Source organism: Bombus pascuorum, chromosome 17 (assembly GCF_905332965.1).
Source record: "Bombus pascuorum chromosome 17, iyBomPasc1.1, whole genome shotgun sequence".
Classification (NCBI taxonomy): Eukaryota; Metazoa; Arthropoda; class Insecta; order Hymenoptera; family Apidae; genus Bombus; species Bombus pascuorum.
This window is the reverse complement of record NC_083504.1, coordinates 3,242,372-3,384,625: the sequence shown is the minus strand read 5'-3', so window position 1 is coordinate 3,384,625 and position 142,254 is coordinate 3,242,372. Positions and strand designations below refer to the sequence as shown.

Genomic DNA, 142,254 nt, shown 5'->3' with positions numbered 1-142,254 from the left:
AGTAAAAAATATTTAAGTCAAAAATGAAGAAGGTAACAGGTACTGTGCACGACTGGTGCGTTAAAATATTCAATGTCGTAACGTTAAGGCGTATGAGGTACTTTGACGATCGTCAAAAAAGACAAAGTTCGACGAACTTTTTATTTGCTTAGACGGCGCAATCATGTTACATTTGTGTAACGTAAAATCGTGGCATGCATACGTGTATATACATAAATTTTTATTGCTCCCATGACCATGAAACTCGATCCAGTTACTTTCCTTGTCCTTAACAGAGAGATCTTAATTCTCGTCGTCTCGTGTGTCACGTAAAAATTAAGAAAAAAACAAGAAACTTGTTCTTTTCCGAACAGAAGATCGAGTTCTTTATTTTTTTTTTTTTTTCTCAATTTGTACGATACTGTTTTCGGTTCGCGATGATACAATTTTTTGGTACTTGAGTTAGTTAAGAAATTTTTTTTAGACTGACTGGATGACTCTTTGGTCGTACATATATTTCGCAGAAGGGCTAGAGTGACCGAATACCGTCCAGGCGCCTGAGAACGGATGCTGACAGGACGGTCACACGCGATAAGGCGCTCGGAATTTTGCTTTATCATATAGCTGCTTGAATTTCACCTGTGACACGTGACTCGTAGGTCAATGTAAAAAGATCTGCAGAAAGTAAAAAATGTGTAACTATTCGTTCAATGCTTAGCATACTATGGAAAGAAGGTAGAATTTTCGGAACGAGGAAAATTTCATACCTATGTAAGACTCCCTCTGTTAATTGTTTCCTTTTATAATTAATTCGACACGTTTTCACACAGAATCTACTCTATAATCGAAACAATGAAAATGTCCCGAACAAATTTCAGTCTGTAAACGCTTTCTTTTTCAGTAATAACCTACTTTCAATACGGCGTGTACAATGGCAGATTTTATCGGCGTATATTTCGGACGCATAGTACGTTCGCGACGATTCATCGAGATGGATACACACCTCCATTTTCTATTCTCGATGATTCACATGCGCTATCGTTCCAAATTGTTACTACGGCTAATTTCCTTGATACAAGTGTCACGTCATCAGCTTTTGACGCGAACCAGGTTTGTCAACCGACTCATGCCGGATCCAACCTTTCTCGACCAGAATGTTATCCGTAGTTTTTCGCGCGTAGAATTTCTCTAGCGAAAGAGGATGGTAGAGTTGGACGCGTCAAACTGGTGATCGGACAGGAATCGTTTCATAAACGGGACGTTCGAATTTCGTGACCCAGTCGGCTCTTGCGTCGGCGCGCAACGTTAAAATGATTCGGCAGTAGGTCATCAGAATATCAGGACATCCGTACGCTTCTAAATTTTATGTCAGAAGCCGGAAAACTAGCTGACACGTGCATTGCAAGTTGGTGTATTGCTACGTTCAACGCGTCTCGCCGATTTCAGAGGGTCGATGCGCGTATACATAAAATAACGGATGTTAGAGGCAAACATGGAATTTTACGTGAAGCTCGTACGTTCATCGTCATAGAATGTCAATGAAAAGGAGGACCGCTTTGTAAAATTCTCTTACTTTTCGATTTACCGTCAAATGGAAATGACTGTTAAACGCCTCGCTAATAGAATTCAATTTATCAATTAAATAGAAAGCTACGTGTAGATAACAAGTGGTAGTTAACCGCGCAGTCATCGAGGTGCAGAGTAATTTTGAAATACCGTTCCACGACAGGCCAGGGTTAGCAAACTATCTTCCTCTTCCGCTGTTGCACGTCCGGAATATAATTGCACGTCATTCTCTGGCTTCATCCTGTTGGCGATTTCGGTGTCATCGTAGTCAACGGGGCGGAAATACGACGCGTTGCGACAGTAAGAGAAGAAGGAAGAGGATGGAAAGAAATCCTCGATAGGTTCGATTCCGATTATGTCGCGAACGGGAACGGAACGTGAGAATTGGATGACGCGAGAACGAATTCGCGCGCGACCGGACAATCGACGTCCATCGTGTAATTTATTCCTCGTCAAGGCTTCAGCCTAGACTTCTCTCGAGATCAATGACGCTTCCATTAGTCATTACACAACAAGATCAAAATCAGTTAGTTCAAATCGTTGCGATTGAAGTAAAAAGTAAACGTTGATAAATTCGAGGAAGTTAATTTCTTTCTGTGGCGTGATATTTCTCAAGGTAATATTATATTTAGGATTATTCCCAAGATCATTTTGCGATCGTACACCGTGAAACGTTAACACGGTCTGTGGTCTATTCAAATTCGTTGTTGCCTTTGAAAGGACAGAAATACTACCTGTAATTTTTTCTTCTTAACGCGATAATGGGTCGTGACAGTTTCGTGTTGCGTGACTATAAACAGAATAGCGTTGATCGAGTTGTGTCAGGAAAACGTAGGAAGGAAGTTGGCATCGAGCAACGCGCGTCAACAATTGCGCGATATAATCCATTACCTTAAATATTTCAAATATTTCTGTTAATTGTTTCTTCTCGTGCATACTACCTTTTAACGTCACATGTTACGAAAAGCCAATCAACCGTGGACATATAGTTCCGTAGGAATTGCTATCTCGTTACAGCAATGGAATTTAGATATTTCTATGTCGATAAACTCGGACAACTTCTGCTCGGCCCGCCCACGAGAAGCAAAGGTAATCGGTGCAGCGATTGAAACGTTTCCCAATCTCTTCTGGATCCGGGTTAACATACTTTTGCGCGAGGAAGGGAACCAAGATACACGGTGGACGTAAAATCTTTACGAGTGTTTCGATGCGCGTAGGAAGAGACCGAGTACTTCTGCGTCGAAGTTAGCAGATACTTTCTCCGCCAAACGACGTCCGTTTCCTCTTTCCGCTCTCCTCGTGAATCCTCTTCGCGATCAGCTAACACCTTACGAGGCGGACGATTGGTCGTTACTTATACCGAAAACTAATGTCTTCGAGATTCCTTCTAGGAACCATTTTAAAACGACCGATTAGATCGTTTACAAGTGATGTCAATGGCTAAAAATACGATCTTTTTAAAAGTAATACTTTCACTAATCGCGAGCCTACTTTTGTGCAAATATCTCGGACATTTTAGACACCGCTTCGAAGGCAAACGTTACTTGGGTAGATGTCGACAAGACGCTTAAGTGTTATACAAAGAGAGAAGTTATTCTTGAAAGCGTAATACTTAAACCGCACCCTCTTCCAATTATCGTATACGACATCGCTTGAAAATTTAATTTTCACATATTTCATTGCCGTTCACCGCCTCCGCCAACTTTCTCTGTACTTATTACTATTTCATTTTTCATCGTTGATTATTGAACGCGCACGTATGTCGATCAAACGTGTCTATATCTTGCGTTTAAAGAAGCAAATATCCGACGACTTTCTTCTATCCATTAAAAGATCTACCGACTTTCAGACGTTGCAACTTTCCAATGATTTTAATGTCCGAAAATGTGCACTCGGATTTCCGAAATAGGAAACGAAAAACGCGACGAACATTCGAAGCAAGGCGAACGCTCGTCGTTGCAGATTGCGAAAGAACGAGCTATTGTCCACTTGCCGCTCTTATTCTCTTTCTCTTTAACCGGCAGCCTTCCGGTTAGAAATTTATCGCTGCTTAGTCTGACCAGTGAGAGCTGTTCACGATCTTCCGACTTCTCGTGGCGATCGTTCCAATTTATGGACGCGTTTGGCTACAAACGCTTCCTATTTTCTTTCGTATATGCTTACACGTAATACGAAGTACGCGACTATTAACTTCCGGTTTAGTTCTTTTCGTTTCGCAAATTTCGGTATTATATTACATCGTAATATAGTATTTCCAGAAATTCTCTATGGATAATTTTAGTCCTTCTACATTTTTCGTCCTTTCTCTACACGGTACCGATCATTTCGGAAATAGAGTACCGCGAGAGGAGTGCATACCATGCTAATTCACCGATCCGATTACCGTTGAAAGGCGACGACACTCGGAGACCTTGAGAGTAGATTTATTGTATCTTTGTGAACGGTGAAACGAGAAAGGCGTAGTCGTAAGGATCGGTAACTTTCATCGACTACTATCGTCACGTGATGCGGCCACTTTCCGCGTGGATCCTTTCGGATGCAAAAGCAGTCAGCTCGCGGAAGGCTCGTTGCTCGGAGTAAAAAATTCTTTCATCTTCCTGTCTCCGAACGTAACTAACCGAAAGGCTCGTGTCGTTCTTTCGTCGCCTGACTATTATGAGGTTGATCGATAGAAGAACGAGTGGATGTGCAGTGTAATAGAAAAATATATCGAAATAAAAAGAGGCATGGGTATAAGTATAATGCATGTTGATCCAGGTCCTTACTAAAGAGTAAGGACTATAAAGATAGTGTTACGATACGATAGACCCGATAGGGAGCACGTTCATATATTTATAGCAACAAAGGACATTACCAAAAAGTTAACCTCGTAGCTTTAGCCGAAGGCAACAAGAAACAGCAATAGAAATCTACTTGCAGCTCTTTTGTTTCTAGACCTTGTAAACCGAAATATAATTTATATTCAAGGGCACAGTAATATACGGACCTCTCCTTATTTAGAAATGTTCGTTTCACCAAATTCTATTCTCTTCGTAAGGGCGGTCTCCGGATCACGGATATACAAAAGTAAAGATCTTGAAGCAATTACTTCAACATGATCCATTACCACGACACGCGACGTATTTTTAATTCACGCCTATTTTTCCTCTTTCATCGCATTCTTTTCGCTTTCAAGCTCCTCCGCATATCCGTGAATCGAACCGTATTTCCGTTCCAAAACGATCAGCCATTTGTCTTCCAATCTTACCGTCGGATTTCCGTATCTCCTCTTCAGGAAGAAAACTCGACTCGGCTTTCTTTTTTTTCACGAGTCACTCGCGTCGTTCGATAACACGTGATATAGCCTATATAGTGAAATTCCTTCAAGATCGAAGGCAGAGTTTCGTAACGGGTTTCCTCGGTGAATGCCAGAGGCCAGGCCATGAATTCAGTTTTAAGGTCAGCAAGATAGGGACAACGGAGTATCGGTGCCAAGTAGAAGAATACGGTATAACGGTTCCACACTCGACATTTTCCACCTAAAAGACCTGGTCAAGATTCAAATATAAATCCAACATACGCGAGTACGTTCGTGTCCGAATTTGGGTCGTGAAAAGTGAATCGAATCGAGAAGACTGGTGCATGACGAATAGACAGCTCGCGAACGGAACACCGATCCGCGGATAAGAGAACGCTGATTATGCGATCGGAGTTCGATGACCTCGACTCGCTGGATACCGTGTTACTAAGTTCTTTAACCCTTATGTAGGTAACTAAAGTGCTACAGATATACGACGAGTGTATGAGTAAGAATTAAGTCTCGATTAATTAAGTTTTGCCGATTTCGACGTAGAAACGTCCAAAGATTAAGGATACGGGCTTCGTTAATTAATATTTCAAACGTTTGCATTTTCGACGTAAAAGCATCCAAGAGCGAAGGATTCAGACTTTTGCGTTTCAAGAATGTTTAACGATATATCCATCGGAAAATAAAAAGAATTTGTCAAAGAAGATACAGAGATAAGAAAGTTGCTGGGTATTCGATTGTGCACGCTAGGATCCAAATCGATCCATCGCATCGCCTACATCCACCGCGATTCGTCGTTGCGTTGTTCAAAGAACAAACACGGTCGTGAAAAGGACAAACAGTGAGTATCCGACATCGTGCTACTAGAAATTATCCCTTCTTATTGTGAGAACCAGCTCGCTATCAGATCACCGGCTGTGTCCCACATACAGCTAGTTTCGTGTTCTTGGCGCAAGAAATTGTTCCTTTATCGCACCATTGTTCCACGACGGGATTGTTCGGTCTAGAAATTCGTCGATAGCGATTACGAGGGATCCGGATACACGCGATACCAGAGATATCGGAACAATGGCGGTGTTGGGTAAGCGCGATTGTTGCGCGTTTTGTTTTTGTCAGTCGTTTCCTCTGTATCCACTTTTGTTCGAGAGCGATAAATTGCGTCGTGCATGCGGAATGTGCGAATATCTTTTCGAAACGATATTCGAAACGATAACTCAAGAGGCCAAGATTTATTCGTTCGCGCGATAATCAAATTTAAAATTACTCTACTAGATTTTCTGAATAGAACGAGGAACGTTTTAAAAGCATGGGAATCTGGAACAAGTGAAAATAAATGTAATAGATATCTAGTAATAAAAATTCATCTGTATCAGGTAAGAATAATATAGAGAAAGTTGTTAACGCGTGTAAATTAACAAAGATTATGGACAAAGTATAATAGAGTCGCTCGTTTCTAAGTGTATACCTAAAACGAAGTGAAAAAAGTATTCGCGTTGTATAGAGTAATGGATCGTTTGAATATTATATTAACGGTGGGTTAAAACATAGTTGAACTTACATCAGCTGTTTTTATTTAAGAACCAGGTGATAAATCATGGCCGTTGCACTAATAGAGGTGACGTATCCGAAGGAATCCCGTTGCAGAGAGCGTTTAAAGTATCTCTGTACCGTTAAATCTCAGTACCGATGCCATCTTCGTGTCGCGTATGTACCTAGATGTCCAATGTATAATCTCTTCTAACATCTATTCAGAATTACAAAGGACACGTTGGAAGATTTAATCGTTATTCGCAATGAGTATTGTCGCTCGACCATAATCGTAACTTGGACATCTCGCTTGAAATCAACGTTATGCGCACTTGACGCTCTCGTTGGCTGAAATGCAATGGTAGTTTCCAGACTAAGTGATCATCGGGCTTGAATTATTAATTCAAACGTCTCGATTGCGACATCATCGACGTATATATACGCGATCGAATTATAAATGCACTGGAAGGTGGTTTCGTTACGGTTATCGAAGGTGAAGCGATATTCTAAAGCGATTTCGAAAGCTTCGCTCGCGTCATCCAGGGAATCATCTACGCTGAAACGATCGCGTATGCGATCGGCGTCCACCTTACTCCTCTAGTTAACGCTTTCATTAATCTTATCAATCGTATTCACGATGAAGAAACGCTAGATTTTTTCGATCGATCGAAAGTGGTGTACCACTTAGTCGTTCTCCGATCGTACGGCAATCAGTTCGATCGTGATATTCGCGTTTTATAACAAGTTGCTGCAAAGTTTTTCCAGTAGCTCTAAAAAGAGAGAAAATTCGTATACCGTAATTGGATGTTCGTGAATTAACCATGATGTAAGCGAATTTTGCCTCGATCCAACGAAAGAACGAAATCTGGTTCGATATTTGCCCGACTGATGTATATTGCAGTTATTTCGTAACCGATATAGAATTTTTCCTGGAGTTACGTAAACTCGTCGATGTATTAGCGATACGAAAAAGTAGAATCGGGGCTCGACACGTCATAGCTATGTTTTCCTTGGTGTTTTCCATTTCGTTAAACGATCGGCTATCTGTGTTTAATTATTCACGCAGTCTGCTTGTCTCGCAGGATACACGCTTGTCGAGCGATCTAACGACTCTGCCAGGTGTATAATTGATGGATTTCGCCTGCGCTATCAAGATATCGCGTCGGTTTTTAGATCGAATCTCCGTTAACACCGGCAATTACGTTTGTCTGTGTTTCTCCCTAGCTATGCAAAATACACGATTATGTCGTTGGAACGAACAATCCGATCGAAATGCAATTTCGCTCGAGTCATCGCGACGTCGGAATCTGCAGACTCTGGAATTTATTAGTATACGAACGGATGTAGCAAGGAAATTGGAGGAATCGAAGAATCGCCGGGTTTGCGGTTCCGTTCGACACCGTTGGCTTCGTTTTCGATTCGTCGGTCAAGTGGCACGTACTAATTGTCATTGACGATGCGTAAAACGGTCAGACTCGATCGTCTGTGCGAGTCGTTCCTACAGAAACCTTGACACAGCCTCCTCGACTAGACTCGAATAAACGGACGCTTAGCTAGCCCTCTTTCGTACGAAGATACACGTGTATCGCGGTATCCGTATAAAGTACGCGTTCAAGATTAAAATACAGGGAGATACTCGTACGACACAGTACATTTATTTTATAATTGCGGAAGTAAGAGAGGTCGACTCGTACAATTTTTTATGCGGACGACATAAATCGTTGCGTTGTAATCTTTAGTTAAAAATCGACAGACGACGGAATGTAACGATTCGTTGCTATGAAAAAGTTAGGCGACCAACGAGGGCAGGCTACGCAAAACCGCGTATTATTATGTCGCACGAAAATCGCCGTATAGACGTACGTTTACGCGTGGAAGCGCTATCGGCCTGCGATTTTTCCGCGGCGAATCGTCGTTGGAAAGTCACCCGCCGGCTTTTAAACGAGGCGATGAGGTGCTCGGATCGGTCGCCCGAGTCACACACGGTCAGTCCTGATTTCAACTCCGCTGATTTCCCTTTTCCATGCCTCTCCCTGACTCGAGACCATGCTCCTTTTGCCAGACGCTCGTTCCACGAACAAAAACTCCAGCAACTCGAACCGCTCTCCGATCTAGCTGACCATTAACGGCCTATTCCTCGGGCACCTGGCTTTCTTTTTCCGAATTTCTCCCCGGCTAGACTCGTCCGGTCGGTTCATCCACCGCCACTGCGATCGTGGTTGCCTGTTCGCGGGCGAATATACCGCCTCCGCTCGTATTCTCTTCCGATCTCTGGCGAGATAATCGACCGTTGGAACAAAAAGAGTTTCTCTTTCTTATCTCGACTGACCTCGCCGCCGCTGCTCGTCGATACGAGCAACTTTCTTCGTCCGATTTTCTTTCCGCGTTTTACTTTTAGCCGCCTCTGTCTCGTCCCACACACCGCTCCTCTTTTTATTACTTTTATCCAGACGTTCCAATTATCCACGAATCGTTGGTTATTCGCTTCTTAAGATCGGAACCGTTGCTCGAGAACTTGTTCCTCCAGACGCTTATTCTTTCGGATATCGCGATCCCTCTGCCTTTCAGTTTTTTCACGTCGGCTCGCGGATCTAGGTCGTAAGTTCAGGAGACAGTCGCGATCCTGATCCGCGACTCCTCGACCCCCAATCCCTGAGCGACAGGTGACTCCGATTTTCCGCCGTCCAAAGTTCTTCCATTAAAAGGAGAATGCCTTGGATAAAATTGGACCTTGGATGTAACGTATTTCCCAAGATCGCTTTAACGCTTATGGTATAGGCAATAAAAATTCTGCGACCCACACAGCGTACAAGTGAGTGTGGTGCAATAATACTTCAAACTTTTGCATAAATTTCGACGTGGAAATATGTAGAAGAGAAATTTAGAAATTCGAATCCGGTATCGGTATCCAATTACTCGAAATTAAGGTTGAGGTCATTCCGATTTTATGCGCGAAGACCGACCTATAAATCACTAGATCGCTGTATCACAGCGATAGCACCGCAGAATGTATAATTTTCAATATACGCGATAATTGGAAATATTGCAACGAGTATCTGCGCGATATCTCGAAAGGATTCGCGATTCTAATTACACTTTCCGTGCTGGACACGTGAGTTCCTCGGCATCGATCTGCCGGTCAATAAATCAGCCGCAATTTTCTAATGCTCGTGGACCGACAGGTTGCTGGATCGACTTATCGATCGCTTAAACTTTCCCTTCTCACGAATATCGCGTCGGAGGCTGCGGCCGGTAGACAGGTTTTGTTCGACGGGTGTCTTCGAGCCAGCTCGTTAGCGTTTCGATCGTCGAGTTTCTCGTTCGCAAAATCTCGGCCTTTTGTTGGCCGGCAGCGGCGTAAGAGAAGGAAGCAGGCTTGGTTTACTTGCCGAGTTACATCGATGTCTTCCTGTGTGGCGTCAAGCTTGAAGAAAAAAAATTGCGTTCCAGGAGATTGTTATTCAGGCGTTATGCTAATAACGGTGCAACGAGCCAAGGAAACCGTTACGAAGTTTCGCGCGAATCTATCAATCTGACCTGCGATGCGTGTAGTTCGGATCCCAAATCTTCGATTCGTTCCGAACAATTTGGCGTACCGATCGGTCCAGCGACTTTGTTGTTCGATCGAGTGTTGGCAGTCGTTCTCGTCCGACGATCTGGTTCAGGCGCATCGATAGTCGGGTTTATCGACTCTTTGCATTCCCAGATGCGCAAAATGAAAGACGCTCTCCCGCGCTGTACGCGTTAGAAGAGTCGCTAATTGTTGGAACGGGTCTCGTTGGACGAAGGTTAAACGGTTTAGCGGAAAACGAAACACGCGACGAGAACGGTATAATCGCGCAGTATCCTGAAAAAAAATGTATTTATTTTTCCGGGTAGCTTCCATTAGAGTATACAAACTTGCGCAGAGTAGAAAAATATACGCGACTAAAAAGATAATATTACGATGATGCACGGTGTATCAATTTTTTTATACGGCCAGCTTGACAAGATATACGAAAAAGATTTAATAACAAGACCAAAATAGATTTATGGTAAATACGTGCTTGCCGGTAGGATGGAAGTAAAATTTCCATCGCAAATTACTCGATTCACCGTCTTGTCCGACGAGAACGTTCCGTTTGTAGAAAAATCGGCGCGATTGTCAACATGTCGCTGTTCGTTCGAAGGGAAGGAGAGAATCGGTACTTGGATCGCGAAAGAAGCACAAGGCGTTTGAATCATATTTATCGCATCGTTTCTACAGGAGACCCGACGGTTGCGCAAGAGTGGCCGACGCCTCTCGACGAATCCGCGGACGAGAAAAACGATGCCGAAATTTTTCGAGCGGTCGTCGAATCTATGCGACAGTGGACGTTGCACAAGCAATTTCATCATAGGACCAAGAGAGAAGTCTCGAAGGTTTGCTACGAGGATGTCGGCTGTTTCGAGGACACAGGACCGTTCAGTTACCTGGAGATGCTCCCGTCACCACCTAAGGATGTTGGCACTAGGTATTGCAACATAGACTACCGCACGAAATGATTCGTGAATACGGAGTAGACCGTGATTTTCTATCTATGGTGTATTTTAATCAGTCGCGTCGGTCTCGTCATAAATGCAGCCAGATTTTTACATCTCTTACGAATCTTTCGCTAATGCAGCTTTAACGTGCGATCGTACTCCTTCTCACGACTAAACTATGTTTCCTTTGCGATGATTACCGTTATTTCGTGCAGCGTTGAGATAACACGAAGATAGAGACGATATCTGGCTTGTGACCTAGCATAGCAAAAGCACGCCCGTAGTTTCGTTACATCTTTCGTAAGTAAGGCGATGCGTTGTAAGAAGCACGCCTAGTTGCATTTACGAATAAGTGCAATCGCGCATGGGTGGATATATGAACCACTCGCAAGCCAAATTGATCAACTCTGTGTTTTACAAGGTTCTCAATTTTGCTACACGAATATACGATCGATGTTTAACTTTCCAGAAATCGAGTTGTTTAACGTTAATACGGTCGATCGGTTTGGGCTGTTGCGTGGCTTACAGAGAAGAAATACAACTGCGATACTTTCTTTTAGCGTGTTATTTCGATGAAAGGATACTTCGACTCGATCGTGCGAACTTGTCTCTGCAAATATTTGCTCGTAATCAACCAGGTGGCGTTAACGAGACGCGTTCGTTAGCGTCTCTTGTTCCTAGATCTTTTGTAATTCTATCGGCAATTAATTAGAACGAGCACCCGACGAAATATGAAACTGGTTTTAATTATTTCTTTCGGTACGTTGCAGATTTCTAGTGTACGGTAGCAGAAAGGCAAGATCGATTCCGATGGAAGTTCCCGCCGATGACATAAACGATAACGCACACCGTGCCATAGATCCCGATCTACCCACCAAAGTGATCGTGCATGGATTCGGATCCAGCTGCGATCATGTCTGGGTTTATGAGATGAGATCCGCGCTAATGACTGTGCATGAATGTAATATAGGTTGGTAGTAATTCTTTCTAGTTCCATGATTACGTACGATAGACCGTGAATATTTGTGCAGATTCGTATTTCTGTAAACACGATCGAAGACACGAAGCCTAAGCAATTGTTCGCTTCGTTTACTAAATATTGTTATCTCATGCTTCGGATACTCCATGTACGTAGTTTTGCATATTACGCGTATTTTTACGTTTTCTAATTTCTCGTGAATGCACAAAAATTCACGGTCAATTCGTGACGATAGATTTCATACAAAACTTTACACGAAACAACTGTTTGGTATAAAAACGAGGAGTCGATCACACGCCAAACGCTTATTCACGGTTGGTATCAGAAAGTTTCATTGCCCTCTTACCACCTGGCCATACAGTCAACGTAAATTTCTCTTTTCACTTTAACGAGCTTCATCCTCAGGCCGAGCGTATCTTTTCAGTATGCGTAGACTGGGGACCAGGAAGCGCGGTTCCCAACTACGTGAGGGCGGCTGCCAACACTCGTCTGGTCGGCCGACAATTAGCCAAGCTGGTGCGAAGTTTGAACGTACCTTTGGAGAAGGTTCATTTGATCGGTTTCAGCCTGGGTGCTCACGTGGCTGGATTTGCTGGCGCTGAGCTGGGAAACGTCTCCAGAATCACAGGTACGGCGGAACCCATTATGCAACGCTTTTCTCCTTTTCTCTGTTCGTGATTTATTTGTGGCGCGTTTACGATTGCCCTCGTTCGCTCTGTATTTGGGCAACGTGATGCAGTTATCGCGCTCAAGTTGAGCAACGTGTTACGGATAGCTGTAGTCTCGGTGTCCTTCGAGAGCCGAGTTTCCATCGGTAAAAGGAGATCCGACCTGTTAAAGTCCAGTTCGACTAAGCGTAAAGGGCAACTACGATTATTTATTAATCGTTGAATCGATTAAACTTTTTCTTCCAGTTCTCTCTCGCAACTATCCTTCGGTAAATTCTTCGCTCTAAGAAATCATCGAGTACGCTCGCAGCTACGCTTTGATAAGCTAATCGATGCGATCATCGAAGCATAAATATATTAGTATGCGTGTTTATGAATTCGTTGCCCTTCTCGGTGTGATATTTATTCGAATGAAACAGGCTGCGAAAGATCGATACGCGAACGCGGCGAACGAGCATCGAGACAGGCTTGGAAAAATGGCGAGAGGTTGAGCAACCCTCTGATCCATATCTTGATCGTGCGACCGTTCACCAGAAACTGTGACGAGGTCTTTTGCAAAAGCGTTCCAAGTAAATGTGTCGCGATTGCCATTCCGATATTTCCATCCTTTTCCACGCGTCGACGATCTTTTCATCTCGATTTTCTACTTTATCAACGATTTTCCATTAACTGCGCTTTTCTCCAGCCGCTTAGATTTCGTTTACACTCGTTCGAACATCGAACTTTCCATCTTTTATTTTAATTAACAGCAACAGCGGTATAGTACGAATGAATTTCTGTAGGAGCATTATTCTTGAAGCAGAACGTTGTCTAAGAATCTGCGTAATTCACAGGATTAGATCCCGCAGGACCACTGTTCGAGTCTCAGGATCCTAGAGCCCGACTCGACAAAACAGATGCCAACTTCGTCGATGTGATTCACAGCAACGGTGAACAACTGTTGCTCGGTGGTTTGGGATCCTGGCAGCCTATGGGTGACGTCGATTTCTATCCCAATGGGGGCAGAATGCAGACAGGCTGCTCGAATCTGTTCCTTGGTGCCGTATCGGATATTATCTGGTGTAAGTGTCTCTTCTATTGTACACTGCCATGAGCGTTACAACGCTTGGTGATATTTAACGCGTATCGAACGCTTCTCACCGCTTTTATTATAATTTTCGAATAAACGCGACAAGCAGATATCCGAATACCTTTGAATAATGCGAATACTTTTGAAAATGGTAAAAAAGATGGAATCTGGATAGAAAATTGTTTCATCTAATCTAAATATTACGAGTATACCTTTTATATTTTATTTTTGCATATCACGTGCATTGTGCGGGTTTTTCACATTCTAAAACTTCGTCTCATTCATCCTACTTGCTATGACGCATCACATATAAAACCTACACACATATGTATAGTACCTACACTTTGTACAATTCATGCGCACGTTGGCACAAGTGCTGCACGTAATGCACTTGACTTACTTAATGCACTCTATGTATTTTATAACCTGATGTACTTGACGCACTTATGACAAGGTTACGATATCGTCGAGTTTATTCAGAACAAGAGGATAATAGGGTAAAGGCCGGTAAAATGTTTGAAACTTTCGCAGATTAACGATACTTAACGATACCTATCGTCTATTTCTTCGTGTAACAATTTGTTCTTATTGCGAGCTATTGGCAAAATCTAATCTAAGAGGCACAATAAATCAGAGATTAGAAAGCGGGATCTTTTTCACGAGTGTTGATCGCCGTCGTTCGGGATAGCGTTACCTTCTCCGCAACGCGGATCGAATTCTTTGTCCTAAAGAAAGCGGGTCACGCTGGCCCCGTGAAATGTCGCCTAAAGATACTTTGAATATTCGCAAAAGTCCCGACCATGCTCGATCGCGATCTCCTCTGACTCTCTTCTCTTAAGGCAGCTTGGTTCGGTATCGACTCGTGTTCATATTTTGATATTCGTTACATCCCAAGTTACATCTCCAAACGCACGCACGATTTTATTTCTTAAACAGATTTAAATTATCCACTAGACTGCAGGTCTTTACGCAAATTCCAGCAAAGTATTTTTCCATCCTCGCGTCTCGTATAAATGTATAAAAATCCGTAGCCTAATTATCACACAGGAATAAAAAAAACCTTTTCAATTAGCTCTATTATTTATAATTCGCTTTATCCATATAAAACAAAGTAAAATAAAATAAACTGTTCGTTAATCGTGACAACGACAATTTAGACTTTACCGCACAAGCGTTGAAGGTATTACTTGATCAGAAATTTTCACGTTGCAGCGAGCGCCGTCGAGGGTAGATCCCTGTGTAACCATCGAAGGGCCTACAAGCTGTTCACCGACTCCGTAAGTCCAAAGTGTCGATTTCCAGCGTTTCCATGCGACAATGGGTACGACGGTCTTCTTCGTGGCGAGTGCTTTCCTTGCGGTGCGAACAGCATGGGCGGACCTTGCGGCGACATGGGTTACTACAGCGATGAATCACCGGCCAGAGGACAACTTTACCTGGTAACGAGAGACGAAGAACCTTTCTGTGCTCACCAGTACCAGGTGAAAGTGTATAATAGTCGCAGCGAAAGACCCGCTAGGAGTTACGGGAAACTGCAGGTAACTCTGGTCGGAGAAGGATCTTTTAACGATACGTTTGCGATGACGCGGAAGGACGAAGAGCTTCTGGTTGGCTCGATTCTTCAGAAAATTGTTGTACCGCACCCTGCGATTTCCGATTTGGAAGCTATCGAGGTAATCGATAGATCGACATAAATATTCTCCGTTTAGAAATATCAGGACACTTCTGTCAGCTTTGCGTAGGATCTAATTAGATTGTTAATTAGAATATGGTATTTCTACAAAATGACGATTCGAAGTATATAGTAAGAAAAAGTGTGGAAATTATTTGCGAGATTTGTAAAGAAAAATCATGCGAAAATTGTTGTCAAAATTCGTTCCTGTACAATTCCTTGATTTACATATCGTTGAAAGGATTTAAAGCGAATCAGGTAACTCGATATCAAAAGTAAGCAGATGGAATATGATAGAACATCTAATATAAATGTCATCAAAATACTAAGAGTACGAATTTTAATAATCTTCTAACGATTTGTCAAATTCATCTTGTTTTACTGTAATTGTCCTGATACTTACGAACAGAGATGTATATGCATATAATAAAAGTCTAATAAAAAACCTTATTTATTCTGCTCCAAATATTACAGATCAAGTACACGGCGTACAGCGGCTGGATCTCTTCAGGTTTGGTGTCGTGGAGCATCGACAAAGTAGCCATTATCGACAGCTTTGGAAAGACTCTCTCCGTTTGCAAAAAGAGTCTGAGCTTAGAATCTGGGAAACCCGTGCTGCTTCCTCTCTTCGCAGGCGAATGCAACGTTCCCGTGGAATCGGATAACTCAACGTCGCCAGCGTTAGAACGTCTGTTGCAAGAGAAACCAGGTGGCATCGGGCCATTTACCAAAGAACAGAATTACGAGGCGAAAGACAGTATCCCGATAGAAACGTTCTCGAAGGAGAGAATCGCGTCGTTGTCCTCGTCGAAAGGTTTGGGTCCATTTACCAAGGAGCAAAATGTGCGCATAATCGAGAGGAAAGAAAATTTTAAGACGAACAACTTCGAGGAAACGGGCAATCGTGGCAGTAGCTCGAACCCTTGGAATATCGTCGACATATCCAGCGACGGAGATTCGAATTCTCTGGAAAATTCAGAGACTGAGAGAGGCAGAGGATTCTCCGGTTCCAATTTGTTCGCTAAAAGTCCTTCTCCAAATCCTTCGGTGGAACCCACAACCGAGTTCCTTCCAGAAATACGAGAACCTGTACTGCAAATCGATAAGAAGGAAACGGGAAGGTCTTTGAAGTTTCCGGAAATCACAGAGCCGATCTTGAGGCCACGCTCGGCGAGACAGAACACGAGAAATGAAATTCACGGTCGTGAAAAGCAGAAGGAGGAGATACAGGAGACTTCCTCGACGTCCAGAGCTTTCACGGTACAATTCTTGCCGGAAAGGTTGGCTGGGATCCTGGCGCAAGCCGAAAGGTATGCCAGGCAAACCCTTCTTCCTCTGATTTCGCAGTACACGCCCAGTTTCGTAACTGGATCGCGATATGAGGAGCCTAAATATTTTCCACCCTTGGGGGAGATCGCTTCGGAGGATCAAGGGCCCAATGAACCGGAGTTGACTACGAACAACTACCAACAGGACTTTGAACGACAGAACCGAGACGAGTCTGCTTTAAGAGAGGGGAGAACGATGAATTCTTCTAACGCTACGTCGATGGAAGTACCCGCGATTATCGAGGCAAATTATCAGGAGAAAGAGACGATAAATTCGACGAGAACCGACGAAAGCAACGAATGGATACCTATAGAACATTCTACCGTTTTAAACACCTTATCTAGAAAAGATTTCAACGTGTCCAGGTCTCTGAATTGGGAACACGAAAAGTACAATTGGTCCACGCAAACGTCAGAGAGTAGCACGTCAAAAGTGGACGATTGGGTACCCATTACGATTAGAAGCGAAATTGAAATTCCCGAGGCTCTGAATAATGTCTCTAACGAGATTAGCTTGTCTCGCGTGGTTACCGACAAGCAGAGTAAGGCTGTTCAAACGGAAGCTGCGACGATAAAGGACTCTGGAAATAATTCGGACGAGGCTGTTACCTCCGGGAAAGACGAGAGAAAGTATATTCCTCTGATCGATCCGAACACGAAAGAATTATCGTCGACGAGCGTGAATGATATCGTAGACGTTGGTCCGAGCTCTTCGAGTACGAGCTCTACGCACTCGCCGCACTCTCACATTCAGAAAATCCCCAGACCGATAGAAACGAGAAGTAGCAAACCTAGTTTGACGAGGAGGAGCATGGTCTTCCCTTACGCGTACGAGAAGAAGAAGGATCCTAGGACAAGGTACATACCTTTGATACCGGAGGAAGACTTTGGAAGGCCATACTTTTCGGTCGATAGAGAACGCTGAAGAAATTAAGCGGCGAAAAAATGTTTGGAACAAGATTTATGGAATCATCGTTCAAGATATGTTTCCACTCTTACAAATGTGTCCAATTTCTTATTGGTTTTTCCTATTGTTTGTAGTTGTTGATGATCAGTTGTTAACGTTTTCGTGGAATTTGTGTTTTCAGTTACTGATACTATGGAACGTGATAACATCGGTCAGTAAAAATCGATGGCTTTATAAAGCACGCTTTAAAGATGTTTTTGGTAAAAATTGGAGCCTTAACTTTATTTTTGTATATAGGAATTTTTTTACAATATATATAATATAATATATATATATATATATATATATAGCTTCGCTGAAATCTGTTTTCTTTTCACATCGTTACCGTTAACTAATTCTTAGTTATTAGAATTATTATCATCGTCATCTGTATTTCCCCCATTTGTTTTATTTATGTCGAACGGACGATCATAAGAGCGAAAAATCCCACTTTGTATATGATGATCCAATCTTGGAAATCGCAAAATGAATCGCTGAAATAGTGTTATATTTCTTCTTCCGCCCCCTCTCTCTTTCTTCTTGTATTAATATGTACAGCTGGTGTCTATGCGATCCACCTTCATGGCGGTTCACGCGAACGGTAGTCAAAAGTATGGAAGAGATGATTTAAATGGACTTCTATGTGTATCTATAATATATCTGTTTTTACTTAAAATAAATAACCCTTTTTAAGAAGAAAAATGCGCCTCTCGGTCTTGCAAGTCCGATGTACTTTTACTCGTGTATTCTGTTACACTTTCACAGCATCTCTTTTCTCTCTTTTTCTCTCACACACGCACGCAGACAGAATCTCTAACCTTCTTTTTTCGCTTCTGTTCGTCAAACGTTCGTCAAAATTCATGTAATTCTTGTCTTCTCCTCGACAATCATCTTCCGCCAGCAACCAACTCTCTCAGGATATGCCCACTCCTGATATGTCCGCGACTATTAAAAATAACCCATTCGCAGTCCTTGCTTCAATGTTTCTTCAGGTACCGATTGACGCGTTCAAACAGAACGCATCGTTCTATGATAATCGACTCGATACAAAAATAACAGGTACGCAAGAGTTTCGTTTCGATAGCTGGGAAGACTACAGTTAAAATGACACATTCGTCGATCATCGATACACTCGAAAATAAAAGCTTTGTCAAAATGTTCTACGTTATTTTCGCATCGACTCGATGGGACGAAACAAAAAAATCTTGGCTTCTGGTCGACAATGCATTCCGTTAGGCAAGGAAGAAGGGACTGCGAATTATCGACAACTTACTACTTACATACATATTTAACAAACACGCAGTCTTATCAAGTAGAACCCGTGAACGAACTCTGACAAGTAAAAAGGTATAGTTGCCTATTATTCTAGTAGAAATTTGGTTCGACTCGTCCCGCAACCAGGGCGACGAAACGATTTACACGCTGACGCGCGGTACAGTACCTACCCAAATCATCCTCTGTTACTCACACACAGTACTCTCAAGGATATAAAAAAGAAATTCATAAAGAACGAACCAGACTTGTAATCGTGACACGAGGTTGAAGATAACTTAAACCGATTAAGCCGATTGACTCACGATATAAAGGAAATTATAAAAAGAAAAAAATGTCTGGCATTATGGAAAACAATTCGGTGCTCGTCAAAAGTCTTATAAGGATACTGTATCCGCGTAAAAGAGCGCAACTAAAAACTAATATGCTCCGCGTGCCATCTCGAATTCGTCTCCTTGTCCCGCTAAGCTCCGAGTCAACAAATTCTAATTATACAACTAAGTATTTTACCGTATAACAGAGACACGATTTCGAGGCAGCCAAAGGAGCACGTACGACTTCTTACGCTTCTAAATATTCACATGCATTCATTCGTTCGATAGATCGTCGTTCACAATCTGAATTTCATGCGTGTTCTTCGACGAACATTCGCAATGAAACGTTATTCCCAATGGTTCGTTACGTTCGTTTCGCGTTTTATCAACGACTACCGATGTATCGTATCTTCGAACAGGTTGCGTAGTATCCGCCTGTGTTCTGTTTGTTCGCTTTCCTTGGAACACTTAAGTAATTAGCGCTACGACATACAAAAGATAAGGCCGCCGACGATAATACACTGACTAGATCAGTTTCATTTGCTCTTTCTCTCGCACTCTCTCTCTCTCTCTCTCTCTCGCTCGCATACTTTCTCTCCCTCCCTCTCTTTCACAGTGTGTGGTGGACCATCGTCCCATTTCTTTTATATCAACAAAAATATTCAGGACACGGTATCTCTGTCAACAAAATATACTATGTGTCTCGTTTCGCATCCTGAGTACTAATCTACGACGCGCAAAACGATCAAACACCACGTCGTGGCGTCGCGCGTTGGGGAAGTATTCTTCGCTCGATCAAAAATGTAATTAAAAACTCGTATAAGCACAGCGTAGGCCCTGACGAATTCTTTTACCTCACCAACTTACACGATACTGTACAAAAAAAGACGGCGATACGGCAAAAAAATAACGGCACAGGTACGAATGATCGTTACAAGAAACAAAGATATAAATTATACCAACGATATACTTTACTTCATACGTAAAGATCTGTTAAAATCTGTCGTTAGATGCTCTTAAAATAAAAGTAGTTTCGTTTATCTCGTTTTCGAATGTTCGAATTCATATAGGAAAATATACCGCCTTCTGTTGTACATTGCCGTAGTTTTCGCTGCTTATCCCGACATCCTGATATTTAATGTAAGAGTTTAACGCTGCTGAACGACATCAGCATCGATATCGGCGCGAAAAGAAACGTGTGCAGACACGAATCAAGTAATAGGAGACGATTGTTGGGATTAGTAATGCGTTCAAAAACCGTTTTCAACTTAGAAATGAATACGATTGGTTCATTCACATTTCGATTTTGTATGATCGTCGTTAATAATTGATAAAAAATCGGTTGTCGTGGATAAGGACGGAGGTGGCTAACTAGGAACTGCGAGGCACTGCAAAAGGTAAGAACATGAGCAGCGTTTCTACTGGCATTGGATCGCCGCAGTCTCAAAATGAAACGTGTATTGCTTCTTTCGATCCTCTGAACCGTTAACTTCTTCATCTCCTTCTATTAAATTGCACGTCCGAGGAAAATAGGTTGATGGTGTTTGAAAATTCCTAAATATTCCAAACTACAACGCAAGAAACGTTTCATTTTCATGCAAAATACTATTGACATATCCTGTGGCATGTGTAAAGTGAAAGAACCTTCTTTTAAAATTTACCAGCTATTGTATCGAGTATAAAGTTTTTTTTTTTTTTAAAGTGCACTAACGCGGTGAGAAATATGTAACGATCGTCGCACGCGGAAGAGGAAACTCGCGCCGACAGCTTCAAACATAGCAGTATGGGTCAATAATGTATGTAGATTATCAAAAAACATCACAGTCGGGTTACTAGATTTTAGAGAAGTGTCCGCTGAACTCCTACTCGACTATATTTTCATTGAACTTGAACCAGATATTCGAATCTGGTTAATACTGACCCTGTTCCAACTTTAACCGCTTCGATCTCAAAGTCCGATAAAAATATAATCGTTCTTCGATCTTCTAGCTCTTCTTTCGCGCGCGACTACTTTCGTCGTTCGACCCTACTTTCCACCGACCCGCTACTCTTTTTCAATATCTTTGTCGCATCGACATAGCCATCGCTGTTCCACGTGGAGCAAATCGGGTCGAAGCGTTTCTCTGTGTAGGCGCTTTCACGCGGTCCAGAAACATCGGTAAAAAACCAAGAAACCCTATGGAACGAACTGCTGTACGACGTGCGAGTGATGCGTATCACTTTTTGTCAAACAAGGGCAATTTGCTGCGTACCGCACCTTCGCAAACGACTAACCTTTGCGCGGCTGAGATACTGCATAATGGAACGGGACCCTCTAAATTTGCTTTCAAGAACGTTAACCTACTAGAGCTGGCATCGTGATCGGCAAGTCGCAAACTACCTGCTTGCTTCCTCTCGAAATACTCGACGATCTTGGAAATGGTTTTACTGGAAGACCCGATACCGCTTAATCTATCCTCCCAACAGGAGTCGCCACCTCCTAAGCTCGCTATATCTTCGGACGAGTCGGTGTAGATCGAGCTGGTTCGATGGTCGTCCAATAAAAACAAGCTGCTTGCCGCGGAGCTGCTCAAGGTGGAGGTGTGTCGACGATTTGGTGGCTCCGGGCTGAGATCTTCGCCGACGCAGCTCCAAAAACCCGACTCACAGCTACCTCGCCTTCTTGGCTCCCATCCGTCTCGGAAAAGCGGATGGGTGAACAAGCTGGCAGCGCCCGCCTTTGTAGCCACCTGAAAACCGGATTATCGTTTAATCTCTAATTAACTACACCGAAACGCCATCTCTACCTGGCTAATTACTTCGATCGCCTAGACGCCTCTAATTACCACGTCGCTATTTAGCGTTCGAGTTTCGCCTATACGTTCGCCAGTAAATAAAAAGTCAACCTTACTATCCCTACCTTTCTCTCCCATTTCTTCCTGGCGGTCGGACTGCTCGGTTCCGAGTTTGGTTTCTTTCTGTCCAAGATCTTCGCGATACTGTCGTTCTGCGCGGGCTTGAACTTGGCGATAGCATCTGTGACGCTTGGCCTGACATCCTCCAGAGACGGAAGCTCCAAGCAGCTGGAGAACAAATTGCCAAGGATTTTCTTCACGCCACCCAACGCGTGGAACGGATTCGCCGTCATAGGCCTGTAATGCGGGTCCCTCCTGCTGGCCAGTTCCGCTACCCTTCTCACGGAATGACACCTAGCCTTGTCGGAGGGCGTTGCGTTGTCGCAACCTCTCGCGTCCGCCGATTGACTCCGCAGACGAGCAGTCTTGCGCTTCGTCGGTCGTCCTTCTCGAGTGATCTCGTCCATGCTGGACATGAGGGCAGGATCCACGGACTGACGTTTACCGATATTGTTCTTCGATTCCTCCTCGTAGTTGCTGATCATAGTGTCCAGGCTGCAGGTAATCTCGTGGAAGGTCGGTCTTGATTTTGGCTCGTACTGAAACCAGAGCGATTCATGCGACCGTGAAACGGTACGAGCAGAATGACATCAGAGATTTTGCAACGCGCGTAAAATGCTATTATCAACTGTATATGTACGTACATACCGACAATCTCTAACGAACACGATAAGTTCGATGAAGCAATTTAATAAAAGAACATTGTGAATTTGAACTTGGTATCGTACGAAGAACGGATTCGAAGGAAAACGAAACGTTGAGAATCGAACAAGACTCGATCTGTCAGAGAGTTGAAAGAAAATCTGAACGAAAAAGTTAGGCGAGCGTCGAAAATGCCTGGAAAGTAATATTCTACTCACGGTGCAACAATTGAAGGCAAGCTGCAGAAAGGCTGGCGGCGGATCAGCTGCCGCGCAGATCTCTGCCACGGCCAGGTAATCGAGGCCAAAGTTATCTGACCGTGGTAGAACGTCCGGATCGGCCGGCACGCGGCCGATCAGCTCGCAGACCACTATACCGAACGAGAAAACGTCCGACCTGTGATCGTACCATTGACCCTTCAGACATTCCGGTGACATCCAATAGGGACTGCCTACGGTGCTCAGCCTGTATCCGGAACTGGGATCCGGGATCTTCGCTGCCAGCCCAAAATCGCCCACCACGGCGGTCATTTCCGACGTACTTTCGTCCTTCTTGATCAGCACGTTCTTCGACGTGAGATCCCGATGAAAGACTCCACGACTGTGGAGGTAGGTCATGCCCCGTGCCACGTCTCTCGCCAGATTCATCCTGATCGGATGGGGTAGAGGCGTGTGCCTCGACATGATCAACTGTTCCAAGCTACCGCCGTTTATGTACTCTGTGAGGGCGTGCAGTTGACCCTCGTGTACACAGACTCCCATGAACCTGGAATGTACGAATCAAAGATGGTCGAAATCAATGAGAAGGAAGATGGGGAAAACGGACGAGAGCTGGTGTACTCGTGTCAGATGGTGTTTCTCAGGCTCCAGGTTTTATTCGATTTACTCTCTACGCCCCGGGCACCGCGCATACTATTTTCCTAGCTGCATAATTATCAACGTTGTTACTATTATTATAATTATCGTACACGAGATTGGTTCGTGGCAGAATGTTTCTCGGTTTTCCTCTATTCTCTATTTACGAGACTTATTACGAGGATAGCGCGTGTAATGGAGGGAAGAGCGCTCGCTTCAAATCCGCTTTGAAATGTACTTTAAAATCTACCACCTCGCGGCTGATTCTGCACTCGTTCGTCCTAATGGCGATTCAAGTGTAAACGTTGGAGCTGAGTTTTTCGGTGCCGAGCTTCGCTACGTTTTCTCTGTCCTTACGCGGAAAGGCCAAAGAACCAAAGGCGGCGAGGTGAATTTTTCTTGCGTTCAGAGAACGAGGTTTAATTACCAAGCGAGTCGCGGCCGCGGTGCGGCTCTCTTTATCAATCCGCGCACGAAGCGCGAAGTCGTTTCGCTCGTTACTCATCTTTCCCTATAAAGATCGCGACCCTCGTGTATCGGGCGAGGACAACGCAGGACGAAGGTCTACGACCCATATGTGCACGCGACTGTCATCGAACGATCGACGAAACACTCCGAATAAAACACGTCGACGCGAAACCTGCTGACGAGCAGGGAGAAACAATTGTTTCTCGTGAAAAACGACACCGAAATATGGGCATTGTGATCTGTGATGTTTTTATTGTAGCTCGAATCGAATGGGACGCTGCGATATGAAAGAAAACACAAAAATGGAAACTTGCGCGTATCACCCGACAGGTTTTGTTCGAAGTATAAAAATATTTCAGTACGCTTTTCTACATCCATTGGTATTTCGTTTGCAACAGAATCAACCGATACACGTTTACAACCTCGTTAAATTCATTAACATTATCTATCTAATGTGCACCTCGTCGGTAGTTTGTTTGCTTTGTCTGAAGTCGTAATTTGTAACTAACAGCAAAGTAAAACTAAGGAAGAACGAAGTATGCAACCAATGTCAATAATTAGCCAGAGATAATCACATTGCACGAATAATACTGTGGTTGCACAAATAATTTATAGTATGTGGTTATCTCATTTTAGATAGATCCAGACTATCGTGCGAATGAGTTAACGATTTTATTCAGCAGCACATACGTTGTTTAAAAATTCCAGTACAGTTTAATGTTATTGCTTGTTATTAATAATCTTTCGATGTTATGTATTGCGTTTGTAAGTGGAACAAATCGTCTCGAGGATCAAGACGAAGAAAAGATCGAGATGTTTTGAAAAAAAGGTTCTGCGTTACTAATGCCTATAAATTAGCGACATAATCTTGCAACTTGGTATAATATCTAAAGCGAATTATCTGATAAGTTTCACGCGGGTACCTCTAATTATCAGCTTTTTCAAAGAAACACGTAAAACTTTTCGACGAATTATATCGTCGCAGTCGATGTTTTTGCGTTTGCGAAGGAACGTAAGGCGATTAGGGAGTATCGATTTGACACTTGGCACGATAGTCTATTGCCACCCAACGAACGTCGGAGTTTCCTCTTTTGCCTCGAAACGTGGTCAAACACGAGGCGAGATTTGCTTGATTTTCCGCTCCAGCTGTGGAACCGGAAAATTCAAATCGATCGAAAAAGGGGAGAAGCTTTTCCGCGTTAGACGAGAAAGCGTTTCCTAAAACGTGCTTACTTCTCATTACCTTTAATTGGCTTTATCAAATATATACCGTTCGATCTCACCATTACGACTATAATTTCCGTCGGATGCACGCGCGCGTCGATTTCCATGAATATTCTACGAACTACGATTCCTTTTTTAACCCTTGTCCGAGCCGAATGTCCATTTATAAATTTATAAATTCCCTCGAAATGTCGCAAAGCTGCTGCAGACGTTTCTACGTCGATCCATGTCTTAAGGATAAAGAACCGTGCGAATGGGAGTATGCAGTGTGTCCAAACGGTAATGAAATAGATTTCGATGCTATTCGAGACGTAATATCTCTATTCGATATTAATTTCAAACTCGATTCAGCCGACACGAGCGATTTCGCAACTTGTTTTAGTAACGCGTTACGGAAATGGAACAGCGACATATCGAGCAGTGCCTTGCGTTGCACTCTCCGTAAACCAAAACTTTGGTCAACAAACGTATCTTTGTGATTCTACAGTATCCACGACCTTCAGACACGAGTCCATATAACCTTTTTTCTAAAAAATTAAAAGCCATCTCGAAGGACGTAATTTTGGAACCGTGGACAACATCCAAAAGGTTGTGACCGACAAATCGAAAGTAGTTTCGATAGAAGAATTCGATAGAGGAAAGAATAGGAGTACCGCCTTCTCAAGAGAACAATTTTGAAAGGGATAACGTAGATTTTTCATCAAACGACACAAACATTTTGACAGGACCAGTCTCGTTACTTTTCAAACACACCTCGTAGTCAACATTAACGTGGAATTGTATCGTAACTAAAAGTAATCTTTTTGTCCAAGTCATTTGGAACCATATTATATTATAAAGTATTTGTTGTATCGTAGAAAGGAAAAGTCCAAAGTTCTGAGAATGTATGAAAGTAAAATTATCGCTACGTGTTTGATCTATCGAAATAGAACGCGTTGCTCATCAACCGTGACCATTTTGGTTGCCTACACACAAGGGTTAAACCAGTGAAAACCTGATACTATTACGAACAATCTAGAACTTCCTCCTTGCTCGATACGTCATTCGGTGGGTTTTACCGGTCCGATAGAAAGAATATATATTCGAAACACGGTCTACCTGTCGATACATGGCACGTGTCTTCGGCAGAGGTGAATTACTACGAGCTTTATAGATCTGATTTAACGGCAAGTCCGCGATAGAGCGATAGTAATCGACGCTATAGGAAACGCACGCCTGTCGCGTTCGACTCGACGATTCTTGCCAGAGATTAGATTACTCCGTAGGTGGCACCGAATCGAATAGGTCAGAGTTGAGGTTCGTTAGGTCGATGCATCGCATCGAAATGTCATAAGCTTAACGAGCGTAGGTAAACGTCGTGATAAACGCCAATTAGCGACCGATAATCCGTTCCATTGACACGACGTTATCTCGCGATGAGTCTAGGATTCATGTAATTCACGTGCGTGAACCGAGCAGTATCTGGAAACGGCGAGAAGCTCGCGATCCTTATCGAGATACACTTTGTAGCTCGATAAGGATACCGGTCGATTTGTAAACACCATTACACCGAAGTAAATACATCACCAAGTATCAGTTTGTTTGGAAAGTTTCTAACATCTTTAATAATGAATATATCCTGCGCGATATTTAGTTAGGTGTAACATAAATTGCATATAAATAGAACATCGAAGTATACTGGGTTTAGGATAAACTATCGTTCCTGATTCGGGAAAGAAATCGCAATCGACTAATTAATAAGGTTTCTACGAAAGATTTTTAGATAGCTAGAATGTCCAAGTCGCTCCAATTTATAGCACGGTATCACGATCATTTACGTCAAAAATTGTATAGTTCCAAGACTTAAAAAGTGAACTGTTATGCTGCAACGATGATAGTTGATCAACTGTGATACCTAGTTGCTCGTGTACAAGAAAAAAGAAAGACGATCTCGTCGGGTTGTTTCTGTCTTCGCTTCGATGTTTCGATTCAATCTAAGTTCCGATTTTTGGACGAACATGCGGTATATCATATCAAGTTATAAAAATCGGCGGGACGTTGTTGCGGCCTATATCGAGTTTATCGCAACAATGATCGGACGTTAACAATCAGAACCGTATCTTCATACATGTGTGCGACCTCGCGCGTGCGAACCACGATAAATTACCGGTCAATTTGCTTCTACCACCGGTTATCGCAATATCCCCGATAGAATGATCGAAACTCCGCAGCATGTGCGACTATAGACGCGATTCGATTCGCACGCACGCTCGCTCGCAAATCACGTCACGTCGATGGTGTCACTGGGTAGCATGATTTTTCACTTCGCTATCGATCATGTCCACGATCACGGCAGTGCTCGTGTTCTTCGGCGAAACTACTCAGATACACGCCGATACGTCTTAATGCTCCGATAAGATTACACGAAATTCTTACAAATATTATCGTACTAACATTATCCATAGTATCGATGTACACAATACCGGATGTTATCTTAAACAACGTACTAAGAATAATGCTTAGCAACAGGATTATGAATGGAAAAAAACGCTTACAACTTTTTATGTCTTTTTTAATTGCTATTTACGATTTCTATTCTTATTTGTAAAGAAATTATCAATGAAAATGACTAAGAATCAGAGAAACGGGAAGGTCTTTGTTCGGATCTTACGGATACGCCAATAATGGCGTAAATAACAAATTTTAAATACAGTCGTGTGTTTAAACTTTTAACGGCATCACTCCTTTACTTTCATGACTAAAAAACCTAAGTTATAATTTCATTCATCGTTGTAATACGTTTTCATAAGACAAGAAGATATCATGATTTTTTTATAACAATAAATTCCGTATACTACTTCATAAAAAGGTAATAGGTCGGTGATTTACACCGATACGATTCTCGATCGCTCAATTGCGCTAATTGGACGTTACAGTAAGACACGTTTTCTAACGATCTTGACATAACTTTAAATTGACTTTTCAACGGAAATATCAAGAAAAAAAAAAATATATATATATGTATATGTCGTGATGTCCCTAGAAAACGGGGCGCGTAATGAGTCTTGCTGCGAGTTGTCCATAGTTGTTTTATTTATGGGAATGTATTACAAACGTTAACAAATGATGTCGATGATTAAGCGATCGTGATATCTGTGAGGATGAATTTAGATTCGATAACGAATACACGATCGACGAGATGACAAGCGTTCTCTGTAGTAGTCGAACTTATCGAATTGAAATTTCAGTCTAAATGGAACTGCCCTATACTCCTCTCCGTATTCCTCGGGTCAATCCCTGTTTTTAAGGCGAGTTATTTAATTACTTTGTACCTCCGGTGACCGTGGCTACGTTCAGCGACCCATTATGTCACTTCGAGCCCAAGTCCATAAATCTCGGATAATCGTAATTGACTCATAAACAGCTATTTCTCAGTTTTATGATTTAAGTACGATTATAATAAAAAGTCTGGACTAAACTATCGGGGACCTTTCCAAATATTCCGAGAGAAAGGGAACAAAAAATATTGGGAACATGTAATAAAATTTGGATCGGGAATTACCTGCAACGTTTCGAGAAGCAAAGTTTTGGACCGGCTAGGACAAGCTAGTTATTCACGAACACGTTTCTGGCAGTTGGCGCGGAATATTCGAAGAAACGACCGATCGATTGACGCGAGTGTGGCGTTAGTAGTAAATCTTGGTCTCGCTCTTAACAAAACCAAACACACGGTATGTATGTACATTGTACGTATCTCGAGATTATCGACCGATTTCATTCATCCATATTCCCTGAAACGAAATGTGTACACCTGGCGCGTCGTATCGTTCCAAGAATTACGAAATTCACGCATCAAAGATTATTCTCCGTCCCTTCTCTTTTTCCATCGAGCTGGCTCACTCTCGATGAAAAGACACGTCCCGACGATGCTCGCGGTTTTCGCAGCCTTCAACGAGAGAAATGCCAGAAATAAGATCCACTAGCCACGCGGGATAAACACACACAGCCGAATCTGGGCCAAGCCGTTTATATCGTTGGAATGCGTTGTCGCCGCGGATGCGGCGCGTCTAGCCGCGAGAAGCGACGCGGCGCAGAGTGGCGCGGAACAGCGATACCCGCTGCCATTATGTCATAACTCGTAACTCGCAAACCGCGAAACTCTTTTAACGTTAACTCCGTAGTCACCCGGTTGCGTCAACCAGCAACGATCCATTTCCAAGGGACGTTGCTTCTTCGCGTGGGAACCGACTGCTTTACGAGATGAAATCCTACGAACAAGATAAACAAATACGCACCATCTTCGTTACTTTACCGGAAAGATTTTAGCCGAGATCTTAGTCAATATTTTGCCCAAGTTTCTCTATTCAGACGTCCGAACGTTGAATTTTGCTGATAGTAGAATGAACGTATACAAGGTATAGAAACGAAGTGGGTATTCGGTCGTCGCTCGTAGTCGACGTCTACAGCTTCGTTTCAATTATGTATTCCGAGGGAGAGTGATTGGAAACTTCCAAGCGCAACAGTGAAACTAGCATCGTCGATACGCGAGACTCAAATTACCAGTTGCTTATTTGTTTCCATAATCGAGATCCAATCGTCACGTAGGAGAATAAAAAATTAGTTCGTTTCGAGATTTCTCTCGTTTTAAACGATATTCCTTCGACCGAGCTCCAGCTGTGACACTGATACGCTATTTTCTCCTTAAGCCTGATACACGCCGCCCATATGTGTACGTAGTATCTGTTCGAAAATAAATTCGAACCGACCGATAGAAGAAAAAAACGTCGTCGCCTTAATTGCTTCGACCAACGAATATGCCGGACGTTTCCATTTCAACGTTCTATCCAACTAGTTTCTATTTCCATCGCGATTCGCGTGACAACTCGCCCCGTTTTAATTTAAAACTACCGGCGAAGAAAGCGAACGGCACGCGTGACTCGCCGCGCGTCAGATGGACCGTCTCTCGCGCTTATTCCTTAATTAATCGTTCGCTGACTGGTTTCTCGAGCGAGGACAGAGAAAATTCGGCGCGAAGCGAGGGGGCTGATTTTCTTCGTTATGGTCGGCCGAGTTTCTCCAGCGTAAAAGTGAACCGGACTTCGATTCGACTTACCTGAGTATGTTCGGATGGCTGAGCTTGTTCATCAGTTGAACTTCTTTCAGCATGTTTGGCCTATTCGCAGGCAGCTGGTTCATCTTCAGGACCATCACCTGACTCGTCACTTTGTGGGTAACCTGGAAACCGGGTACACAGATGTTGAACACAATTTTCTACGCCGTCGTGAAACGTTATGCGTCGAACCCTTGAACCGTTTAAGCGTTTTCTGATGTATCTGGCCGTTACTCGTAACGTTATGAAACATGACATTTATCGTTACTGGAAGTGCTCAAAGTACGCAAACAGTTAGATCGAAACTGTAAAGTTACGGATGCAGTGAATGCTTGTATCGGCGAATAACACGTTCGGAGATTGAAATGCATATACTTGTAATATTGGGTCAGTGCAAAGGTTCGTGCCCGATTCCAATAGATGTTATTAAATTATTTGCAAGTCTGCTAACATTCGTTGTTGTATGTGCGAACTTCATAGCGGATAAAAATGGCGATAAATGGCGAAAATGAACGGAGAAAAGATCCGTTTGCGTGGTGTCATGCTCGCGAATTCCGGAAAGATGTAACTGTAAAAAAACATTTAGGACGTTTACCAAGATCGTACACCGGCTCTCGGTGTAATAAGAACAATGGCTTGCAAAATTGTAGTGCTTAATTTATTGCGAAATAATCCACGAATTTTAACCGAGGAACTCGTAGAGAAACTTTTCTATCCTACGAAGAACTGGTGCACGGTCTTGGTAAACGTCCTGAATGTTTTTTACAGGAATTCCCACCGTTACACCTTTCCGGGATTCGTAGAGCATGACACGAAGCAAATGAATCTCTCCCTCGCTCATTTTTCAAATCTTTTTTTTTTTTATAAAGCACAAACTGTCAGGAGATAAAAGTCTACTGTTGAAATAATGATTGAATATGACTCTTTTTATCCGCTATGAAATTTGCACACGCAATAACAGATGTTAGCCAGAGTCGTAAATAATTTTGTGACATTTATCGACATCGGGCACTAACCCAATACATGCTATATGTAAGATTAAGATACGTATAAAATTAATATATAAAGAAAACATAATAAGTCACACTCTTCGTGCTTTAAAGAGAGACAATCTTAAAGTTGAATATAGTTGAATTTCAACGAATTTTATATTATCGATTTCTCTCTTATTGTTTGATCTTGGCACTGAATATGCGTATATCTCAGTTATTTTCTTCGACCTAACCAACTTCAAAAATATTGATTGCCGTAACGCTATTGGTTTGTTACGAAATTTCGTAGATTTCTAAATCTTCGAGAAATCTTCCTAAAAGGTTCGAATTTTTGGACACAACAAGTCTGCTTCCCAACTATGCAAACAGATTGGAATACATTTGGACGGCTTTTTAGCCGTCGTATCGAAATTAGAAAATCGACAAATGTGAATGTCTTTTGCGTGTGGTTCTTGACCATTTGATCGTTCTGACCTATTGGTGAGAACACGCATCTGCTATAAACACAGTCTAATCCGAGTCACTTCCGAGAGAGAGATACGACTTTGGACGAATAGTTCTCGATGGTATCGCGATAGGTCGCCGATGCTTTGGAATGTCTGCATTGCGTAAATGTAATTTTAGAAAGCCGAGTGTCCAACTAGAAGAAGAAACCGGTGGTAAGTGCGGATCGTACGAGTGTGAAACGAGGGCTTGGTTCGGTCGAGTTAACCGATAGCTCGGCTAATTGTTGGCTCTGTTAATAGGGATGTTGTTATTCGCGAAGTTTTCGCGATGGATCGAAGCTCGCAACGAGACTTTCTCGTACCTCGATCGTTCCGTGCGTTTCCACCGCGGACAAGAAAATTATCTCAATGCATATTACACTGTAATTAAGCGTTCCCGCGAACGACGAGGTGCGATATCAAGTGCGGCGTTCGCCGTTCCCAATCGTATAACGATATCTGTGTGTAGCACGTTTTCACAGCTCGAGGAGCGCGTGAGAGAACGTCAGGCCGATTCTCACGAGGCAGAAACGTATTAATGAGACGCGACGTAGCAGGAACGTGGCACGGTCGCGTACAACAGCTTCTACAACCACAGAGGATCCAACTACATAGATATAGGCTGTGAATCGCGTACGAGGATCAATCACCGTGCAAGGAGGCCTTAAGTGATACCATTTGAATATATTTATACGTTTATTCGATCATTCGCTTATTCATTCATAGGTGCAAACACGTTGCGTTGCTACGAGAAAACGATATACCAGAGAAGCAGGTATGCATAATAAACAGAGAGTAGAAGAATTTAAAAGTAAAAGTGTATCGGAAGGATCATCGAACGATGGAAGATGGAAAACAGCTACTTCTACGAGTGATCTTAATTAGGATGAGATGCCACTTTTCGAGATATCAATCGCAAGGAACGCACAACAGCATCTTGCGTCTTTAAACTCTCTCGAGAGAACGGGAAAAACAGGAAGAGGAGAGTGAGAAAGGGGAAGATGATTTAATCTCTCTTTCGCTGCAAATAAACGGGTCAACAGTGAGAGGCAGTCGTGGTATCAGTGTCAAAACGACTGCGAGCAGATTATAATCGCGACGGTACCGCGTCGGAATGTCGTTACAACGACGCCGTCACCGTGGAAGCCTCGAATCTTCGAATCGGCTCGAGGGGCGGAACGCGCGACGCGGGGCTACGAATTCGCGTGCACGATATCGCTCTGTTTCCGGTCTTAATTTGCTCTTGGAGCGACTCTGCTAATGGACGCCTCTTTGCCTCGTCGTTTCTCGCACTTTTACGAATTCCCGCGCTACCACGATTCCGTGTAACGCCGCGAACAAATCAACGAAAGACACGCCAGTCGTGTCTGCGCGACTTGGCGCCACTCGTCGTTTACAGTTATCGAAAAACACGACGTTGCATGGCACGCGAATTGGAGCGTTAATCGATGGTTGACAGGGATCGATCGATTCAAAGATGGATAGCGAGAAACGGGCGACGGAAACCGGTGGGAAATTCGATCAAGGGAAAAGGAATACGAGGAGCGGCACGAGGTGGAAATTCCGCAAGATAAAAAGTCGAGAATATCTAAAGGGAATCTGGCCAGGATTCCTTGGCAGTGGCTGGCTTAGTTGGGCCGCGGCCAAACGATGACGAATACCCGCGGACTCGCCGGGTAAACAGAGCGCTTGCAAATCGAGTGTTTCGCGTAGAAGAAAAAGAACGGAAGAAGAAGCAAAGCTAACGAGAAGTCGGTCCCTCGAACTCTCGCTACTGAACTGACACTTGACTCGATAAAAAAACGAGCTGCCTCGAACCACCTCGTCGAAAGCCTCGGCCTCTACAGACCGTTAAATCGAACTGATCAAATTCACAATTACGGCCACGCTGACGAACCTAATTTTTAATCGATCGTCCGATAGATAGATTCTTATTTATGTTTCTAGTCTAATTTGGAATTCAGGTTTTCTGTTTTTTTCTTTCTAGATTTTTTGTAGTTTTACTTTCTGACGTTTCTGCGCGAATTATGCAGGTAATGCATTGCTGATACGAATATAAAAATTGGAACAAGTTCTGCGCTTTTTCTTTTTCTGTCCGTTGCTTGAATCCTACAGTTCGGTAATTTCGCGTTATCGTTTTGACCTATGAATACATTAAAACACGAAAACAGGTTAGCTAAGTGCACGTTTCGTGTCGCCAAGCAGTAATTTTCTTTTATCATCGTCTTAGTAAAACTATACCGGGCAGCTATCTGCTATCTGAACCAGAATCGCGAAGGAAGAATATTCGTTTCGGTACTTTATATCTAGAAATTGTTACTCGAACCTATGGCATTCTGCTTTGAACTTGGAACGCGCGTATATCCGTGCGTTATTTCTGCACGATAAATAAATTGGAACTTTGACTCAGATACTTAACGTCTCCGTGTACAACTTAAGACTTTCCACTTGACGTGCAGACAATCTCGACTATAAATATCTCATCCCGGGCTCTTCGCTTTTACTCGAGCATTGAAATTATCGTAACTGTACGGCGACAAGCGAAGATCAGCATCAGGTAATTTCCGAATGCCTTTGGAATCATCGCGGTCTTTTTGCCAACGACGAAACTATGCCAAGTAGTTTTCACTCGATGGTCGAAAGCAACTGTTTCGAGCGTTTCAGAAGCTGTCTTTCAAGTTTCGCGAAAGTCGCTGCCGAGAATGCCAAATAATTAGCTGGCCCGGTTCGTTTAAATAATTCTCGCTGTATACGTGGACTCGTCCTTGCGTGTTCTCCACGCATTCGACTTCCATTGTTAGCGGATGTACAGAGAAAGCACGCGGTGATTATTGTACCGCGAGTGATTAACGACTGCCGACAACCACACGCGCAAACATTGTAAACGCTCGACTTTTTTTCCACGACTCGAGGCCGCTATTCTTCGTTCATCCGGCGCTTTTTCGCATCGATCCAGACAGAAGCGGGACAGTCGATCGATCGGCTTCTTATTGACCCCTTTCTGTTCCAAACTTTTGCTACTTTTTCTGAACATCGGTTATCGACGAGTATCCTTCTTACGAATCACTGCCCCGAGCTTAATTTCACCATAGAGCAACCGTAATTCGCTAATTCTTTATTTATTTATTTACCGGACAAACGCTTTAACGTACGTAGGTATAACGTTAATAAATCCATTTATTCTCCGCATCATCAATTATCCACTTTTCGTTCCTATAATGCTAGTTCGCGTTCGGCTAAATGGATTCAACAAGTAGAAGTTCATTTAATCGACGCTAATCACGATTTCGTTCAAATAAACGAAATTCGTACGAAGGAAGTTCTGCCGTAAAGATTGGGAGGTACATTGTCGTAAATGGATAGATTAAGAACAAATTATAAATCACGATACACGTGGTGATCAGTGTGTGAAGAGTAATTTACGTTTGACAATTACGTTGAATCTCCCGATGGACAAAAGTTGGTACGATTAGTCGGTCATTCGATTTATGCGGTTAAAAATATCCGTACGTTACGCGATGTTGTATACCAAAGGATGGAATATAGCGTAGGAAATGCACGGCATTTTACGACATACTCTCTTGGAGTTCGGTGAACCTCGGATGGAGAAAAAGGGTCTGCAAAGATTAAAAGTGACGGCTAGAGCGCGTCGAAGATTTCGAGGATTCAAAGGCTTCCGGGAAAAGGCACCCCTGAAAGGCCTCTATCACCGCAGAACTTCCATTAACGTTGCACGGCTTTGTCGGAGACTGGATTACCGAGGAAGTACCGATCCCTGTGCGAGCCTCTGCGAGAGATCGTCATCTGGCAAGTTAACTCGAGCATGAAACAGCCGACGAATTTACAGCGTTGATTTTTCACTCGATTTAATAAGTCGAATGACGTATTGCCGCTAAATTGCCGCTGTAGGACCAATGAGATAACGGCCAGATCGCAAATTTACCGAGCAATTATAGCCGTCACGGCAATTAAAGGGCAAACACGATGTTTAATAGTTTTATTCAACCGGCCGGTTTGTAAAACGGGAGACCGACAAAGGTCAACCGCGTCTATTTGTAGCTGCGCTGCAGTGACCACGGATGAGAAATGAACGACGAGCTATTTTTGTGGTATCTTAATCGTGCGAATTATCGGGTTAATTAACGATAACTCGAACGCGCGAATGTTCTGCAATCACGGCTATTCCGCGCGAGACAACTTCAACGATGCCTTCTTGCATTAAAGATAAAAAGACAATCGGGATCGTTGCTCATCCATCATTTTCTCCAATCCGTGGCTCTTTCAATCCCTCCAACAGGCAACGATTTGTCAACTTTCGCGCTCGACGTGCGTCGAATAGCACGATGAAGGAAATCACAGATACGCAGACGTACGTCGACGAAGGGGAAAACCTCGACATAATTAAAATCCACGCACCAATTAAAACGAGACGAGAGTGATTCGGAAAGTTCAAAGTTTACGCAGCGTGCCGTGAGACGAAGTTTCCAGCGAAAGTCAACTGCAAGTAGGGTCGCATTTGCGCGAACTTGCACGCTTAACGAAAAGTTCACTGCACCGAGACTAGTATTTTTGCTTTGCCTTATTTTTATATCGTGCGGAGAACACTTTCGATTATTTTCTAAAATCGCTTTCTTCCTTTTCCCGGTCTGTGAATTCACGAATACGTAACGCTAACGCTGCTCACCAAGAGAATTTTGAAATTCGGATGTGCTGAAATTTTGAAAAAAAAAAAAAAAAAAAAAAAAAAGAAAAAAGAAACGGACCAAAAATACTGCGTGGCATTCGATTCTCTCCTTCTTTTTTATGATGTGAATTATGATGTAATGCGATGCAGTTGGTGGCGGCGTATTTAAGTAGCAGCGATGAATGGATGCGTTATACTATGTAAAGAACTTGTGGAGTGTTTTGGCCTTTTAGCGAACGATAAGTTCTTAAGTAGGTGAGCCATGAATTATTTTCAGCGATGTGATTCACTCGTGTACGTGAGTGTCTGAGAATGGAAATAACACGAATAAAATAATTCGAAAAGTAGAAAATATTTCATACAAATTTACGAAATGTGCGTAGTCAGAAATTTGCCACAGAACGGAGTAGATGATCGTTACGTGATCGATGAAAATGCCAAAATCAACAAGTGTGTACAAGCTTCGATAATTAAAACGTCCGCGTATAAACTACAAATTACAAATAATAAGAATAGAGATTCGAAATTGTTTTGCAGCATTTTCGCTAGAAAAATGGAAGATCGTTGAAATGAATGTAGAAATAGATTCGCAGTTGCTCACGCCGTAGTTGAACTGAATTAACGATGTGAACAAGAAAGTTCGAAAATTTCAAAGAAAATTGTCGACGCGAATGTTTCTAACTCACTTCGTGGAAAGCCACGATTCTATTAAGAGCGATTTACCAATTAAGAACGTACGCCTCGAAGGCCGTGCCTTGAAAGGCTTTACAAGTTCACAATTTTTTCCCAGTGATGCAGCGCACCCGTCCAAAGTTTCAGCGAAAAATCGTCGTTTGGAATTGGAAAAATCTCGTGCGATAGTCACGGGATCTGGCAGCAAGGACGCTGGTACAGTCGTCGATCGATCGAACAAGACAAATCGAAGAAGACGATGCACCACGTTACAAGATACGAGCATCGATGAGGATTTCTCTGACGACCGATCGCGAGACACCGCGATAAATTTCTTTCTCGCCTCGCGCTACGCACTTTCTCTGACAGAGTTTCTATATTAATATTTTTTCCGATCACTTTTTAACAAAAAGTTTCTCTTCGTGAATGTCGATCGGCTTTCCCTATAAGAGCTTAATCTCCTTTTATGGTTTTAGCTTGTCGATAAATTGCACGTCGTAGATTTGCTTCGAAATCGATTAAACATGGGCAGTCTGTCCTTTCGAATCGTTCGTATATCGTGATGTAGTCTTTCAGGGAATCAACGCCGGAGCGTGTTCGAGATACTTATTAGGCGAGGAAATAAAAAATTGGAGTACGATATGACACGGATTAGACATCGATATCGCATTAGGATCAACCATATTTCCAAGTATATTACGATCAACACGGTGGAACAAGATTCTTTTGTCCAAGCTTGTAACGAAGTTTAGAGAAGGACAAAGAATACAAAAGTAGATCCGTATAATTACCGGGCAATTAGCACTGCTAATTGCCACGCGAGGAAAGTTTAGCGTAAAATTAACATCGTTAAAGGTTAAAGAAACCGGCAACTGGAGTCTGGCGAAGGGTACGCACTATCGTTCTCGCTCGATTTCATTGGAATTCTTATTGGAACCCCTTTAATTCGCTCTTAAATTACAAAACTAATTCGAGATCGCCGTGTTTCGTCGATTTCGCGAATCGATTACCATTGTGCAAAGTCGAAATTGTGCTACGTTGTTTTCGTTTACTTACGTCGACGGTTACGAATTGCTTCAAAGTCCGCGCGAAAGATCGACGGTAAAATATACGACCGGTTTTCCAAGACAACTTCGCCACTTTTACGGTGGAACCAGTCGTACTTCTTGCCGGATTTGCATGTCGTTGGAACGACTCACGAGTCTAATAAACGTAGATTTCCCAGCGGTAGCGCTACATTTTCCTCGCTCTCGAATCTCGTCGATCAGCCAGATTAGATTTTGGCTGAAGGACGACGTTTTACTTGGCAGCGAAGCGGAAACGGGCCTATTTCGCGGCGGAACCAATAAATTTCAGTACGTTAACTATCCAGGCCAGATCGAACCTTTTTCTATTAAATTCCAGTCTCGCTTTTACACTTGTAAGTAAAAGTTATCCAAAGAGAATTAAGCGCTCGGTCAGTCGGATAAAACGCGAAATTATTACGATTATTGGTTGTTTACGGGATCATAATGCATGAATTATTTAGCAATTATCTCTAAATACGGGGATGAAAGTTTCGCGAGAATCGAATTGATAGGCGAGAGATTCCGAGATACCAACGCGCTCGACGAAGATTTCTCCCAAGATCGAGCAGTACGAGTCAACGACAGATTTCTCAACTTTCCTCCCCGTTCGATCGATTTAAATATAATCGTAGGCGAGCTCGTAACAGTCGTTAACATACCTGCATAAAAATCCTACTCATTTTCGATGCGTTCGCACGATTTTAGTTTCGTTTCATTAATAGCCGCGTTCAACGAAACAACGCGCTGTAACGATCATTGCGAAACTATTGAATAATCCTCGGTCAAATATCGCCGCTTGGCTCGACGTTTCCAACGTTAGGACCGGTTTCTGGGTCAACGGGAGGGTAATCCGTTACTTTCCAATTGCTTGTTCGGTGGTTGGAAGGAACTTTGCTAGGGTAGCGAAACCCCTCGATCATCCTCGGCAGCTAACGCGTACGAAACTTGCACGGTTATCGAGGATCGAGCACGGAACTGGCGAGAACGCGAAGAAACTCCGTCACTTTCGAAATATCGTGCTCACAATTAAGGCAGCCGCGGCGGCGTGAACTTCCGGCGATTTTCGTAGGAGGCCGCGGAAAGAGAGAGGATTCTGAATCGCGAATCGGGAATGAGCCACGATAGGACGTTGGCCGGCCACCTGGTCGTATCTCGCTGGCTAATGAATCGGTCGTAGAACGAAAATGAGCGAGGAACGAGAACCCGTAACAGAGGCTCATTAGAGAGTGTTCGTACTCCATGGCCAACGCGGCGTGACCGGCTTTCTCGTCTGCTTCGAGCATTCTTATTTCGTCGGAGGAAGGAAATGCCGCGGTGAACGCGGGCTTCGAACGTTCGCAAGCAAGGTCGGTCGTTTCTATCTGCTACGTGAGGCCACCGGAGTGAAAGAGAGGCTACTTCCGACAGATCGTTCGCCCGTCGCTTCGCCGCGGCCTTACGAAGGTCTCTGGCGCGAGCACGCGACACCTTCGACCTCTCCAGCCTCTCTCGATCCCCTCTTAGATCCCTGGCTCCATCGTTGTCTCCTCGATCGATCCTTTGCAACGCGTATATCTCTTACCGCTTTACCATGAAAAGCACACCTGGATGTTATTAAAGTCGGGATCGCTCGACGCTGCGACCTGTTGTGCCGTCCTACGATGTCATTATTTTGAGAACGGAAGCGTGCGTTACGTAAGTGGCTCAAAGGAATAAATATAGATATATACGAAGCGGCGAAATTACTCGATTAGGAGAATTGGAGAAATTAAGTGGTATTTTTTAGGGGAGAAGAGAAGCGGCTAGCTGGATCACTGAACCGGGACTTTATCCAATTAAGTTATCCAGGTCGTGGACAAATTCTTTCGCCCTAAGCTTAATATTTATAATGGTCGACTGTAACTCTGTATCGTGTATACGTTCTACGCTCTATACTTTATAGGACCGACACCGTAACGGGATTGTACATTAAACGAAGGAAAAATTCTTTTCGTCCGTCTTTTATCGAAATCATATGTAATACATATTATACATATTATGTATGTTTAAGAGGAGAAACGGTTGTCAAAGAGGTAAAAGTACGGTCACGCGTGATCCCCGTTGTCATATCGTGTGCTCGCGGTATTTGCTCCAACACCAGAACGAACGACTCGCTTCGCTTTGATCCCGGCGTCGCTATCGAACACTTTGATACACGGACTCGAAGTTTGCTTAATTGGCGCGCGAGTCATGCGACAATTATATCACGGAGCGTATTAATACCGTAAAGCGCGTCGTTAAGATCGATTAGCGTAACGTTGCATGCGTTAATTGCAACGAGCGAGCCGCATTTTAAATTCGAGGCAAACGATACTTCAAGAGACAGTTTTACGCGCTGCGCTAAATCAATTTCGCGTGGCCGACGCTTTTCTTTTCCTTTGCTCGCGCAATTGAAACCAATTCAACGTTACTGAGAGTTGATTAATGCTCCGATGCGATAAGGATAGCGGGATAAGATTGATTGGACGCCCACGTGTTTCTTTCGATGAAATTCAATGGATTTCGTAAACTGCGAATCGCATTTTCATTTAAAAAGTATTATTTGAAAAGTCGAGAGGTTATCGTTTTAGTGTAAACGCCTCGATCGACGAAGGCTGCTAAAATAAAGTATTAAATCAAGCAAATTGCTTTAATTCTGGTTTTTTAATATTAATTTATATTTTCACTGACTCTTTGCTCTTACCATATTTAGAAAATAAATAAAATAATTCGACTATTTGACTAAAAATAATTTACGAAACCACGATCTTCCTCGTATAGAACGAAAATGCTCGAATCTTTTGTAATTTGAAGTTCTTGCACACGAGATGGTACTTAACTGTATCTAAATAGAAATAGTTATCAAAGACGGAGCAAAGAGAACAGCGTTCGACGAGGTGCGTTGCAAATTTACGTCGAAGATGCTATTACGTTCGATGTACCGACGAGTAGAGTTGTTTGCGGCTCATCAGTCGATGTCAAAGCGCGTGCATAAACCGCAGCTGTAAGAACTTTCTCCGAGGCATCAAGCCCCCTCGCGTTTCACATATGTATATTTTAGTTAAATTGCGTTTCGAGACAGCGTGGAATGCGTGATTTCCACGGACTTTGTAATTCAGTGCGATAAGCGATGAAACGTTTCTCGGTGGAATTCTAAAGTTCTATCTTTTCGAATAGCCCGATTAAAAACTCGAACGACACTACGAGCAATCTCAAAGGAAAATAAAGAGGATGAACGAAGTTCATTGCAGAGAAAAATCGAGGAAAAGTAAAAACGATATAGGAAATGGAACGTATACAAAAGGACGATCGAATCGAAGGAGATTCGCGGTGAAACGACCTTATTTCGATACCTGCTGTGTTTCCGCGAAGCATGTCCGTAATAACGCAGTCTGTCATCACGCGTGTCATTACCGGTTATTTACTGCATTTCCACCGACTGTCCTGAAACTATATCCGCAAGCATAAACGTAGGAATTACCACGACGATAATAACCGCATTCCATCGAAGCCGATGCGCCTCCAAGGACGTCGTGAGTTCTACGGCGATAATAAATTCGATATGGAAAAAAAGATCTTCTGCTCCTTAGGTTCCCTTGTTCTAGTTTCCTTTGCTTTATCGAACGTCAGTCGTCCGTAACGAAGTTTCACGTGAAAAAACGTTCACGATACTTATTCCATAGTCTTCGCATTTTTCCGTTCTCGATCTAGATCGACGGAAGGAAAGATCGACTTTTAAATACGTGTTCCGAATTATTCAATGGTCTTAGATCAACGAGCTCGATAAAGCTTCTCGGAAACGAGGAAAATGTTCACGTCGGACTATACGCGGAGAAAATTCCAGCAAAGGTGGCTGTATAATTAGCGGGTTACGTAAAATTCAAATAGGTTTTGCAAGGAGAGCGAATGGCGCTGGCGCGTCCCGGCCAATTTCATTTTATTCGCGTCGACGGAATTAGAAATAAGGAAAGTGTCGAGGCTAGACGCGAAAACCGCGGTGTCCGACTCAGCCGGCCACGTATAGACGCGTAAATTTGCACAATTGTAACACGCGTTACGAGAACACGCAAGACCTCGTCTTATTCGAGATACGCGGACTCGAATTATGAAACTAAATCGTGAAATTGATGGGAGCAGGAAGTATCTCTGGCCATAGATCGTCCGGTTCTAGGATCTACGGTTTCAACGCGACACCGACTTTTCTACAAGGATGATTTTTCATGGTCGAACATCGTACAATGCGGCTCTGCGTGTACGGTATATAAGTTGATAAAAACGACGAAATGAAATACACCTTATGAAGCATTCATGCAGTCGTTAGTAGTCGTGATAATGGAAGCAGATAAAGACGATTTCGTTTCAAGGTTTTCATAAGGCGACTAACCGTTATTCGAAATAACAAAGCGCGTCGTTTCGTTTAGAAAATCCGCGATGAAAGACGGAACGCGAATAACGTTTCTCGCATGTTTTATTCATGATCCAACGATTTAGTGGTTTACAAACAAGTTTACTTCGATATTAACACAGCTGTTGTAGCTCAAATTCGCTTCGAAATTTCCGGTATTCGTAACAGGTTTTAATTACACGCGAGATTTTGCTAACTCATTAACGCAAGCGATAACAAGGCCGATATATCTTAAATGAAAAACCGCCAACTATAAAACGGATTTTGCAATCGCCCATCGTTTGTCGACTGTTTTCGAAGAATCTTACGACATGTTTGTTAGCCTCGTTTATCTTCGGATGGGCGACGATCTGACGACAATCGAGCTCGAAACTCGTTATATAAAAATTGTCGCGAGAATTCCTGAGCATTCCTGAGTACTTTCGAGTGTTCTTAAGTCCACACGTTGAATTACCGAGCGTATTTCGCTTCCATGAACGAGGTTATCTTCCCAATCATACAGAGATGGTCAGCGATTTCGAAGCAGCAGTTTAGTTCAAAATTTCAGATTCATCAGCCAAGAAGAGCGGTGAGACAAGGATCGAAGTTGAACGGGACGCAAAAATAGATCTGGAGCATCTTTTCGTTACTCTCTCTCTCTCTCTCTCTGTTTCAGCTCCTCCGCTTTCGCGGCTGTTTTCCTTTTTCTTTGGCCATGGTAGCCTCAGTTTCGTCGTTCAATTTCTGAGAGTCACCACGGAATCACGATCGAGAAAGCTGGGAGAGAAATCTCCGATTAAACATTTGTCGTACGCGACTGCGTTCCACCTGTCCTTTTAATTATAACTTGTTCGCGTTGACTTTTTCTAGAGAATAAACAGAAAAAGAAGAAGAGTAGGAAGACCAAGAATACGCGTGCACGTGGAATGCGAGGGACGAGCTGAGATAAAATTTTTCAGGCAAATATATCATGCTGTATCGTCCGCGAGATATATTTATGATTAACGGACTCGTTCGCGAAACACAAAAGTGGAATTTCGCGTTTTATACTTTGTCGAATTACCTGAATCGGATGGCATACAAAGTGCGAAGAACGCTTCGGCGCAACGGTGTTCCACATTTGAAAGAAAATATCTTTCAACGTCTATCCGAGAACATTTCGAGTCATTAGTTCTCCAACACGTTTCGACCAACATAATACACGTTCGTGGACAGTTTGATTATTCTAGACGCTTTTACAATTGCGAAACAATTACTTAACGTTTGACATTACTCCAAATATTATGCTTTCGTAATCACGTTCAGATTCAGCTGTTCGAAAGGCCCTTTGTTATACAATGTATATTATCACGTATACGACCTTCGCGAGACCCTGAACCATGCTTAAAGTGTACTTTATGCCACCCTAACTGATGTTTCGCACCCTTACCTTCTCCAGTTTCTGTCAATTCGCCTGTCCAGACGTTCGAACGTGCTTTTTATAACGTCGTTATATTTCTTACGTTACGGTTCTTTAATACGTAGCTCTTGCAAACAAATGAAAATAAGCGAACAGACGATAAAAACTACATTGATATATTAAAGATATACTGGTGACTGTAAAGGATATCCGTCGTAGAAATGAAGTGCGATATCGTTACAATGTTATTGGTGAAAAAATGTGACACGATAAAATTTTACAACGATAGTGTGCAGAGTACTGTAACGTTAGCAAGACTAATAAAACCTCCGCGAAACAGCAAAGTTTTGAATTAAAAAAGCATCGTTCCCGGTTTCCTGACAATCTAAATGCTTAAAGCGCGAAAGCTCCGATGCTTGGACGATTTTACGACCTTGCTATATCCAGGAAGCTACTACGTAACACGTTCCATCGGTCCGTTGGAACGAAACTGGTTGTCCAGATGCTTAAAAAGCGTACGATAATCGGTGGATTTGATGGCTCATTGAAACCAGTTGTTACATCGTTCTCTGTCGACAACGATTACGGCGATAGGTAAGATTCCTGTCTCGAAATACAAATCGAGTTCCGTCGGAGGAATGCAACGTTCATACACGCGGTTCATCTCTCTAACGATGGCCAGAGACAGTGGTTGAAGCGGAGGCTGATGTGCCTGCTGTGCGTGCATAGTCGGTGGTACAGAGTCGAGTTAAACGACGAATTCTTCGGTCGGGCTCGAGCGGAGGAAGTGGTTTGCCAAAATGTTGGCTCTAGTCGTGAGATCGCGTGCGGTTGCCAAGAACTCGTGACCTCCGAAATCGAATCGCGTTCCTCTGTTCGTGAATCGAGGCTCGCACGGTCAGGTCCTTCCAATTTTTTTCAATTTCTTCGAACGACTTTCGTGACTTTCACCGAGCTGAAACTTTCGCGCAAATTGACTCGCGTCGAATCTCGCGTAACGATTCCGAGCCGCCAAGGACACGACCTCCAGCACGGCAGCGCCGACGTAAATCCTCGGAGAAGAGTACGACAACTTGATAAATTTTCAGCTACGCGTCGACACACTTCTCTGGTAAGCGATCGATGGCCAGGTTCGTAGCTATCGAACCACGTGATTATTCAAATTCCGGCTAAATAACTTGGTTAATGGAAAGTAGCGTCGATATCGACAAGATGTTGGGGCACGCTCTTGGACCGTTGGAGCGCGAAAGTTCAGAAGACTTTGACCTACGGTACAAATCGCAAGGACCCTCCAGAACGCCGGAGAACGCGGTGGATTTATTTTTAAACAGAACGCTCGCGATACGTGGCTCGTGCCGTGCTCGATTTCCTGTTGACCTATTTATATCGTACCTAGCCGATGAGAAACGACGCTCTCGTCAAGATTCTCGGCTCGGTTCGATAGCTTCCGATGACACTGACGCGGTCATCCTCGAGTCGTCCGCAAATGCCCGGCAAATTGCAGGTTTTGCCTCTGATGGAACTGGACCGACTTTCTATCGTCACCAGCGCATTCGGCTACGTGCAAAATTATGCGCGCACTCGAAAACACTTGCAGGATACGTGGCTACGTACGTGCGTGTTTCTTAGTGGCGTGGAAAAGTGGACTGAGAGAAGAGAAGCAAAGGCGAAACGACGCTACACGGTGCTAGATACGATGGGATAAGAAAAGCACCGGTTAACAGTGCCGTGGAGAAGATAGAGAATAAAGAAGGCACGATAGAGGAAGTGGTTGCGGACTAGAGGGAAATTGTGACTTATAGCATCCTTCCAGAACATCGTATCTACGTACGTACCGGCAGAAACCTACTTCTGCACATTATGGTACATTACGCGGTTCGACTTGCGCGATGTGAAATTCACCTATGATTTAGCGCGAATTTTCCACGTTGACCGTTACGTAACGTTGTTGGATATAAAGAAGAATAATTTCTAGAAATATCGAACAAAAACGGGGAAAAAAGTTGCGCGTCATTTCTTAAGTGCCGTTAGGCTGTTTAAACGATGTAACGTTCCGCTGCGCGTAAAAAGTTCCATAACAGGAATAAATAATCTGTCACGAAAGCAACGAGAAGTTATGCCTAGCACCTGGCTCGGTAGAATGAATACGAAAGGCTTGTGTTCGATGCTCCAGGTGCGTAAAAAGTCGACGAGCTGCAGCCAGCCCTAACCAACATAGATACGAGCAGATGATTTTTCATGAATCACGTCTAACGAACCTTCGGGAGAAGGAAGAGCGTGATTTACGCAAATGTGGCCATGATTCCACGTTTCGTTATGTCACAACGTGTTTTGTTCGCGATGTAAGGCGCAAATCCCTCCTTGGATCTTTTACCTCGTGGCAAATGTTTTTGGCTGAGTAGTCGCTTTGGTCTGATACGATATTTCGTATTGTCAACTACTTACATATTGTGTACATAAAGATATACGACGTATGGCTGACTTGCAACAAACAGCTATCGCCTTTTTCTTTCAAATTCAAATTTCATTTCAAATTAAATTTAATCACCTAACCGCTCGATCAAAGAATAACGTACGCGAAAAAATATACCGTGTCACTTACTTAAATTGCCATTAGCATTGATTATTGCACGTACCATATACGGGAAGCTTTCTATATGGTTAATTGCCATTTTCTCCGAGTGGGTACCGTTATTCCAATGACAATTTATCCTACCGTTTACGATGGCGTTATTAATTCACCTTCCAACGAATATACAAATACTTTCCATGAAAATTTGTGAAAGAAAATTTGTCGAGAAAAACTCAAGTAGGTGAGCAATTGCTGCCAACTGTTTGAATTTATTTTATTGTTTCGAGCGAATGCTAATTAATTTGCAAAGGTGCAGTCACTGGACCAAAAATCGTGCAATTGTTCACAAATGAAATCGAGGAATTCTATGCATGAAGATCTTCGAGGGAAAAACGTTTGACTGCTCGTTAAAAAACGAGTAATCGCGTGGTTACGGATGGAATTAATTTAGAGAGAACGCCTTGGAATTATTGCACGCATTCGTATCTAATCTTCGCTGATGTTAGTCTACTAACAATTGCCAAGATAACGCCGCTGCTCTGTATCGCGTAGCGAGCGACTAAAGTGCGTGATAATACATAATGTATTTAAAAGGTAGAGAAAAAGAAAATGAAATGTAGGGAAAAAAAGTGGCAAAACAGTGTGTTATATCAAAGAGAAAACTTTCCTAATCATTATGCCTAATTATTATTCGTATTCTAATTGTACATTCCTCGGCGAGAAACGAGCCGAGAATATCGTTCCGAGAAAAATATTCGCGATAATGGCTCTATTATGAAACACGCCCGTGCATCGGAAACACGTCGAACGACTCATCACGATCCTGTTACTTTTTCTCCATTTTCTAAAGTACTCGCTCAAGCGCAAATTGTAATTCATAGTTTAAACGCGATCTGCGATACTTGTTTATCGTCCTTGAATAATCCAAAGTCATTATTATATGGATAAAGCGATACGAGAAACTTGGTCCTACCTTGAACACTTCCGAAAAGAATCCGGCACCGATCTTCTCCATATAAAAGTCATCCAATCGGTTCAACGAGGCAACCGCATGCCTCAACGCCTGGCAGGAAGCACCTGTTCTCCTTTTCGAGCCGGTATCCTGATACGTATCACTAGGACACACATTCAGGTTGCAGATATTGCTTTCCATTTCGGTGGGTCGCCATGGATCACGGCACTTTTCTCGTTCCCTGTAACTCCGGGGCGAAGACTGAAGCTCCGTTGGAAGATCTTGCGGCAAACAGGAAATGCAACTTTGCAACGCGTCGCCGTTGGATTTCATCCAGTCCTTCGACGGTGTGGACGTGGTAAAATCCCCTCTGCAATTTCGTTGCTCGTAAGCGCCCGACGACGACGAAGTTGCCGAAACCACCAACTCCATCGTATCATTGCTGGCAGCGTACGACTTCGCGGACGACTTCTGGCAAGATTCATCGGTCGACTGAATCATAGAAATCGCGGTGAAGTCCATCGGTGAGTCACCTAGCTCGCTGTTAGACTCCGAGACGGGTCGACTCTTCCCGTTCGACACCGTATGTCCTGCATCCGAAGGCTTCGCGGTAGATTGTTTGCTTGCCGCCGATGGTGCAGCCTGCGCGACACTCCTCTGCGTCTCTCTGGAAATAGACTTTCCTCCGGGTAAATGTTGCTCTTTACCAGCGAGAAAATCGCGGTTCGGACCGACGTGCTTTTTTGCCAACTTCAACGAGTCTCTCGAGCCGGTGTCGACGTTCAAACTGCTCAGACTAATGGAACCAAACACCCTCTGCGATTTCGTGGCGCTGGTCGACGCGCAACTCGAAGATTTCCCGTAGCTCGTACAATTAGAATTGGACGTGCACTTGCGAGCGGCCAAGTTCGACGCGACGCTCGTCGCCTTCGCCACCGTGTGACTTCTTCCGTGGCCAGGAATCTCCTTGGCCGAGTATTTGGAGCAGGAGTTCTTCGCGACCGAGCAGCCAGTCGACTCGGTCCTGCTAGGTCTGTTCACCTCGACGAACGAGATCGACGTTTGGGAGAAATTAGACGTGGAGCTAGGAGTTTGCGAACTACCATATAGATCGACGGAAACTGGCTCCACCGTCAACGAACCGCTGGACTCCTTCGTTGACCTTCGAAGTTTTTTATCGTCCAGACACTCGGAGGACGTACACGTTTCCTTGCATCTCCTTACTTTCGATTTCTCCTCGATCGAGGTAGCTACATCGGGTACCGCGCTAACGTTGCAATTCTCCTTAGATCTCCAGGTTTTCGTCTTGTCGTCCGTGAGAGTCGGATACTCGTTCATGGAGCACGATCCTTCCTTCGCTCTCTTCGGTTTCGAGTTGTCATCGGTGATACAAGGTGGATCGAAGATGACGGAGGAGTTGCAGTTTTCCTTCGATCTCCAGAGCTTCTGCTTGTCCTCTATTCCCGTAGAGGGTGCCTCGGAGACTACGGGCATAGAGTGGTCTTTCGGCCTCCAAGGTTTCGACTTTTCCTCGGTGAGCGTGGCTGGCGTCTCGTCGACCGAGAAACACGGCAAACACGCGGTTCCACTGGGTCTGGCGCACGACTTGACCAACGTTCCATCGTTCGAAGGCGGTCCAGGTGTGTTCGACGGTGGCACCTTGCCGAACATTTTCGCCGTTATTGTGAAAAGATCGAGCAGCTTGAATCGGGACGGAAGGTCGTCGCCTTTGCGCGCTGCATTACACAGATTATCAGTCTTGTCGGTGGACGTGACAACGTCTCTCGATTCGCCGTTCAAACGAACGAGGTCGTCGATTCTCGATCGGGAAGACTCTCGAGGCGACAACGAGCTACGTCCTTGAAGCGGTAGCCCGACATGTCAGGATCAGATTTAAACTTCGGTATGCTACGCTCGTCTCTCTTTCTCTCTCTCTCTCTCTCCTTCCCTCTCTTCCTCTCTATCTTTTGGCAGTGGGATCACGCGTATCGAGGAATCACAGTGGACTAGGACATGATCCTAGCAGGGGACGCAGTGCGGCAACCAGTCGACGTCGATGAACTTGAGAAGCACATGGAATATCCGCAGCGGCGAAACTTGGCACATCTCTCTCCTCTTCGAGCGTCCTCGAAACATGGGGAGGAGATTTTGGCTATTCTGGAAGAAATCTGCATCCCACAAGACCAGTCAATACGCTAACCTCTTTTCGTTTCTGCAATTGAAACAATTTTATTCGATTTTTTATTTCCCGTTATAAGTCCAGTTAATAGTGACCGATGTCGATGCAGTTTTCAATCGCAACAAAATGTCAGCGAAACGATTACGTACTTATCGATTGTACACGCTCGAATTGTTTCAATTGCAAAAACCTTAATATAATAAATACATATCGAAAGCTGTAAAAACGAAGAGCGGTTTATCAGATTCATCCCTCCGTAATAATTCACCGCATTGACCTAGCTCAAACTCGGTGGAAACCTATGTTTATACCTATGTTACACATAGATATAACCTGTATATATATATGTATGTATTATGTATATATACACTCGCTTCCGTATAGAGACCGATATAGAGGCGATGTTTTCAAGAATATGTCGTGTGTGGAAATTACGCTTGCTGTTGAAGTAACTTTGGTCGCGGTTCTTCAACGATAAACGAGATGTGTTATCGAAAGAATAGACAATGTGCGAAATACTAGAAATATTTGGCGGTACTCGTACAACGTGCCTCGCAGTGGATACGCCAAGTTCTCGTGCCCGGGAATGCGAACAGATTTGTTAAATAATGCGGATACCTGTGTGCAGGTTGGCTGAGCATACGCGGTGATACATTACATGGTGCACACGGCGATTTGATTTACAAAGCAGCGCTACTTCTTCTTCCACCAGTTGCGGCAGATGACCGTTTTCACACGCGAGAAATGCAATTTATGATAAAAAGTACACGGTGCAATTACCAGAGGCCAGCTATATTTAATTGGTATATAACACGGCGCTGCGGCCTGATACGTTTTTACGGGACAAAAAGTGCTTTCTGACGAACGTCCAGTGTCTTGTTCTAGTTCTAGAAACGCGATATTTATCGCTTAAATATCGCTCGGTGAAAATTTTTGTTCGATAAAGCGACTCGTAAAAGCGATTATTTTCACAGGCAAAAGTAAACTTTTTACGTTATCGACACGGCGTGTACATGGCAATAAAATATACGTATAATTGGATCGCGTAAATGTCCCCGATACTTGATTACGGAATATCACGAAACTTCTTCTCGAGAATACACAGAGTTCGTACTTAGAATTCAACGACCCTTACACGTTAGATCGAAAGAAAAAATACAAAGACGGTAGAAAGCTCGATGCACCGTGTTCCGAATGCATGGAGAGACCTAAGTAATCGGAGCAACATACCTGCGGTAGTGAAAACGATGCGTCCACTGCTTCTCTTGCTTCGAGTCTTACGAAGATGTTAATTTTTTCGAGTGAGAAATTATGGGACAAGTCCTGGAAAAAGACACAATAACGCGAGCGATAACTGAGAAAAGCGCGGTCAGTGTTACTGTCAGTGACAAACACGCTCGGGATACGTTCGATCTCGAAAGTGGCGTGAAATTCGCTGGGCCTGTTGGCAGCGTGGTGTTAGGTTGATTTTAGAAGACCTTGAACTACGTGAGAGAATTCGGGCTCGCGAAGAACAGGACGACGACAAATACTATCGACAAATACAGACGAGACGGGAGGCATGACCGAACGGCATCTGCACGCTGTCACTTTTGTTTACTGTCCGAGGATGAACCTTCGCTCAATGGAATCTTGCGACTGCGAAACGACGCGACGCAAGCCCACGATACTCGATTGCATATCGTGCGATTACCATCTTCTTATTATTAGTACGATATTCTCTCAATCTAGAACCGTGAACGGTCGTTGAGCCGAGTAAACAGTGGGACACCAGTGCACATCCGATTTGAATTTTCTCGACAGATCGTCTGTTCCGAAGTCACAACATATACATCACTGTACACACTATGCACCAGCGAACACCGCACCTCTCGTCACGTGGATTGCCGCGCACTGAATTTTCCTAGAACGACGATGCTATGCGATACTTCGTTTGCGAGACTACAAAAGAGACCGATTCACCGACAACGCCAGACAGCGGCCATTACAGAAATGAACTGCTCCGCCATACGCCGTCTATCGGCAATACCCGACGTCCCCGCTTATCCCCACCATCTTCCTTCCCTAATGAATTGAATGTAAAGACGGGCACGTCTTTCGAATGTGCGCATTCTAAACGCGGAATTTTTTCTTGCTTCTTAGGAACACTTAAATTCGAACAAAACACGCGAGCTTGCGAATAGAATATTAAGCAGGAAAGATTCATCGTAATACAGGCAATGATCTTATGAAGATACTAATGTTTCCTTGTTCCCTTTCTTTAGCAAACAATATACGTATGTGACTAACGTTAGACGAGCTTATAAGTTTAAAAAGAAAAGATCTTTTCTCTATGTTTTATTATATCATCTAAAAGAAAAAAAAAAAAAAAAAAAAAAGGAACGTGCTTTTTAATAAAGCACCGTATGAATTACTTTTGATTTGATTTCGTGTAGGATAATAGTACTAATATTATGAAAGTAACACTGCATGAATAAGAATAGAGAAATTGTATCACCACTTGTTCAATGAAAATCTACGAAACAACGATTTCACGGCACGAAATAATTTATGAGAATTTCCATTCCGACCTTACTACCACGATCTCATCTCTATGATACTAAACAACCAGTTTTTGCGAGGCGGAATGAAAGTGTGAGAATTCTCATATGCATACAAGTGCACCTTTCACTGTCTTTCAACAATTTTCAGTTTCTCATACAGCTACTTAAATTTCTACATACCATTCTATTACTCTCGGCGACGCAGCAATTTTGATTTAATTCATAATTTATGGAGTTTAGAACGATCGAATTTTGTCTCATTAATTTTCACTTTAAATCTCAAATTTACTTCTACGATGTGTACTTGACCAACAATCCAATACAAGCTCTTCTCATGAGCTACGAATTACCCATAAACTTTTAATAAATTAAGAACATTAAAAAATGATCTATGATTTATGAAAGAATGATAATTTAAAAAGAAACACGTACGCAATTTGTGAGTTTCGAAAAACGAATTAAACAGAAATAATTATATTTATATGGCATGCACTGAATTCGACACGAGCTGCGTATTCTTAATTCTTATGTTTCCCACTCTGATTCTTAACCTAACTTTTGCGCGTATAGTTAATTACGTGCACGTGATATCTCCAAGTGTATTTTATTCATTTAATAACGCATTTATTTTGTTATTGTGTGTAACTATCAAAAATTAGTGTTGTAAGTTACGAGAATGGCAAAATTCTGTTTGAGTGAGTTCAATAATAACACTATTTTAATACAATTTATTTATTACATATGTAGGAGGTTATGTTTATCTTATTTGTCTTAAGAAATGTAACGCTTCTTCTGTAGATAATAATCTTCTTCTTATATTTATTGCAGAGAAACAGAGTAAGCGTATGCCAGCTCGAAAAAGATATAAAATCGAGAAAAAAGTTCGGGAGCACAATCGAAGGTTACGAAAAGCAGCAAAAAAGCATCCTAAAGGTAAATATTTGCAACTATACGTTTGAAGCGTTATTTACATTTTAACAGTAGTTGTAAAATATATTGATCGCTTCTTTTGATTTTGTAGGAAAACCAAAAGTAATCGAAGTCCCAAATCAATGCCCTTTTAAGGAAGATATTCTTAAAGAAGTAGAGCTTATGAAAAAGCAACATGAAGAAGAAAAACAGAAGCAACGTGAAGCTGCGCGTCAAAGAAAGCGAGAAGAACTTGCCAAAACGGGTCTTCAAGGATTAGTCTCAGCTGCACAAAATAAACAAGTGGAACATCGACGGATGGAAGTAGATGCTGCATATGAAAAAATAAAAGAAGCTTTAGTTAAAGAGGAAAATTCGTTAAAAGCTTATTGCAAAGAATTCAGGAAAGTTGTGAAGGCGGCCGACGTTATTCTCGAAGTTGTTGATGCTAGAGATCCTTTGGGAACAAGATGTAAACAGGTATGTTGAGATACGTTACGAACATCAATAAGATATCGAGTAACTGGTTTGTCTTATAGGTCGAAGAAGCTGTACTGTCTGCGAAAGAAAATAAAAGATTGGTTATCGTTCTAAATAAGGCAGATTTAGTACCCAGGGAAAATTTAGATCAATGGTTAAAGTATTTGCGTGGGAGTTTCCCAACAGTGGCATTTAAATCTTCCACTCAAGACCAAGCTAAAAGATTGGGTAGAAGAAAATTGGGGAAAAAAACTGAAAGCATGATACAAAGCGGTACCTGCTTTGGCGCCGAGTTACTATTGTCGCTGCTTGCAAATTATTGCAGAAATGTTGAAAATATTAAAACTAGTATTACAGTTGGAATTGTTGGGCTTCCAAATGTTGGTAAATCTAGCGTTATTAACTCCCTAAAACGTAGTAGAGCGTGCAACGTGGGAAGTACTCCAGGAATAACAAAAGCGATGCAAGTAGTACAATTAGATTCCAAAATAAAATTGTTAGACTCTCCGGGAATAGTCTTTGCTACTTCTGGAGAAAACTCCGATGAATCTTCGGTGGCTTTAAAAAATGTAGTCAAAATTCAATCGTTGAAAGATCCGTACACACCAGCAACTGCTGTATTGAAAAGAGTTTCCAAGCAACAAATAATGGAAATGTATAACATATCTGAATTTTCAACGCCTGATGAATTCTTTGCCTTAAAAGCTACCAGGATGGGGAAATTTAAAAAGGGTGGTATACCTGATACGGTAGCAGCAGCGCGCGGTATTTTGGATGACTGGAACTCTGGAAAAATAAGGTATTTATGAAATGCTATATTACATGGTCTATTGGACGTATAATAATTTACGTTATTTCAATAGGTATTATACCGTTCCACCTGAAGAGCCGAATTGTCACCTGTCTGCAGAAATTGTAAGCCAAATGAGTAAAGAATTCGATATCGAACGTTTTGCTGCGGATGAAAAAATGATGATCGATAATTTCGAGGAAGAAAATGCAAATAAACAAACTGTTGATCCAGTATTAATTGAAAGTTCTGGCCCAGTCATATCTGCTATGGAGGTTGACTCACAAAAACAAGCGGTAAGTCAGATTTTATACATTTTATATATAGAAGGCTTTTTTTTAACTATGATTTTCTTGCCGATTAAGTTATAATGATAATAATTTTCGTAGCAAATTAAGATACAAAACAAACTGAAGAAAAAAATGGAGAAATCGAAAAAACAGGCAAATGAACAGAGGAAAAAGAAAACAGATCCGATTTTTGAAATCGAGGGCAATCAGAAATTGAATAAACTTAATAAACTACAATTTAAGAAAGAGAAGAAAGACCGAGTCAGGAGAGGTAAGAACGCGTTTGCTTCTTGAGACATTATCTTATTTAAAATTATATTTTTCTATATCGTTATCTGAATTTTATAGAAAAAGCGGCTGTTAAATTGGCGGATCAATTGGAAGGATTCAACATTTCAGCATCCGATGATTATGACTTTAATACAGATTTTGTAGAAAAGTAGACATAAACACGTTTATTCTAAATTTGTATGTAAAATGTAAATTATAAGTGATGTATAATAATAAAAGCTATTGTTTTTGTAGAAATACTTATCGACGAAAGATCAATTATCGACGAAATATTAAGACGGTAATCTCTTTACTTTCTTCTATTTCTTATTTTCATTACTTTCACTTTTTAGCTCTGCCGATTTCGTGCTGCATTTCTGTGGTAAATTCAAAAATATAATAAGATAATATATATCTGTTCCGTGCATCTTACATTTTACTTTCGATTATTTATATATTATCTGTCCCGATTTATCATAAAGTACATCTAATTTTTTACTTAAATCATTTATTTTGAGTTATCACGTAGCAATATCGGATTAAGCTACGTAAAAGGTAATCGAAAAAAATTCTTGTATCATTTACCATATCATAAGAGGATGTAATTGAGAAAAAGCAAAGTTGGCAGTGGAACGATAATCAGTGTATACATATGATAACACAACTACAGCATTACACAATTCATGGGTCATTCAGTTAATAGACTTCAACAAGGCAACAGCAATAGATGGCAAGTGATTTTTAATAGTTATTTTTCCTCGCATTTTCATCGCGTAACCGGCTACTTGTTATAATTTTCCTTCGTGTAATATAGTTTTTATAAAACAAATATAATGAGTAAGAGCGAGGGATGCGAACCGTCAGTTACATTTCCGATAAAGCCACCTGGCCCACCGAAAGTGTGGAAAATTGTCGAGATTAAAAAAAAGGATGCGGACGTACCGATAAGATTCACCATTCAAGAGGTACCGGAAGACAGGTACGAAGAGGTGGTAGAACACATGTGCAAGTATTTCATTGCCGACGAGCCCATGTGTAAATGCATAAGTAAGTTTGTTTTATTCTTCCATACATTATCTAATTTTAATGTCAACGTTGCGGCGAAATGTCATTGAAATTGATCTATATCAAAATATTATGATATCACGATGAAACATATTACAGATAATAATATGACTGAAAAAATATTCTCATGTAACATCGCCATTCATTTATGTGACGAAGCAAAAAAGCCACACAATACTAACATTTTTATTTAATTATACATTCGATAAGGCACCTTGAGAATGTGAATAAGATTTTGCATAAGGCAACAGATTATGAAGAACGTGAATGTTACAAATTTTTAAGTATTTTTCATATCGTTCGTTTCTAGAAACTTAAAAATATAGATCGAATACAGTGTGAAATACGCAGATCAGTTCGTTGGTGTAAAATTTACATACACGTTCATTAATGCAAGCAAACACCATAAAACTTTTTTGCCTTGTTGCTCTTCTTTTTTTCTGTTTTGTCACGTTTCGGCTCCTTGTTTTATCATTCGTTTCAAAATCGTCCGATGCGACGTTTCTTTTAATTCTCTTTCGATTCAACGATGTTTCCGTTATAGTTGACATCCATTCTTTTTTTTTTTTTTTTTTTTATATATTTCAAGCGTATAAAACATTCGATTACATTTTATCATATGTACATCTATGTCGAATAGTATTTATGTGGAAGGAGGAATAAGATTTTCGAGATGCGCAGGGAACAGAAAACATTTTGATTTCTCTGTTTCTGTAGACGGGATAAACGATCCTGAATACGTGGAAACATTTCGATGTCTTTGGGACGAATATATAAAATGTGGTTTGTCCATCGTAGCGTTTACAGAGAATCCAGATGGTGGGAAACCTATAATCGCAGGAGCTAACATACTTACGTTATCTTTCAAGGATGAGAAGTTCGATAGTGAGAAAATTAAGGTAATCGTGACCCATTTACTTGTGTCTCATCGATATGAATGAGTAACGTTAATATTTGTATACTTCTTTGACGAGGTATTGAACGTAAACGTTAAATAATTTCTAGTCAGAGAAGGGGAATGATGTGATGGATGCTGTGATAGGATTGAGCAAACAAGCAAATGTGTTTGAAAAATATGGGGTAAATAAATATATGAACGCCTACGGCCTTTCCGTAAATCCAAAGTATCGAGGAGCCTCTCTGGGTGCTCACCTTCTTAATGCCAGGTACAAAAGTTCGACTATTCTCTTTGACGTTTTCCAATATCTTCCTTTTGTATCTTCCGTATTAGTCACTGCTTTTGATGTATGTAATTCGTTTTCTATACATTACTTTGTAGTTTAGTTTATAGTTTTATCTCGTACATAAGATACATGTAAATAAATAAATAATTTTTGTTTAGGGTGGAAATAGGTCGCGAATACGATATCCCGGTAACAGTCACGGCATTTACCTCGCCGATTTCACAGAAATTGGCCGAACGATGCGGCTTTGAAACCCTGGTTGAACGAAATTACGACGAAATTGTGGATCAGAAGGGAAATTTAGTGTTTCCAGGAATCGAAGCGAAAGCCATGAAAGTAATGGGCAGGAGGCTCTTTTAACATAAACGACGTATTACAAATTGAATTAAAAATATGTTAATACCAATTAATAAGTATCAAGATAGGAATAGTGACAAAAATGTTGCAAATAGAACTTTTATCGCATTTTCGCCACGGGATTCGTTGATTATTTCATCGTTCTCTAGCGTTAAAAAAAAAAAAAAAAAAAAAAAAAAAAAAGAAAAGAAAAGACGGAACTAAGAATATTGTGACTCTGTAAAAGCACCAAATTTAATATGGGTTCGTTCTGAAATGTTTTAAAAATTTATTCTTATATCGAAAGTCCAAAGTGCGGGATTCGTAAGTAGCTACTGAATAGCAATGAGGGTGAATTCGATAATAAGCGAATGTGACCGATCGGACATCGATTCCTTGCAGATAATAAGGGATTCGGTGAAACGAAATGTCACTCGTATCTGGATCCGTAATTACAGAAAGGAAGGAAGAAAAATGCTAAAATAAGAGTGAAAAATAAAGACGTCGTTGAAATATTTTATTTCCATCGAATTTATCGCTCGATTTGATTTGTTTCCTCCATTGCCACACTTTCGGGCACGCCATTCGATGACGTAAATGAAAAAGAATAAATGAAATTTTTGAATAAACTCGCCACAATGTCGCATCTTTTTTTTTTTTTTTTTTTTTGTTTCGTTCAGATCCGTAATTGCGAGTCGCGCAATCGGACTTTTTTCAATTAATTTTGCTACGATACCTATTGTTTGTTTTTCGCGTTTGCTTATGGGATTGCCTATGTAGCGTCATATCGATCTTTGCAATTGTGAGATTATTTCTATTGGAAAATTGATTATACTTCGAAGATCAAAGTTGTCGGAAGTTTAGTCTGTAATCGTTGCCACTTGTTATTAGAAGATACTCCTGTTCGTCCTTGAACACTCGTATTTCGGGGAAATGTTCATATTCGTAAGAGAGATGTAACTGTCAAGGGAATCATTCATCAAACGTTTGCGTTCATAAATATCATTGTAATTACAGTCGTAGTAAAAAGCTTCGCAATAGAATAACCAGATTCGTAGAGAAAAAAAAAATTTAATTTCAAATATGACTATTTTACTCTTTGGTTTGGTTTCATTTTAACATTTAATAATTTTGCTGTTCGCTCTATAGCTTCGAGTAAAATATCAACGGACATGTAAAAAGAGACCAACGACGAATACTTCAAAAGTTTTTAGCCAACATCACCCACACGCGGAAGCAAATAGACACATTATTTAATTGGATGAAACGTCCAGACTAACCAGGTTCGAATTTTACATTTTCGTTAATTGAATTTACTCTTTCGTGTCAGCTGTGCAAAAGCAAGCAGAGTATAAACTACTAGATAATGCGATAAGGAGAACGCTAATTTTGCAATGTTTAGTCTAGTTTTGGTATAGACAGATTTAAGTAGACTGCATTTAGAATAAAAGATTGTCCCCTAGATATCATCGAGAGCGCGTGTTAATCTAGTTTCGCATGATTTTCGCATGATCACTACGAGGATATGGCGATTAAGGGGCGATCGCGTTTCTCGATTAATACGAACTGAGATCATTCTCCGACACATTCCTTCGTCAAATCTGTCACCACATTATATCTATATCCATAAACATCGAGAACGCTGCCTTTGATCTCGCGATGTGGAATTACATCAACCTACACTGCGGTATTCGATATGGCGTTATTATATTATATCCTGTTAGTGAAAAGAAACAACGAACATTCCATGCTTCGGAATTAATTAAAACATTGCAGTACCCTGGTTCCTCTTTATTAGTCTCTTGCCATCAACATATATACAGATATAGTCATCCGCCAGAATATCAAAGGTACTGTTTTCTAACAAACCTTGCTTTCCGCGAGGCTAGTACTTTTACGGATAAGCTGATTTTGATTTTGTAGGAAAACCAAAAGTAATCGAAGTCCCAAATCAATGCCCTTTTAAGGAAGATATTCTTAAAGAAGTAGAGCTTATGAAAAAGCAACATGAAGAAGAAAAACAGAAGCAACGTGAAGCTGCGTGTCAAAGAAAGCGAGAGGAACTTGCCAAAACGGGTCTTCAAGGATTAGTCTCAGCTGCACAGAATAAACAAGTGGAACATCGACGGATGGAAGTAGATGCTGCATATGAAAAAATAAAAGAAGCTATAGATAAAGAGGAAAATTCGTTAAAAGCTTATTGCAAAGAATTTAGGAAAGTTGTGAAGGCGGCCGACGTTATTCTCGAAGTTGTTGATGCTAGAGATCCTTTGGGAACAAGATGTAAACAGGTATGTTGAGATACATTACGAACATCAATAAGGTATCGAGTAACTGATTTGTCTTATAGGTCGAAGAAGCTGTACTGTCTGTGAAAGAAAATAAAAGATTGGTTTTTGTAGAAAAGTAGACATAAACACGTTTATTCTAAATTTGTATGTAAAATGTAAATTATAAGTGATGTATAATAATAAAAGCTATTGTTTTTGTAGAAATACTTATCGACGAAAGATCAATTATCGACGAAATATTAAGACGGTAATCTCTTTACTTTCTTCTATTTCTTATTTTCATTACTTTCACTTTTTAGCTCTGCCGATTTCGTGCTGCATTTCTGTGGTAAATTCAAAAATATAATAAGATAATATATATCTGTTCCGTGCATTTTACATTTTACTTTCGATTATTTATATATTATCTGTCCCGATTTATCATAAAGTACATCTAATTTTTTACTTAAATCATTTATTTTGACTTATCACGTAGCAATATCGGATTAAGCTACGTAATAGGTTATCGAAAAAAATGCTTGTATCATTTACCATATCATAAGAGGATGTAATTGAGAAAAAGCAAAGTTGGCAGTGGAAGGATAATCAGTGTATATATATGATAACACAACTACAGCATTACACAATTCATGGGTCATTCAGTTAGTAGACTTCAACAAGGCAACAGCAATAGATGGCAAGTGATTTTTAATAGTTATTTTTCCACGCATTTTCATCGCGTAACCGGCTACTTGTTATAATTTTCCTTCGTGTAATATAGTTTTTATAAAACAAATATAATGAGTAAGAGCGAGGGATGCGAACCGTCAGTTACATTTCCGATAAAGCCACCTGGTCCACCGAAAGTGTGGAAAATTGTCGAGATTAAAAAAAAGGACGCGGATGTACCGATAAGATTCACCATTCAAGAGGTACCGGAAGACAGGTACGAAGAGGTGATAGAACACATGTGCAAGTATTTCATTGTCGACGAGCCCATGTCTAAATGCATAAGTAAGTTTGTTTTATTCTTCCATACATTATCTAATTTTAATGTCAACGTTGCGGCGAAATGTCATTGAAATTGATCTATATCAAAATATTATGATATCACGATGAAACATATTACAGATAATAATATGACTGAAAAAATATTCTCATGTAACATCGCCATTCATTTATGTGACGAAGCAAAAAAGCCACACAATACTAACGTTTTCATTTAATTATACATTCGATAAGGCACCTTGAGAATGTGAATAAGATTTTACATAAGGCAACGGATTATGAAGAACGTGAATGTTACAAATTTTTAAGTATTTTTCATATCGTTCGTTTCTAGAAACTTAAAAATATAGATCGAATACAGTGTGAAATACGCAGATCAGTTCGTTGGTGTAAAATTTACATACACGTTCATTAATGCAAGCAAACACCATAAAACTTTTTTGCCTTGTTGCTCTTCTTTTTTTCTGTTTTGTCACGTTTCGGCTCCTTGTTTTATCATTCGTTTCAAAATCGTCCGATGCGACGTTTCTTTTAATTCTCTTTCGATTCAACGATGTTTCCGTTATAGTTGACATCCATTCTTTTTTTTTTTTTTTTTTTTATATATTTCAAGCGTATAAAACATTCGATTACATTTTATCATATGTACATCTATGTCGAATAGTATTTATGTGGAAGGAGGAATAAGATTTTCGAGATGCGCAGGGAGCAGAAAACATTTTGATTTCTCTGTTTCTGTAGACGGGATAAACGATCCTGAATACGTGGAAACATTTCGATATCTTTGGGACAAATTTATAAAATGTGGTTTGTCCATCGTAGCGTTTACAGAGAATCCAGATGGTGGGAAACCTATAATCGCAGGAGCTAACATACTTATGTTATCATTCAAGGATGAGATGTTCGATATTGAGAAAACTAAGGTAATCGTGACTCATTTACTTGTGTCTGGTATTGAACGTAAACGTTAAATAATTTCTAGTCAGAGAAAGGGAATGCTGTGATGGCTCTTGTGGTAGAATTAATCAAACAAGCAAATGTGTTTGAAAAATATGGGGTGAATAAATATATGAACGCCTTTGGCCTTTCCGTAAATCCAAAGTATCGAGGAGCCTCTCTGGGTGCTCACCTTCTTAGTGCCAGGTACAAAAGTTCGACTATTCTCTTTGACGTTTTCCAATATCTTCCTTTTGTATCTTCCGTATTAGTCACTGCTTTTGATGTATGTAATTCGTTTTCTATACATTACTTTGTAGTTTAGTTTATAATTTTATCTCGTACATAAGATACATGTAAATAAATAAATAATTTTTGTTTAGGGTGGAAATAGGTCGCGAATACGACATCCCGGTAACAGTCACGGCATTTAGCTCGCCGATTTCACAGAAATTGGCCGAACGATGCGGCTTTGAAACCCTGGTTGAACGAAATTACGACGAAATTGTGGATGAGAAGGGAAATTTAGTGTTTCCAGGAATCAAATCGAAAGCCATGAAAATAATGGGCAGGAGGCTCTTTTAACATAAACGACGTATTACAAATTGAATTAAAAATATGACATTTAGTAGTTTAATACCAATTAATAAGTATCAAGATAGGAATAGTGACAAAAATAAATGAAAGAAATGGGATCCCTTGTAACCCGTAAGATAAACAATAAAGGTACTATCCCAACATAGTGCAAGATATGAGTAACGAAGCAGCGCTGTTCACTTCCGGACATAGCAAGGGGGACAAGACGAGTAAATTATCTGACAATAGGACAAACGATCTCAATTTGCGTCAGCGGAAAGCTTTATTCTGCCGTTTGGTACGTGTTAAGCAACAGAGTGAAAACGAATACAATTTTCCACCTCGTTGCTGAAATCGCAGATTTGCGGCAAGTTTGTAAGTAGTAAAAAGAAAAGAAAAAAGAAGGAAACAGATTCGCACGCGCCGTATCAAAGTTAATGAAAAACACGTTGACGAGACAGGCGGCATTTAAAAAAGTCCTTTGTCGTTCGTTGGAAGTACGTTGCCTTTGTCAGATACGACACGTACCGAATTTCAATAGTCAAGCTATGCGAACCCATGGCTAACTGTTTTATCATCGTTGCACACCGATATGCGGGTGGACGCACTTCCGCCTGTTCTGATAAGCAGCGACATTCGAATGCATCCGAAATACGCGTTACGAAATTCGAGCGACCCAGTCTCGTGTTTCGGATATAGGGGCCACGGATACCTACCTAATTCGATACATGTTCGTTAACGGGATTGTCGCTCGACGCTCAATCGACATCTATCGCGATAATTAACGGCGAGCAAATAGTCATTTTCCAACCTCGTCCATCCACCGTTCTCTCTATTTATTCCGGTCTGTGCGCGTCTATCGAGACGCGCTTCCTCCTCAACCTACGCCCTTTCCTCTTCCCGATCGTGTAGGTAATGCACAACGCCAAGTCGATAATCTTGACGAATGGATGTTCGTGGCGTGGGACTGGGGAACGTTGATTCCCCGATACTGCGAATGTCAGCTTCCATCGAGCCACGGGTGATCGTTGCGCCTCGAGTACGAATGTTTTGTACGTGTTACCGATAAATTCTCTTTGAGACAGAGATTGAAAGGAACAGAGCCGGATCGTCGTACAACGTTTTAAGAGTCACGCGTGTTCCGACTATATGCAATTTTTACAAACATCGGAACATCTGTTGGGATATTTATGGATTCCTCCTGTGAAACTGTAAACTTTCGATGAATTGTCATATCATGGAGTAAGGGAAAGAGAAAGGGAGAGAAAGGAAGAAAAAGAGCATCCGTTTGTATCGTAAATCGTACCTAAAACTTTGAAAACTCTTTTCAAATTTGTGAAATTTCTACGTAAAATTTCTATGTAGACGTATAACGTCCGCTTTCTGTAACCATAGCAAATGGATGAGAAGCGTAAAAATTAGATTCGTCGATAGATAATCGCTTCTTTACTTACGTATTCTCCGTTGTACCGCATGAATACAAATTTCAAGAGACTTTTTGGGATTACGCGCGACAGTAATTGGGTGGTCTACGTCCCGACAGGATTTCGTCGCGCATGCGTACGTTGCTCGCAAACTCCTACACGCGTACAGCATCGTCTACGAAGATGGAAGTCCGAGCGTAGAGTCGCCGCGAATTTGTCGGCCGCCTCAGTCGCGTTCGGCGCGTCGTACGAGCAAGTGCGTTCTCGTTCGTTCTCACCCTGTTTCCGTAACCCTCGCAGTTTTTCTCTCGATCCTCTTCCGTTTCCTCCTTCTCGATCTACATCGTCGAAGCTTTATCTTTTTCCCCGCGATCTTTACACAGTCGCCGATCGAAACGAAACGGCAATCCGCGAAACAACGTAACCAGAAGGATAATCAAAAATGAATCACATTTAAAGGATCGACATAAGGATTTTCGTCGAAGGTGAAAAAACCACTGCAAACCACCGTTTTGCTGTCTCGCTTCTTTCTTTTTTCCACTCTCAGAGATTGTACGAAATCGTCCGTACGGAATAATCGTAGTGGTAGCGTTGAAAATGCCTCTCCTTTCGTTTCTTGGAATAATAAATACGAATTTCTTGTATCCGTTGAGATTGAAAAGTCAATCACATCCATGTAATTCGACGCGCATTATTTTTCTTCTGCGAATCTTCCATGGCAGCTGATATAGATGCCAAGGCAGGGGTAGTTTCTTCATCGCAATGATCAGATAGATGCTCGGCATGATTTGAATCGGAATTTTTAGTCCAGATTAGATGAAATTGGCAGCTGAAATAATTAGTGGCTGACTTTCATTCAGAAATACAAAGTTACGAGTTCTATTTTCGATCAAAGTATTCCACGACCGAAATCTTGGAAATATAGTCGACGCGAATCAATTTTCTCAGCGAGGATCTTTCGTACGTTTAGATTTCAGCGAGAGGCAACCGTGTGTTCCGAATGATGTGTAATATACCGCTGAAAGGTAACGTCCGGAATATTTCTTTCGCGACAGATCCGATTGACGAACGCAAAAGTAAAAGAACCTGTTGCGGAATGGATTGCCAACACGCCGTCGTTGCTTGCAAGTATGATACTGTGCATTTAGGATTCTCAAGCGTGAACGTTTTTTAAGTTGCTTAAAGAAAAGGAAAACAATCGGAAAATAATTCGAGGACGAAGAAGAGCATTGATTAATTAAATAAGAATCAGCCATTTATCAATCAGGCTATTTCGTTTCAGCATTTGGGGACAAATGCTTTTGTTTGAATGCTGCAAATAGAACTTTTATCGCATTTTCGCCACGGGATTCGTCGATTATTTCATCGTTTTCTAGCGTTAAAAAAAAAAAGAAAAGACGGAACTAAGAATATTGTGACTCTGTAAAAGCACCAAATTTAATCTGGATTCATTCTGAAATGTTTTAAAAATTTATTCTTATATCGAAAGTCCAAAGTGCGGGATTCGTAAGTAGCTACTGAATAGCAATGAGGGTGAATTCGATAATAAGCGAATGTGACCGATCGGACATCGATTGCTTGCAGATAATAAGGGATTCGGTGAAACGAAATGTCACTCGTATCTGGATCCGTAATTACAAAAAGGAAGGAAGAAAAATGCTAAAATAAGAGTGAAAAATAAAGACGTCGTTGAAATATTTTATTTCCATCGAATTTATCGCTCGATTTGATTTGTTTCCTCCATTGCCACATTTTCGGGCACGCCGTTCGATGACGTAAATGAAAAAGAATAAATGAAATTTTCGAATAAACTCGCCACAATGTCGCATCTTTTTTTTTTTTTTTTTTTTTGTTTCGTTCACATCCGTAATTGCGAGTCGCGCAATCGGACTTTTTTCAATTAATTTTGCTACGATACCTATTGTTTGTTTTTCGCGTTTGCTTATGGGATTGCCTATGTAGCGTCATATCGATCTTTGCAATTGTGAGATTATTTCTATTGGAAAATTGATTATACTTTGAAGATCAAAGTTGTCGGAAGTTTAGTCTGTAATCGTTGCCACTTGTTATTAGAAGATACTCCTGTTCGTCCTTGAACACTCGTATTTCGGGGAAATGTTCATATTCGTAAGAGAGATGTAACTGTCAAGGGAATCATTCATCAAACGTTTGCGTTCATAAATATCATTGTAATTACAGTCGTAGTAAAAAGCTTCGCAATAGAATAACCAGATTCGTAGAGAAAAAAAAAATTTAATTTCAAATATGACTATTTTACTCTTTGGTTTGGTTTCATTTTAACATTTAATAATTTTGCTGTTCGCTCTATAGCTTCGAGTAAAATATCAACGGACATGTAAAAAGAGACCAACGACGAATACTTCAAAAGTTTTTAGCCAACATCACCCACACGCGGAAGCAAATAGACACATTATTTAATTGGATGAAACGTCCAGACTAACCAGGTTCGAATTTTACATTTTCGTTAATTGAATTTACTCTTTCGTGTCAGCTGTGCAAAAGCAAGCAGAGTATAAACTACTAGATAATGCGATAAGGAGAACGCTAATTTTGCAATGTTTAGTCTAGTTTTGGTATAGACAGATTTAAGTAGACTGCATTTAGAATAAAAGATTGTCCCCTAGATATCATCGAGAGCGCGTGTTAATCTAGTTTCGCATGATTTTCGCATGATCACTCCGAGGATATGGCGATTAAGGGGCGATCGCGTTTCTCGATTAATACGAACTGAGATCATTCTCCGACACATTCCTTCGTCAAATCTGTCACCACATTATATCTATATCCATAAACATCGAGAACGCTGCCTTTGATCTCGCGATTCAATGTGGAATTACATCAACCTACACTGCGGTATTCGATATGGCGTTATTATATTATATCCTGTTAGTGAAAAGAAACAACGAACATTCCATGCTTCGGAATTAATTAAAACATTGCAGTACCCTGGTTCCTCTTTATTAGTCTCTTGCCATCAACATACATACAGATATAGTCATCCGCCAGAATATCAAAGATACTCTTTTCTAACAAACCTTGCTTTCCGCGAGGCTAGTTCTTTTACGGATAAGCTGGCGATGAATTTCGATAAAAGTGACCGTGAAATCGCAGTAGCCCGAGAAGCGGGACTCTTACGCTCGAGTACATTCAAATGGAACATGGTTGCTCGGATTTTTTCATTCGTCGACCTCTAAAGAGCATCCTCCAGTTCTATCGCATCCTCGTCCGATTCCACGGCTACTTACGACCCTTTCTTCTATCGGCCGCTTCTCAAAGCTTGCAGAAAGGTCACTCGAGACGCAACTGGCATAACGAAATGCTCCCGCGTAAGAAGAAAACGTTACTTCTAACGGGGCAGCTTCTTCTTCCGCATACTCCGATTTTTAAGGTTCACATTTGCAACCGGTCACGTTGCGACCCTTCAAGATGATTTACGATCTCGGTATCATCACGATAATACATCACGTATTTTATCCACGATCCAACCGAGTTCCAAGTTCCCTATCTTCGTCTCAGACAGCAGCAATATCAATTAACAGAGTCCCGAACGGGAGAGATTGGATACTAACGTTTGATCGACTGATACGATATGTCATTAGGAAAATAATCGATCGTTTCAGCAGAATCGATCGCCCCTTTCATTTCCTCGGAATTCTCATTCCAGTCCCTCCCTATAGATACGCAAAGGTATTCTAATGCTTCTAATTTGCACGGCTTTAGACGAGTAGAATGGTATTTTATTATTCGCATCGAATTCTCATCGAGGCGATCGTTTCAACGACACGCTTGTTCCATCGCGTTTTGTCATAACAATAGGCTAGGTTTATAAAGCGTGTATTATCACTTACCGAGTTGCCGTTCTCTACGTACGTATCCCGTTTCTCTTCTTCCCGAGAGACCTTTTTACGATCGCCTCGAAAGTCGCTGAAACAAGAAAGCGATCGATACGATTACATTCTTGTCCGTACTTATCTTGTTTTTTGCATGGCGATTCGTGCGGACGAACTTCTGCGATCGAAGGCACAACCGATGCCATTGAATCGAGTATTTTCCCTCTTGATCGAGCCGGAAAACGGTGTCGCTTCGTTTCGAACGGACAAACAAAGTATCGAATGAACGAGTTACCCCAAGCAGAATCCCTTCGAACGCTTCTTCCGTTATTCGTGCAGATACATTCGGCAGGCGACGGTATTGAGAAGAATGTGCGAGAATCACGTTGTCGAGTAATCGGAAATCCAGTGGTCGAGATAGAAATCGGTCGTCGGACGTAAACCAAAGAGGGCAACGAGATGAAGTCATCGGACGCTTAGCCAGAGATCGGCTGGAAGCCATGAATTTTTCGTTGCGGCTTCGTCGAGTAAAAACTTGAATCGCGAATAAAATCGCGGTGAAGAGGAACAGCAGCACGATCGCAAAGCGTTCGCGAACGACATGTCCGAGGAAGAAACGGCAGAACGGGCCGATCGTAATAAAACGTTCGAGATAGACAGACCGATTCAGGGGAATCGTACGGGGGACCTGCCGGAATTCTTCAACGTCACTTCGCTCGATGTCAACGAAACGAACGAGATCGACTCATTCTACTTCTACGAGGTGAGCTAAAGAAAACACGGCTGCCCCTATAAATATATTCTTCTGTTGAAGGGAGACGCTTTAAAACGCAGAGACGGCTAATCGACTAAGAGGTCGTTAGTAGAGCTCTCGACGGAAGAGCGTCGATTTTAAACGCTATTTCTCCGTTCTCGGCCCGATTGTTACTTATCTATAACAGTACAGATATAATTAGTCGAAACTGTGAATGATCCAGTGGCAAATAAACACTAAGCTGTGTTTGAAACGCGTTAAAAGCTTTAACTTTCTATTGGCTAACTAAACCGAATAGATCTGCATGGACTGTGCGATTTAACTTGAGTCAAACATCTACTTGGCCCACCGTAGAACTATCATCAACATTCCACTGTTGTCCCTCGAACCGATTACAAACACAGAGTTTCCCTGATTGTCTAAGTAGCAGATGTATCAGATCGTCGTAACATGTGCTAGATAAATACTCGTTAATTAGTTGGAAATTAGTTAATCGAACGGTAATGTAACGTAATTAGATTTCAATCTTCCTGTTTCTTAGTACAAATTAATTCGTTTGAACAAGATCTTTGATACTACGTATGTATATGTATTTCTGCAATACGATTAAATTAATGAAACAGCGACTATGAAATTACAAAATGGAGAAAGGTAAATGAGACGGCGAATGAGAGAGAGGTTCCACTTAAATGTCACTTGCCACGCGAACTTGGATGGTAGAGAGATTTCTTTGAAAACATGGTAATTCCATGAAAACCGTAGCAAAAATGTAGCGAACAGCCTATTAGATTCATCGTATCGCTTCTCATGTCTCTCTTCGATCGTCTCGTATATATAACTTTTTCATCCATGATATTTCAATAGATATTCCGATGAAGATTGAAAATACATAGAAGAGTCGTTGCTGTTATTCGATCGTAAAGCGGAAACCTTTGAGATTCCACGTGTTTATCGTGAAATATGAATTTCTTTCGTCTGGATCTGAATTTTCATTCGAATACAAATCCATCGCTGATGCTGTTGTCAGTGAATGAACGATGGTCGTTTGCGGTTCAATTTCGAACGAATGAAAGTAAAAGTTATTTACACGATTATGTTAAATATGGCTTAAAAAACAAATGGGCCACTGCGAGAGAAAGTGGACTGAAAGAGCCATGATAAATTTATTCGTTAATAACATTAACATTAAAGTAACGTTAATTTATTCTAGGAAATCGTATTAATCGTATAAAATCATTTTTTTTTCTTTTTCAAACGAAACCGATCTATTTTACATATTTTACTAAATTACTTAATTTATTGAGAATTGGAGTTTGTCCAGTTTTGCTTTCCACTTGGATTCGATCAGGACCTAATCGCAGTTTATCCGAGAATCCGTGAAAATATAAGTGGTATCAGAGCAACGAACAGTGAGAGTATTTACGTTTTCGTAACAGTGCATTTACATGTCTCGAGGGACACTTGGACGCAACGTTCGGCAATTTCTCAAATGATGAAGTGACGTAATGTACTTCCCACTGTAACCGGGTCATTTGAAACGAAGGTAGTCGATTTCTACCTTTGCCCGTCAATTAGTGGAGCGGATGCAATTACACGCGAGTAAATTTGGAGGCGAAGATAAATGTTAAAAGAATGGAAAGCAGCTCGGTCACGGTTGCTAACTAAGAACTACATGTACTCTAACGCGGAAAAAGCTACTTCATATACGCGTGTGCGTATATAAAGTTTCCCTTGAATCGTGGTTAACATAAAGAAAAATAAAAATCGTAACATCGAGAGCAAAAGTAACTTTTCGTTGCAACGTCGAAACATTAATCTGGTTGGTCGTTTCAACTTTTAAACATCGAACTTTTAAGTACTAAAAAGAAGTTATTTATATATTATTCCTTTGCATATTATACATTTGCATTTCCAACGAGCTTCCTGTCATCGACAAATGGTCATTAAGCCTGCGAGATTTAATTGCCGCTTACGTCCGCGTTCACTTCGATAAACGTTGCCAATACTTTTTATTTCGCAAATCGACTAAATCGATTTTTATTCGCTACCAAAGTCAAACGGAGCCATTGTCTACTCGCAAAAAGATCGTATCGAAACGTTGTCGTATCATACCAAGGTTCTTTCATTTATTATTCCGTCATCGAGTTTAAGAGTTGCTACGACAAAGTTTACGGGAAGTTTAGAGGATAACCGTGCAAGACGCGTATTTATGGTGCTCCTCGTAGGGACATAATGGAAAACTGTGATAACGTGGAATACGTGTTTTTCTCTCATCCCGTGGTGTTTCTTTCGTTTCATCGCGATGTCTGACGACATAAATCTTCCTCCGAAGATCTTTCGTCGCCGAGGATAAAGAAGCGATATATCTCCGTGCCGCGAGCTGCAAATTTGCAACTGTACAAATATAAGCATACGATATATTCGTTACGTAAAAGCCGAACGCGCGTATTTCCAACTACAATTCCGACTAGAAACATTTTCACGGTATTTTTGGTAACTATTACAATAATTTCTTGAATGAAATTCTTGGTCGGGTCGAAATTTACGAACCGACGAAATGCCGCTGTCCGCCGATAATTGCGATTCCACTATTCGGAAGTCGTATTTCTCTAGGCTTTATTCCCGGCTAAATTTCGAAAGAAAATCGACGCATATTAAATTTCATGGAGCACCGTACGGCACGTAAGAGGGTTGTCAGTCGTCTAGCCAAAACACGACGAAACGTCGACGATCGAATTAAAACGGGCGCCTGTCCGATCTCTGTGTTAATTAGTCAGCCCCGAACCTGCCTCCGACCTCTTGTCACCTGTTCTGTTTCTACTCGTTTCCTTGACACGTGTCTCGCGCCCGCCCAAAAAATCACACGCGCGCCATTTACTTGCCGAACGAACGCCACTCAAACGATCTAATGATTTTCATTCTACGCGTAAGGACATACGATGCGAAAGAAACGACCAATCCGGACGATTCTTATTGGCTCTCGTAAATCGCTACAACATGTTACAGGAGACGTGTGACGCAGCGTGGGAGTACGATCCACGGATCAACGCGAGCGAAATTAAGTAGATTGATCTATCGTTACCAGACAGATCTTTTTAAACACGTTCGCTGCCAGCGGACGAAAATTTTCGAAAGAAGAATCAACCTTCTGGTTTACAGCGTTTTTATCACGACATTACTTTTTGCCGAGTACCTCGTTGGTTTGATTAATCCTCGAAACGAGTTTCGTTTTCAACGTTTGTCAAACTTCCGTCGCTCTAAACGATAAAAAGGATACGTTTGAGGAAGCAGCAAAGCGAAATTGTCACGGCAAAGTACATATACTCGATATCAGTCTCGTCTAAAGCTTTTTATATTTGCACGATCCTGGAAAAAAAGGGAAAAAAGGAAAATTTAACCGTTTATCTTTTTCGAAAGAGTCGATGAAAACAGAACTCGTATCCGACAAATTCCTCGTTTGCAAATAAAATCTTATCGGCCATTTCGGCTGGAGAAGAGGGACGTGGCGCGTGTGTCTGGATCGTTAGTCCCTTGGGGCGCGTCGATCAATTTAAAGCGTCGGTATTCGGTGTCCGCGAGGTGATTTCCTGGCTGTTTGCAATCTCGTCCCGTCACCTACCCGCCGCTTCTTGCCTCCTTTCCGCGAACGTCCAGGGCTAACCGATCCGAGTCGCGCGACCGCTTTGTAAAAGCATCGCGACGAGTTGCCTCGTTTCGCACCACCGACTGCCCGTTGATTGCAGAAACCCCGCCACATGGGAACTCGCTTATTTTTACTAGGAATGCGCGTTCGCGGTAAAAGAGAGGACGAAAGAATGAAAGAAGGTGGGAGAAGAAACGAGGGAGGAAGGGGGTCATTGACGCGATGCTGGAAACGGACGGGTGATAAAATTAAGCTCGCAACACGATTCCACAAAAGACGTGGAAAATTCTTGATCCGTCTATCGTTTTTAGTGAAACATCTTCCTATTGTTTCCTATTTATCGTATCCTCGTCTTTTCTATGTGTATATGACTCGTAATTAAAACGGAGACGCTATCTGATGCGTTATCAAGTCGAGGATGGCTAACCTCGTCGCTAGGAAAACGGGCGTTGAAAAACGACTCTTCGGTAAAGCAGGAAACAGAAGAGACGGAATTACATAGCGCGAGAGAAAGGACGGACGTAGAATCGTGCAAACACAAAGTGAAATGCTTGAATCGTTCAACGTTGAGAAACGTTGTGTTGTCGAATCATTAATATAAGTTGGTTTGTTAAGTCAGCAGTTGTTGACCAGCGGTCTTTATTCGAATACTATCTTTGGGAACGAGATATATGAACAGCTCGGAGACTACGTCAAAATTCCATTTATCTCAAGTCCATTTATTGAAATGCTAATCTTTGATAAACGTTTAATTAACTGGGTCTTTACTGAGTAAATTTACTAATTTGAATACGATGACCTTCTATTATGAAAATATAATTCAGTGAATTTCGAATTCTATGAACACCGGTTATATACAGAGCGTACGTACAAGTCGCAAATGTAGAATAAAATGTTTTCATATGACGCTCGGTTTCTGAAAAAATTGAGTTCGCAAATTCACGAGCGTATACTTTAGCTCGGTTAAATACCGACGAAATATGAGCATACGAGTTAACAGGCGGTTATTATACATGAAAAGATAAGTAAAAAGTACGAAATAAAATTTCTTCGTTTAAGGCTTCGTTTCCAAAAAGGTAAACTTCAAATATGTTTAATTACGAACTGGTCTGATATACGCGCACGATACGTTTTCAAATTTATTTTTCTCGAAAAGCATAAAGTTTCTTATGAAAGAATTTTATTCTACGTTTCTTACTTATTTTCAAACGTAGCTCAACCCCCTGTCGATTATTTACTCTTGGTCGTGTCGAAATTAGCCAGGTTAAAGTATACCTGTCGAATCCTCAAAGTCGATCGTCTCGAAAACGAAGCTTCGGATAAAGAAATATCACATGAATTTTTCTTACATTTCTTCGAGTAGAATCATCCCCTGCACGGTAGTACTACGACTATTGCACCACCCTGTATAGTTATAAACTGTTAACAACAGGTAGTTTATAAACTGTTTGCCCTCCATCAAATTCAACTAAACGAAATTCCATTATACGTATTGTACGTATTGTACGTATGTAGAACGATATTTCGAACGATTTATTATCTTCTTCGAAATACCAAATAATCGAAATATCTTTTTTCTTTTTCTATACTTTCGCGCGAGTCGTTTATGTAAAAAGTCTTTACAACTGGGAATAATAGAATCGTGTTATTTCGCTATTGAACCTACCTGCTCAGTTCTCTCAGTCTCTTTCCGCCTCTCACCATTAACTGGAATTTAAAGCTTGTTCCGAGTACGGACGCAATTACCGTAGCCCCCAATTTTTGCCAGTTGATTACGCACAAAACAACGAGTCTTTCGTAAAATACTGTTCCTTTCCTGAAATATTGTGCAAGATGAACAGCCCTTGCGCACAATTATGACCGAATTATATTACTACACAGTCATGAAAATCATAGCGAGGAAATTTGTAAGAAAAGCGATAAGCAGCGTAGCTGGAACAGACTTACAAAACTGACGATTCGAAGTTTCTGTTCTTGCAAATTATAAATCGTAGCTGTGACATTGGCCACGAAACAAAACTTTTTCGCCTTCCATTTTTTACGATCCGACCGTCAATTTATTTCACTGACTGTGAAATCAATCGTCCGACCAGAGGCTTCAACGCTTCAGTTTTACCAACGACACGATTCGCCGAAGCGCTGACTCTTCTGCGGTTAAGCGTACGACTTATGCTCCAAAAAGTGGAATCTAGTCGATGCTTTAACTCGATTCGACGTTTCATTTGCGATTAGTATGAACTTCACCATCCGATGAAGGCAGACCGCAAGAGACGGAGTTAGTTACCAACCCAAAAAATTCGTATTTTCACGAACTTTGCCAAATGGATGATAAATTGGTTCCTAGACAGATATTCCTCTCGTCTAGTAAATGCTCGACGAGTATACTCGACGTATTACGAATCTTTACGTATTTTCGTACTTTTTTATGTATTTTATGTACATTTTAAGATATCGATAAGAATGGAAACTTGGTGGCTGAGTCTGGCTGTAAAGTCGAACCAGGCGACGTACTGTTCGGTCGACGATAAAATTACTAGGTGAACATTTACGAGTCATGAAAGTTATACGGGCTCGATGATGTACATATTAGGACGGGAACTTTCTTAATTAAATGCAACTCCAACAGAACGTGGTAAATACATTGTTTCCCTAGTTGCATTGTTGGTCCACCAACAACGTACCGACATTTTCAGTAAACATCCTACGTTTGCGTTCAACAAATATTGTTCGTGTTTTTAGATAATAGCAACACAGGAAGATGTTGCTTTGACGGTGATTCACATTGCTGTAAAAATCTCGTAATGAGGCTGAATAGCAGTTGTGTGCTTTTACGTACAAAAATACATAGAAGAATCAATCAGACCGAATATTCTAGGTTAATGAATTAGTAACGAACTGATATACTTTTATGGAAACTTGGAGCGTTTAATAGATTCCAGGCTAAATTGTTACGTGAACGATAAATCTACTGCTCGAAAAACATTGTTCTACGTAACAAAGATGAGTGATGGAAGATACGAAACATCGTACCATATAACGAAAATGAGAAGTGGAAGAGAAAAAACGAAGTCGCTAAGGAGGAGAACATCGACATGTCGCGAAGAAGGATTTCGCCGCTATCTATAAGAGAAGATTGCAAAAGTATCTGATAAAGCTGCGATGCATTATAACCATGGAAACACAGAGACCTAAAGTTGTTTTTACGGGTTTAGACCACGTCTGGATATTCTTGTGATCCCGAAGATAGAAGACCACGATGGAGTTGTTTACGATCGCTGGGAGAAAACTTGGAGGATCCCGGTGACGCTTAAGACGCAGGGGAAAAAAGAAGACACGGCTTTCATCTACGCCCTAAGCCATACATCTTCTTTCGCGCTATCTATTCCTTATCAGCTAGTTCGATTATTTGATAGCGGAATCATTCAGTTAATTCGCTAAGGAATCGTTTCGATCACTTTTTATTTCTATTTTTGTCCAAGGTGGCTTCGAACATAGAATTTTATAAATAGATGGACAGAGTAAACGACGTATTGATTATCCGCGAGAAAAACGAGCGGTCGAATTTTACTATTATTTGTACGCGGCTACGTTGTCCTAGACAACGATGTAACGCTGTTCAAGGACCGACGTGAATCCGTAATTCGCGAATCGGTTATTGTCTTTTTTACGGCGGTAATAGCCGTTCGCGGTCGAACTACCTTTCGTAGGAAACAAGCTCATTCGTTACCGTGACGGTTGACTAATAACGCGTGCACGAATTACCGATAACACGGACGTTTATCATTTATAAAAGCATATTTTCCTACTCGGCTGTCTACGGTGCACTCGCTACATGCGCGCATTATTTTTAATACGACGACTAGAAGTCTAATTTTATGTGCCTCGACGCTCGCCTTCGCACTCGTACTGAATTTAAATATCGTAAATATCGCGTTATGCGGCCGTTCTTCTTCCTACGTTTGATCTTTATCAAAGAAAAAAGAATTCGTTATATATCGTCGTGCGCAATAGACTTAAGCGAATTGGCATAATTTTCAAAAACGAGCAACGGAAGAAAAACAAATAGAAGATGCAGCTTTATTAACGCGCACTTTGCGCAACGCACGCACCAAGTCACCGTTTGTTTCTGTTTATTTTTAATTTATTCTAAACCGGCGAAAAGCGCAGAAACTTAACGACACGTTGCCTTTCCTGCATTTCGCGCAAGTACATATATTCTATTGTTTATTGCTTTATTGCTCCTCTTAATAATTTAGCGAACTACACTAGCGTGATTTTACTACAAAAAGAAAAAAGTTTACACGGCGAATTGTGCCGAATCCATAGCAAGGGTAATTTATCGATATATATTCATTTTCGATCGATGCCACGGAAATTTATCATCGTACCATTTCGTCAAGCGTGATTATGCGTGATCGCGTCGTTCGCTCCCTATTTCTTCTGGTAGCATCAATATTCAGAGAAGTCGAGACCTATCATTTATGGATCGAAACGCGCGCGAGTAACATAAAACGAATGACACTACAGCTAAAATGGAGCACGAATTTCGAATAAACACTTGGACGACTGTTATGTATCGTTTTACAGTTTATTTTACAGTTTTGTCGTCTCGTATCGAATAAAGACGATTACAGTTTCATATACGATGACTCACGAAAATATCTAGAGATATAACAGAATATTTTTACGTATTTATCATTTGTGTTATACGAAATAGTCATTCGCTGTGTAATAAGACACGATTATCGTGATTATATCGTTAAAATTTTCAACGAATCTGGATATCGTATATGGAAATATACAGAAGTTGCAACATATTTAATGCAAGTATATTTGGAAAAATCACCAAAGAATCTGAACGTAATCGATTGTTCGTAATGTTGGAAAATCACAATATTTGACGGAATCATCTTTAGCACAGACTATACGTTTAAAATCATTAATCGTGCCTATGAATTTTTTATTACGTGTATATTCGCGATAAATATCCTGTAATCTACATACAATCGTATCTCTCTTCCTCAGTTATACATATAAATGTATACAATTTGAAATTCGTTTGAAATTCATATTTTATATTTCATATTTTACCGATATGATAATGATAGAGACATCTGTTACTGCAGCGTTAATGAAATTGCATAAGGTTTCGTATAAAATATATAATATATTCGCGAAACGTTTGTATAAATGTTCAAACATTATATTTTTGACTGTATAAACTATTCATCCCTGATTGCTATGGAGTTTCTTGGAAATATTTGAATTCTCATATTCGATTTGCGTAGAATGTTGTTCGTTTCGCGATATCCGAAGATCAAACGGATCGAGGTAACGCGAATCGTAAGTCAAGGGTAATGCGAGTTAATCTGGTCGCGATAAATGCTTCGGTTGAGCAGATGATGGCGATAAAATTAATTACACGGTCGCTCAGAGGACTTGGTGATTTTGCGGACGGAAATTAATGGTTTCTCGCTGGCCGCTAAACCACCCTGTAATCTACGTCTAAACTTACGAGTCGGTAGCGGTCGTTGGACGAACGTGTCACAAATTCAATTGGCTCGTTATCGAATTACCAACGGTCCAATTTCGTTCGTGTTTTTCTTTGAGTCAAACGTCTTGCAGTTATCTCGGCTATACACGGGGTACAATTTTAAAACTCGAAGCTCTTGTATTAAAACCGTAAATCTGATTTTTAATCCATGTTTTAACAGCGCACACTTTCAGATTCCAAATTGATCCCATACATTCTTTCTTTGTACATACATGTATTTACCTATATATGTATTAATTTTTTACGTGTATTTTATCGTGATATTTTACTTTTGGATTCGCTATATTTAGTTGGGTTCGCTTTGTTCCGCCCACGTGGATAATACAATTTCAAATTCTACTAGTTCACCTTTAGAATCGTTATTAAAATGGTATCTCTCTTTGCAGAAATCTCTTATTGAATCCTGCTGGATTGTCGCTGTCAGAACATAGCGGCAACCACGTGTTGCTATTGATGTCTATCAATTCTAGCTGCGACTAAAGTACCTACGTATTGTCGAATGCGTATCAATGACAATTAATTGTTTCGTCGCGCGTGAGAAATTGTCATACGATCATGAAACGGAGTGATACATTTGTCCACAGTTTGAACAAATAATTTTAGCGATAAATTTTAACGAGATTGTCTCTGAAAAGAAACGAATAATTTTCGTTTGCCGCTATTGTAAATTTATATAACAGAAAGAAACGAGAGTCTCAACGACAGATAATAATACGGTACGTGACAATTTTGTCCAAGATACCAAAATTTCAGCTTGTTTACTAGACGAAAAAGAATCACGATGCGACGTTGGCCTTTCCTTGAATCTTCGAAGAAAATAATAGTGTTTGCGTTGGTCAATCAATTTACTTTAGGAATTCTGTCATTTTTGCTTCGTGAAAGATCAGAGTAAGCTGATCGTGTCAACAACATGGGCATTTCCAAAGTTTTAGCAGATCGTTCTTCGAAAGTGCTACGCCATCGATGCGATCATCGTCCGGTATTTCCGAAACTTAAAATTATCCGAAAAAAGTCACGCGAATAGCCGACGACGAAACTCCAGCTAATTCGTAGTTTAGTCTACCAAATGTAATAATCAAACTTCTCGTTTAAAATTTCAATTTAAACTCGGACGTTAATGTTGAGCGTCGTGGCACGTTCGAATCGCACGGATACGCTTAAGTAGAAAATCGTCAGCCACGTTTTACCGGAGTTGGACAGACATCGTGAACGAATCGCATCACAGACATCAAATTCGACGAGAACGTACCGGAACAGTCATCGAATCGACGTGTTTTGAACGATCGCGTCGATGCAGGAAACTTCGACAACTGTGATGCTGTAACAAAAGCGCTATTAACCGACTGCCACTTCGACCAGTCATCGAGAGACACGTTACGTGACATCCGCGTGTTATGTGGCTATGATTTACAAACGTTCGCTATTCTAAACTACTTGTTAATAATCGTCATAACTATAATGGCGGTTTCATTTTTAGCCAGTGCATATCTCGACCTCTCGTCATTTCGAAATAATTACTAACAAATTGATAGAACACGTTTACACAGGATCTTTAAATTAATTGCATATGAAATATGATTTATGAATTCGAATGAATTAGTACTGTCAAAAAGAAAAAAAAAAAAGAAAAAAGAAGACATAAATTTGCTTTAGATATGTTCATACGGTCTAAAATAATTATTCAAATGATCGGCTACCGCGGTTTTTTTTTTATATCGATGATCGACATAAACTTGCAGGAACGGCACGATATACATAATATTGAGGCGAACACGCGTAAAATTTCGTTACAATCGAATATTATTTTACGATATTATTATACGGTAAACAGCGTGGATCGAGCAACGTGTGATTTAATCGAAAATTCGCTGTATTAGTCGGAAGATCTTCAGATTTGACATTATTAAATTCCGTGCTACTTTGATACTCATTAGCGTCCCTCGGGACAGAACGGTACGAAGCCGGGTAACGTTCCCAGACTGTACACCGAATTTGCCTGAAACGGATCGTCGGTTCGCATTTACTAAAGTGTCGCGACGAACAGAGAATACGTAATACGCGGAATGACGCGTTTCCCGCACCCCGCCCGAGCAATCACTATAATTTTCAGCAAGCCGATCGATGCACGCGCCGTGTAATCTTAACGGCCGACTGATATATGACTGCTACTTTTCTGCAAGGACAGGCTGGAATTTTCAAGATTACAGCATTTCTTATCCTCGTACGTTCAACCCGTCGATGGAGAATTCACGGTTGTATCGCAATAACTTAGAGGCGGATTTCGCGAATCCATCCAACAGGTGTAATTTATCCAATTTCCTTTTACATCAAAGTTTAGTCGATAAACGATGGTTAATGCGAGTATAAGGGATAATTAATACCTTTGTTAGATCAGAGTCACCTGTATAATCTGTGCGCCGCTTTCAAATTAATTTAGAATTAACTCTAAGCGTAATTTAATTCTAAGTATAATTGCCGTGTTTGACAACAAGTAGAATTTGATTAAAACACGTTCAAACGTATACGAGCTATTCGTTAAGGTATGTACAGACTGGGATATAAACGCTGGCAGCATTGTATTTCAATTGTCATTAAGTTATATTTCAGCGATTTGTTAAAGTCGTCAAGAGATCGCAATCTGATCGGTTAACTGTTTGATATTATACAAAATGTATCTGATAATCGTACAGACTGAGATACATAAAATTGATCGAAAGCCAAAAATGCATCGACGTGGCTTTAATCATAGTAATCATAGAGCTCGTGATCTCCGTGTTATTGATTTTAGTTGAATGAAAACTAATTTCATGCGATTTCATGTCGTAATATCGATACATTAAGTTTATCATTTGCTTCTCATTCGGTTTGGTAAACATTCATCGGGTAACTATGGAAATAAAAGCATTCCATTTGCTTTTCGTTTATTGATTTTCGCGGTTTATCTTTTATTAAATGAATATATATATAAATAATTATTATATTAATTATACACGTACATTTTTTAAACAAATGAATCTCCAGTTTTATTCATTTATTTACGAATTGGATCAGATTTATTTATCAATTGAATTAATCAGTGCTTCACGAACTTTAGCAATTACGTCGGATACGTAAACTTGAAACATTAAATAAACACACCAAGCTGATGTGAAAATCTCCAGTATCGACATACCGTAACGTAATTGTTAAACGAACCGAAGGTAGAATAACCCGACCGCGCGAGAATTGCTGCTACTTTTCGTTACTTCCGAGTATATTAAATTAAAAATCTCTTCAAAGTCGATTTTTGACATTCTAAAAAAATTTCTAAAGTCGCGTCGTTCTTCTAATTGCGAATCTGCCATTAAACCATTTACATAACTTTCTCCGTTATCTAAGAATCATCATCGTCGTTCCCACCATCGTCTCCTCTTCCTTTTCGATTCTAAAATTACATTTTACATATGCGACAACGAGACCAGCAGCTAAGACAGGCCAATCCATATCTCAAACAAAATTGGCGTGAATGTGCGACTTGTATCTCAATATGGATGCATCTCAAATGATCGATTTCTAGCTATCAAATGATTAGATCTGTACAGGCAACAGACTGTCGGAATATAACGTTGTCGGCGATTATATCCCAGTCTGTACGGAACTTTAAAGTTTGTCTTCCAACGTAATTAAGACTTTTGGTGGAAATATGTGCATTGACTCTGTAACGGTTTTATTAAATCGATATTCCAACAGGTCACAAATCCTGTGAAATTTCTTTGAGGGAATATTACATCCCGAACAGAGGCGGAAGTTGTCTTCCGGTGGAAGGTGATCCGCTTCACGGGTATCGCGCGTTTTACCCCGTTCCGAGTACAAACACAAAATTTAATCTTCTCTTTATTGTCTTCGTCTTCTCGGTCCCGTTTCTTGTTTTACACTTCATCGTGTTTCGATATCTTTTGGTATAAACATTTGTTCGTACGTATTAATAAAGGATGAAATAGCAAGTGGAATATAAACATCGTACATTTTGAACATTCCACGCAACACTCAATAGCGAATGTTAAATGTCTCTGAAAAGCATTATCGTGTATCTTATTTCTTGTTAAAACACGATATTAATATTATTCGAAGCTTCGCACAGTGAGCATTTCTATTGTGTGCTTTTGTAACAGATGAGATATTGTTAAAGCGAAAACATTGATGTTATATGGACTTGGTGGCAAAATAAGCTTTATGCAACGCTTCTTTCGTAAATATTCTTTCGTGTTTCTTTCCCATTTATTTTGTTATTCCATTATACGCCGAGTAGTACGTCTACTATTTCTACGAACTAAAAGTAAATCATCGCGTTAAAAAAGACTGCGTTCATTTGTCCGTGTCAGGCGCAGATTATTCCTCTCTATTCGAGAAAATAACGGTCGTTCGATGACAAAGTCGTCGAAAGAGATTCTCGCCTATAATAAAGACTCATAGTCGGAAATTACATTTTAAGAGTTTAGTTTCAATTATAGTCAAGACTTTATAATGAAATGAAATTAGAATAAGTTTAATAGACTAGACGAGAGTTAAAATTTCATCTTTCCTTCGTCATACCTTTTATGCGTAAATATCAGACGAAGAATTTCTCTAACGATTTCGATTATGAGGAGAGGATAACTTTAAATTACAACTTATAATTAGCTGGATCCTAGAACCTTGATAATAGCACATTATCGAACATGGTTCGAGTTCTTGGAATTCGACTATAATAAAATTCATAGACACCTGCACATACGTGACCAGAAGAAATCCAGAGGAATCCCGTTTGCGATTTATTGCTCCCACAGGGATCGTACGGCATCGATTCGCGCTACTCTTGATCCTTTTCTGATTTCAGCTTGGTTTGCTGCAACACATTCGAGATTGCACTTCGCTCTCTCGCTGAATTCAATTATATCGTAAGTTGATTGTCACTATTACTCAAAGAACATGCTAGTTTCTTCGTTAACGTCTTCGAAAGAAGCGACCGTGTCTGTCGATAACTGTTCACGATTGTTTTTCTACTTTCTGTTTGAATATTTTCGATAATTGTAATTACTCAATTTGATTTATTCATTTCAAATGCCGCGTTCGATCGGAATACTTACGGTTAACGACGCAGATTCAATAATGATCAAGCGCGATTGTAAATATAATGGTTACAAAAATCACTCGCACAAACCTTTATTTTCCGATAAAGTGTCTTTCACCAGATTCTTTATAGCATAATGCAAAACTCTTTGCGCTTCGTAGTCGGGGCTTCGGACAAAATCAACGAAATTCCACCGGCTTTTACCTTCCGTTCCGTTAAATCACTGATCGATCGTCACTAGCGTTGTTATAAATCGTTGGCGACACCCGCCGCGCCAAGAATACATCCGAGAAAACGCGAAGGAAAAAGTGGTCCGCTTCGACCTGGGAGCTAAGTAGGGTCGTATTTCTTCGCCACATCTTGGCAAACCCTTTTCGTTAGGAAAGTGCCTACCAGCCCTCGAAGCTGTAGCACGCTCGTTTCTCCAGCTTTTTGTCCTCCAGTTTCGCTCGATTCGTGACTAAAACCGAGATACCAGGGGTTGCCCGTGCCGGAAAAATTTCCCCGATCTCGAAGTATACATCCCTAGACAGATATCTTAAAATACGACGTCCCCTCCTGCCTTGTCGTAGCAGAAACTTCTTTATTTACTTGTTTATCCACGGAGCCTGGACCTTCGACGTGACATTGCACCCCCTCCTCTCGGACAGGCATTGATTTTGGATTAATCACACTCGACCGGAACCTATATTCATAAATGTCCTCGTGGATCTTTCTTGTTACCGAAGTTAGTTGTCTCCGAGTTTCGGATAATCGATAAAGAATCAACCGTGTTATATCGTATTCCAGATGATCGAGGGATCTCTTATTCGACGAGCTCGCTGTCCTGCCAGCCAATTTCTGCTTTTTGAATATTTATATCTGCCAAAATATAACGATTTTAACGATTCGATAGTTTATGAAGCAATAAAGTCAACCGTGTTATCGTTTTCTTATTACCCCGGATTATATTTTTTTATGAAGGTAATTCTTATATGGAACAGTGAATGGTCGATTCTCCGTGACGCCGACGCGTCGCGTCGCCTTCGATTTGCATATATACCTCCCTGTGTTCGACACAAGTTTCTTTACAACTTTGCGTAGAGCGTTGCATAGTCAATATCGTACATTATATCATTGTAACGAAGACAAACGTCGCGTCTGATTTATCAAATTTGACGGTAATCTTTGAATTGTTTTCTAAATTCGGATTTCTGAATATCGCCACGAGATTCATAAAAGAACTATCGATGGATTTTATCCACCTCGTTAGAGACTATAGCTTCAAATTCTTGATGATCGCGCGTCGTTTTAAAAGAAATCCTACGAAATAAATTCCTCTTATCCTGATCAGCATGCTATCCTGATTGCGTTCGAATCATCGTGAAAAAGCTATCTTGTTCGACTGAGGACAGAATATTGCCGGAACGAACAGGGTCTGCAGGAATATGGAATAACTGAAGTGAACCCACAATCTGATTACTGATTTTATATAATGACACGCGTCCGATAGTATTTTCTACACGAAGAGAAGTTTTTTACGAATGCAAATTTCCTAGTATCTGGTATCAGGCAGATTTCTAATAAACCTGGATTTTTGATGAGATGAACATTTACTTTATGGAGGACAAGAAAATACATAAAATTTTTGTTTTCGTTAAAACGAGATGTATTAAAAGTTTCTAGATTTAATTTGAAAATGTCGGGAGAGAAATATCAACATTCGAACAGCGTTTTAATTATTTCCTTTAAATTAATTGAAATTGACATAATTAAAACTTTGTTCAGAAGATCCATCTAAATTATCATATATACAAATTATTGAGAATTCAAAACAGGATTTGTTGATAATGAAATGTTCTCATCACGTTCATCATTATCCAAACATTTCGTAATTATGCTTGCATCTATGCAATGTATATTATGTAATCACCAGTACACGTATATAACTCTGAATTCCGGAAGTTGCAAAGTTTAGTGATCGACGAGGAAATAACATACTTCGCGTGCGAGATCATCTCGTAATCTCTCTAATAACTCTTTGGAGTTTCGTTGTTTACCTGCAAACATCCAAAATTTTTTATCTTCGTAAAACATCAGACGTCGGTAGTTCCTTCTCGCATCCAAATTCCTAGCCTGAAAAATATGCGAGAAAACACAACCTTACGAGTATAGGGAAACATCTGTCTACCTTTAAGGGGTGTTTTCACCCCGAAGAGCCGAACTGTGGCAAACAAGAATTGTCCGGTACTTCTCTTGGGGTTTCCTTATAAACCATAAGCAATGTTTACAAAAATACGGAATTTTCCGGGTTACTGTAGTTCTCCCGTGAGATTACGAGACTGGACAATGTAACGAGATAGTCGGTTTTCCTTTTCGAATGACTTATCAATAAAATTATTATATAAAATTAATAATAAATTTCATGAAATATCTCGAACGTTAGGTACGAATGATACGATTTGAATGGAGATGCGCTTGCGACGAAATTTCCAATCGTTTCGATTAATTAACTTCCATCACAAAATCGCGGTCGCGTTTCGTTTTCATTTTAATAACAAAATACATTTCTGTCACTTGATTCTAGTATACGTATCTCATGATACGACTGAACCGAAAGAGATCGAACGATCGTTGAAAACAGAGCACGATGAAAGCGCGGATTAGATAACAGTTCTTTTGCCATTTCCGAAATGGTGCACACAGCTTGTGATTGCGAGCTCTGTAGTAACCCAAACCACATGTTACGTTCTATTTAGAAAAATGAATTTCGAGCTCGCACGTGTCGTTGTTAGCACGACTAGTTCAAACAAAGGCAAAAGAAATATTTTGTTTTTCTGCAATAGCGAATGGATGTAAAGTGGTTTTGAAAAAGCAGAAAGCATTCTTTCTTCGAAACTCGATCCTGTTATGTTTTCTCGTATCCCCAAAGAGTTTGCAACTGCTGTAGCCTACAAAAGTTTCCAGACAACCATCTTTCTAGCCGAACCTTAATGGGGAAGCAAGTCAGGGTGCGTAGAGAAAGCGTATTTCATAAAGTGTATACACAGCCTCGATATGGACACACGAAACAACAAAAACGTTCGTATAAAGTTTCACACGATTGATTCGAGCTCGAATTACGATTACTTTTACAATTAAAGTGAGTGTTACGAGTTATTTATTATAATAATTATTATTTATTATTATTTATTATCATTTATTCAACTGGCGATTTACACGATTTCAAATCGGAAATACGTACGCGCACCATATACGCTTGGAGCTGAAAAAAATTTATTTCAATTTAATCGTTCGCATCTCACGAACTTTACCAAATTTCACGGCAACGTGCGAAATTCCTAATAATTTCCATTGTGAGAGAAAATGTTGATCGAAAAAGTGTCCGTGATGCACGGTAATTAGCTTGATGGTTAATTTAACGTAGCTTGCACGGAACTCTTTAATTTTTCTGCCCGACGACAAGTCCAAGTGAAATGAAAATGAACTTTTACGAATAATCTGAAACGGGGAGACATGTACGCGGTTACGCAAAAGAAAAGTCTTTCGTTTCTGTGAACGTTGATTTTACTGTACCGCGCCGGGGAGTATGGCGGCACGCGAAAAAACTTTTTAAATCTTTACGACTCGAGGGAGAAACGGCGGCGGCCAAATGAGATCAGAGAGATTTCTTGTTGCCATTCTCGATCGTTAGAAGCGCGATTTTTAAAGAGCAACCGAACGGCTCTCCGCTGAGCAAAAACCGCTTGCCGCAATTTACGATTTACGATTGGAGGAACGAACGTACGTGAGAAAAAAAGATTGCGTGAACCAAAATGAAAATCGGACGGAAAGTAGAATGAAAATGAAAGAAAGTACGTAAATTATATAGGAACGATTAGGAAAGCCTTCTTTTCCATTAACTTGATTAAAATTCGTTGTCGCTCCGATTAATAGGAACGAAGAAAAGTCAGTACCAAAGGGATGTATTTGACACAAAGCATAACGCTGGTGCATTTTATGGGGCCATGTTTTACAAAAAAAAGATCCGTGACAGCAATGGAGTTATCGTCTCTCGACTGACTGAACTTCGCAGTTTTATCGCGCTTAAAGGAGAGCGACCCACGCTCAAACACTGCCATCGTAGAAATGGTAATCGAGTGTAGCTGTGATCGATTACAATTTGCAATTGGAAATTAAACGAAATAGAACTTTAATTAGAATTGGAGAATTTCAACCATTGGAACGGTAGCACTGTCACACAGAAATGTATTTAGTTCGTACATAGTACGTTGCGGTATACTTTTTCTGTGACAAACATGCTTTTGATATAACAAAAAATTATATCATATAAAGCATAAAAATAGAAAGACACGATAAAAAGTGGCGTCTTAAATAAGAACTTGCGAAATTACTCGTTCGACGAGAAAATTTTATATTTTCGTATTTTCAATTCAATATTCATAGATTTTCAGCACGTCCGACTTAATACCTGGTCACGTGAAAATCTTACTGAATAATATAAACGCTTAAATCTTGAAATTTCCTGCTAAACGAAATACTCCCGTTCTTTGAACTCCGCTCGTGTCTCTTATCGTGTGTACTTTATTTTAAATAGGTTTAAAATACAACCACCAAAGTAACAAAGTAAGAGGTTGCATAAATTGCTAAACAAGGATGAAAAATACTTACTTGCAAGGGTCTATCGCGATTATGCCTGTAACGAAGCAATTCAGAGGCTCGCGTTGGAAAATGGTCGGGAAGGGAACGACGAGAATTTCCTCCCACGTGAACAGAGGTCAACGACTGACTTTTCGTTTCAATTTCTCTGGATGAACAAGAGAGCTAGGGGGCATTGTCGTTTCATCAGATTTTTCGAGGGTAACGAGTGCGTTACACGGCTGGGATACTTTATTCGTCTTACTCGACGGATAGTTGACGGAAGTTAAATAACAAACTTTTCATCACATTTCCACCGAATATCTGTTTCACCCTAGATTTACCCTTTCGTTTTCACGCAAGTTTCATTTCCAAACAACCAAAACTCACTCTCGAAAGTGTCTTATTACGATCAGTTACAGCGTGAAATGTCCAAGATCGAATAAAATAATCCGCTCGTCGCGTTTACTCGTTTTGATTTTTACCGATATCGACATAGCATTGTTTTATTCTGTGCAGGTTACTGTTTGCGTTTAAATATTTGACCATCTTGTCTGCAATAGTAAAATTTCATATAAAAGAAAAAGAACAATAATGTCACGCTCAACTCGTATCAAAGAATATTTATGAAACTCCCTGCCTTATGAGTCTTTCAATTATATGATATAAAAATGTAAAAATGTAATTGAAAATTTTAAATTTTTATTTCAAATAGAATGTAATTCGCAATCAACGCCACGAGGGTAGCTCGATATTATTAGAACACGAGGTGTTAATAAGACAAACGAGGCCGTCGTATAAAGTGAGACTAATGTTCGCATATTTCTCTTTTTCGCTTTAGCAACGAGAGGGACAGTTCGAATAAGACCTATACGTATTGCGATACTAGATGCGAATCGAATTTACCTCTTCGTGGCACTTCTCGACCTCTCGTAATATAAATCTCACGCACATCGAGGGAGCTTCCCGACAAATGTCTCGCAAAAGCCGAAGAACATTTCTTCCTAAATAGTATCACCAAGGGAGGAACGAAGTAAATTTCCACGTCTGCAGCGATCGCAATAAAATCTTACTGAAATACCCGCAGAAAGGAGGAGCAAGAACAAGACCCGTGACAATCGATATATCTACTTCATCCTAGATTAGCTTTATAGAAGAAGACGTTCCGTGGAAGAAAGGTATAACGGAGCTGAGAAATAGAGAGGAAAAGACACGTCCGCATTGATAAATCGCATTTTAATATATTTCGCGAAATTTCTGGTGTCGTTTGGTACACCTGCTTTCCACTATGTTACATAATTTCCTTCTTAATGCAATCACGAAGAATTTATAATATCCAATGGAAATCGATTGGAAATTCCAGCGTTATTAAATATTCGATAATTTCTAGGTCTCTAGGTGAATACCACGGTTCTAAAATATAAGATTGTACATCCCGATAAGCGAAATTTGCAATTGCAATTTCAAGCATGAAAAAGAAACAGTACAGAAAGATGGAATTTAAAGGAAATCGAAGTGTAGGAAGCTGTTCCAATTTTTTTTCGCTTTCGGCTTTTTATCGATAAATGTAAATTCAATCTGCAGAATCAGAATTTAGATTGCTCTCCGAATTGACATACGCTGAACCCCTTTTCCATTAAAGTGAGTCGATATCCTAATTGACGAGAATTACAAATGAGCACGTAGGACAGCCTGTCGTTACCAATAATATAATGTACGTAATATCACCCAACATATTATAATCTAACATTGATGTGTCTTTAGAGTACCGCTGCGATTACACGTCATTCCCATTCTTCAAATTTTGCCATTTTTTCGCTATAACAACAAGACAACCTCGAAAATATTCTTTTAAATTCCGCTTTTCGTATAATATCAGAAACATGAGCCTGTAGTTATTTTAAATAGTGTATTTGTTTATTGTGCATCTCCTTAAAATAATACATATATATATCTGTTCGAAGATGTATATTTAATTTCGCTCCAGCTCGGTGGCTGTAGATATTTTTGCCACCGTGTTCGTAAAGTTTGATTTCCGGATAAGATAGCATAAATTTTGGTTGACGTTATCGATTTCTCGATAATTTTCATTTCGGCGCGTGTTCACGCTGATAATAGCCTAAGAATAAATCCGAAATCAATTCGTAATTGACTCGTAGTAAAATATCGTCCCACTGAACATTGAGGTTTATTGATATAATCTAGGCATATTTTCAGATTCGTTTTAAACGATGTAATCGCGGTAGTCGAGACTCATAATTATGTTAATAATATTTCAAAATGTCTTGTATAACACACATAATATATGTCGCCCAAATATGTTCAAATGGTTTCATGACCTTGTATAGTCACGCATGAAGAGATGCGATCGTTTCAACTGCCTGTCCTGTCATGTCTCTGTTATTGAGAAGAGCGAGAGAGCGCGCAGTGAGCTGGAGGCACACGCGCGATCTGGAAGCATAAATTTAATGCTGTGTCGGGGGAAAAAAAGGAAGGCGAGAGTGGCAGTTACGCAGACCTCGGTTTTCGTCGATTCGGCGATATTTTCTCGCCAATGGGAAGAAGGTAATTTGCTGTTCGGGAAGAAATACCCGAACCAAAGTGCCCTCCGGCCGGAACGTGTAATCCTCGGATTTGAAACCTACTCGGTGAACTTCCCTCCAACGAATCTGCCCCGAAAAATTCGCTAAACTGGATTCGTGGAAATCTTATTCGCCTCGCGAATCGAATCACTTTAAGCTTCATCCTCGTCGAAAATATACGCTGGCTGCAAATATGTATCAATTTCATTTACGTATAAAAGCTACTATCTAGCTTTTTAACCGAAGATCGGAAAATTATACCGTGTCCTCGAGAAGTATTTTTCATGGTCTGATTTTAATCCCGCGACTACGTTAAACCGAAACAACTATAAATTACACGAAGCAATACGAAGCTGTCCTGTCGACGAATAGTCGAGCTGGGATCCATAGGAAGCTGTTATATGCCAGGTAAAGAGCAAACGAAGTTTAACGTATCCAGGTGAGACACCATGTGAAAGGCGTGGATAACGTAGCACGGGCCGCTTTTCTTAGCCTATTGGCTCACGTATAAAACACCGCCATTCCGGTGCAACCTCGTCTTCCAGCGTTTCTCGATATTATCCCTAACTAATTTCTAGCCGATAGAATGCCACAAATTCTTGCTTCAAGAATACCATCTCAAATTCCGCTGATTCGATCAAAGCCTGCGAACAGAAGCATTCGCGAGACCGCGGTAGATGAAAAACGCACGAGGTAAGGAAGTTAAATTAGTTCGCGACAATAACGTGGAATCCACGCATTCATCGTTATTACAGTGGAATAGACCTGCGCGGTAGGAATCGAATATATTTTAATTTCGCTAACGAATCGCGATACACGGCTGGAGAAGTCGATTGTTCGATCCGTCGACGTATTAATTTATTTGGTACAATAGTACCATTATTCGCAGTATTAAAACCTAATTTTGCTCTAGCATTGTTACATTACGTTAGTCGAATAAATTATCTCAGAATTTGATGATCCTACACAGATCGGATTCTGCAGTCATGCGATAAATTGCAACGCGTGGTGCGATTCCGGGTCTGTCCACTAAAATCAGATTTGACGTAGGGTAACGAACAACGTGAATGAACTAATTGAAATAGCAGCGAGTTTCTATTCGACGCGACACCCACGGTCCTTTTATTCTCAAGGATAAAGAACAGAGACGAATATTTCTATTCTAATCGAAGAAGAGGAAGGTACCGGGAAGAGCCACGCGAACTTCTTTGCTCCGTAGTTTTTCTGGCCTTGGCAAACGCACGCGGCTTTATCAGAGAAACGAAAGTTTGCTAGGTCGATTAAACGTCTTTCGTACAGACACGTGCAACGAACGCGCCTCGAATTCCAATTGAAGCTGATTTACGATTCATGACCGAAACAGAGCGGATAGGATCAGCTAAATAACGGCATCCTGTTAATCGGCCTCGCGCTGGCCAACCTACACATAATTGATTCCAGCTTGACTGACAAATAGTTGCCAGCTACCAGGTGGCAGCGTGTAAATTTAGTAATTACCCGAATGTATACGGTGGCGATTGAGCCAATTACGAAACGATTAAACACAGTCTGCACCAAGTACCAGAAGAGGTTCGTGTATTTGCAGGAATAACTTTAGTTTAGTTTGCACGAACGTATCGCCACGCCACGACCGTGGCGGTGGGCAAACCGATTTAACTGCGGGATAATCGGTATACTCGATGGGCATGAATCCCAGCACGATGCACCGTACGCGCAGCTGCGGTGCAAACGGCATAAGTGCGTGCTCGCCACTCGCAGGTGGTTCCCTATGGAATCTACAACAATAAATTTCTGTCTTAACGATCCACCCACCTTGCAGTTGGATTCCGACATGGGCGTACTCCGAAATGGAAACTAATAATCTGTCATTGAATCCAGAAAGGCAGGGGGACAAATTTCGCGAAGCTACGGAGCGAACACGTAGAGATATCGGTCATCGATTTTCCATAAATGACCAGTGTCATCGAACACGGGAAGAAATATGTTTAGCCGGATCGGGAACACGGAAGTTTCCTCAATTTTGGGGCCGACGTCCTTCATGATTTCCGTAACCTACTTTTTCTCGCGCGCGTGCGCGCACACCTTCGAGAATTTTAATAAAATTTACGGGAAATTCTTTTCTGATATTCATCCGAACATAGAACGAATTACCACTGGGAATGAACTCTCGTCCTCGCGCGTCGTCCGAACGCAGCTAATAAATCGTGACATCGGCAGCTTCGAACTTTCTAACGTCGGCGCTAGAAATTATTCTGAATATCAAGTGTCTACTTAAAAACGGTAATTGAGAAGACTTTAACCTTGCTTAAATTAATTAGACCGAAATTACCTCGTGCACTGTGTATAACACACGTCAGACATAGTTAAATAAAAAGGGACATCTCGTTCGATCGACCAAACCATTCAAACTTTTTGCCGCGCGTTTACCTTTACCGTCGAAGAGGGTAATTAGATATTGGGTCTCTGGCGTTTCGACGGTAACAGAAGGAAACTTGGACCGTTCTGTCAGGCCGTGGGCCGCGAGATCGCTGAATCCGAGTCTCAATTCCGTATTGTATTTTGCTAAATCCCGGCTAGTTCATTGCAAATTACTCGTTTGCTCGCTTAATAATCCTGTCACGAAGGAAATTTCTCGGAGTATTGGTCCTCGTTCTAGATCTCCGTTGAAGAGGCTGCCGCCGGCAGACGGAGCTAATTCTTAACGAATATCGATCCCAAGCCTCCGCGATTCGTTGTCATCGTCGCCGTTGCGAAACTTTGCCCTCGGTGACGTTCCTCTTACTCGTAATTATATCGCTAATAAATATCCTGCACCGTACGATAGGCGTTGATTTACGAGGGTAGGCTGCGACCAGGCCGGCCCTACGAAAAGTCCTCGTTTTAGGACGCTTTTGCCGTGCACCCACGCAAAACGAGTCAATTATCGAGAAGATCGTATCTCCTGTCCGACGAATGGTTGAAAATAAAATGACACGGCCTTTTAACTGATACGTCTTCTCGTTGTCATCGACGATCCATTTCCAACTGCGGCCGTCGTCTCTAGCATCGTTCCACACGTCAAATTTCGTCACGCTGTTCCCCTTTCTTTCTGTTGCAGACGGAACAATTCACGGTCTTGTGGCTGCTGTTCGCGATGATAGTCGTCGGGAATATCGCGGTGCTAATTGGCCTGCAGTGGGGCAAACGGCGTAAGACGCGCATGGATTTTTTTATCAAACAGCTAGCGTTTGCGGGTAAGTTGATCCACTTTCGTTTCGAAAGTTTCATCCGAGTTAGATATATGGGATAATTTCTGTTTACGCGATGATCGAAGCGAGTTTGCGCTTGGTAAATCGATGCGTTTGATTTCGACGAAGCGATCGTTCGCCGAACTGGCAGAGTGCAAAAGACCAACGTTAACACCATTCGACGGTCCGATCGAACGCTTCCTTCTCTATCAGAATTTCGCTAAATCAACCTGATATCTTCTTTCATCCATGATTTTACTCGGCGTTTATGTCACTCGATTCGAACGAACGCGTAAAGAAGGAAGAACCGAGAGCGATATTCCGAAGACGATTCGCATGTAAAACGGTGTCGTATGTCAAGCACGTTGTAAAACAGCCAGTGTATTTTTGTAACTTTGTCGTCGAAGTTTCTCAAGTCTGACACGTCTCGGGACGGCATTTCCCATTTTTCAAACGACTCGGCTGTAACGTTGAAAAAGAGCAGCGAATATTTCGGATGCTTGAGAAGCACCGACCAAATGTAAACATGCCGCGAATAAAAATCGAGTTACAGAGCTATAAAGATTTACACGCGCGTTTTACGTCTTCGGCGTAAACAACGATGATGCATCGGCTTCGTCGAGATGTTCGAGATACAACGTACCTAATTATGCGAACTTTGATCCGACATTCGAGTCATAGACCTCCTCGAGGCCTACATTCGAGACCCTCGCGCTTATAACGGTCCTGTTTCAATCTTTTCAAATCCTTCCTTTCCGCCTTTTTTCCCTCCTCCGGTATTATGTTTCTCACGGCATCCGCCCGAAACGCATCCATTGTTCGCGTTGAAAAGCTCGGCGCCAGTGAGCAAAGGCAAAGACGAACACAAGCGGTCGTAACTTCAAGGTGGCCTACGTCCGTTAGTTCTCTCTCGAAGCGTTTCACGGCCACCACCGTATCTGGTCTCTTTCTTTTTCTTTCTTCTCCTCTCTTTCCTCGGACAACAAAATGAAATACCGCGCATCATATAAGCGCTTTCTCAAATTGCACCGTATCCTATCTTTTCACGAAGTAGATCGAATCTCAAAAGCTAGACGAGAATCTGGTATCGCGATTTGCTTCGCGTACAATTGTTTCGTAGAAAGAAGCACGGAGGGAACTTCATCGACCGTAAAGTTATCAATATTGTGCTTTTTAGAAGAAAATCGAGTTTCCAACGAAGGATATTCATCATGGTGGAAACGAAAGCAGAATAAGTTATCGAGTTGAGCGAAAATAACGTTATTTATACATCGAGACCATTTGCATTCTGTCAATAATCATTACGAACCCATTACGAGATGGCTTGGAGTGGACAGTTCGACGACCAAGCGACTGCTTGCGATAGTATTAGTACAAATGTCAACCATTCAGAATATCAGACTTGGGGACAGAAAAAATTCAATGAACTGGACAGCTTAATTGGTTAAAGTAGTTGTTCAACAAAGCAAGAAATCCGAGCTCGTGTTCTCGATTCAGCGGACCAACAGTCTTTCTCCGTACATTAGAAAGAAGCAAACAATTAGTATCCCTAGGGAATTCAACTTGATCGCACATCTGAAGGAATTAGGAAGTTTTCCCCTCTCAGAACGAATTTATTTGCTTATTCCTAATAATAATGCGAAATAACTGATCTATCCTGTTCTTCGTTGTTCCACTCTGATTTATGAAATGCCATAACTTCAGACATTACTTTGTTACTACCGCTTTCCTTCGTATTCTTTCGCGTTGTATTCTTCCTTTTTACCGATCCTTCCATTTATACATTTTTATACTAGCAACAATGAAAGCAGGTAGAAATAAAAAGCAATCGAAACATCAGACGGTAACAGGCTATGGAATATAACGATTCGATGGGCTCTTTTGTCCCATTTGTCGCGAGCCTTTTGATAGATTTCCGGAACGATGCTTGTAAAAGTTATTTGCACACTAGAAAATGCACCAAAATATTGCCGATAGCATTTTATGCCATAGAAATGGACGAACGTAAAAAAACACTCTCCCATTTCGCGGCAATTGTCCGCCTCGCTCTCGTAAATGCACAAACATACCTGTATATCGGAAAACGAAAGCTCAGCTTCCGTTCTTCTCGAGTCGAAGAGAGAAGGAAAACGAAAGAAGTGGAGCGAAATCGTTCGTATTTTACTCGTATTATCGTTCCAGAGTATATTTCTCGCGGAACGGTTTTATCGGACCGAGAAAAGGTGCATTTGTCGTTCAACGAGTAGGAGCGGTCTGGAAAAAATAGGGTTTAAGGAATAACGCGAAGAGAGACACGTCGATCGTGAAGAAAAAGGGAACGTGATAAATTTAGGGATCTCCTTATGCAAGTGACCGAGGATTAAGGGACTCGAGCTGAAAGTCGTTTAAACGCGTAAAAAATTATCTACTGGTTGTATAACGCGTATGAGGTATCCGACAAACAAGTCGGCGAGAGATAATTCGACGGACAATGCGAAGAATCTCATCTTGCGTGTGAAATAAAAAATCGGGAACGGAACTTTGTCGACTGAACGGTTCGTAAAGTCGGACGCGACATTTGCATGCGAATACGGTGACAACGAAGAGACCGCAATTAAGCAGCTGATGGCGGCGGCTGGGCGTCGACGAAATCTGTAAACGACCGTGCTCGTTTACGAGCGGGCAACCGCGGCATTTGATCCGTTGTCGTAAAAGAAACGCGTGCAATCGCAAGGGCACGCCGTAAAACTCAAATTCGAGCGCAATTTTTATTCTTCCGTCGCGCGTCCCAAGCCGATAAATTACAAAAGAAGCGTAAGACGTAACAGTTCTCACCGAGTTTGAGGAAATAACGTGGTGTAATATGATAAAAAATGTACGGAAATGTAAGGAAATTCGCGGTCGATCGCGTATCAAGCCGCCACGATTAATTCGTCGAGCTGGCAAAGATCGGCCGCATAATCCGCGTTATTATAGGGCGATAAATCCAAATCGGGTTTCAATATCAGGGGTAATGTATGATCTGAGACCCGATCGTTTCGCATGGGAATTCGTAAGATGAAATCTTACTTTCGAGGGTCTTTTTTATGGCTAACCGAATGGCACTTCCAGGCTAGCAACACTTTATATGATATCCTTTAAACCACTTCTTTATGGCTCTTCTCTCGTCCCACGAAAAATCACAGGTTATTCGTAAAATATGTGTTTCAACGTTCCCTAGCTATCTAAGACTACGTAAAAGTTGTACGATTAAAACAATATAACGCATTGACACCATATACAATTTCTTATTTATATGAAATATTATTTCTAGGAAATGTCGGCGAGTCTAATCGATTAAATCACAAATTACTCGTATTTAAATCGTGAATTTTACTTAATTTTTTCAAATCCACAACAGCTGGTTCTTTCTGTGTATTCGATTGTGTTTATTTTCTATTGCACATTCGTTTGCTGTTGTCTCGTACAAATTCATAGGAATATATACACAAAGAAAAAAAAAAAGAAAAAAAGAATAAAAATAGACTGAAAAAGACTTTAAAATGTATTTAAAATGATCCACGCGTTGTTGGCCATGATACGATTTTTTATAAACGTTTTAAAAGCGTCGTCGTGGTTAATGAACGTAATCGCATTCTCCGACCGTTGAGTTTGCTCGTTCATTCATTCGCAAATTAAGTGAACGTCGGGTGGATACTGTTTAATAATAGCATTGCCCGTGAATCATCTCTCCACATTAGATATCTCATTACAGATTTATTGGTAGGCCTGATATCCGTGCTAACGGATATAATTTGGAGAACGACGGTGACCTGGCACGCGGGCAACGTTGCCTGCAAATTGATAAGGTTCATGCAAGCCGTCGTTACGTACAGTTCTACATACGTACTTGTCGCATTGTCGATCGACAGATATGACGCCATTACCAGACCCATGAATTTCACCGGCAGGTGTAAGTATATAGTAGTTTGTATATAAGTGTAGGTATTGCAACTGATTCTGTTTGCTCAAATTTAACGCGTATTCGATCTTAATATCATACAATTAGAATAATATATTCCAATAATATAATTCTAACTGGGTTGCAGATATTTTTACTTCATATTTCTATGAATATTTTATTTACTAATTCTTATAAGGAGTACTATTGTATATTCCGGATATTTTACATGTTTTTGCATATTATGTGCATTCTGTGCATTGTTTCATTTTCAGATTCTCCATAAATGCATAAAAATCCGCAGTCTATTTATAATTCTCAAACTTTTAATTGAACGTAAAGAGGATATTATATTTTACTGTAACTTCTTCACGTTTCATCAAACTTTGTATCAATATTAATCATATTATCGTTGTATCTTGTGAGAGTAGAAATTCCCAACATGGCGCTATTTTCGTGGTTTTTTTTTACTGATAACGACCGAATATTTAAATATTTAACTAAATCTTAAATAAATATTTTGCCGGAGGGAATCGAATATCGCATCACATCTATCGGCATCGTTATTCCTCTCGATTCGTTTAAAACATGCATACGAGACGCATTTTTCAGAGATTCGACACAGCGGATCGGGTTTGTAATATGAAAAGTCCGTTTTCTAGTTGACGATTTTTGTACGAGCATCTGGAGTTTCTCGGTACATACGTATTTACCACTGGCCAAGAGATCACTCTTGAGCGGCACACTAGCAAGCGTAACGGTTTTATTTCTGCTTTATTTCATTGGGTTGTAACGTATCGGATGTCGTAAGAAGCGTGGTGGCTGCGGATCGAAAGGTGAAAACCCACAGCGAAATAAAACGACTACGGGTACGGTAATTACGAGCCACAACGTCGTCGATGACGTGACATTAACGAACTCACTTTCAATAGTCTCAACGTGAATTCCGTATCAACCCAAGATGATATTTCACGAGATCTCGTTATCACTGCGAGTTCCTCGAAGCGTTCGCAGCAACGAATAACGGTGCATTGTTGCATTAGAGTGACGAAAAGCTTCTCGAGGAAGTTCCTTTATTGCGCTATCGGCCACGATTACGTTCTTTCTTTCCGTTTTCTTCTTTCTTCTTTTTTCACCCGTGTCACTCGCCAGCTGTGGAAGTTTCACGAGCGCGAAAACGAGGAAACTTGGCGATACGCGACAGTCACGGATCCGCGAACTTACATCTGTTCGAATGCCTCGTACCACCGAATGCGCCATGACATCGAATCTCCCCTAGAATTGCATCGCCCTACCCTTCTGTAACCACGCGAAATCGACCTAAGACCGGAAATTCAACTTTAATCGCAGGGTGGAGAGCCAGGGCTCTGGTGGTAGCTGCTTGGGGCTTGTCGGCATTGTTTAGCGTGCCGATTATTTTCCTGTACGAGGAAAAACGCATACAGGTATACAGTAATTTGCCACTCATCATAAAACATTCATAATTGAGGAATTAGATTAATTATGCTCGAATTATGCTCGTTTCCGTTATGTTTCTCTGATTACATATATGCAAGCAGATTACTGCGTTCTTCTCTCTTTTCGCAATTTATGTTACTCGGGAAACACATTGCAGAGACGGAAAACGTTTTCATGCGATTTAAATCTTTAATCCTGGTTTCGTTTAATGTTCTGTAAAAGAGAATCGATTTTACCGAACGTTAGCGTGCAATTCGAAGCAGAACTTTCTTTCGTAGCATTTCGTTAAGAATTATACATTTAAACGAACACCGTTGGCCTAGTTTTGGTAAATCGGTCGTACTACGAGTATAATCGGCAGGATCGTTTACCAGGGGAAGACACAATGCTGGATAGATCTGGGATCTCCTATGCAATGGAGGATCTACATGAGCCTGGTCAGCTTTACCCTCTTTATAGCCCCTACTCTGATAATAGGAGGCTGTTATGCTGTGATCGTAGCTACTATATGGTCGCAAGGAGGGGCATTACGTCAGGGACCTACTCGAGACACCAGGAGAGCATCGTCCCGAGGACTCATTCCCAGGGCTAAAGTTAAGACGGTCAAAATGACTCTCGTTATAGTGTTCGGTGAGTAAACCAAATCATGTTTCGAGTTTTACGAATTTGTAACTATAATCCCAGAAGCCAAAGCGAAATATTATCTACCTCACTGAAGTATCGTTACTCAGGAAAGTATTTCAACACTCACGACAGAGGTCTTTGATGTTCATATTATATGCGTTATATATATTATCGTATAAAACATTTAAAAATTTCATTAGCTCTATAATGAGACGCGTTATGTTTATTTATACTTCGTATAAGGTACATAATATATTTATAAAAGGTGTGTACAAGTGTTCAAATACTTTCGCGAGCCTGTGTATATTTGAAGCTGCAAATCCGTGTGGCGTATTTAGACGACAGATTTATGTCGCGTAAAAGAGGGTAATCGCGAAACTTTCGGTCGTGCCAAACTTCGCGACGTCTAATTCGTGAAATGTATGTTAGAACATGATTGAACAGTTCGCAAAAAGGAAAACTATGAAATTACGTGTCAGAATTCTTAACGTCGTAAAATAACGAAATCCGTACAGTAAGAGGTACAACGATAAATAATTGAAACTTCTTGATACGATCGAACTCGTTAACCGCGTAAATCGTCCGATACGACGGCATTAAAAATTTAATGAACATACGTAGTCGAAGTTTGCAACGACCAAACTTGTCCAACGATTGAAACTGTGTTTAATCGGCTACGATAAAACGTAACGTCCTTTCCATCCCTGCTTCGCCCTTTCTCTGTACGATTATATTTGCACCGCGTAAAAAGCTACGCGGCTAAAGAGATAAGCGAAAATGGTTCTCGACCTCTGTCTCAATTCCCTCCGACTTCTCTCACGAATCACTGCTCAGAGATACATACTAAGAAAAGTTGTGTCTCGTGAGATCGGTGCAGGGAATCCTTTAGATTGAATTTTCTTTCGTGATTTTAACCGGTGTTGTTTCGTATTGTCAAGTATTAAATACTGTTCGTTTTTCGAGTATTTTCTTCCAACCATAACGATTCCTGACGGTGGTAATTTTCTAAATTAACCACGGAAAGAAATGAAAATGAAAGTATAATTTCTTATGAATTCGACAAATGCGACGTCGAATGGTTTTGAGACTGCTGCAGTCTTTTTCTCGCATTCGATCGAATCGCGTTCTCCTATGGTTTCTCAAATTCGAGGAAAATACGAAAGAATCAAATGATTATCTTAAAAGATTTAAAATCCTCCTTCGGTAGGAACTAAAGTGAGATTGAGAATTAAGACTTCGAAAACTGCAACAGATAGTGTCAAAGTTCAAACGAAATTATCTTCGCTGCAACCAAACTAAAGATCCTAGGGAGAAGATGACAACTTGGTTTGTATTTGTCAAAGACTCTGTGGAAGCTCCGAGTCCTTGCCTCGCTCAAAGCACCAACCTCTTTCCTTCGTTTCTCGGGGGAACGGGTTTACGTGTAGCAGGAATTGCCTGGTCTAATCAGATTCGTTTCTCGAAGATGTCTCGGCTAAAATTTCTTCTTTTTTAGCTGACGAAGATCGTTCTCAGCGGAACCGATCAAATGAGATCGACTTCTGTCCACGCAACTCCCTTTGGTGCGCTGCTGTGAAACCGAGGAAACTGTTCAAGTGGATACACCACGTATATTACCATATCTGTCCTACGAAACAACCGATATAGATCGATATTTTGTATTTGAAAAAATTATTTAAATGCTTAACGCGATATTCTCGCGATTTTTTTTTCACTATCGATCGTGACACGATCACGTGATGCTTAAGCATCGCGACCGAGTTCAACAAACTCATAAACATTCAGTGTTTCTCTCCATATAACAATAAAAGCGTTCATTCATTACCACAAGCAGGGCGCATCGTAGAATGCCCTCCTTCATGCAAATCTGGGAAAGCTTTTACGCATTTTGATTATTCTCGCACTCTGTGTGGTCCGTTCCGAGACAAGAGATCCTCAAGAAGCATGTTTGAGTCTCAAGATTCGCTTGTCACTTTGTTCCAACGCAAAAGTGATATTGTTTTATTTCATTCATTTTACCGATCGAAACTTGCAAATCTAACAAACGCGTATTCAAGATAATATTATGCATTCGTGAAAATATCAAATGACGATTAATCGCGAGAAACAGAGGTGGAACTTCTGTATCTGATAAAACAAAGAAATGTTCAAAAGATTTCAGGACAGAGATCGTCTACCATTGTTCGACTGACAGACAAGAGAAGTTGACTCGTGAAACATTCGGTCCTCTGACGATTCATTCCTAGCCTTACGTTTAGTTGGGCAGTCCTACGAGTGGATGAAAGGTCCTGAATGTTGAGATCGCGTCATTATCCTCCACTGTTTTCGATGTATTTCATCGTCAACGCCTTACACCGAAAAGCTTAAGATAAGACTTAGTTACGTACATATTACGTTATACATTTCCTTTCTTTCGTCATAATTTCTCGTTGTAGGATATTACTATATATTACATATTTCAACAAAGAGGTCATACCATTTCACGGCAATTTATTTCGCTCGATTACCAGGCCCGAATATCCATACCATGAAGGGAGAAGCAAGGATCTCGCGCGACGTTTCACGATTACGGGAAAATTGATTTACTAGTCATCTCTTCTACTCTGCGATACGTTCTCCGTCTCTTAAAAGTCCCCGTTCATGCGTTTCTTTGTTGCTTTGAAAGAACGATTCAACGAGATCGCAGGTAGATGATATTATAAAGCTAATTGTAAGGATAAAAATAGACATTCTTATGAAAAATGCTACAGATGTACGATCAAAGACGAACTTCTATTCATGTAGATTTTTCAATATTTCAGTATTCATTCTTTGTTGGAGCCCGTACATAGTGTTCGATCTGCTGCAAGTTTACGGATATGTGCCAGAGACTCAGACTAACATCGCCGTGGCCACTTTCATTCAAAGTTTAACACCTCTGAATTCTGCGGCGAATCCGATTATATACTGTCTCTTCAGCACGTCGTTTTGTAAAACCGTACGGTGAGTTCCTAAAACGCCAAAAACCCTCGGATGTTCTTATCAGAGGTAGAGATAAAGTACACCACTTCGATGTTTGAACAGACCGAGGAATTTAAACCGAGTAGTTTCCTCGGCAGAGAAGAAGAACTTAGCATGAGAGAGCTTAGAATCGAAGATTAGTTCCGATGTTCGAAATTTAAAAAGTACAAAGCATTCCAATATGTTTTATCTTTTCTGCTGTTTGCAATGATAATTCCTTTTATTCTCGGCATATAAAATAGATCTTCTACGTCAAGCATGGATTATATAAAACTATATCGACCTGGGCATGTTATTAGTTGGGAAAATTTATAACTAGACTGCGGATTTTATGCGTTTATAAAAAAATTGTAAAACCTATAAGGTATAAGCCAGTCATGGGGGAGTATTAGATCGCATTATGTTCTTAGACTGCAGACTTAAACGATCCACGGTGAACGTGACAAGTATTCATGCGGCAGCCAATTTCGATAAAGACCTTGTTAAACTTTGCTTATTTAAAACGTTTTGACAAACTTAAAGACGCGTGCATACGTTTAGAAATTTGCGGATTGAATTTCTTTGAAAAAGATATTTTTTAACGGAATAATAGCAAGTATGGAAAAACTTACCAAATATAAATACAGCACGACGATTCTGGTTCCATAGGAACATACAGGCGATCTCGTGGGTTTCTGGATGGTGTGCGACGAATCCCCATCATTGTTTCGGCACCGGTGCTCCGAACAGCAGCACCAGAACAACAGTAACGACGTCGTTGACGGCCCAGTCTTCGAGAAGAAGCGGGCACATCGCCATGCTACACTCCACCACCAGAAAACGTGTTATGGTGTCTCTGGTTTAAGGAACGAACGATAGGAACTGCATCTGGAATTCATATTAGATATACGTAGAATTCTTCCGCCTAACAGCTCCTGTTGAGCTTCGACAAAGAGACCACAAGTATTACGAGTCTCCGAAATTATGTTCGATACTTCGTCTACATTTCTCGAATCACGACACACGAATCTTTGAATCATCATAGAACTTTTTCTTATCTTCTCTTCGATTCCTTATCTCTTCTTCATCGAGAATTCGAGGGAATACGAAATGAAATTGGGACTCGTTGTTGTAATACAAAGTACCGATTTACGTGTTATGTAATGAATATTAGAATCATAATTTAGGAGACCGCGGAGAAATGTGAATAAAATAAGTTTCTTATTCCCGCATTTACGTGATCAGTATTTTAGGCGAGATCGTGCACGGTCCTCATATTTTTCATCCTCTAAGTGAAACGTAACGTCTTATTAATGAAACTTTCGAAACGTCAAAGTTGTTCCGAATTGCGATATTTGTACAAGAAATTTACCGACGGCGGCAAACGAAAGCCGAATAGCGAGATACGGCTCTACGACCGACCAGGAATATCATTTCGTTAAATAAACTCCGATTTAATGAAGCCGTTCGCCAAGTTTCAGGAGGATGAAAGGAACATTAACCTGGCAATTGATCAGCCTATGTGGAAAATGATACGCTCAAAGTATACATGTACATATATACATAAGGAACGAACGGCAGCTTCATGTGTATATACGTATGCACGTTTTACAGTCGCGCACGCACACACGTATACATATTTGCACGCAGGCTAGATACATACCTACACACGTGAAGCCATAAATGTGTAATATATTCATGTGTTCCATCCGTTCGCGATCGACGCGAAAACGCTCAACGCTTGAGGTGGACTATTTTGTTAGCGATCTATAGGAACGATAAATCGCTACCAGCAAAACAATTCCTCGTATCGATTCGCATCTCTACGAACAACACAGTTGTGCAACAAATTCATCTTTGTACCTTCGAGCGATCGCGAGCTTCTCTATCGTGAACACTCTATCAAGCACTGAAATGTAACTGCTGCAATGAAAACAGCTTCGTTCGAACATGCGAAAAGAATTACCGTCCATGAATCGGAACGGGAAGATTTAATTGTTTAATCGACCACTTGAACTTTCTTACTATGTATTGTGTTACAAGATCGAAGAGCCCTTTTATAACGCAGTTAGATGTTACGAACATGCTACGTTTAGATAACAGTAGATGAAGCTGTATTCGTAATTCGTCTATTCGTTATTTATTGTACTCTATTGAGAAAAGAAGGAACAAGAATAAGAAATAAGTTATGGAAGATAACGCGTCGCTACGTCTTCTTACGATATGAATATTTTCACTGTGCACAAAGTTTGTACATACCGTCGAATAAACTCGTGCAGAGTGCGCCGAGTATACGTATAATCTTTGACTTGATTTCTCTATTACTTTTACAGTTCCTGACCATCGAATTAGAGCCACGCGTAGAGAACTTTACTTCTCTAACTGCAGCGAATCGTACGAACATATATGTATTCAGTTCAATAAATGAGAAATCGCTGTGTATGCCATCCAAGTTACGTAGGCGATCATGTATATGAATATGTATGATTTGTTACTATTACTATATCCTATCGAAGAACATCCACCACGTAACTCGTATAATATCCCATAAAGACAAAATTCAGAATATTTATGAAAATAAAACGACGTAAAAGTAGCGCATACGGTGCGTGCTAGAAAGACTATGAGACATAGCCAAAACGAAGAGAGGAAACATCAATTACTAACATGTATGTATATATAACACCTTAGTAATTAACAAAACTTGCTACTAGAATTCGCCCATGAATGTGAAATATAATAGAAAAGTGAGAACTATTGAAAGCTGTGAGTAATCCTAATTCGATGATCGGAGATCGTAAATATCGCTATACTCGCTGTACATTAATAAATCTTTGTACTTTATCATCTTCATGAATCGCCAACCTCTGTAAATGTCGTTTTAATCGTAATGTAGATTTAATATCAATTATTTATTGCATTAGAAAAGGAGAAACAGAAATACGGCTTGTTATGACGTTCATATTTTCACTGCAGACAAAATTTGTACATACGTGTCGTCGAATAAACTCGTCCATAATACCCATACGTAATCTGCTCCTCACTTTCTCCGCTTTTAAATCCCAGGATAATATTCTCTCGATAAATCTCTACAGTATTTTGTCATCTTCCTCGTCATTCATCAAGAATCCTCGTAATCCTCGAAGCTTTAATAAATCTTCTGCTCGAGCAAGATTACTTCTCACCTATGATTTCTCGGGATGCTCAATTACCGTGTTCGGCGATCGCGAGAGACACGCAATTGGGTGATATTGCCTTCTCGGCGATCGGTACAATTAGCTCGCCTCAAACGCGTGCTAATTCACAGCGAAACGCAACCGCTCCATTTCTCCGTTCGCTCTTCTCGCCCGTTTTACGTAATTTCGTGCGCGGCGCGAGCTCGTAAAGAATTTACGAGACCAGGCCACGCACATGGACAAATCACGCGGAAAGAGCGGAACGTCCAGCATGAAACGAAATAAAATTTCTTCGCATTCCACCGTTTCCTTTTACGGCCTACGCTGTACCGGCTGTAAAATTCAACGGCGCGGTGGCGCCGTGATAAGTCGGGGATGAAACGACCATGCCACCCTTTTTATCGCCGCTTATTTACTCTATTTCCTAGCGGAACGATTCGCACCACGATTCTGCGACCAGAGAATTAATTTTGATCCAGCTCCCTTTCCAGAGCAGAATGTCTTGTATGATGGATCACGAGGTATTCAAAACATCGGTCCGAGCCATGTGTGAATCATAGCGAATGGAATAATTCTAGAGCATTTCACTGGTTATTAAATAATGTAAAACGTAAAGCGGGAAGTCTTTTTAACACGATTTGCCTTCGTTGAAGAATTTTCACAGAAAAGGCAAAAGTATTTTAATACTTTCTTCTCGTTTTGTGGCTTTAGTAGCAGTTTTAGCTCCGAACCACGTTACAATAAGCAAGCAACTCTATTTTTCAATAATAATTTGAATATACCAACAAAAATCAACTCAAAATTAATAAAAATCAAACACTTTTTAAGCTGCATTATGAATTTATAGTTAATTAGGATTTGAATACAAAACCTGTATCTTTCTACCTTTTTATATTCTATGAAAAAGCTATTAAAAATTGGGTATCAAAGACTACAGACAACGGGATGTGTAGGTCGATCTTATGTGGGTAGATCAAAGCAAACTTGTAAAGAACATCTATAACACCTGTCATTCGCCTTGTCGTTTCGTTTCTCCTCTACAAAAAAATTGTGCACGATCTTTTTTCTCCGCTTTCGTTTGCTTGTATAGAACGTAAAGCTATTAACAGACAGCTGACAAGGCACGTGAAGCAACGCACTTTAGTTTGCACCTAGAGTCAAACAAAAGATCAACGAAGATCAATTGCACGAGGAGCCATCAGAGAAAATTTCAGGGTAATAAGGCCGCGCGTGGAACCAGTCCGTTCTGTTTTAGAGGACCACTCGTAGTATCATGTGAAGACGGAAGGAGCGAGGAACGTTGATCCCGGACGCAGTGAACTTGCGGATCAGTTTCAGACATCCTCTCAGATCACGGTTCCTGCGATATTGACGATCGGATAAGGCGAACGGAAATCTTGTAAATCTGTCGCATTATCTCCCGAGTAGCTTATTTCAAGGATGTCTTGTATTCATTATCGCCAAGCAAACCCTCCGAAAGAAAGAAATTACTTCGATGGCCAATATAATCGCTATGTGGCTCACTCTTACTCGCCGAGAGTCACAACTCCGGAGACTTACAGAAGCGGTACGTATGACGATTAAGTTCTCAAGTACAGCCAATTAATTGATCAACCTGTCAACCGGCAACACGAGTTAACTCGTATCGTTTCTTTATTCAGAAATCCTTTTTCTTTTTACGTATAGCGTAATTTTTGTTACGAATAAATAGAAAGGCTCATAACAGAAGCAACCCCTGTGCATATTCTTAATTTTGCAGGAAAGCAAAAGAATACTCTAGCATCTACTTAAGTTATGAAGTTGTGGATTTTATAACAATGGTTGCTTTTATAATGTCGTGTTAAATTTGTATTTCGTAATTGTAAAAGTTCTTGATTTATGGACGATCCGATTAACAGGTTAGAAGAGCAGTTAATCGGTAGGTTCGATTCATAGGACTCGTTGAATTAATCGTTCTGTACTTTAGCGTTTGTTTGTACTTGCAGGTTATTGCGCCGGATGGAGGACGCTGGAATTTCAGGGAAACGGCGCCGAAATTTCGACGACAGGTAAAGTGGAGCATTCAAAACGAAAGTTCGCCGATCGATCTAGCTAATAAAATTCTTGAAACGTACACGTGTGCATTCGTCCATGAATAAGGGAATGATCCGTTTGATACTTGAAACGTCTTCTCGATGTCGGCTGTTGCGAGCATTATCCATCTCGGCATCGATTGCTCGTTGATGTACTATTCCCTCGAAATCTTTTCGACGTATGCTGCTTTTCACAAATAATATTCATTTTTTCACACAAACGGATATATATATCGGTATTTATGCGTTTTACACGTTACGTTTGCTTACCTCGTGTTTGTTTAATCCTCGATCTGTTAACCGTGCAAGAAAACATGGAAACGTAGGTGCTTAACAGTATAATTTCTGGAATGATTTGAATTCGCAATATAATATTTATAAATTACATGATATTATTTATAATGTTAAAATAATAATTTTATAGATGTAAGTGTAATACGGAGTAGAATGTTTCTTAGTAAAATATATGGATGAGGGCTTGGTTCTTCTTCTGTATTTTTTCATATACTTTTCATTTGGTATTTTTAACATAAATAAGTTTTACATTTTAATCGCCAATAATTCTAAGATTAGTGTTCGTTTCATTTATGTGTTAGGTGGTTGCAAATAACCAATCGCTATTGTGAAACTTGTGAACATAATAATCAAGGCTGCGAATATCGATAAACCCATTTACGTAACAAATTACAAAGAACGTTCTTCGTCAAAGGAAATTAAGATCTTCGATTACAATGAAACGCGTACAATTTATTAAAATGGATAATTTTTCTTCTTTCTTTATCTTGTTAGCGAGGGGTGATCTATCGTATGGAGATGCCCGAATGCAAAGCGGAAGGATGACGCCGACGTTAAAGCAAGAGACAATGAAACACGGGGACACGATCACGCTCGAAAAGATACAAACGAAAATCAAGTTCCTCGAGGACAGCAATATAGTTATGCAGACGCGCAATCAGAATCTTATCACCGAGAACAAAGCCCTCGCGTCTCAGTGAGTATTAATACGCGAACAATGGACAACCTTAATCGATATTCTTCCGGCTTGCACGTGAATACACAGATCGCCCGATGAAAAAGGTGATTGAGAAACAAAGAGCCCGATTTTTTGCGGCTTGGTCATTACTTGCGTCATCGACATCGATCGTCTTAAAATACGAATTTTTTCTATCGTTCGACAAATTTTTAAATAATTTTCCAGTCTATTTTATCAGATACGATACCGTTACTACGTCTCATAATTTTCCGTCTGTTCTATGTGCTATCTGCTTTCTTCAAAAAGTTTTCTTTGACGTTTTTTATCTACATTTCAAAGAGAAGATCTTATTTTATTTATCTTCTGTGAAGTTGGTCGCGTCGAACTTCGTTTATTAAAGCAATATTATTGGAACTCTTTGTATAGAAGTCGAATTAAAAAGACCTTTATGGTAATTGTAATTTGTGATAATGAAAATGCTTTTAACTCGTATACGTGGAATATGAATCTGCCCTCTGAAAGATACAACGAGTCAAGTTTTTCAATTACTATAATTTTCCCCCGGCATTCTGGTTTCGTATTTAATGAATTTCAACTGGCTTTTCTTACGCACGTTCATTTTCCTCTCTTCTCCTTTTTTAACCGAGAGAAAGTATTCCGTAACCGTGCGTTGAATAATCCTCGTTTCTAACGTACGGTCCCTTTGTAAGACTCAAAGAGGAACGGGACGAAGTGAAAAGGCTAGAGAAGAGGCTGACGTTGCTGCGAGAGGAACTTGATTTCGAAAGATCGAAGATCGAAGGGATGAAACAAGAGGCAGAAGAAGTCAGAGTACGAACTTCTACGCGGTTAGCTTCTTTAAGAAATTGCATTTCACTTCGACTTTTCAGAAAAGGCAAATGCCAATGGTTGAAACAAACGGAACGTCTACAACGAACATCGTATCTAAGACCGATCGTGGAGTTCAAGTCTGGGCGGTATGCATGGCTTGTCAAAGAAAACTGGAAAGTTGCGAGAAACAACCACCCACCGTCATCATCACCAAGTAAGCACGGTAGCCTCTACGTCGTTATCCTTCCTCTTACGTTGAATGGTGTGCGTTCGTCAGGATAACTCGAAATATGCGATCGAACGAACGACAGCTTTGTTCGAAACGATGTCGTTGGATCGATCTGATTGAGATCTGATTACGATAGATCGGAATTAGAAGTGTTGGAAAAAGATATGCAGACTCTTCGAGATACTATAATCGCGCGAGAACAAGCATGGGACAAGGCCATGGAACGCGAGCACAATTATAGGCAACAACTGACGCGACTCACCACGGAAACAATCACGGCTCGTCACCTTTCTGACACGCGCTACGAAGAGCTGAAAACTGCGACAAACGCGCTGCAGGTAATAATTGGAAGGGTTTGCACTAACGAGGAGACGGCTGTAATTAAATCACATTTACCGGAAGAGAAGAAAAGGTATACGATAGCCCGTAGAAAACTTTTGTGTGTACATCGAGCGCGTTGTATAAAACATTGGCACTGTAATGAGATACAGCTTCCATGACTATATCGTTAAGAAACCAATCTGAAAATTGTTGGTTTACTCAAATTGCTGGGAAAGTGCCTGTTTATTGCAAACCTTCAGTTATTTAATATCGCGATAATCAAGATATTAGGCTACCTCGGCATATCTAACAATCCCAATTGATTCGCTTTTAGGAAAAAGAATCAGAATTTAAATCGACTCAAAAGGATAACGCATATCTACAGAAATTGATCGCAAAGATTTACAATAGCTATCAAAGGTAATATAATTCTCTATGGTCATCAAATTGCTACTGAACATTCTCATTCTTAACCTCATTCTTGCGAGTAATCGTAATAATCGTCTGAGATTAAAGGTACGAGGTTATAGGGAAAAAGAGAAAATGAAATAAATCCACACACACATATTCGTTAGAACGATAAAAAGAGCATAAGTAAGAGGAAGGGAAATGCGAGAAAAAAAAAAGACAAATAGTATGGCGTAGAGTTCTCACTTTTTACTGGGACATCGCACCGTAGCCCCTATCTCTAAAACCGGGTTACACTCTCCGCATTTTAGTCGTTTCATTAGCGAAACGTCCGCCGTAATGTACCGCCGAGAATGTCGCTTCAAATTTCGCGTTAAGAGATACGAGCTTCTTTCTCAGTGCCAGACACGGAGCAGTCTCGCTTGTTCTTAGCTGTCTGCACGTAAAGGCACGCACATTATAATAGTCTCCGCGATATAACAAAATCATACGTTACAGCATCATACACAAATACCAATACATGCAGCACCAATACCAATAGATATAGTAATATACAAGGCGGCACGTGTATTCTAGTTTTATAACTAATTGAATCAAGCCTGAATTGTTTATTTAATTTGTGATTACAGAGGGCAAGAAGGATATCAAAGAAGCAGTTTGACGGCTGATATTAATGAGAAAGATCAAAGATTTATCGAAGACATTGCTCGACGAGCATCGAGCGGAAAAGGCAAACAGAAACCAAAATTGAAGAGTTCCTGTTCGGAAAGAACCGCACATTCTACCGTTTATCAATACAGTCCTCGCGATAAAAGTTCGAGATCTGCTAAGGATCAAGCAGGTTGTTTAAAAGAACCGAGGCGCTAATAGTAACCCCTTCTTAACGATATCAGGATCTTTTATTGAAAATAAGAAAATATGAAATTTGTACATGCCAAAAATGCAATTTTTAAGCTAAACTAATCTTTGATTTCGTTATTTCAATCGCATATTTAACTATGACTGAAAGAACAATCGATATTTGGATTCGTCTGGACTAATCTAATAATCCCCATAGGGAATTTTATGTAAAATCAGAAGATAAATAAATACGATCAGTATCGAAGGCGATGAAGCCAATATATAGCTATGAAAAGACTCGTTAATATAAAATTATGAACAATATAGAAACAATGATATCTTACCACAACGCCTGTCGCGGATTAACATAAACAAACGTCTAATCACTTCGACTTTCTTCACTAAAATGACATCCCGCGCCCCGCCGCGGTTTGCTTAGTGAATTTTGGTTAGCGAGAAATTAGCGGGAAACCTTCCAGTAAGTCAAACGTACAGAAATACGAATTTTCAAATGTCAAATTTCTGAGAGGGATATATTTTCAGTAATGAGCATATTTATGTCCCAAACAGACAAATTATGACCCAAAAAAAAAAACAAATCCGAAATATGAGTAAACGTAAACGCTCGTAAGCTAATTAATTAAAGCTAATTAATTCGGATGAACAAAGTTTATGCATTTGAAACGTGGATACCTGCGTTTAGAGATTTAATGTACGTGTCGTCGTTTAATTTGATTAAATAAAATTGATTAATAGATAGGAAGCATAAAAATCATAATTTTCAGTCTGAAATAAAGTAATATTCTAGGCCAGAAAATTTTAATTATATCTTATATACGGAAAAGGGATAAATGAAGAGAAAGTAAATTATATGTATTTTGTCTGTGATTATAACACAGAATGCATTTTGAAGCTTATCTTTGTATATTTTGTCCATAAAACAAGCTCAAAATATACATATTACTAAATAATATTATATATTCTTTCTATATTATGGAGGAAAATTAAATATTGCATAATATAAAATCAATTAATTTATTTTAGATAATTTATCTAAGAATTTGTTATTACAATAACATTATGTAGTTGGCATATAACTTTGTTGACACATGTTCATTTGTATCCTTATCCTTGTCTTCGTATTCTTCTCTTAGTTCAAATTTTCTGTAATAATTTATTAATTTCACTGAGGTATTCTGTTTCTAAGATATGCTAGGATTTCTTCTGTAGACTTTGCTAAAATTGCTTGTCTAGGTTGTTTAAAACAATTTCCAGATAAAGATAGATTCCTAAAGAAAACTTGATGTTACATAATATTCATATACGTATTTAATGAATACGATTTATTTATCTCGACTTACCTTAAGTTCTTCAAAGTGCCTAGTTCTGGTGGTACGAATCCAATGTTGTTATTAGCAAGATTTAATGTCGCAAGTTTTTGCAATTTTTGAAAACATGGTACATCAATATCGGTAATTAAATTGTCATTCGCTATTAATATCTCTAAAGAATTTATAGCATAAACAGATTCTGGTATTTCTTTATACCTGTATAATATACCAATAAGTTTTAACGAGATTTGACTTACATATGTGTAAATATATATTATAAAAGCAAAAACTGTAATGCAATAACGTAATTCATATAATATACGTTATTACATATTACATATAAATAGTGCATACTACCATACTGCATACAAGCGTACAATACCTGTTAAATGAGATATTAAGTTCTTGTAAATATTTAAGCAAGCCAAGATTGATGGGAAGTGATTGTAAAAGATTTCTGCTTAAATCCAAAATCTGTAGATACTTATATTTTTCACCAATCCATTCTGGTATATGTGTTAGTTGATTAGATGTCAGTTTTAAATCGGCAATTCTTTCAATTATGCATAACTTATCAGGTAAGATAGACAGCTTATTCCTACTTAAATCCACTGTACCTACATCAGCTTTGCATGCATTTTCAAGAACTTCTTGAGGTAGTTCAGTAAGATTTTGTCCAGCCAAACTGAGCAATTTTGTACTCTGCATTGTATACCTAAGTACAGTAAATTAACTAGAAATAATTTGCCACCGATAGTTCTCACTACAGTAAATATTAATTTAATTAAATCAGATACCTATCTGGATAAATATTTGTACTAGTATCTGCTACCACGTGCTCTTTCACATCCAAGTTTGTACTTTTAATACCCTGTCGTATATGTTTCAAAATTCGAGATGTACCGCATCGTATTATGTCGGTTCTAACATTCTGTATATCATTTCCGTCAATCACAAACTGTTTTAAATTAGGCAGTAGGCCAATGTATTTTGGTATTCTATAAAACACAACAAATATCATTTCGAAAATATTTCATCAAAGTAAAATAATAATGTATACAAAGTAACATACAGAGTTAGTTTGTTGTGTGATAAATCAAAAATTTCTAGGTACACCAGTTTTATTATTTCTTCTGGTATTGTTTCAATTTGATTATTTCCTAATGTTAATGTTTTTAATTGTCCTACACCTTCTAAACAAGACATATCAATTTCCTATAAATTATGCAAAATAAACATTAAAAGTCTCTTATATATACAATTTAATTACATATAATGTTGTTATTAATATAAATTATTATAATATTTTATCAAAAATTAAACAATATATCTTTTTATAGATATATTAAATGCATTAAGAATTTTCTCTATGTATATAACTGAAATGCGTATATAAACTATTTATTTCTCCATAAATTATCACTATATATGCTTAGATCAGCATATAATAGTACGTACAGTAATGTTATTATCAGCCAAGTGTAGTACTCTTAATAGTATACAACCAGATATATCAGGGAATGTTGTTAATTTGTTTGATTGCAACATCACTGTTTCTACCTTCCTTAATTCACCCAGAGGTGGCAACATTTCCAACTGATTATAACTTGCATTTAACTTTTGTAATGCTATTTTCAAAAAATATGTGTGCTTTTTATTAAATTTTTATGTCATACAGGAAGAAGCAGTGTGAAACTGTTTTTCTTTTAAACTGACATTATACATTAAACATATGATAAAAAAAAATTAAATTAAACAAATCATACAAATAGACACATTATTGTAAATCATACCTCTCATATTTGTTAAATCAGGTGGCAATTCCTTTAACATATTATGACCTAAGTCCAAGGAAGTTAGCCGTACTAAATATCCCATTCCAATTGGTAACTCAATCAAGTTATTATATGATAAATCCTAAACATGCGCAACATTTCAGAAGATCAAGTATACAAGTTTGTCTTAAAAATATATAAATAAGTTATTATAATATACCAGATAGGTCAACATTACAAAGTCTCCAACTGCTGGATCCAGTTCCTTTATACTATTATTTTTCAAATTTAATTCATGTAATTCATTTAGCTTATAAAATTCATGTGGAAATTTTTCTAATTTATTACTTGATAAATTTAGTATGTTTAATTTTTTTAAATTTCCTATTTCAGCAGGCAAATCTTCCAATTGATTATTGTGCAGCTGTAAAGATTAAAGTTTATTACATAGTGTTTTACATATACGCAATTTCTTCATATATAGAACTGTTATATTTACATATAATGTAGTTAACTCTGTTAAATTTTCTATTTGTGGATCAATTTTCTTTATAGTATTACAACTTAAGTCCAATGTCTGGAGAGGTTCCTGCTCCCACCACCTTTCAGTTTCTTGTACATAATCGAGCTCGAAATGTAAATCCCTTATTTCTTCTTCAGTTAAATCATTTATATTCCACACTCTATTAGGTACTATAATAGATTTTGTTAGTTTTAACATAATTTAACTAATATGGATTTCAATTAAACATAAAATATGACACTTTTAGAAAAATAACTTACCTTGATACGCATATGATAATCTGATGATGATACTGTAAATATTGCTTGTTCTATTGCATTATTCACAATCTAACATGCAAAGCTATCTATGAATCGACATAAACAAGTAGTTTCATGGCTACAATTGAAATTGAAAAGATAATATATATAACATTTATTTAATGATTCAGATTTCATGCTTTACATATATAAATGGGTGCAAAAATAAGAAGAGGTTCAAAAATATAATGAATAACTTTTATTGTTTATCAACAACGAAATTAAAAAGTGAATTGCAACTAAAAAGCATTAAGCTGATAAGTATATGTTTGTCACTAACGTAATACTTTCTTTATGATATATATATATATTGAATAAAATGCATATTTTTGTAAGATAATGATATTTTGTATATGTAACAAATGTATAATTTATTTCCTATCACAATAAATAAAAAAACAATATATAAATGATAAATTATAGAAACTATAATGTAATACAGATGTGTGAACAAACATGCACATTATAGTATATGACTACTGCATCGAGATATCAAGCGTCTGAATGATATCGAATAACATTTATATATGTAATTTTTAAATAATGTGGATACCCGTAAATAGTCCTCTCGATGAGAGGTTTAAATTTCCACTCTTTCTCGCGGATATAATAATAATTTCAGACAGTTCAGCATTATCGTCATTTTTCGTTCGTTTTTTAAACACTGCTAAATGATTAGCTTTCTTCTTTACGCCACTCATATTGTACTTATCGCGTACATTGTTTACACATTGATATCCTCGATACGGGATGACCTAATCATGAATGTTCCCCCACTTTGTATGACAACGACATGTAAATCATATAATAATTACATATGGCGACAAAACAGCCAATATCGAATACAATTTTTTTCTTATTACTGAATTCGATCTTTTGTATCTATTGTTTATTTTATTTGATATAACAAAGAGATTAGAGATAAATACAATCATTGTTTTAATTATTTCGTACTGTAGAAATTTAACTTCCTTATGTACTAAAATATAAATAACTATTTTAACATTGCATAAAAAACGAATAATCATTAATGACTGAAATGATGAGAGAAAATTTCCTTTCTGACACCTGTATTGAATCGTAACAGAGTCATTGTAGTAAAGGAAATTTTTAAATCACAGTACTAGAGAAGCATTTATAGGAATTTTAAGATAGAATGTTGCCACTAGGATGGTATTATTATCATATGGGGGCGGAATCGGCGGTTTCGATCCATTTGTGTGGGAGTGTGGAAGCTAATGTGTAGTCGAAATAATTGTTAAAATTATTAAATAACAGAAAATCAGTCTGTACTACTATCTAAGCGGTGTAAAAATCTGAATTGCTTAAAGTGTGAAATCGTCTTGAAACTATAATCTCAAAAGTATACGTGATGCAACGCTGAAAATTTTTTAAATTATTGTTTGTACTACCTCTGATAGTAGCATATTTATTTTTAAATATTTAATCATTTAGTAAAATATTAATTACTCATCAATATGAGTGCGAATTCATCGAATTTTATTATGTTAAAAAAGCATATCCTTTTATTTATATTTATGCTGAGTCAAGTTAACAGTGAACAAGGAGATCATATACATACTACTATGCAATATACTAAAGATAATTTTTCAACAGAAATTCAGAAGAAAAATCATTTCATCATGTTTTATGCACCCTGGTATGCATCTTATTTTTTACTCTGTTTTCTAAATAAAAAAAGATCTTTTTCTATATATTTATAAATTCATTGGAATAGTATTATTACTGATATCAGTGTTATGTAGCCTTTACAATAAAGAATATTTATTTTTTTTAGGTGCGGTCACTGTCAAAGACTGGAACCTACATGGGAACAATTAGCTAAAATGTCAAACTTAGAGGATAAGAATATAAAAATTGCTAAAGTAGATTGTACTACAGATAATAGTTTATGCACAGAACATGATGTTGTTGGTTATCCTACGTATGTGTGATATAGATGTATTCCACAAAATATCTGTGACATTATATGATATATAAGTATACAATTATAGAAAAAATAAACCTTAGGGTTTTTAATGTTTCAGATTAAAATTTTTTAAAGCTGGAGAAGCCAAAGGTACTAAGTTCAGAGGTACAAGGGATTTGCCATCTTTAACATCTTTTCTTACTGCTCAGCTGGGTATATCCTTGGAAGTAATTATAAGAAGCACTCATATTATATTATAATATATGATAACACCCAATCTTAGTATTCAATTGCTTTTTTAAATTTTCTGAACTAGAGTGAAGATAAGGCACCAACACCTCCTGAACCAGTAAATGGTTTATTAGAATTAACAGAGGATACTTTCGATAAACATGTATCTACTGGCTATCATTTTGTAAAATTCTATGCACCTTGGTGTGGCCATTGCCAAAAATTAGCTCCTACCTGGGAAGAATTAGCTAATAGTTTACGTAATGATAATTATGTTAGTATTTCTAAAGTAGATTGTACACAACATCGTAGTGTTTGTGGACAATTTGATATAAAAGGATATCCGACATTGCTTTGGATTGAAGATGGAAAGAAGGTAAAATTTAAGTATCCTCTTTTACTTTTTTTTTCTTTTTCTTTTTTGCAGAAATTTAAATTTTTCTTTTCAAAAATTAATTTCAATAATACTTGGTATGTATGAATATATAGGTGGATAAATATGCTGGGCAACGTACTCACGAAGAGCTTAAAGTTTATGTATCAAAAATGCTTGAGAAAGGAAATGACCAAGCTAACATTAAGACTGAAAATTTAGATAGTACAACTCATACTGTACTCAGTTTAACTGGTGAAAGCTTTAAACATGGTATCGAAAACGGCATTTCGTTCGTTAAGTTTTTTGCACCTTGGTGTGGGCATTGTAAACGTTTAGCACCTATTTGGAAAGATCTTGGAAAAAAATTCTTAACAAACGACAATGTGAAAATAGCAAAAGTAGATTGTACTCTCGATGTAAGTAAAGAATTATGCAATGAACAAGAAGTAGATGGTTTTCCAACTTTGTATTTATATCGTGACGGACTTAAAGTTTCTGAATACAATGGTGCTCGAAATTTAGACGATCTTACCGAATTTGTACTGAATTATGTACAGCCGCATGACGAATTGTGATTATACATATTTTTCTTGTAACTAATCTAATTTTAAAGCAATATCATTAACTTAAACTGATTTTATATTTATATATATATATATATATAGTGTAACATTTAATTTAATTATACGTAAATGTAAGAAGCATCACATAAAAACCCCAAGGTAACCAGGCCATATATTTTTCATTTTTGTATAAAATATTGAAAGAAAAATATTACAGAACTATTATATTTTTGCGTGAACTAATCGTGTACTTCCAAAATATATTTATAAAATTACTCGTGTTTGCTGTGTTCCTATCAAGCCTGTTAAAACCTCAAAATATAAAGTTTATCATTAAATAGTTGAAGGATAAAATGAGCGTAACAACTGCCCACGTTGTTTATCTATGTACAATGTTTTACGTTTTACGATTATTTCTCGTTCAAGATCACTTCTCGCTTTTACCAAACCTGCCTGCGTTTCTTCGGCTCGTTTTAATTCCGCTAACATAGCTGATGTGCGTTCGTTAAGTAACTTCACTTCTTCCACCAAACTAAATGAAGCATATTTTACGATAAATATGTTTTGTGCAAAGTTACAAGTAAGTTAAATTTATATATCTTATAATGATTAACATTTCAACTTTAGTTATATTTATCAAGTATAACATATAATGGCTCATTGATAAGATACTTACGCAAATTGGGAATTATCACGGCAACTTTCTACATTACGTCGTTGCAACCTATTCGCTAATCTTGTTTGCGCTACTTTCATCACGCAATCCAATCCTCTTGTTGAATGACGAAGCTCTTCTATAGATTTCTCAGTATTTGCAAGTTCGTGTAAACACTAAAAGTATTTTTATCATTACGATACGGCAATTTTACGTAATGAATTTAAACTTACGCGAAGTAGCTCTTTTTCTAATTGTAAACGAATATCCTCAGTAAGTTTAATCTTTTGACTTAAAACCAGATCTACGCGAGTCGCTTGATCTCGTAGATTTTTAATAGAATTCTTATATGTGGAATCTAAATTAATTCTTAAATTTACAGATCTCTGCTTGGCTGCTTCTGCATCAGTTAAACTCTCCCGTGTGTAATGTTCATAACTCGAGGGTGTCGATTGTCTAACGAAAAGAAATTAATAATTTATACAAATTTCAATATCTAATCTAAATTGATGCTAATTGTAAATTAAAACATTAATTCTGATACATACCCTGCTGAAAATCTTGTAGCTCCAAGTTTCCACAAGATAATGGGAGAATCATTTTTCAATTGTATATTGCGAGAATCAATGTCATAAGCATCAGTTTTATCAGTCCAATCCATTTCCATTCTTACTTTTGCAGCCTTTAATTCGATTAATTGCATTTCTATATGTTCCCGAGTTCTACAAAGTAAATCGCGTATTTCTGAGCAAAGTGCTACCTCCTATAACAATTAATATGTATTTGCTAATATACGTATATTATTCCTACAAATTTTTTTTCTTTATACATTTACTATGCTATTAACGATATTAACTTTGCTAAGCTCTTCCTCTACTTCATCTCTAATAAGGTCAGACTCTAGTCGTTTTGATCGTAATTGTAGGAATTCGCCAGCGATAGATTCTGGAACTGTAAGGAGCGACAAAGAATGCTTTACTCGTCGATGTTCAGCTTCCAATAATTCAATCTCTTTCGTGATATCAAGTATTAAATGTTCTAATTCAGTTTTCCAACGATATACTTCGTTTGCACGATATTTTAAATTATCTGTCGATTTCAACTGTATCTTATCTGCTTCTTTATACGATTTTTCGACACATCGTTGTGCATTATTTATAGCAAGTCTAAAATATCATGCTTTTTATTATTATTTAAGCTAATAATATAAGATATCACATCAATGTACAGGTTTGTTTACATACTGTGCTTCTCGAATCTTCTCATCCGACTGTTTAAAAAATTTCTGATTATGAGCTCTCCATTGAGGTGCTCCAAAGCTAGTTACGGAATATCGATCAACAACTGGTCTAACTCCCGTTAAACCATCTTGAGGTGTAAAATTTACACGACCGGTTGCCCATGGACCGATCGCTTCCATTCGTTCTTCTGGTTGCGCCGGAAGTTCATCTCCTGGTTGAGGAAAATAAAGAGGAGGCGATCCGTCGCTTTTTTTAGTATAATCTATCCTTGGACAAGGCTATATAAGTTTTTTTTTTTTTTTTAGAAAAAGTGCTTAGAAACTCATTTGAAATAAAATAGTAAAATTAATTACTTCTCTCGATTCACGTAAATAATATAAAAGTTACATGAGTGGTTATCTTAAAGTAAAATTTACCGTATCCTGGACTTCGTCCAATTTAGTCGAATCTTGTTCAGTATTCATGTTAAATGTTTTCCTAATAAATTACTAATAAATTTCTACAGCTCTCGGGATTGCATTAATACAAATACAAAATATAATTTTTTATTACGAATGATTTTCGTAAGACAGTAACTATGCTGTTAATATATCCACAGAGAAGTGTACGAAATTTATTGATTTAATAATCCGTAGCAACGAAATATTCTTTTTGTCGAGTAATTAAATGACTTCGGTAATGATTTTAGTAAAAGTTATTGAAAGATGATTGAAAATATTGTATAAATGAATAATTGTTCATTGTACATTTATATTATAAATGTCGTTTATGTTATATATTATATATATATATATATATATATATTTATATATATATATATATATATATAAATATGTTTGTGTACATATTTATTTAAGATAAAAGTATGAGCAGATGTAACCTTATCTCAAATAGCTATGCTATTTAATTAATTCTTGTTTCAAAGACCACAATATAAGTAATATATGTAGTAATATAAATATTTATTACATAAAAGATAATAGACAAACGTTTTAACAAAAATATGTAACAATAAATCATGTCTATTGTAAAATATTGTTTTCGTTTATGATAAGTATTTTGTATCTTTAAATACATATGTATGCAGTTAATTGAGTTCGAATAAAGTTAAGAGGTTCATTTTCGAGATAATATTTGATAAAAACAAGAAGCAGTATTTAATCTGTTCCAGGTATGTTGAATTGTTTACTCACAGTACTGTGACGAATGCTGAGTACGTCTGACGATATACATCTGCAGAAATGAGTCGTAAAATACCGGATATTAAATATACTCAGGTAAATTATTTAGCTGTAGAAGATATAAAAATTAATTTTCATAAGAAGAAACACGTAACCTTTAATCATATCTTATAAAAATTATACATACGTAGTCTATATGTTATATTCTGACAAATAATCATAGGTGTTGACATCAGAATAGTAATAAGAACAATAATAATAAAACTTATATTAACATTAGTATCACATAATTTCAGTTATTTATAAATAATGAATTTATGGATTCAGTGAGTCGTAAAAAATTTCCTACTATAAATCCAGCAGACGGTACTGTTATTGCAGATATCTCTGAAGGTGATAAGGTATTATACTTTAATTTTGTAATCTTCATTATATTATGAAAATTTTTTTATATCAAATATTAGATTATCTTAAATATTTAAATATTTACTTTCTTTAATATAGGCAGATGTAGATAAGGCGGTTGCAGCTGCAAGCCAGGCATTTAGTAGAGGATCAGATTGGCGAAATATGGATCCATCTGTTCGTGGAAAACTTATGAACAAAGTATATTATTTGTTTTATAATTGAATAATATTTCTAATAATCTTTATGTTAAAATTTTTATATTTAATTATAATATTTGGATGTATATAGTTTGCAGATCTTATTACAAGAGATTTGGAATATATTGCCACTCTTGAAGTCTTGGATAATGGAAAAACATATTCAAATGCAGTTTTTGATATAGAAGCCAGCATAGATACAATTCGTTATTATGCTGGATGGTGTGATAAGATTTTTGGAGACACTATTCCAGCAGGTATGTTTAACATTTGTAAGTAAATGAGCTGTGTTTCATAAATGCTCATGTACAATATTTGTTATTTAGATGGAAATCTTGTTTCACTTACACGCAAGGAACCAATCGGTGTAGTAGGTCAAATTATCCCTTGGAATTATCCTTTTCTTATGTTGGCATGGAAATGGGGTCCAGCATTGGCTACTGGATGTACTATTGTTTTGAAGCCAGCTGAACAAACACCTTTAAGTGCCCTTTATGCTGCAGCACTTGCTAAAGAGGCTGGATTTCCACCTGGTGTTATAAATGTTATTACTGGTTATGGTCCAACAGCTGGTGCAGCTATTGCCGAACATCCAGGAATTCAAAAAGTTGCATTCACTGGGTCTACAGAGGTATCTTGTATACATCGTTAATTTTTATACTAATTCACAAAGCTATATTAACATTTGGTATATGATTTATAGGTTGGTCGTCTGATAATGGCAGCTTCTGCTAAGAGTAATCTTAAACGTGTTTCTCTTGAACTAGGTGGCAAAAGTCCATTGGTTATTTTTGATGATGTTGACAGTATGTTGATAAAACACTTATTAAATTATTAACATATAACAGTATAAGAGAATTAATAAGTATGTACATTAACTTCTAGTCGAGAAAGCGGCTGAAATTGCTTATAATGCAATATTTGCGAATCATGGACAAAATTGTTGTGCTGGTTCACGTACTTTCGTACATACTAAAATTTATGATCAATTTGTTGCTTACGCTAAACAATTAGCGTTAAAAACAAAAGTCGGTGATCCTTTTGATGCTGAAATTCAACAGGGACCGCAAATTGATCAAGAAATGTTTGATAAAGTTTTAGGTTTAATTAAATCAGGAAAGGAAGAAGGAGCTGTATTAGAAGTTGGTGGAGAACGTCACGGCAATGTTGGTTATTTTATTAAGGTACAATTTTTTAAGTGAATGTTTTTTATGTCATTTGTTTGTTTTGTATGACCATGTTAATTTTAATTTAAGCCTACCGTTTTTTCAAATGTGACTGATAATATGAGAATTGCAAAAGAAGAAATATTTGGACCTGTTCAATCTATTTTAAAATTTGAAACAATGGATGAAGTTATCGAACGTGCAAACAATACAAATTATGGCCTTGCTGCTGGTGTTCTTAGTAAAGATATCGATAAAGCTTTGATGTTTGCACAAGCAGTACAAGCTGGAAGTGTTTGGTAAAGATTTCATAGGAATTCTGTATTCGTTATATATATATGTTTGACAGAGCTTAATGGAACTTTACTTAAAAAAAACTATCGTTGAATAGGGTAAATTGTTACGATGCTATCACACCTCAAACTCCGTTTGGAGGATTCAAACAGTCGGGAATAGGTCGTGAGCTGTAAGTTTGTCAGTATTTAATCGAAAGACTTTGAAACAAAATATACATTGTTACCTTTATATTTTAGTGGTGCAGAAGGGTTAAAAGAGTATCTTGAAACTAAGACAGTATCTATTAAAGTGCCAACACGTAATTAAAGATATTATGTATACATTTTATTACGTATTGTTGAAGTTTATATAAATCTATATTTTAAAAGTTCATTTACAAATGTATGTAAACATATATAGGAATTATCAATGAACTAATTGTTAATAAAATAACAGTGAAAAAAGAATTAAACTTTTGAGCATACGATTCAGATGATATCTTTATTAAAAACATATTACAGACAGACTTTCTCTCTATCAATTTACCGTATATAAATAATATATTTAATATATTATTATATACGAGTTCTAACATGGTAGTAATCTAACATTTAAATACAACAAAATCATTGACACATATCGTCAAAGTTTCAATATTTTTAGTACAGAAAAAATCTGTTTGACTATCTAATCATCTGGTGGAATTCCCAATTCTTCGTCAGACCAATCTATTGGGCGTATTTCAGGGAAGTGACCCTAAATATACAAGAATATAAATTGAGTATTTAACATAAAGTACAAAATGTATGTATGTGCATTATATAGTATAAAATGCAGTAAAATATATTAAGTACAGAAACTTATTCATTTATGTAACTTGTATTTAAAAAAATACTAATTATTGTAAAATAGCTTTTCAAATAAAGTATGCTAATGATAATTATATTACTTACAGTAATATGATCATAATCGTGCCACGCGTTCCAAAAGATCCACCACCATACTAATCCACCGACGCATTCAGCCGTTATTTCCCATCCTAGTGTAGGTTTAGTTACCGTACGATAGGCCCAGCTAATAATATTTTATAATCTAAATCAATTACTTCTTTGAGACAATAAATTCACAATGAGTTCTTAGATGTGCTTGAGATAAGATACATTATACATATTTATTACATATGAATTATATGTATAACATATTATTATATGTGTACGTGAATAATTTCTATATTTTTGAATATATTATAAATATTAAAAGTTTTCTGGTAAATACAAAAGTGCACAAATCTAACCTCGTTTCGAATTGAGGTTATATAATATATTTACCATTTACGAATCTGTTCTAAATTCACTGCAGTCTGTTTTCTTCCATTTAATTTATATATGTTTCTCGAAATTGATAGACCACGCGACAGCAACATTTGTAACTGTTATAATTTCAATCAATGACCTTGATTCCCGTTCACGGTAACACGATTCCTACTGGGGATGCTAAGAGACTAACTGATACAACCATGTAAGATTAAATAATATTTCTACCACATACATATGTATATATGTATACTCACCTACTACATATAAATTACTTCTTTGTAAAATTGTAAAAAACGTATTTTTTTACTTTTTGCATAAAAATGTATTGATTTTGTAATTAATCAGTTAACTGCGGAGTTGAGTTTCAAAAATCCTTTACGGGGTGTGCAGATAAAACCGAGCAATGACGAGTATACACGTCGACCGCAGGGTAAATGCTCGTATTATAAATTTTATGGGAAAGGTAAAGCAAAACAAGGGAGGATTACATCTTTATTCGATAAAAAATTAATTCTTATAGTAAATGGTAAGTTTTTATTTTACGCGATGAGTATACACGTTAATCGTACCGAGATAAAGTTTCGGACTGATACACGTCGAACGCAGTTAGCTGGTTAGAAGATTTTAATTTGCTAAAATATTTAGATTTACTCTAACATCCAGACTGCAAAATTTTAGGTCTCAGTTTCTCTTCTCGAACGTATTTTCGGAAGATTTTTCGCGAAATTGTACGACTTTTAAAATTCGTCCTTATAAACAAGGTCTTAACGTTAGGAATCTGCGTAACCGGTCGCCTCACAGTGACCGGAAATTAAAAAATAATCCAAATCTAATCCAATACTCACGATTCAAATCCATGTAGAGTGTAAACCATACAGTAAGTTAAGATTATCAAATTTAAAGGATGTCTTGGCTTCAGCGATCTTACAAAATCGTAGGAAATGTTATTTTAGTCGAATATTTTGCAGTCCGGATACTATAGTAAGATCCTATTTTTTAATAGTATAATATTTGGGACACTATTAATGTGTTTGAAAGACATAAATAAGAATTCAGTTCATCTTTCTAAAGTCGATAACAGCGAATGTTCGTTGTTGTAGACTTAATTTAAAAATAGAATAAACGTAGTTATTACAAGCTTTTTTTGTAATAGATATCGTTTGTTATAAAGTCATTTGGCCGTTAAGAAACAAATCACGCGATAATCTGTTCTTTTTTCATCTTGGTATTTCAATTTAATCAAAATCAAATTCTTGATAACTCAAGGTCTTGATAAAGCGATATTTTCTTTGCGCGTAATATTTCTTCCTCTCATTTCCTGCCGTTTTTCTATGTACTAATCCTATAAATAAATATGTTACAGGTTTGTAGGAAGAACAAATTTTACCCACGTCTGGTTATTTAGTACTTACATGTCAAGTACGCGAGATAAAGGCTCGTATATAGAATTCCATGATGCAAAGAAAATAATCAAAGAAAATAGAGGGGTAAGTCGCAAAGTAATATTTGAGCCTCCCTTACTGAAAATTGAATTGCACTTTATACAACGTCATTAATTTTTCTGTATTTTTAATTTGTTTCAGGAACCATTGCAAGATCGATGGATCAAGACCAATATCTCATATATTATCCACTTCCTTATCATATTTAGATCCTTAGATATAGATAAGTAGAAACTTGAACCATTTAAATCATTAATAAAGATTTGGAGAATATCGTGCGAGATTACCAACAACGATACACGGAGATAAGTTGGAGTATCGTTACCCTATTTTGGTTTTCGAACCATTCCGAATAACTTTATTCGTCAAAATTAAATTTTTTATTCTCCTATGTAACGAACCTGGCTTCGACTGTCTTTCTTCGTAAGTATTTTTTTTTACGAGATTAATTTAAGGCTACTTAACAACTGATGAAAGTCGTTCAAACATATCAGCTGCGAGATACTCGCCATTACGGGTGAAACGAGCGGGCTTCAAAAAGCGAGGGTAGTCTCGCAGTTGAGTCGCGAGCAAACTGACTCTCATTGGTCTATCGCGGGGTTTACGATTTGCGATTAACCATCTGGTTCACGGTAGCAACCCCTGAAGGAATACACGTCATTGGTCCTCCTATCGTAACTTCTCCCCAACGTGCGCCCTAATAAAAGTTTTATAGCGGCTTCCGACCAATATCTTTCCTCGACAAAACGTGATCTCCCAAGTATTATACCTGGATTCGTTACAGTGATCGTGTATAAAATATGTCTACGTACGTATATTTTAAATGAATTATGATTATATTAGAGTAAAAAAATGGTAATTTGCGAGAACCTAACGGGTTACCTATACTGTTCATTTTCTACTGGCGTGAACCAAATATTTCTTACTCTCATGGCGGATTAACGCGAGGACAATCGCGTTTTGAATTATAACCGACATATACATGTGTCTATTATGATTTAGAGCTGCATATGTGGAAATAAATTTACTCGCGCAAAGCAGTAGATAATACGTAGCGATTAAATATAAACATTAAATTAAATATTAAATATGAAACACAAAACAGTAGCGATACACTGGGAAAGTTGAACCAAAGATACCTACTCGTGAAAGAGTATTCGTTAAGAAACCGATAAATGGGACGAATAAGATAAATTTCTAAATACAACGCGACCATAGAGTCCTCTTGTAAACGCGAATCAAACGTTCTTCGTTCTTGTGGAATGAAATCTTATATGGAAGAGATGGAAGTCGAATTATTACGCGCTCGTGCATGCATGACGTGATACCGCATCCTGATTGTCGATTTATAATTTTACTATCGCAATGGTAGACTGGTGTTTACAGGCGTTCTCGAGAGACCGGAATTTATTGATGATCCGTTGAGGGGCTCGCGGTACGTTTTACGATACCACTCGGAGGATTTTTATCTAGCCACCCGGCAGCTTTTATCATTCGAAAAACGCACCGTTTGCTGTTTTTCCTTTATCGTCCAATAAACTCGGTTCAATTGCAAATTCCTGGCTACGCGAAATGTTCTTCCGTTATCCGTCGCGCTCCACGCGGAGGAAACGATGTTCGTTCTGGCCACCCATTTGTCGGATAGTCTATTTAGCAAGGGAAAAGTATGGATAGACTTTAATCGTACTCGTCCCGACGCTTATTACACGCAGCTACTTTTTGCTTGTTTGGAGAACGTTGTTAGAAAACGATTAAACGGATCGATGGGTATTCTTCCCGTAGAGAACGATTCAATGCGAAATCCATTACAAAGGATAATTTAAGAGATCATAGGTCAGTACGAGAAGTACTAAATTATCTAACTTGCTCTAAATTATATACATGGTGGCGCAACTTTTTATAATATCGTAACTTTTCATTCTTTATATATACTATATATACATCGTAATGAAAGAAAAAGACCGTCGACTCCGTTTCATTTTTTTCATGTCTGAGAAGAAAGATACTACGTTACCAGCAGGAAACTCGAAGGCCGTAGATATACCGAGTAATCTATACGCGCAAATAAATTCCCTTTTCGTCCGAAAACTTTAAAAATTAATTTAATAACGTACGTCTACAACACTGTACCTATCCGTCTGACGATATCTCCTTTCCCGACGAATTTTCACACCTGTGATCTTACCGTTCGTTTCCATATGGTATTAGACGCCGCGTTTCAATGTCGTTTCTTCGATTACTCATCTCATTGAATTGCAAATAAATTAATAAATACACGCGATCGGGCTTTTAATGGTTGACGCCGAGGAGAAAGCATTTTGCGTTACGTCAGTCGGCCACGTTATCTCGAGCACACCCTTCGCGATAGCTTCACCCTCTTTTCGTACCGCCCCTTCTATTCCCAGCGTGAGCGTTTCCCGAGAATTATATCAAAAGCTAAAGGGTGTTACCATGGATACACGAGCAGCCATGTTGGTCCAGGGGCGTGAGAGATGGAAAACCCTATGAAAAATTCGATAATTCCAGGCCGCTTGGAAATGGCGATGTATCCACTTACGAGGCTTGTTCTCCAAGGAATTTTCAGATAAATGTAATTAAAATTAAGAAGGAAGGCACCTTGTCACGTTGCATTTCCTATTCCGGTTAAAGCGATATAAAAATGTTTAACTCGCCCTAAAGGGCGCAAAAACGGAAGCCTACTCGCGATCGATAGTTCAATTTATGTTTTAAGAACGTTTTAAACGTTGACCTTGTGTCGTAGAACGTATGCAATTGTTTCTCACTTGCTGATTGCTCCAACAAACGTTTGTACACGTTGACCTGACCAGTGAAAAAACATCGCCGTTTAGATCGAAGAAGATCGTCGCGAATAAGATCTCACTGATCACACACGATAAATACTAAAAAAAAAAAAAAAAATTGTGAGTACATTTGGTGTTTTGGGCGTAGCAAACGTTACACAAGGCGCGTCCAACTGAACCGCAGAATCGAAGCAAACTGGTACCGAGGAGAATCGAAGACGAAAACGAACCCTGAAAAAAAGATAAAAAAGATAATAAAACGGGGCTGAGACGAAGCCGTAGCTAAAATTCTAAAATATAATACGGAGATGCACTGTTTGAGGTACAGGTAGAGTATCGCGACGTGAAATTCCTTCCACCAAAGGATTTAGATGAATAGACGGTCGGAGTTATGTTTTTATTGCACCTATATGACGGTTACTCTGAAAACTTTGGATTGAAAGAAGAGGTGCAGCTGGAACTGAACGCGGTTGAGGCGTGTAAGGATATCCGAAAACCGTGGAAGAAATTTATAATTCTTCCACTTGTAAATAAAATTGGACAATCGTACGGAGTTTGAGAATTTTTATCAAAAGATGTTCTAAAATGCGAAGTAAATATCGCATAGGATCAAGTTAGTAAAAACCAAGTCACTTTTAATGTACGTGACGAAGGAAAGTTAAAAAGATAGAGAGGAAAAACGCGTAAGTTTTCAAAGTTGAATTATGGTTGACAAGAACGATAAATAGTAGGCGACCGTTATCAACGAGATAAAAAACGTTTGATAGGAAAATTCGTAACGCTCGACGTCGAACTCGGTCAACTTGTCGAGCGATTAACCAACTGGTACTTGTCCAAATGACACGCTGTGTCCTCTATGTAACGTACAGTTGGAACGAAAATCAAGGAAAATGCGAGGGCAGGGACTTTGCGAGGATCAAGGAGAAGATGTTGGACGGGAGCGTGTAGTTTATAACGGTCCTCTTTACACGCTAATATCTTCTGTTTCCTTGGAAACGATCGCAGAACACGTTTCTTCTCGAGCAGTAACGTCCGCCAATATGTCTCCCCTAAAAGCGTCGGGGTGGCAACCGTCGCCTCTGTACGCTACCGATGTGGTAACAGCTGCTGAATCGTCAGTTGGTTCGACCGATCCATCCGGAGGACCGATAAGAGCAACGTTCGCCTTTCTTTCGAAACATCGATCGCGTGTTTTATCGTACTGTTGGTCCATTGGAATGGCAAGTGGACGTTCTCCAAGTAAGTTTGTAAGCCACGGTATTTCGCGATTGTATTTTCTCCGCGATAGCTATCTTCCAACGTCTCGTGTGCAAAACGTTTTATTAGAGCACGCGACCTCTGTTCCTTATTTTTATTCATTAGCTTCGTGTATTTTTCTTTCTTCGTCTTTTGAATAAATTTAAGATAACGCGAAGATACAGGAAATTATTTTGCGAAAACGAGCTATATTTCAAGGATAGAATAGTAGTAATTTTTCCGTAGCATCTATATAACCGTGTATAAATATATTCTTTGCAGATGTAAAGCGCGCGGAGCAACTCCTGTCATTGTATTTTTTTCGCGCTTTAACGGCTCGCGACTATGGTAATCAAGTTTGGAGATGTTGCCAAAGCAATTACTTTCACTCGTCTAAGAATATGGTTGTCCAGCCGGTCATCAATCATCGCTTCATAAATCTAGTGGGATCCCAGCGTATTCGACAAAACCCGCAAGAAGATCGTAAACGTAACACCAATGGAGATTAGTTTACATCGTGATCGCGGTTTCTCGCATTTTGTTGGTCGAGGGGCTGTTATCGTTGTTTATAAATTTTCCTCGTATTATTTGTGCAAGGCCTTCGCACGGAACGTGGTTGCGTCGTGAAAGGAATAAGAGTATTTTGCAAATAAGGAAATGTTTTATCGTGTCACGGCATTTTATCGAATTTCTGAAGTTTCGCGCTATCGGTTTTAGTAGCTCGATCTCTTTGTTCTAGCAAGATCGATTTCGTGAATTTTATCTTTTCAGGAAACGAGAAACACCGGCGATCCTTTGATCTTGAAACGTTTCTCTCGAACGGAATGGATCTCGGCGTATCCTGTATCTAAATTGCAATATACGTGAATAATTGCAACGAAGACAGAGTTAAGAAAACTGCAGGTTTTCCGCACGAGCTGAGAAGAAGCCAGAAAGCTTGCGCGTACTAACATATTCGAATGGACTTGATATTTTCGGTTCGTAACATTTTATGAACGGTAATAACCGGCAACCCTTAGAGAACGTTACAGCTTTTTTTCGAAGGAGTCCATACAGCGCGTTCTAAGAGCTCAATACTCTGTAACTTTGTTGTGGAGAAAGCTTTCTCGTCTAACATTGTAATTTATTTATTAAAATTTAACTCGATTCCCTTTATACTTGATAACTTAAAAAGCATTTGGTATTTACACAGGCAGGAATGTTTCATTTCTGAACACTGTTGAAAGTTGCAACATATTCTAACATAAATTAAGGTAATACAAAATTCCTCGTATGATCAAATATAGTAGATATGTCTATCTGATGTCTAACAATGTATAATAACGTTACATAGTGTACAACGTGTGAGGATATTTCAAAGTAGATGAAAAATCTCCAATTTTTTTCATTGATTATATTTTAATTCACGTAGTATAAATACGCACATCTTTACTCATTTTATTTGCCCTATTTGTGAAAATACGTACCATAATGTAGAAAATACACGTGTAGTTTGCGAAAGGTATCAGAAATCTATATTATCGACTGTTCGCTCCGCAGAACAGAAGTTTGAGAGGATCGTTGTAAGAGGGCAGGCACGTAGGACGCGTGCTACCTACGTTACCATCGTTTAAAAAAGGCAATAGTAACCTGTTATAGAATGCTTTAGAATGCTTTGAAGATACGTATAGTCTGCCCAACGAGACGAGGCAGTAAACGTAAACAAAACTTGATTGCAGCCTCAGCAATCAAATTTTATCTACGTTTACTGTCTCGTCTCGTTGGATAGATTTACTTGGATAGATTTACAACGATTCCAAACGATCGAGAATCGATAGACGTAAGTCAGACATATTTATTTTTATCCTATAAACTATATTACCTGTGAAATCTTGAATTAATAAATTTACACGCATTTTTTTTATTATTCATAGAGGTTTAGAGCTTATAGAAGTAACGATATTCGATGTAACCAATTAATCCACGTCGGATCGCAAATAAAAATTGTCGTTTTTTCGATACGTACAGGTTAGAAGATATCGCATAGTACGAGGTATCGATGTTCCACGCAACGTCGCATTCCAAGTCACGAAGTTAGTCGTAATGTTTGCTTTTCCTCGTTCGACGAATTTCACGAGCGTCGTTTCCACTCGGAGACGGCGCGTATGGAAAAAAGGCAACAAGGCTAGCAGCGAAGGTTGACCGAAAGGTACGAACGACGGAGCTTTTAAAGCTGCACCGCGTATTTGTTTGCGAGCCGTGTTAATTCGTCGTACAAATAACCGGCGACGGCCCTCGGACCACGAACGATTCGAAGCCGTTGCAAATGATCAGTTCCTCGCGGGCAATACGTGTAACTGCATTGCGTCTCACAGTTCGGTCGCGTAACCATTTGAAAAAATCGACGCTGCTTCGTGTTGGGTGCAGTGATGTCTCAAGCAACGGACGCTTCGTGTCGAGTATACGCTAGTTGCTCGCGATGAATTATCCAGGTACTTTCTTGTTAACCTTTTTCCTTTCGTACATTACTTACCTATTATCTCTCCTTTCTCTTTCCGTATTGTCCGTCGTGAATTTTACAGTCACGGTACTAAGATTTATAACCTTCTTAACGAATCAAAGTTTGCAGCGGTAACAAGGCGAAGCAACGCCGATATTTAAATTATAACTATCTATTTGCTAGAAGAGAAAGGAAGATACAGGTCTCGTATTCGAAAGCGTAAAAGTCTATTTATACGAATGTTACTTGACTGCGAATCGAAAGCGTGGTCTTACCAACAGCGATTTCTTTCAGTTCGATCTCCAGTTGGTTTCCATTGGTTTACTCAAGCTACTCGAAGGCGAAGCTACCTGCCTCCTTATCGCAACAGCCTCTTCGATCGAGGTATGTCTTTCGATGCTTCGAATCGAGGAACAATCATTCTCTCTTCGTAAATATCGCGACTCTGACAGACGAAGTTTGTTCCGCGACGAAAACGCGTCGCGTGGTTATCGGAATTATGCGAGCCCGTAAATCCAGCGAAATGCAGTTAGAAGCGCGGAAGAGAACAAGGAAAGAAGTCGATATGCGCGGAATTTTACGATGCCTGATGGCCGTGTCGGGAATCGACGAAGAAAACTGCCGCGTCGCAATAGGGGGACCACGCAAGCACGCTGTTTTTATAATACACGTTAAATAACTTTACGAGGCCTCAAGTATCGTGGCAAATTGATTTCGTAACGACAATCACGGAATTAACGTACAATAAAAGTATCACGATGGCAATTAAGCGGAGCACTTGTTTAACTGTGAGCCGCTCACGATCATTTTAATTTCGCCGTGACGTTCCGCTTGCTACGGCGTCCATCTTCTTCCCCGTCGCTTCGATCGACGAGAATCGCAGCCGCGCCTTTTCCTAAGTTTACGAATTTTTACAAAGTTACGTAAACATTCGACAAGATACGCGCTACGAGATTTCTCTACGAACTTTCTCGAGTTATTTAAGGACCGAAAGGTATTCGAGTGAGGATGCAAAACAGCGATGCAACGATATTCGAATTTATCCAGTTCTCGGTCTACCGATCAACGCGTGTAACAGCGAAAGTTATCTCACCTCTTACGTAGATATGGAAACGAAACGTCGCGACACAAGCGAATCAGAACAGCTCGCTTCTCTCGTCTAACAGCGGGATTTTGCACGCGCGTGGCGCTTGTGTATACAACTATTAAGTGCTTACATTTATGCCTCTCATAATTGGCTTCGTTAAATGAAGAGAGTGACTGAGGAATTAGCTTGCCGGTAATAACCCGGCTATTTATTAACACGTGAAACGAGACGTTATAGGTCTCGCGAACGAATACGTCTGACACACGAGGTGAACGTCTTCTTTGTTCCCTTTTCTTTCCATTTTCTTTGTCCATGTCACCGTGTCGCGGTAAGTGGCCATACTTTTTCTTAACTCACCGCTGCATCTCGTTCTCTTCGTTGTGTACGGAGAAAAAAAAGAATTCAATTGCTCCGCGTTAAAAACGATTGTCGGATTGGCGAAGGAGAAGACGGACGCTCTAAATACACGACGAAGCGTGTATCAGCTTCCTTAGGAAGGGTTTCAGAGCGACGAAAACGTTTTCTTTCACGCTGGATCGCGTTAGCTTTTTCGTTTGCTTCGGATTTGCCCCGGCATTTCCTTCCAACGATCTCTTCTCGCCGTTCTCCGATTTTACTTCACCCGGGAAACATGTTGTTCGGTATCGTTTGTTGTTTCGTCGAGAAAAAACTGACCTGCTGGCCTACATTCCATCCTGTTTTCACTTCCTGCCGGTATACAAGGATTTTATGAGTTCGAAAAAAAAGGATCCTCCGACTCGAGGATTTCGCTGTTCTCTTTGTGTCTTTTCGACCGAAAACACTTTATTTCGTGCATTCGGTGATCCAAAACAGCGAAGACGATACGCAGAACGAGATTTAAATCTCTCGACTTTGCAGCCGATCTAAATATTCCGAAGAGCGCGAGAGACCGAAGGAGGGGAAGAATCGAACGATGAAAATTATACGGCAAGACCGGACGAGCTATTTTACGTTCAAAGTCCTTAGCTGCGTATTTGTTGTAAATATCTCGGAAAAATGTAACGCGAGGCCAGCGAGGGAGAATGAAGCGAGTTTAGGCAGCCGAAAAATGTCTTTCATCTCGGAGGTAATAGGGACACGACGGCGTTCGCCGTGAAACATCGACATTCCACGGTCGTGGAATGCGCGGGTGAAACGTTGAACCGCGCGCTCAATCCGCAGAAGAAAAAGCGTGATGGGCGAGGGTGGGGATTTAGGAAGAGGTAGATTTACTATCAGACGGATTTCATTCCTCGAGGGTTTAGGCTTTCCAAGCAATCCTATTACCAAAGTCAAATGTGATTTAGGATCTTGGCCTTACGCCGCTCACCGTGAAACACCATGGGCGTTTCGTATCTCCTCGGGACAGATACCAACCGCGGTGCACCGGAGTTCTCCAACCAGCCGCCACTATGGGCGTTTTCAGGACCGTAGAAGGGATTAAATTTTCAAAGCACTCGCCGATACCAGTCCATTCCATTTTAACCGCGGACGATATGGAGAACCGGAGCTGGAGCCAGTTTTTGAGAAAATGGCGACGCAGCTTCTACCATGGAAACCAGTGAAATATGATTTTCGATACGAGAGAAATTATTTATGGTTCTACCTCGTGGTCTTGGCTAAGGACCGTGCTCTTTTTCTTTCTCTTTTTCCTTTTCGAAGCTGAACAGGGGACGACGTCCGTTTAGAGGACTACGTCGGTATACAGAAAAGCAGCAAGTTCTCGAGAATCACTGGATTTTGAAATGTACAGCGATCGTGCTAAGAGAAAGGACATAAACGTTAAATTGAATTATCGATGGCATTGATGGACTATTACCGGTTCATAAAGCTATCAAGTTCTCGAGAATCACGCAATTTTTAAATTTCCAACGAGCGTGATAAAGCAGAAGAATACAGAATGTCAAATCGAATCGACGATGGAGATAAAGAAAGGACGGAATTAACTTTTTACGCGAAGGAAACGGGTCTTAGGACAGAGTTTTTTTTTTTTTTAATTTATGGCGTCAGCGTATACATAGATCGAAGTAAAGTAGACGTACCGGTGTATATTCATGGTGGAATCGTTCTCGCTACGGCCCTGCCGCCTTCATCTCGTTTCAAGACACGAGAGAACTCGAGAGCACGGGAATGATCGTGCGTCAGGTTGGAGAGCCTCGCTTATCCGTATTCGCCATACCCGCTATTATGTAGACGATAATGGTCCCCGCATAAATATTCACGCTGGCGATGCCCATAAATGCTACCGCTGTATCGTGTTGCTCGTATACTATGCACGACGCAACGACGTGTGCGTCGACGATCTTCGAGGACTTGCAGCGTGCATCGCGCGGACCGGGCATCCTGGATTCAACGTTGATGATCAGAGGACCATCAATCACACGGTCGGAAATGGTATCCCTGTCTCGTTGTCGTGTTCTTTGTACCGTTAATCAAAGACGTTTACACGTTTCGAGACATCGTCTCGTTCTAATTAGTCCCAGCTTCAGTTTTACCTAGTGACATTTTTTTCTTTTTATGAAAATGATTCTTTTCTTAATAGATTTACGGTTTAATTGAAATTACCGAACGACAGAGTGAGAAAATGTTTAACGACCGAATAAAGAACAGATATTCCTCGTTGCGTTGGCTTATATGCAGATTTTTTTTGGAAGACAAATTTATCGAACGCAGCAGAGAATCTGGCTATAATTTATGGCGGATCATTTGGCAGAGATTTGTTCATCGACTCCACGGGTACCTCGGACGAACGATCGGCGACTATCCCTCGGCAGTTTTCGTGTTTCATCCGATCTTCCACGGGGAGTAATCCCTCGACTGATTGTCAGAGCCGCCCTCGAGCTGCCTCGCCACAGGAACACGGGGAACGGGATCCACTTACACAATTATCTACTCGCGGGATCTCCTTGACGGCCAGTCGCTCATCCTTTTACTGCTCGCTGCTCTCTCACCTCCTCTTTTTTTAAGATTCGTTTTTCAACTGGCTTTTTAACGTCCCGTCCATCCTACTTCTTCGCGCGCGCCTTTTTCATCCGCTCCGTTTACCGTTTTCTTTTCTCCGATGCTCCTTCGTCTTCTCCGGAATGCACCCGCGTTCTGAACTTTTCCACCAACTCCTTCTAAATCTTGGGCCTCGTTCGAGTTAGCTTCGAATTCAGGCGACTCGATCGACGAGAACGAGCGTGGACACTCGAAAGGATATTTCGAGTCGAGCGAATAACAAGATCATCGATGGTTTGGACGTTTCGCGTTAGCATTCGAGCAAGTTGGTTAATTCGGAAAACTCGTCGATGCTATTAATATGAGAAGCTTCTCGCAGAGACTTGAAAACTCGTCGATCGCCTTCGGTGGTTAAAAATCGTAGCTCCTCTCGTCTCGTAAGAGCGGACTGTTACTTTTCATCTGCACAATTTTGAAACGAAACAGAGGAGACGGAAGGTCGAAGCAAAGATTCAATTACGCAGCCCCGTCTCTCGTCGAGTGGGTCGTTTTTCAATGGATTCTCTCAACCGTAGATAAGGAGCTTTAACGATCTTATTCCGTCTAGGAAGACCGCGCTCCGTTCTAGTGAAACGAGCATTAAAGTGACACACCCGGCAAGAGCGATTCGTGGTCCTCGATGAGAACTGGTTTCGAATAATATGTAATGGCGACTGAAACCAAGTAGAGTGGGTGGGATTTCGACTTTTCCACTTGTCCCTCTTATCCCGTGGGAGTGGCGAACTATTTTACCCGTAGAAGCTACTTTGTCGACGACGTTCCAGCGCTCTGTTTCCTCTCCTCTTTCCATTCCTTTTTTTCAAACTTCAAAAGTGGCGGCAGGAAGACACATATGGCTTTGGTAATTCCTTTTCTCACGGACGATTTACTTTGAAATATTTACTATACATTTTTATGATCGAATACGTCACGGAGATACGGGCTGCTTCGAATGCTCCAACACCCGAGACATTCTCCTTCTTTTCGATGGTGCAAGCACTGGCAAACGGAATACCTCATTTGAAAGATATTCGTGTACGAGTCTCGATGCAGGTATTTCATTCAATTTTCTAACGAATTTCGAGTGATTAAGCACTCTTTACTGTTGCGCTTTTCTGACGCAAGAGGTTTCATACCATGACGAAGAGATCGAAGAAGTTAGTCGAATTTCGAGCAAAGGAAATATTGGTCGATAATCAAAATGACTCGATAGCAAAGATACTGACAATTACGAGGCGCGAAGATGGAAAGAAATTAAAAGAACTCCTCGCGTTAGCGTCGATATTCGTATCACGACGATGTCCTCTTAGATCGATCTTATAAAAATCGCATTCTCAGAATGTAAAAGGACGTTACGCGCGATGGTCTTTCAACGCCGGGACGCTATTGTCGAGCCTTTTATTCCACCGCGTTTGAATGCAAGTGAAACTATCTGGACCACCGAGAAAATCCCAAACAACCGACAAAAAGGGTACGAGGAAATGCTGCAGCCTTTGATGCTGGGAAGGAGGGAAAAAAAGAAGGCTTTTCACTGACCGACCAGAACGTAATCCCTAGCAATAAACTAATTAAGGTCATCGGGAACCTTTCGACTATCCATTATACTGCCGAATGGTCTTCGAGCTGACGGATGCTTCCAAGTGTTTCCGGGTTAACCTCAAAAATCCCATCCCTTGCCTCTGCACAAACATTTCGGAAGAAGAAAAGGAGGACTGACGTACAGAGATACTTAAAATTCGAAAGTTGCGATCGTTTCTTAATGGAAATTCTTCCTGGAACTACGAATTCCCCCGACACTTGCGAGAGACGCTTCTGGCAAATTTTTCTCGGTACGTTAAACTCGATAAAACAATTGGAAAAACTCAATTCCGCCTATAAAATCTTCTTATTTCGAACGGTTGGGCAAAAACTTGCACGTGGGAATACGCTGGTAGTAATAAGAACGTATTTAATTCCGAGAGTTAAATAAGGATTCATATGGATGCTTCTAACGCGGCCGAGCAATTAAAGATCTTGTTTAATTCATCTGTACTTCTCATTAGTGTGCTAATGATATCGACACGTACAGCGTTCTTTTCTTTTGTAACGTTTGACGCTTAAAGCCTTTTAAAAATTCCATTCAATTATCCTGGATTAATATATCCACGTGATATCATCCGCTATTCGCGTCCACCGTAAGCCCTATTTTCGCTCATTAACTCCGCCGCAGTCCTCGAATTTTGTCTATCTTAATCTCTCTTTAGAAGAAAGATTAACGTTAAAAAGAAATCCTTATAAAATCGACACGACAAATCACTCATATCAATATCGATTGATCCTTTCCTAAGGATTGCTCATTAACAGGAAAATACGATTCAATCGAGAATTAGCTTACCGGATGAGTTGGTTGGAACGCGCGCGCGATGCGTCCAGCTTGGACGTGGAACTTAAGAACGACAAAGGTGCAGGAAATGTAGCAAGAAAACAAAAAAAGGGTAGAAACTGGAGAGAAAACGAGGTGAAATCGGTGGTTGGACGGTCGGTCGATTATTTTGTCGAACGAAGAAGGGTAGCCAGTCGTTTCCACGCAGCGCAGGGAAGCGAAACGAGAACAAGTGAAACGTTCGCGGCTAACACGGAAACCGGCGTCGTGCGGAAAGACATCGTCGTCGTGTTGAACGTCGTCTTCGTCGCCGTCGTCGCCAAAATGATGGCTAGGAAGGCTAAGTGAGACATCAACGAGAGGCGATAGTCGTCGGGGGAGACTTAGCTAGGTGTGGACATACGTGGAAGATCCAGAAGAGTGGCGCGTTTAAAAGGATTTACGACGACAACAAAAATAATCGTTTAACAGGAAGAGAGGGAGAAAGAGAGGCGGTCGTCCGGTGCTGGATGACCGGTCGAACGGTCACCGAGTGTCTATTGCCCATCAAACGACCAGTTGAACGAGCACGCTTCGGTTGGATCGACTTCCGTGAAACAATACTCGGATTGTCATTATGTTGGTGATTTAAAGGGCTGTTCGCTGCGTTCGTCATTCAGAATCTAAAGATGCGCCGGACGCTTCCTTTCGTTTGTTCGATGGACGTTGGAACGAAATGTTGAGATTTCTTAGCCGTTACTCGTGCTTTCCTTGTAAATTAAAAAGCTTGGCGCGTTGATTCGCCGTTCGACGATAGAATGGCATCCGTCGTGCCCGTTTTCTCCAACGAACACGGTTTATCGCAGTCCTTGCTCATCGAATCAGAGCAAATCGAAACGTTCCATATTCGTTATTCCTTTAATAAAATTGAGCAACGAGGATAGAAACATGTGCAGAGTTTTCCTTTGACACGATCTGGTAATAAATTATATAAATTATACAATTGCTATGCTTATATGATCGGTTACGCATTACGCTCGCCTATTTAGTAGTTAATTTGAATAACCAGTGTCTATGCGTGAATAGTAAAATTTCTGCGTGTCGTTCAAAGTCGATGGCCAGAGACTGTAATATTATTTTTGGACGCGTGAAATCGACTAAATTTATCGATTAATTAAAACTATCGTCTCGAAAGATTCTCTTTTCTCAAAAATGCTCGCGTGTCTTGGACATGGTTTGTTCCAGTCGAAGGAAGCATTCGATATTTCTATGCGACATCTTCGATAGAACGATAAAATCGATCGCTGCAAACGGTCGAACGATTCCCGGGGTAAGGCGAACGTTATGGTGATGGTAAAATATTCTGGAATGCGGACGAGCAATCATGACTGTCGTTTCCTCGATTTTGCGATCTTCGTGTTCGACACGAAGGGATGCAACGACGAGACGTAAGTACCAACGACGAGGTATTCAAGGGGTTGAATTGCGGCGACATTTCCTCCAGTGTTGTCCACGATTCTCCCTTGGCAATCTCCGTTTTAACAGTCGAGGCTGTTCGCTACGTGGTCCTGCTATAGCACTCTAAAAGGGCTGTTCCATATCGGAAAGTTGCGTCTTTGCGGAGTAAAAAAATATATTGTTACGCCTGATTTGATGTGACAATTCGTTCGCGATCTAACGTCGTTTAACGTCCCCATTCGCGGCTCTTCACCGCGATTTTTAACGCGTCAACGCGTCGCGTTTGCCCCGATCCTTTCTCGAAATTCTCGAAACTATCGTTGCACGATGTTTCAGATACATTACCTTATAATCTGATAACGCTGTGGATGTTTCGGTTATTTCGTTTCATTTGAAAGTGACAAGGATAATTGCGTTGTAAAGTTACCCTTTAAGGCAGCACGTTATCTTTGCTCTTCAAGATTAGTTTCACCATTGTTAAGAAATTCCGAATACGAAGTAACGCGTAACGATTTGCATTTTAGAACCTGTAATTCTCAATTAATTAAACTTTCGTAGTATTTTTATTCGGTAGCGTAATAATTTCTTTAAAATGAAAAATTTCGTCTCTAGATAATAGGAAACATATTTTAGCACGGAGAAGAGACGACTTTAATAGCGTATCTGGCTCGAAAAATAAAACCAATCGATACAGAAGATACTTGCGTATTTCAACGACGTTAAATCTTATTTCGCGAAGATCTGATCAAACACGAACGGAATATAAAAGAGACGTGGCTGGTCCCTACGAAATCTGGCGCGATCTTTCCACCAGACTTAATACGCACAATGTTGGTACAAACGGGAAATATCGTGTAGCCAAGAGGCAAGATTTACGAGAGGAAATAGAAGTTATGAAGCAACCCTTATAGGTCGCATGTGGTCCCGGTTTGCGTGTGCGTTTCTAATATCCGGAGTGTTCCCTCAGTTCGTGGAGCTAGCTTTTCGTCTTCCAGACCAGGACATTACTCGTCTCGCCCTATTTTATTCCCCCAGTCGTTACCGCCCTTAAGGATACAAATCCCACCCCTGCGTGGGATTGTTAAGACAAATCTTCCATCTCTTGTTTCACGCAACAATCTAGTCCTAACTGAAACCGTACTCGTCTCTGAGGAATGCACGACGATATCTTTTCCTTCGCCGTGTTATCTTTCTTCGGCTCTTCTTCAAGAAATCTCGCCAATTCGTCTTTCGTTCGGGAGATTGTTCTTGTTTAAAGGTAAAAGCCGAATCTCTTCCTCCCTCTCGATGGAGCTGTTTCCCATCGTACGCTATATAACTGTCGTTTTATAGTAAAATTATTTCTGCGCGATGATCTCGGTAGAAGATGTTGTGAACGGAGAAGAATGCAAGCTAGAGCGAGGATAAACGATCTTTCTCTCGGATCGGAAAATGGATATCGCTGGATATCTAATTGGTGTCAGTCATCCCCTATCGCGACGGCAGTGTCCGAAGGGGGACGAAAAGGAACGTGGCCGGAGTTATAACTATAAAACCAAGCGTCAAGCATAATAAACCCGACTCGTTAATGGTATCGCTAATAGAATCATTTCGTTCGTTCCCGTATGAAGTAGGTCCTCGAACGTGGAACGTCGTTTTCGCCTTATCTTTCGCTTCGTTCCTCCTGTTTTCGTGATAAGATGAAAGCTACTTCGCTACGGAATTCGCTGACCATGCGAGTTGTCGAACGGTTCTCTCGGTTTAGCGTTCTTTCTTCCTTCTTCTCTCGTATGACGAACAGATTTCCAAAGGTTTGATAATATAACACGTATCTTCGACGATCGAAACGCTCGATACGTTTCCGAGTATTTCATTCCGATCGAATGTAACGTATTTCGACACACTTGGCGCGAATTTTACAAGCTTTGTACACGCCGAAGAGTAAATATTTTACCTAATTATTCCATAACGAACCGAACCGGTCGCGGACACGGCGACTCCATAATTCTACGTTATGCAAAACGTTCACCAAGTTAAAGTTACGAAAATAGATAAAAAGTCAAAGTGTTCGGAGAATGGGACATCGGTGAAAG

General features: G+C 39.8%; 13 protein-coding genes and 1 long non-coding RNA gene across 17 annotated transcripts in view; 9 read left to right on the top strand and 5 right to left on the bottom strand.

The window, feature by feature from the left end:
- Positions 1-17,829, top strand: part of LOC132915454 (uncharacterized) — a 20,155-nt gene extending 2,326 nt beyond the window's left edge. Inside the window, exons 2-7 of the mRNA XM_060975259.1 lie at positions 10,605-10,851; positions 11,632-11,831; positions 12,265-12,468; positions 13,342-13,569; positions 14,790-15,250; positions 15,724-17,829. Of these exons, the coding sequence (XP_060831242.1) occupies positions 10,605-10,851; positions 11,632-11,831; positions 12,265-12,468; positions 13,342-13,569; positions 14,790-15,250; positions 15,724-17,502 (3,119 nt within the window). The 3' untranslated portion in view covers positions 17,503-17,829. The remainder of the gene's footprint in view (positions 1-10,604; positions 10,852-11,631; positions 11,832-12,264; positions 12,469-13,341; positions 13,570-14,789; positions 15,251-15,723) is intronic.
- Positions 17,830-18,233: 404 nt separating this feature from the next.
- On the bottom strand, positions 18,234-49,415 carry LOC132915452 (uncharacterized). The gene is made up of 5 exons (XM_060975257.1): positions 47,506-49,415; positions 30,284-30,405; positions 22,864-23,410; positions 22,009-22,542; positions 18,234-21,838 (listed from the first exon to the last, which is right to left on the bottom strand). The coding sequence occupies exons 1-5, from the start codon at positions 49,153-49,155 to the stop codon at positions 21,326-21,328; spliced, it is 3,366 nt and encodes a 1,121-aa protein (XP_060831240.1). The 5' UTR covers positions 49,156-49,415; the 3' UTR covers positions 18,234-21,325.
- A 3,331-nt stretch (positions 49,416-52,746) lies between these two features.
- On the top strand, positions 52,747-55,166 carry LOC132915467 (guanine nucleotide-binding protein-like 3 homolog). Its single transcript, XM_060975282.1, has 7 exons — positions 52,747-52,901; positions 53,035-53,139; positions 53,228-53,595; positions 53,655-54,394; positions 54,459-54,681; positions 54,775-54,946; positions 55,024-55,166. The coding sequence occupies exons 1-7, from the start codon at positions 52,883-52,885 to the stop codon at positions 55,116-55,118; spliced, it is 1,722 nt and encodes a 573-aa protein (XP_060831265.1). The 5' UTR covers positions 52,747-52,882; the 3' UTR covers positions 55,119-55,166.
- A 458-nt stretch (positions 55,167-55,624) lies between these two features.
- Positions 55,625-57,744, top strand: LOC132915505 (arylalkylamine N-acetyltransferase-like 2). Its single transcript, XM_060975377.1, has 4 exons — positions 55,625-55,992; positions 56,728-56,909; positions 57,016-57,176; positions 57,353-57,744. Exons 1-4 carry the CDS (start codon positions 55,779-55,781, stop codon positions 57,552-57,554), a joined length of 759 nt encoding a protein of 252 aa, XP_060831360.1. The 5' UTR covers positions 55,625-55,778; the 3' UTR covers positions 57,555-57,744.
- Positions 57,745-57,886: 142 nt separating this feature from the next.
- LOC132915520 (guanine nucleotide-binding protein-like 3 homolog) lies at positions 57,887-60,285 on the top strand. The gene is made up of 3 exons (XM_060975399.1): positions 57,887-59,380; positions 59,454-59,821; positions 59,881-60,285. Exons 2-3 carry the CDS (start codon positions 59,525-59,527, stop codon positions 59,938-59,940), a joined length of 357 nt encoding a protein of 118 aa, XP_060831382.1. The 5' UTR covers positions 57,887-59,380; positions 59,454-59,524; the 3' UTR covers positions 59,941-60,285.
- Positions 60,286-60,530: 245 nt separating this feature from the next.
- Positions 60,531-61,529, bottom strand: LOC132915535 (uncharacterized). The gene is made up of 2 exons (XR_009659886.1): positions 61,432-61,529; positions 60,531-60,802 (listed from the first exon to the last, which is right to left on the bottom strand). It is a non-coding gene; the product is annotated as an uncharacterized LOC132915535 (long non-coding RNA).
- On the top strand, positions 60,601-63,759 carry LOC132915507 (arylalkylamine N-acetyltransferase-like 2). Its single transcript, XM_060975378.1, has 4 exons — positions 60,601-60,814; positions 61,550-61,731; positions 61,791-61,951; positions 62,128-63,759. Exons 1-4 carry the CDS (start codon positions 60,601-60,603, stop codon positions 62,327-62,329), a joined length of 759 nt encoding a protein of 252 aa, XP_060831361.1. The 3' UTR covers positions 62,330-63,759.
- A 157-nt stretch (positions 63,760-63,916) lies between these two features.
- LOC132915484 (cardioacceleratory peptide receptor) lies at positions 63,917-104,319 on the top strand. Of its 3 annotated transcripts, none has more exons than XM_060975320.1 (8): positions 63,917-64,229; positions 67,948-68,358; positions 92,932-93,067; positions 96,807-96,992; positions 98,331-98,425; positions 98,813-99,068; positions 101,864-102,044; positions 102,711-104,319. In XM_060975320.1, exons 2-8 carry the CDS (start codon positions 68,197-68,199, stop codon positions 102,904-102,906), a joined length of 1,212 nt encoding a protein of 403 aa, XP_060831303.1. In that variant the 5' UTR covers positions 63,917-64,229; positions 67,948-68,196; the 3' UTR covers positions 102,907-104,319. The 3 variants fall into 3 exon arrangements, with proteins under 3 accessions (XP_060831303.1, XP_060831302.1, XP_060831304.1); XM_060975319.1 differs by having other exon boundaries at positions 96,795-96,992; XM_060975321.1 differs by lacking the exon at positions 96,807-96,992.
- Positions 104,320-106,974: 2,655 nt separating this feature from the next.
- LOC132915494 (uncharacterized) lies at positions 106,975-111,014 on the top strand. 2 transcript variants are annotated; one of them, XM_060975350.1, is made up of 7 exons: positions 106,975-107,265; positions 108,079-108,280; positions 108,973-109,093; positions 109,153-109,307; positions 109,459-109,660; positions 109,978-110,063; positions 110,681-111,014. In XM_060975350.1, the coding sequence occupies exons 2-7, from the start codon at positions 108,111-108,113 to the stop codon at positions 110,916-110,918; spliced, it is 972 nt and encodes a 323-aa protein (XP_060831333.1). In that variant the 5' UTR covers positions 106,975-107,265; positions 108,079-108,110; the 3' UTR covers positions 110,919-111,014. The 2 variants fall into 2 exon arrangements, with proteins under 2 accessions (XP_060831333.1, XP_060831332.1); XM_060975349.1 differs by lacking the exon at positions 106,975-107,265 and having other exon boundaries at positions 107,826-108,280.
- An 898-nt stretch (positions 111,015-111,912) lies between these two features.
- LOC132915464 (leucine-rich repeat-containing protein 40-like) lies at positions 111,913-115,668 on the bottom strand. The gene is made up of 10 exons (XM_060975280.1): positions 115,373-115,668; positions 114,497-114,690; positions 114,218-114,421; positions 114,016-114,139; positions 113,681-113,850; positions 113,295-113,437; positions 113,020-113,220; positions 112,605-112,937; positions 112,253-112,438; positions 111,913-112,180 (listed from the first exon to the last, which is right to left on the bottom strand). Exons 1-10 carry the CDS (start codon positions 115,518-115,520, stop codon positions 112,075-112,077), a joined length of 1,809 nt encoding a protein of 602 aa, XP_060831263.1. The 5' UTR covers positions 115,521-115,668; the 3' UTR covers positions 111,913-112,074.
- Positions 115,669-115,989: 321 nt separating this feature from the next.
- Positions 115,990-118,194, top strand: LOC132915486 (thioredoxin domain-containing protein 5 homolog). The gene is made up of 5 exons (XM_060975324.1): positions 115,990-116,479; positions 116,618-116,764; positions 116,868-116,976; positions 117,066-117,356; positions 117,470-118,194. Exons 1-5 carry the CDS (start codon positions 116,298-116,300, stop codon positions 117,929-117,931), a joined length of 1,191 nt encoding a protein of 396 aa, XP_060831307.1. The 5' UTR covers positions 115,990-116,297; the 3' UTR covers positions 117,932-118,194.
- LOC132915478 (tektin-4) lies at positions 118,066-120,345 on the bottom strand. The gene is made up of 7 exons (XM_060975303.1): positions 120,232-120,345; positions 119,819-120,093; positions 119,431-119,740; positions 119,123-119,337; positions 118,808-119,030; positions 118,596-118,750; positions 118,066-118,451 (listed from the first exon to the last, which is right to left on the bottom strand). The coding sequence occupies exons 1-7, from the start codon at positions 120,277-120,279 to the stop codon at positions 118,253-118,255; spliced, it is 1,425 nt and encodes a 474-aa protein (XP_060831286.1). The 5' UTR covers positions 120,280-120,345; the 3' UTR covers positions 118,066-118,252.
- Positions 120,346-120,986: 641 nt separating this feature from the next.
- Positions 120,987-123,914, top strand: LOC132915475 (aldehyde dehydrogenase 1A1). Its single transcript, XM_060975300.1, has 11 exons — positions 120,987-121,092; positions 121,293-121,397; positions 121,501-121,602; positions 121,693-121,858; positions 121,928-122,232; positions 122,305-122,407; positions 122,487-122,785; positions 122,858-123,066; positions 123,159-123,233; positions 123,301-123,362; positions 123,712-123,914. The coding sequence occupies exons 1-11, from the start codon at positions 121,057-121,059 to the stop codon at positions 123,732-123,734; spliced, it is 1,485 nt and encodes a 494-aa protein (XP_060831283.1). The 5' UTR covers positions 120,987-121,056; the 3' UTR covers positions 123,735-123,914.
- On the bottom strand, positions 123,529-124,543 carry LOC132915524 (NADH dehydrogenase [ubiquinone] 1 beta subcomplex subunit 2, mitochondrial-like). The gene is made up of 3 exons (XM_060975403.1): positions 124,372-124,543; positions 123,997-124,117; positions 123,529-123,799 (listed from the first exon to the last, which is right to left on the bottom strand). The coding sequence occupies exons 1-3, from the start codon at positions 124,464-124,466 to the stop codon at positions 123,731-123,733; spliced, it is 285 nt and encodes a 94-aa protein (XP_060831386.1). The 5' UTR covers positions 124,467-124,543; the 3' UTR covers positions 123,529-123,730.
- Between the last annotated feature and the right edge of the window lie 17,711 nt (positions 124,544-142,254).

Excerpts from the sequence above, each read along its gene's own strand:
- LOC132915452 (XM_060975257.1), bottom strand. The coding sequence starts at position 49,155 with ATGTTCGGCAAGGTGCCACCGTCGAACACACCTGGACCGCCTTCGAAC. Across the intron at positions 30,406-47,505 it reads TCTTTTCGGAAGTGTTCAAG|GTTACCCACAAAGTGACGAG; the intron begins GTAGGACCAAGT and ends CCCGGTTTCCAG. Across the intron at positions 22,543-22,863 it reads TTGCCTTCAATTGTTGCACC|TACGAGCCAAAATCAAGACC; the intron begins GTGAGTAGAATA and ends CTCTGGTTTCAG.
- LOC132915467 (XM_060975282.1), top strand. Across the intron at positions 53,596-53,654 it reads TGGGAACAAGATGTAAACAG|GTCGAAGAAGCTGTACTGTC; the intron begins GTATGTTGAGAT and ends TTTGTCTTATAG. Across the intron at positions 54,682-54,774 it reads TTGACTCACAAAAACAAGCG|CAAATTAAGATACAAAACAA; the intron begins GTAAGTCAGATT and ends TAATTTTCGTAG.
- LOC132915505 (XM_060975377.1), top strand. The coding sequence starts at position 55,779 with ATGAGTAAGAGCGAGGGATGCGAACCGTCAGTTACATTTCCGATAAAG. Across the intron at positions 55,993-56,727 it reads GCCCATGTGTAAATGCATAA|ACGGGATAAACGATCCTGAA; the intron begins GTAAGTTTGTTT and ends CTGTTTCTGTAG. Across the intron at positions 57,177-57,352 it reads GCTCACCTTCTTAATGCCAG|GGTGGAAATAGGTCGCGAAT; the intron begins GTACAAAAGTTC and ends ATTTTTGTTTAG.
- LOC132915520 (XM_060975399.1), top strand. The coding sequence starts at position 59,525 with ATGAAAAAGCAACATGAAGAAGAAAAACAGAAGCAACGTGAAGCTGCG. Across the intron at positions 59,822-59,880 it reads TGGGAACAAGATGTAAACAG|GTCGAAGAAGCTGTACTGTC; the intron begins GTATGTTGAGAT and ends TTTGTCTTATAG.
- LOC132915507 (XM_060975378.1), top strand. The coding sequence starts at position 60,601 with ATGAGTAAGAGCGAGGGATGCGAACCGTCAGTTACATTTCCGATAAAG. Across the intron at positions 60,815-61,549 it reads GCCCATGTCTAAATGCATAA|ACGGGATAAACGATCCTGAA; the intron begins GTAAGTTTGTTT and ends CTGTTTCTGTAG. Across the intron at positions 61,952-62,127 it reads GCTCACCTTCTTAGTGCCAG|GGTGGAAATAGGTCGCGAAT; the intron begins GTACAAAAGTTC and ends ATTTTTGTTTAG.
- LOC132915484 (XM_060975319.1), top strand. The coding sequence starts at position 68,197 with ATGTCCGAGGAAGAAACGGCAGAACGGGCCGATCGTAATAAAACGTTC. Across the intron at positions 93,068-96,794 it reads CAAACAGCTAGCGTTTGCGG|ATTTATTGGTAGGCCTGATA; the intron begins GTAAGTTGATCC and ends ATCTCATTACAG. Across the intron at positions 99,069-101,863 it reads GACTCTCGTTATAGTGTTCG|TATTCATTCTTTGTTGGAGC; the intron begins GTGAGTAAACCA and ends TCAATATTTCAG.
- LOC132915494 (XM_060975349.1), top strand. The coding sequence starts at position 108,021 with ATGAAACGCGTACAATTTATTAAAATGGATAATTTTTCTTCTTTCTTT. Across the intron at positions 109,094-109,152 it reads AAGAGGCAGAAGAAGTCAGA|AAAAGGCAAATGCCAATGGT; the intron begins GTACGAACTTCT and ends TCGACTTTTCAG. Across the intron at positions 109,661-109,977 it reads CTGCGACAAACGCGCTGCAG|GAAAAAGAATCAGAATTTAA; the intron begins GTAATAATTGGA and ends ATTCGCTTTTAG.
- LOC132915464 (XM_060975280.1), bottom strand. The coding sequence starts at position 115,520 with ATGAGTGGCGTAAAGAAGAAAGCTAATCATTTAGCAGTGTTTAAAAAA. Across the intron at positions 112,938-113,019 it reads ACAAATATTTATCCAGATAG|GTATACAATGCAGAGTACAA; the intron begins GTATCTGATTTA and ends TACTGTACTTAG. Across the intron at positions 112,181-112,252 it reads GGCACTTTGAAGAACTTAAG|GAATCTATCTTTATCTGGAA; the intron begins GTAAGTCGAGAT and ends AGTTTTCTTTAG.
- LOC132915486 (XM_060975324.1), top strand. The coding sequence starts at position 116,298 with ATGAGTGCGAATTCATCGAATTTTATTATGTTAAAAAAGCATATCCTT. Across the intron at positions 116,977-117,065 it reads AGCTGGGTATATCCTTGGAA|AGTGAAGATAAGGCACCAAC; the intron begins GTAATTATAAGA and ends TTTCTGAACTAG. Across the intron at positions 117,357-117,469 it reads GGATTGAAGATGGAAAGAAG|GTGGATAAATATGCTGGGCA; the intron begins GTAAAATTTAAG and ends ATGAATATATAG.
- LOC132915478 (XM_060975303.1), bottom strand. The coding sequence starts at position 120,279 with ATGAATACTGAACAAGATTCGACTAAATTGGACGAAGTCCAGGATACG. Across the intron at positions 119,741-119,818 it reads GAGAAGATTCGAGAAGCACA|ACTTGCTATAAATAATGCAC; the intron begins GTATGTAAACAA and ends ATGATATTTTAG. Across the intron at positions 118,452-118,595 it reads CGTGATAATTCCCAATTTGC|TTTGGTGGAAGAAGTGAAGT; the intron begins GTAAGTATCTTA and ends TGCTTCATTTAG.
- LOC132915475 (XM_060975300.1), top strand. The coding sequence starts at position 121,057 with ATGAGTCGTAAAATACCGGATATTAAATATACTCAG. Across the intron at positions 121,398-121,500 it reads ATATCTCTGAAGGTGATAAG|GCAGATGTAGATAAGGCGGT; the intron begins GTATTATACTTT and ends TCTTTAATATAG. Across the intron at positions 123,234-123,300 it reads TCGGGAATAGGTCGTGAGCT|TGGTGCAGAAGGGTTAAAAG; the intron begins GTAAGTTTGTCA and ends TTTATATTTTAG.
- LOC132915524 (XM_060975403.1), bottom strand. The coding sequence starts at position 124,466 with ATGTTGCTGTCGCGTGGTCTATCAATTTCGAGAAACATATATAAATTA. Across the intron at positions 124,118-124,371 it reads TTAGAACAGATTCGTAAATG|CTGGGCCTATCGTACGGTAA; the intron begins GTAAATATATTA and ends AAATATTATTAG. Across the intron at positions 123,800-123,996 it reads ACGATTATGATCATATTACT|GGTCACTTCCCTGAAATACG; the intron begins GTAAGTAATATA and ends TTGTATATTTAG.